The sequence below is a fragment of the Cuculus canorus genome, chromosome 4 (assembly GCF_017976375.1).
Source record: "Cuculus canorus isolate bCucCan1 chromosome 4, bCucCan1.pri, whole genome shotgun sequence".
Classification (NCBI taxonomy): Eukaryota; Metazoa; Chordata; class Aves; order Cuculiformes; family Cuculidae; genus Cuculus; species Cuculus canorus.
In genome coordinates this window covers 48605276-48711988 of record NC_071404.1, presented here as the reverse complement: position 1 = coordinate 48711988, position 106713 = coordinate 48605276, and the positions used below count along the sequence as shown (strand labels likewise).

The window sequence follows — 106713 nt, the reverse complement described above, 5'->3', positions numbered from 1 at the left end:
AACTTGCAACTCTTACTTCTGCTTCATTTCAGAGCCATCTGCTGAAGCCTCTGTGTTCAGCAAACTGCCATCAGTGTCCAGGCCCTCCAGATAATCCCAAGCTGTTACTGACGTAGTGTCAATGGGGAGAGGAACTTGCATGACCCACAAGTGAAATTTGTTCACTGACAAAAACTGCGAGCTTGTACGTCACACCTCAGTGTTGGAGGCTTTAAAAGCTAAATTACAATTCAGGTAATACCGGTATTGTTTGTTATTAAACCACCTTGTGCTTTGATTCAGTCAGAAAGCAGGAAAGAAATTACATGCACACAAAACTCACAAGATCCTTACCATGCACAAAATATTGATACAACATGTTGCCAGTAAGTTGGCAAGACTGTGCGTGTTATTTAGATTTAGCATCAAATCTACTTTTGGTACTAAGCGTGATGAAGCTGACGGGCTTTGGGATGTTATTTTTTATGGTTTTACAGGTTTAACACCCAAGTCCCAGATCAGGAGAAGACATTGTAAGGACACCAGCAAGATACAGCTGAAGTCTCATGGAAATTTGCTGCTGAGCCTGACGAGAAAATTAAGTACTGCAAGCAGTAGTTTCTTACCTCATGCAATGATCTCAGTGACCGGACTCTGGTAAGTTTACAACTTTGTCTCCTGTTGTAGCCCTTTACAGAGGTTCCCAATAATTAAATTGTGGCAAAGATGTAAATTCAGCAGCGGAATAGCTGCTCTAACATTTGAGCAAGACCCAATATAACCTTGAAAGCTGCTGGCGTGGTCAGGCAATTAATGATTAAAATGCCATGTGTTTTGACCAGCATAATGTCCTGTGTCAATGAAAAAGCTTACATACTGTTAAACTGCTCCTCAGCTGAGCATTCTATCTTAAAAGTAGCTTCCTAGTGTGTCCACAACACTCACAGCACCAGATCACTACTGGAAAACAGAAAAAAAGTAAAGGCAAGGAAGCCACAGGGGATTTTGACCTGCAGGGAAAGATGCCCATGAAAATCTCTATACTCTAATGAGTGGTGCTTATTGCTCTTGCACTTAGGGGTTTGCAGTATTTTTCATAATCAACCCCCGACAAGTGGGGCAGGGAGGGCAGATTGCCACAATTGCAAACAAATTTTCAGTTGTCTCTCCAGTGGGCAACTGCAGAGATACAAAACTAGCGCTGGAAGCAGGATTTAGCTCACATAGTTTATCAGGGAGCAAAGAGAAAGGAGGGGAAAAGAAGACAAATGGCATTAAATAAAGCTCTGGAGGCAACTAATGAATGTGGATTGACACCGCACCTGGCTCAGGACTAAGGCTATGCAATGGAATAACAGAAAACTGAAAAATCCAGAGAAATGGCAACCAGCCACACATAATTTTGTTTTATAAAAAGAAATACCATTTGGTCTATAGATGTATCTCAGTGAGAAGTAGGAATGAAAATCTGTCTTTAAAATGGCTTGTGAGAATGGACAGCATAGTTGGCTGTTTTATACCAATCTGCCTTTCTTGCTGATATCTGTAAATACTAGTGCATAGTTTTTTTAATTCTTATTTGTTTTGTTCTGCCATTATTATATCTCCATCATTACCAACAAATGTGGAGTTATCCATCTCGAACAAAAAATGTATATTCTAAATCATGTTTCTTTCTCTAGTGTCATGTGATTATTAACTCAGATAAATGAATTCAAGCTAATCGTGGTCCATTAGCAGTCTGCTAGGGAATGACAGAAAATTACTCTCCACCCTTTCTAAAGATGTTTTGAGACGTACAGAATGAGAACATCAAATAGTAATTCACCCTTCTGAGTGATAATACCGGCCATTACAGCACCTGCTCTCACACTTTTATCCATGAGTCAGAACCACAGATTGCCACAGCTTTTCCCAGTGATTTACAGGGAGAGGTGTTTTGGGGAAAATGCTTCTTAATTATTATGAAATGAGTCATATTGTGTCTGTCAGCTCTTCAGAACTGGTATGAATTTCTTTCACTGCCTGCCAAATTTATTTTACTGCTGACCATAGATAGATATTAACTACAGCTGGCCCACATGTTGATGCCCAGAAGCAGAGCCTTCAGTAAAATTCCACAGATATATCTTTTAAGAGTAATATTCCATGATTTAGCTGATAATTCTGGTAGACAATATGGAAAGGATTACATCTCATTTGGGTTTAGAAACAGGAGCTCCACACAGCTTGTGAAAGTAGGAGAGTAAGTCTGTAGTCATCAGATACAAACATGTAATGAACATGCGGACTGAGTAAAAACTGTTTTGAGACACTTGGGTCTTAGTTTAGATGAGTATTTGAGATGCCTCTTATTCGAATTGTGGTGCAGAATTTTTGTTAATTTCTGGTACCTGAGGGAGGTTATTGTTTAGTGATATCGGTATGTGTCTAGATTTCCTTCTGAGCAATCAACAACCTTTTAAAAATTGAAAGTGAATGTTTGCCTACAGTGAATAGATTTCTTGGCCTATTTATTTCCCTTCTGTTCTTTCTTTTGGAATATATCTTTTCCATACATATTTTCATTTTAGATGTACAAATATAGATGGTATATATAGAGACTAACAGCGTATGGTTATATACTTAGCAAAATCCTAAGATCTGAAAAGCAAGAACAAATTGTAAACCTAAGACATCAGATTCCTATTCCCATCTCCTGATTTTTCATGTATCTTAAAGAGCCCCCAGGGCTCTGCGCAATGAATTTTGCATACTTTCTGACGTGAACTTTCCTGTCAGGAGTCACCAACCTTGTAGTAATTTCTTTGTTGGGGATCAAAGATGCTGTGAGAGACTTCCTATGAGCCCTACCCAGCCTCCATAGATATTGCTGAAAGTGCATTTATAATTTAAGCTAATGTTGAAATAGATAAATAATTTGGCATAAACTGCTAATTTTCCACACTACCAAAACCCACCACCATCTTTTGCAAAATTTGATCCATACCCCCTGACGTTTTCTCATATCCCCAAACGTGGGTAGGAGGAAAGAGATAGTTTTGTCTCAAAAGTTTGTGTCTAACTTACAGATTACATGCAAATCAGCTGCTGGCCCAACAGAGCTATGCTCTTTGTTATTGCAGAAAAACAGTTATGCTATTCCTTATAAAAGCACACGTATTTCAGTCATGGCCATGTCTAGCACAGATATTTAGAGGAAAAAAACAAACCAGGAATAAAATTGTTCCCTGTAACTAAGCTACCAGGTCTTGGGTCCTCTGGTGTCTAAATCAAGGACTAATCCACAGGGCCATAAGCTGCCTTCTGCACCCCAAGTCTCTCCTTCAGGCTGTCCTTTCCGTTGAAAGAGGACACATGCATGGGTGCCATTCCTACTTGCAGTTTGCACCTGTGTCTGGTGTGTTTCTCAGGTTCCCATAGTTTGGATTTCCTCCAGGTGACCTGGAGGTGTTGGACCATCCAGCTGACAGATTGCATCCTAATTCTTTCACCTACTCCCAGGAACAGGCTCCAAATCTGAGACTCCAAATCCAGAAGATGGATATTATTTTGTTGGTGTCATCATTAGAGCTGGCTCCAAACTTTAATAAATTTAGTGAAAAAGTCCTATCACTGTAGGGGCTTTGGATAAACATTTAAAGCATATAAAAGCATAAGTTAACAACAGTCTTCAAATGGACGGGCTTGCAAGCGAGCACATTTTATAGGGCATTCCTTTTCTCTCCTACATATAAACAGTGGGCTGAACATATCAATTTATTTTAGCCTCTGGCAAAAGGTCAATAGCTATTCTCTTTCATTTAATGGAAAGAAAGCATGAAGAAGCACTATGATTTAGAGCTTCTATATCTGCACTAGATTAATTATAGCAAAAATGATCAAATCCTCAAGTTCGCAGGAAGCATTCACTTCAAGGAGAAATCATTTCTCTTTCTATTTTTTTTAATGCAGTTGTGCTAACACATATTTTTAACAAAGCTTTTTTTTGATAACAGCAACGTTTAAGTGATAAAACCAACTGAAGCTGTGCCAATTTAGCATAGGATGAAAACTCAGTATTTTCAGAGGGGAATTATTGAAAATGTAAATTGTTGTGTCCAATATGGTACCTCAGGTGCTGAAACTTCCAGATTTTCAGCAACTTCTGAAGATGTTGAATAGCACTGATTTTTTAATTATTATTTTATTTTTAATCTGTTGGGGAGAGCAAGAAAGACTGTAGCCAACTGGCTGCTGCGTTGTTGAGGTGGATCAGAAAGACGTATTGTGCAATCGAATTCCTTGTCGATGCAGAATTACCAAGAAGCATTCATTAATGGCACTTTAGATTTCTGTCACTATGTAATTCCTACATCCTGCCTAATGCCTGAATAAGTAATGAACATGGTAAGTCTTTCTGTTTAATTACTATATACAAAATGCAACACCAAGAGAAGTTAAGACAATTCTGCTATAGGATGCAGTAGGGAAGTATGCACAGTGAAACTTCCTCAAGAAGGGGAAGGAGGTGAATTTGAGCTTCTGGCAGCCGGAAGAGTAAGGTGTCACAGGAGGATCATCATACTGCCTTAATATAAAGCTTACGTGCCAGTTTGTACACCAGAGACTAAGGAGATGAAAATGAAACTTCTAGTTTTGAATTCAGGGCACCTCACTACTCTGCACTTCAGAGTCCTTATTACACTGGGATTTCACCAGTGAAAACCCTGATCTGCAGAAACTTTACATACCTCCAGAAAGCATGTGGCAAACATGCAGGAGAATGAAGAGTTAACTTTTCAACTTTACAGTGGGCCTTTAGGCAGTACTAAAGCTTCTGAATTCTTTTGTAGTTATAGTCCTTCATTAAATATTATTAGTGCATTAGAAATGGTTTCTTATTCATATTAGAATAGCAGAAATATTATTATAATTTATTTAGGGAAGCTACAGCCCTTACTACTAAACGCTGTCTGCCACTCTGTGTTTAATATTAAGGTCTTCAAACTGGCGCCTCACCTCTGCCTACCGTAGGAGGATGTAAGATAAAATCTTTAATGAGGTGGTTTTAAAACAGGGATACCAAACAAGGAAGGTAAATACATGTACTTTTCTAATGAAATGAGTAAGGCAACCTCTTTTTCATTTTAAAAAAAAACATCAAAAGAAAAGCTCACAATCAATAATTCTACCCTGGGAGGAAAGAGAGGCAGAGATTAATATGATATTCTGTTGGTACATGCCTGTGTATATGAATGGGAGAGGAATTACTTCCCATGATGAAGCTGGACAAAATTATATATCTCTACACAAAGTGACATGAAAAAAAAAAAATGTCCTTCTAATTCAATGAAGTTGTTTTGCCGCAGTAGACTGTACATTCCTAAATAACATCCTAGTAATATTTCTCTGTAATCTAGTTCACATTCTTCTTCCGTAATGTTTATCCTTGCATATTTCCTTGTATATCAGATTTGTTTGTTTATTTTCTTATACAGATTCTGAGGAAAGATTCACATTTCTGAGCACTTCTGAAATAAATATCCAATGTCATTGTAAAGGGTACCATTTTCACAGCCTCTATAAGGTGGAAAAAAAAACCTATGTGTCTGTAATTTCTCCTTTTCTACTATTCTTACAGTTTCCTGCTTTTTAAGGGCTGTGAGCTGAATCTTATATAGAGAAAGAGAAGATCATAGTGCAGGGTACTTTATTACCTGAATATGGGTCCTAAGATTGTTGTGCCAGCAAGGAATAGGAACATTGGTTCTGCTTCATGCCTTGCAGTACTCCTGCATCTCCCAGAGGTGCGGAGATTCTAGCCAGATTGGCATAAATTAATTAAGTTTTCTAAACTGTGTTGTGGTCTTAGAGTAAAACATCAGCTGGAGTATGTCTTTATTTCCATGGAACACATCCAGAGAGCTCAGGACCAGGCAATCACCTTTGTCTTCCAGTGTCAGTTGGCTACCAGGGACAGTGGTGATTCATCACCTACTGAGCACAAAGACAGGCTGTACAGAAACCAAGATATGTATCTGATGCGTGTCCCATAGAGTAATTACTCTCCCTGTCAGGGTGACATAGTTCCTCTTCAGTTCGTATTTTACCCTTGTTGTCATTCTTGTTGATCTTTCCCAGTCAGTGCGAATTCAGTATTGTATTAGTGAAATGTGAGGAAAACAGCTGAGTTAAATCTTCTCCAATTCTTTGCACCAGCCACTCTTCTTTTAGCAGGTTGTTTGTAAGCACTGTTAACGCAGAAAACAGGCTCACAGCTGTAAGGTAGCTCTTGAGTCAAGCCTGCTTAAATTTTACTATGTTTCCACACTGTTTCCTTCCTTCCCAAGAAAGCAAAATAAAATATTTGTGTTGGTCTGCCTTAAACAATTTTGTTTTCTGCATGGAATATTTCAAAACACTTTCCGTCCAGGTAATAGACTTGAAAACTGCTGACCATTGGCTGCTCTGCCACGAAGCACATGTGCACCTAAGTTTAAGCATGCATTTAAGCATTTTGCAGGATCAGGTGTGGAGTTAGCAGCATTTTGCCATACCAAGGATAACAAAGTCTCCAGTCCACAGAAAGAATATATTTAGGAAATTCACTCAAAAGCAGTTAGAGGAATCAGATGTTAGTTGGATGACCATACAATTCATTAAGATTCAGAGGGTTGATCTGTATTTAAGAAGCAGCCATAGGTGTTTCCCCAGATAGCAGAAGGTTTTATCCTGAGTGCTAATAGCAAAGAAGACCTTTGTTGAGTTTTGCATCTCTCTCCACATCTTTGCAAGTGTTCATAGCAGAGTGCAGTTCTGAAGTCTTGGCTGTTTCAGATTAAACAGGAGCAGCTACTTACTGACGTTTTTATAGATACAGGTTTTCCAAAAGGGTGAGGACCCATTGAGACTACCAGAAAGAGAAGCACGAATTTTCCTCTCCTCTTCACAAAAAGATGTAAGTCACCTCAGAGCTCTCAAAAAAAATGCTCTGTTCTCTTTCTCCTTCTGTCTTTCTCTTGCTTTCAAACCCACCCGATGCTATCAAAAAATAATTCTAATATAAGTACATAAGAATGGCTGTCATCAATCATTTCTGGATTTTGCATATTCCTTTCACGGATTTTTTTGCTACCTCCTGTTAGAACAGGAGCTGAGATGGAAATGGATAATAAAGTTTCTCTGACTACATAAATATCCTGGCGACCCATTGGAGAGTATATAAAATCTTGTTGAATTGTAGGGGTCAAAACTAATTCAGGAATACAAAAAAGCTACTTTCTTTATAACCTGGAATTTATTTGCTTGCTCAAAAAAAAAATGGTTAGGAAACAGGGCTGTCATTTCAGGACATTGAAAGCATCAAATGTATGGTGAAAATAATTAATTTTGATGTTTGTGACCTGGAAGGAATTGTGTAGCATATATACTCATATTTAGCATTCAGTTTTATGTTCAGTTCTTCAGCACAGTAACACAAAAATGTTATGACTGACTTCTAATGCTGTAAGTCAAAAAAAGACAAGCTAATAAATTATTTTAATATCTATCCATCTGGGCTCCTCAGTGCCCACCTAAGTAAGGAAAATAATAATGTAGTTATAATTGCACTGAACTAAAAAGCAATCTCTAAAAACCGTTGCCACTTCACAGGCTTATTTTCTACTATAGTATCTAGGAATGGCACATTATCAAAAATAAAACAAATTCAAATAATCTGTTGATTTGTCAAGGAGTAAAGGGAACAGAAGATTATATTAGATGTCTACAGTGTCTGAAGTGGCTTGCTTTATCCACACTAGTAGGGAAGGGATCCCTGCACAAGAATTATAATAAAATATGCTGGATTTTTTTTGTTCTCTGAGAACCTGCCTGTTAACCTAGAACACTAGCCCAGGACAAGCCAAAGGTAAAAATCTGCCTAGCGCAACCATTTTCTTTGAAGTGTGTAAAACCAGCAACAGTAGTTTTCCATGTTCCTTGTCACAGCGATAGAATCATGTGAAATATCAGGAGAGATGAGAACTTTTGTCCTACATAGATACATGATTTAAATATCAGAGCAATACACTTTGGCTGCACATTGCCTCTTCCTGCAGGTTCACAGGCATGTTTTCTCTGAATCCTGTGCAAACCCTGTCATTACCCTCACATGCACCTGTATTGTTAAACAAGTGAGATTCTGACAGGTGATTAAGGGGACCTTTCCGTAGAGTCACAAAATTAAAAACCTCAGACTTGGCTGATGGTTTCTGACTAAAGGATTATGCGCGAGTGCTTATATGTGATTTTGCCACAAGTCAGAATCCGGTTATCTGAGAGGCTTCTCAGAGACTGGTACTCACAGGGTTAATACGTGTGGTCACCAAATGGGATGGCCAGCAGCCACTTGCAGCAAAGCCAGTCAGAGAGACAATTTTGCAACGGTGGAGGCAGTAAGTAGGTTAATTCCAGTGACGGATTAAAACAAATTCAGAATTGCCTTGATAAATTCACTGCTGTGTTAGCGCTTAAATACTTATGACCAGTTAACAATTGGATAGAAAGTAAGTAACAGTAAAGAGTCGAGTTAGTAGCTATTTTCCCGGGGAAATATCTGACAGTCAGAGGCACAATTCTTACCACGACATTTCTTCTCGGTGGAGGAAGGAAGGTCTGTGCCCGTTGACCCATCCATCAGGTAAAGTGGTCATTTTTAATTCCCCAACCTAAAGTGTTTTCAGGTATCAATTTCGAAAACCTTTCAACACCTCTTGGTGAGGTGAGGACTAAGTCAATTAGTATGTGTTGATTGGACCTTGACAAAGCCACGTGTACCATCAGAAGCAGGGACTTGTCCATTTGCGACACATGGAGCTTACCCCAGGTGCCACTTAGTTGATACGAATGTCAGGCCACCACACAACCTACCTGTTTTACCAGATGTATTGTCCATTGCCTGCTGCTCCATTTGCCAGCCGTTCTCTTTTGCAAAATTCAAGCCTATTTTGTCATTCACAGGGCCTAATAAATCTATTATACCACAGCATCTAACAAGTGAGTAGTGAGTGAAATTACTCCCCTAACCTAGCATCTTGGCATCTTTGATGTACTGAGTGCTGAGCAGTTCAGTGATAGAAATCCAGTGGTCTGGATTTACTGGAACGTGGTCAGAGCTAAGGCTGCAGAAGCTCTTAGGGAGTTAAATAGTTATGAATAACTACTGCCCAACCTGAGAACTGGAAAGCATGTTGATATTCTGGCATATAGCCTTTTGGGGTTTCCTAAATAAAGACATTTAAATGGGTGCTGATTCTTAGACAGCTAGGGTCTACTCATTTCAGGATATCTTACCTGATCTGGTCTACCATACTCTAGTATATGAATACTAATACCAACATATGTCTCTAATATACTTGCACAACGTAAAAGGTGGTTTATGTCCTTTGAAAATATCACTTTTTCTGGAGATTCTTGCATCATTCTTGAAAGAGGCTGAGAAGCTTTTTAAAATATCTTCCACCAAAGGTGTATTTACTCAGTTCTAAATTTATCCAGCTGTCATACAATTAAGAAAACTTCAAAATGCCTCACAGAAATAGTTTTGTAATCCTAAACTTCAAGCTTAACTACACTTACTTGAAAAAATGTGTCACAAGTGTGTCTTTGAGCAATTTCAAAGGCATATTCTATGATTAATTTTTGTTAAGATGTTAGCAGCATCTCTATGGGCTGAGCACTCTGAAGCACTATCAACAAAACGTGTAAGCACCAGAGAGCAAAGCCTGGCCTTTCCAGTCTAGTCTATCCCACTGCTATTCCTAGTTTTTCAATCATCATGAGTTCACCATCACGTCTTCTATTTCCTTTGAGAGTTGTTACCAAGTGGATGCTCCTTACTAGGAACTGGAAACAAAGAGTCTATCATCTAAGTGTGTTTACTTTAGAGATAAGATAAGGTTGGACAATAAAAAAAAAAATCAGTTTGAAATGCTGTGAGTATCCTCAGACAGCAGGAAAGCAGCTGATATTAATGATGTTCTTTTTACAGCACCATTTCTCAGAGGATCCAATCTCTAATTGACTACCGGAAAGTGTGCGTATACACATATCAAAGAGTATTGTGGTAGTACTTTATCCTCTCTTCCTGCATTCATTACCCAGTTCGCCCTGACTTGCACCTCAAGCTGACTGTGGGTGCAGGGCATGAATTTTTATTTTAAAATTGCTTTTCTTGTTCTTCAACTGTTCACAGAATGCTGTAAATAAGCAAAATTCCCCACCCAAGCGCTTTAAAATCTTGACTGAAATGTTTAAACACTGCTGTTTTGGCTGCATTCCTGGTCTATGATGTGAAACTGCCATACAATATGCAAACGCACTGCTGTCTGAGAAGAAATGAAATGCATTAGGAAGAGCAAGAGGGAATTCTCTTAGACCTTAATTGCTCAGTCAGAAGCATTAGCTCAGCTTGATCTGGCAATGCGTAAGTTAGGCAAGAAGACCTTACTGTAGCTAGAGTAAAAGAAATGTGGAAGAATAAAAGAAACCTGTGCTATCATATGCCCATTATAGCTCATGTCTCCCTATATCAAACCTACCACTCTACGTCAATCTTTTGAAAGTGCCAAATAGAGTTATCCTGTTTCACTTAGGTCTGGCTGACCAACTTTCCATTAAGGTCAATCACAAAATTAATAAAATCATTATTGGTTACCAGATTGTGTCAACTACACATTGGTGGGAAGACAGACATTGGAGCTGTGAAGAGATGACTTGGCCACAGAGCTAGTAGAGTCTCAAGTACTGCAGTGAAAACACACTGGGAACACCTGACAGGCTGCAACTTCTTTAAAACCTTCTTGGGCAAGCATCCTGAAACCTTTCATTCTCACTACACTGATCATTTCAACTGGTGGTGGTGTCAAATGGGTAGGGTTTCCAGGTGCATAGTGCTAGGGCACGAACCTTCGTGTTGGTAGAGAGACCTCCTGCCTCTACTCTGCGCTACCAGGATGTGAGAAGCTGAGCCAAGGATGGTGCACAGTGAGCCTGGTTCACTCTTCTACCAAAGCACCAGGCAAAGAAGGTGCCTTTGTAGGTACCTGTGTAAGGGCTGACTGTTAATGACAAGATCACCATCTACTGGTATGTGAAAACACCACAGCGTAGGTGCCTGTTATCCTGTAGTATGTCTTCCCCACATTATGTCTCTCTTTAGACCTGTTTAGACCCATGTGACATGTCAACCAGCAAAAGCTGGGCTCTTGTGCTGTGTCTCGGGAGCTAGCAGAGATCCCTGGTATCATCTTCTGCTTGCTAGAAGGTCAGACTTGGTTCAGCAGCTCACAGTGCAAAAAGTCCATGAAATTAATAATTAATGATTTTGAGGTTTCCGTCTTGTTTAAAGACTTGGCTCTCAGACAATAATCACTATATAAAAAAAATGACAGGCACACACTCAGAATGAAACAGATAGCTTGGAAATTATCTGATAAAATTTTAAATGTCTGAAAGAGAAGCAGTCATTTTGAGGAGCTCAAATGTGCCTGGAACCTAACTGCAATCCATTCTTTGTTTTAGGAGTATACTCTGCAGCTAAGGTAGCCTTGACTGTAGCATTTAGATTTCTTTCCAGAGATCTCAATGTGGTGAAGTGATGTAACTTAATCAAAGGGAAAAGCTCTCTGTGCAGTATTCTGTGCTAGCTGTTTTCCCTACCGCAAGCACACCACTCTATTTATGGGTCAGCAATTTTACATTACTTTTCATCTAGGTAGATGCCCATAGCCAGCTTACCTTCTCTACAGGAATCCAGGGACACTCAGCACGTTTGAAAATTAGGCCACTCTACTTTCCCTGTCATTGAATGTTTAATCAGAATTGCTTGAGTGGATTCCTAGAACTTCCCTGAGCTTACAGAAAGATGGAAAAATAAAAAGAGAGAGGAAATTCTCCGTATTTAAAGATGCTGCAAGTGTTACTACCTAACACTTTGCAATTTTAGTGAGTTATCCCACTAGAGAATTGCTGAATATGGAGAAGATGTGAAATTCCCTCTCTGCTCTGCTCTCATGAGATCCCACCTGGAGGATTGTGTCCATTTCTGGAGTTCCCAAAATAAAAAGGATGTGGAACTGTTGGAATGGGTCCAGAGGAGGACTACAAAGATGATCAGAGGGCTGGAGCACCTCTGCTATGAGGACAGTTAAAACTGATGTTCCTGAGTCAGAGGTGAATCTCACTTGGCGTCTGATCTGACTCTCATAACTAAAATATCAAAGAAAGTCACATTCTTTCATACATTTATCCTCACAATGAACCTTTGAGATACGAGACAATTTCCTTGTCTTATGGATCTGTGCCACAGTGAGGTTAAGATACTTCTCACATTTAGTAGACAGGAGCCTGCTATGGATTTACCCTATCACAGTGTCCTAATAACTTAGTGGACTGGATATACCCACCCTAATTAAAGCATTTGAACATCCTTCTGCACAAAATTACTCAGGCATCCCTGAGAGATACAACTCCCCATGGAGAGAGAAACAAATTGCTTTTTTACATCTCTGAACTGTCATCACGCCGCTATCCTTGTACTCCACTATCCTTGACACCTTGGCTTAGGACACCAGGAATGCTATGCCTTTCTCTCACAAATTCTAACAACACAGGAGAGGGGAAAGTTTCCCTTTATAACATCAACAATTTGTTCTTCTTGGGAGAACCATAACCTCCAAATACAATTCAAGCAGTTTTAGAACAGCAGATACCTTCCAATTTATCATCAGAGGACAAATACTTTCAGGTAAACCCTAATTTACACAGCCCTCTGCAAAGCCAACAGAAGAGAATGTTACATGCAGATTTTCTATTTTACAGTGACACCTGCAGTGTTAGGAGGAAAATGCCACTTGCAAGAGGAGTGTTGTTCAGCTGTTCCACGTTAGGACACGTGCTGATGAACTTTGAGGGCAGGCTGTGAAGCACTACAGCACTCAGTAAGACTTGGAAGATACTTTCCAAAGAGCACAGATGCAACACAAACTCATCAACAGGTTTGATTAAAAGTAAGTGCTAATTGTTCAGTGTTGCTAAGTCAGCCAGGATTTCTTCTCCACTCCCCACTGCAGAGTGAAATCACATCCATTTTTGATGCAGTGCTAGCTTCCAAAGCCTTTCTTGAATTTCACCCTTCATGTCTTTAATTATAATGGCTAAATATGAGTTCTGTGTCTTTAAAAAAGGTGGTGTTTGAAAGGCAGTTCGAGAAAACAAGCAGCTATAGCAAACCCACAGTACAGTTCATCTTCTGTGTTGCAGAATTTAGATTGAGAGACTGGGTTATCTGTATACATTCCAAGTATAAATTGTTGGGAATTCCACACATTGTTTTGATATCTCTGGTGATCTTTCTGAAAGTTTTCAAATTTTAAAAAAATAGCAGTTCTCTCATCTTCTTGGTATGTTTTTTTTTTAGCCAAATTCAGCCCTGAGCTCTAACGTGTAGTTGCTGGCAGCTCTTGTCATAAAAGAAAACCAGAACTGAGTTGGTTCCTGGAAGGAAAGATTTTATTGCTAAGATTGTGACAAACTGTTTCCCTCCACAGACAGGTATATTCCAGAATATGTTTATATGTTTTCCACCATTCATGTTGAAACTGCTGTGCTGCTGTAGTTAACCTCATAAGATAAATGCAACTGCCGCCAAAAAATGTTGCATGCTACACTCTCACTAATACTATTTTTAGTTATATTCACCTATTCATTCTACAGGTTTAACCATCAGTGTGAACATTACCAGACACACAACTCATAAAAAGATTCAGCGTTATCCGGTAGTAGCCAGACTTCAGCAAGCCATAGATGTTTAAGGGTAGTGACTGCCGGTAGTAATGACAAGTTCCTCTAAGGAAAGTGCATAGTTTTTAAAAGATGTGTGAACAAAACTACTTACATGTTCAAAGGAGCGGGTAATCTAGCTTCCCAGAAAGAGTTTATGGCTACATTTCATGCTTGTTAAAATGCACTCTTAAAGACTCAGTGCCTGTCTTCCAATTTCCCTGCTTACATATATGTCATAAAAAGATTTTTGTGCACAGAAGTAGAAATATATATATGGACATATATACAGGAAAGGAAATGTAGGAGTGAGGGGTTCTTACCCCTAGTGTTGGTATTCCTCTTGGAAGTGGAAGAATAAAGCCAGGGTTAAAAGAAAAGGACTGGTATTGAGAAAACCTAAGATCAGACCCTACATAGCTATAATATACTAAAGAAATAAGCATATATTTGCAGATCTTCACCTCTCACTATGCTCATGTTCCTGTTTCTGATGGGAGGGTAATCTATCGCACACGGATGTCTCAGGTGAAGCACTCTGCAATTTTGGAAAGAAAAAGTTCTGCCTCCATATCTGCAACTGCACCAAGGCCATAGGAAAGTCTCAGATTTGAGCAGAGGCACATATTTCCAGCCACACTAGCAATTTCTTAAACAAATTATTTTGTTTATATTGTCTTGTTGCTTTCCACCTTTTTCTCTTTAGATCACTTCTAATTGATGGGATATTTTGTGTTAGTTTTAGCTTATAATCCACCTCTTTAGAAAGTCCTATTTGGGGCAGTGATCCGGCTCTCTGTGTGCAGAGATGTTCATGACAGGGGAGCGTCGCTGTTCCCATCTGTCTGCAAGGGAGCTACATGTCATGCCAATTTTTTCTCCACCAAACAGATTAATTACATGAATATAGAAGGAGCACATGGTAAAAGAACAGCTACAAGGTGACCATCCTTAAAGATATGTACTCTTTACGGTGAAAGTTGGATTGCTTCAGCTGAGAACTTGTGTCAGGGAACTTGTGTCTGTTCTTGTTCGTGGGAGTATGTTCTGGCCTATTTATATTTTTCATGTTGTTACTGCACGTGGTTAGTGTTCAGCTACGGTGCATAGAGGGAAGGGGTTTTGGAGCAGCAACTGGGCAATGCCAGGGAGTGCATGTGTCTGAATTATACTCTGGCCATGTTATATGATTCATAAGCCAGACCTGTGTAAGAGGAAACATGAGTATGCCCCTAACACAGGGCCACAATCCAGTGCGTGAAGACAGTTGAGATAGCAATATAAGAATCCTAAAGTTCCCTGGAGAGATCAGGACATGAAAACAGATGTTCCAGGCAAGGACATGCAATTTACATCATGCAGTTGCCCAGTTTTCTCTCGAGGGACAGTCTTGTTCTGTAATTTTCACTTTGTTGCTGTGGTAATTCCTTCCTGTGATTTTCTTCCATAAGACAAGTCACAAAGCAGGAAAGACTCTTTCATATCAGCCAAAGGACATCCAAAGAGGATGTCCTCACCAGCCTTAAGGACATCTTTGACCAAGGGGACGGAGTTATAGACAGGGATCTGAGAGTCTTGGTCACTCTTCTGGCTTTACTGGCAATCCTTTTCATTGCATTGAATAATGCCTTTTTCACTGCTACTTGCTCCACCTATTACCTCCACTGCCTGTTCAGCCTGAAATCCCTCAAGGTCAATGATGTCTTGCATGTTTATACAGCACTCAGCATGTTGGAGCCCTTATCTCCATTTGGGCTTCTACATGCCAACCTAATAATAACAATAATAATATTAAAAAGTAATAATAGTAATCTAAAAAAGAATAAGCAAAGATAACATGTGACGGTCCTTGTATGGGATGGGATATGGAGATCATTGCAATGGCAACACAAGGTGGGAAGGATTCCTGGGCTTGACTTGTGAATGTAAAAACATTAGGGAATGTAAAAGAGTTCATTCTTTGAGTCACTTAGCAAATGTATAGTGTGAACTGTCAGACAGACCTAACTGCAGAGTGCAGAAATGACACCCTACTTGGAGCACTGCTTTGAAAGCCCTAACCAACACTAATCAAAGTCTGGACTAGAATTAGTAGAATTTACGGAGGAAAACCAGGAGAATTCTTACAAACTGCTATTAAACCAGGTCCTTTAATACCTTGTAGAAGTATGCAGTAGCACAAACTGCTCTCAAAAAGTATTTGCAGGTAGGCAATGAATACTATGGTAGATGGAAAATTGCTCAACACAGTTTCACAAATGAAGTAGCAGGCCATTTAGCACAGTATCTTCAACCTAATCTTGCCTTGGTTATTAATTTGTCTGCAAGGCGCTCAGGTAAGGAAGAAATTCCAGAGGCAGTTACTTTAGAAACTTCCTTTCTAGAAAACCAACAACTGAAAAGAGTAGCAATTTCCTTGGATTCTCCTCTGACTCAGGAAAGCAGGAGCTGCTGCTTGGGACCGTACACTGCTGGATGCAGAGCTGGGGTGGAGCTCAGTTGGTCCTTGCTCCCTTGAGACACGGCAGGAATGGCCTTGCAAGCTCAGCTCTGAGCTTCAGAACAGGGCAGAGAGGAGGAAAAAAAAAAAGAAAAAAGAAAGGATATACTGCTCCCTGCTGATAACCAGCTGTCTTAAATTGTATCACCACCTGCTTCCTATCTAGACATCTGCAAACCCTCCCTCTTCCTCCCACCCCCCCACTGCAGTATCCGTCTAGCTCACCAGCCTTAAGGACATCTGCTACCCACACAGGCATCCTGGCCTAGGTGTTATTATCTGAACAAGTGCTGCACTGCTTTTCGTATCCTAGGTGAGTAATTTACTTTCCTATGTTCCTGTAAGATAAGAAAACATGTGGATATCCAACACAGAGGGAAGAAAAAACAGTGTGATTCTTCAGGAAGGCTGTATCAGATGTGTTGGAGCTGGGCTTCTGCAAGAAAACTCCAGACCTGAGGCACAAGCCCTCTTCCTGCCTTGCTCCTTTTACTTGTGTGTAGTTCTGTATATATGCTTGTAGATATCCAGCAAGTTCGCAGCTGGCCAATGAAAATAGCACTGGTTGCATCTCATGTTGTAATCCTGGTTACCAGTCCAATAATTACCATGTCTTTGGGCACAAATTTTATATTTCAGGGCTTGAGGCTTGACTTTTTCTCTCTTCTGTTCCCTTCTTTAGAAGGGAACCAATTACTCAGCCACATTTTAACTTCTTGTTTCCCTGCGTACCATCCCTGTGTTCTATGTATTCTTTCACAGAACAATGGTTCATTTTGATAAATATATCACACATCAAAATACGTATATATATATTTTCCTTTTCTACTAATTTGACTTTCAAGTCACTTGTGCTATTTCTTACCAGGCTCTGACTGGACCTGCTTTCCTAGTCTACTCTAGTGAATAAGCACAACTGTGATTGGCCTGAGGAAGGCAGAAATAGCTGCAGTCAGAGGAGCTGTATCATCTTTTCAGGGTTAAGTTCAGCTGAACGCATATAGACTATCTGCCCTGCTGGTTGGAATACTTGCCTGATCTAATTCTTTATACCTTAAAACGTGCTCTGCTTTATTCTGCAAGTCTCGGACACTACAGGATTAGAGCGAAATATGTAGAGCTTTCATACTTAAGCAGTGTTTCTAAGGTCACTATTCATTCCCTGAAATAATTATTTCTGTTCTCCTGTGGAGGTTGAGATGGGGAAACTGGGCAGTTTGAGAGGACAGGATTTGTGCTGTTCATTATTAAAAAAAAAAAATTTAATAAATTAAAAAAAAAGGATCATTCATTCTAAGTACAGTGGTGAAGTCCCAGAAAAAAAGAAAACACAGTGAAAGTTCATTTCCACCTAATGTGTTGTATGCCCCTACATGCTCAGGACATGGATAAAAAGATAGAAGGTATGTGGCTTCTTTAAGAGTTTCTCAACAAGTTAATGACAGAAACAGGTCTCAACCCAGTGCCTAGAGCACTCGGGCACAGTGGGGCTGTCTGCCCTCCAGGTGCAAGCCTGACCCTGACATTAACTTCTGGATAACCAAGAAAAGGTAAACTCATTCTGGATCAGAAAGATCCTCTTTATTTTTGAAAGTGTGACATGGAAGAGCTTTCTAGATTTGCTGTGAACCTGCTAACCAAAGAGTGAAGCATCGGAAAAGAGCAGTCTGTGAAGCTGCCTGACAGTGATATAATGAAAGTTAGACTAAAAACTCCAGATAGGCAACAAGGGAGCAAAAGTAAAGCTGTTTCTTTCTTCCATAAATATCAAACCGGGTATAATCTCTGAGGAGTTTTGTCAGTATCCTTCACTCTAGATTTTTTTTTTTGTTGTTTAGTAAGCAGAAGTGAATGTTGGCAAAAAACACCTGAACTAGTCAACTCGCATTGGGTTGTGTATTTGTTTCTATAACAGGAATGCTTACTATTTGTTAAACAAAAATACCACAGGTGGTTCTCTGTTGATGCAGATCAGCATAACTCCACTGAAGTTTCAGGAGTTCATGTCAGGAAAGAAAGGACTCTGCTTATATGGGATCTTCCCATGTCTACAACGAAGCTGTGGTTTCTAAACTGTTTCACCACAGGAGAACAGACAAGTAAATCCTTTGAGCTGCTATTGTTAGTTTTTCTTGTGAAATTCAAACCTGTTTAATAATATTCCCCTTGATATTTAACTTTTGAAGACGCTGTATCGAAAGGTCATCACTTAAACCAGCTGAAAAGATGTGTGAGGACAGTTTTTCTGTTACCACGGTGCTTCCATTTTCAGCATTTCAGACTCTAAGAACAAAGCAAATATTTTCAACACCAGAAGTTGAGAAGGTTTAAATCATCCAGTAAAGCCCACTTAAACTTTCAGTAAAGACCATTTCAAGTGACAGATGCTGCTTTAAATTCTTCTTTATTTTACCTCCACCAACTGTCCTTAACTCTTCGTCAGCTAGAAATTGCAGCTGTATCCTTTGATGACTTCTCAGAAAGCAGAGTAGAGCTTACCCAGTGGCCTCCTGAACACATGCTGATTTAAAAGCACAGAATGAAATTATGCTAATGGATTACGTCTTGTAGCAATAATGCCTCATTTGCACTCCTCTTTTTTTGGTGGGTTGCTTTGTTTGTTTTCACTCTGGTAGTCACTTGGTAACAGTCATCTCCTGCCAGAAGAGACCATCTTTGTCTCTCAGAGCCACATAGCAGTACCCTGCAGGTCAGTGGGGAGAAAAACAGGAGCAGAGGGCATCAAAACTGGAGAGAAGTTGTAAAGGAAGTAGGCTGTGTCATCTGATGACTTCAAATTAGTGACAACCTGGGGAATTCCTGCATTTTCCTTATGGAAAATAGGACAGACTTCATGTTTTGTCTTCCTTTATGGTTCACCTCTCTGCTAGTCATAATCACTTAGGCATTAGAATGTTTAAAGGCGGGGTGAAGGGCACAGCATTACTCTGGCGATGTGAAGGGAACACACGGGTGCAGACCATCAACTTTGGATGGTTGTTGGTTAGAGGAAATAGACGTGGACCAGGACAGGCAGACCAGGGAGGACAGAGCTGAGGATGTCTGGCTGAGCAGGCCAGATCAGAGGGTAGATGAAACCTGAGGTGCTGTTGAGCAGGAAAGGAATGAAGGGAAGATTTTACAGCAATTTAACATTTTTAAAGATTAAATAACCATTTTCAGTCATTAGCAACATTCACCAGCCACGTATCCAGTGACCCTGTTTGCAGGTCACAGCTTTCTACTTCATATTAATTAGCATTAGCATGCTCTGTAATTACACGACAATGAAAACCATGAAGCCTCTCTCTGCCTATAGTCGCTGATAGCTGGAAATTACAGTGCTTCACTTCGTTATGCCGTATGTGTCAAAGCAAAAACAAAGAGATTAAGCCCTTGTTTCATCTAGTAACAGGTTTCTCTGACAGCAGCTGCTTGGGTTTTAGTTTTGAGGTTTTTTTTGTAAGGATATGCTCTTTTTCTGTAAATCAAATGTGGATGTAAACTGCACTAGTAAAGAAAACCACAATTGGCACATTCAAATTGTTAAGGCAGTACATTTTAAACACATTTAGTGTATACATACTCAGTGCTGTGCTTTGCTGCTGTGTTGGAGTAGGGCCACTGGACACAGGGTTCACAGAAGTGCTTTTGGCCCACAAGCAGAGCTCACTGCTTTGTCAGTGGGTGCTTTGCACAGCTTTGCCAGACAATGGAGACAGACGCTCTTTGGAGAGACAGGGAAAATGCATATCAAATTCCTCCAGATGGCACAGCAACTTGCTAAATACAGGAATGAACATGGTCAGCAAATGGCAAAAGTCAGACAGCCTTTGGTTGTCTTCTGAAAGTGTTTTTCCTGCTTAATTGTGGTTAATTTTTCTAATTCCATCGTTATGATGAAGCTCCTTCTTAAGGCAAGGTGGGCCTTTGTCTTCAAAGCCTTGCCTCACTCTTTAGTCTCTTGGGGTACATAGGCTTTGTGCTGTCTGCTCTGGGCACTCTCATGGGGATGGGCCGTGTCCCACTGGGAGTTATGCCTTATGGAAGAGCTGAAAAATGAAAAAGAAGGAAAATGTGAGTGGTGTCCGATTCTTATTTTGCACCATGCTGGGATTTTTGTTTTACTTTTTAAACAAGTAACCGTATGCACAAGATTCAGCAGTGAGCTGCTATTCAGTCGAGTCCCTTGCTCTCTCTGAGGCATTTTTTTTTTCATGAGAAAACTGCTTTCATGAAGCCACTAAGTGGCATTGCTGTCCTGTAACAGTAACCCTGAGAGAGCGTCACAGGATTGTTGCTACAGACAGCTAAGAGCCAGGCTGCTTCTTGAGTTACTATAGGAAAGCTGTCAGGCCAAGCACATCCAGCTTGCAGCAACATGACCTCTCCAGTGTCAAATTTGCTTGCAGTGTTTTGCTGATCTGGTGAGTCCCATCTCTTCTTTTCTGAAGCTTCCGTCTCACTTTTAAGGGTTGATTGTTAATTGCATCAACTTTCACCTTCTTAAAAGACACATCTACTTCATGAGGACAGAAGAGCTGCAGGCTTTCAACCTCAAGTGAGGACAGATAGTGATGCCAGAATTTCTTGATTTATTTCTGACCACAGATGGCACCTCTACCACTTCACCCAGTGAGCAAGCAACTCATTTTATCTCCTAGAAAAGTCCCAGGGACTAGTCCTAATTACACAGTAATCAATTACATATTTTCCCCCAGCAAACTCCCCAGTGGGCTGTCTCCCCAAATATTTTGTTTACAGTTAAAAACAGCAATCTGGGGAGAAGAATCATACAGTAAATGGACTAAACTATACCTATACTGATACAGAGCACAGGAGATTTACAGAAGGCTGAGCAAATTGAGATATACACGGAAGGGGAAAGTACATTTCCCTTGACCACTCAGTGCTCGTCAAAAGATAATGAATATGCAAACAACTTTTGTCATGCATGAGAAGTTGTGGGCCCAGATTATGTCAGCTGTACTTGAGCAGCATTTTCCCCCAAAGTCACCTTGGCTGGTTAGCTAGGCTAGGAGCATGTATAAAAATAAATGAGCAAACTGTTCTTCACCAAGGCCACTGCTGTTCTTTAATGTGTGAAATATTGTACATTGTTTCTAGAACACTGTACCTGAAGCACATAGGAGATCTTAACTCAGAGTATTTTTAGATGTAATATTTCTCAAGGCACAATAGATCTGGAATGAAAACCAAGCAGAGATCATTAATTTGTTATTGCGCTGGCTTTCTTGTGAGTGGCAGCTTGTTAAGGTGGAAAGACTGTTTATGTGCAAGCTGAAGTGTGAACTAAGATCATGATGCTGCTTGTTTGTGGTTTACACTGTTCATTTAATTTGGACAAGATGTGCTGCTATTCAAGCACAAAGAAATGAAAGAAACGTGGTACTCAGGAAGAGAGGAACTAACCAATGGGTCTGTCTACTTTGAGCAGTTACAGTGTGTGAAGACTCGCAACTTTTACTGCACATAGACCCTTTGGGTCAAAACCTTATTTCCATTTGTGCTTACAGCTTCTAACTCAAAGCACAGTCATACATTTTCACGTCTACTGCTCTCTGGTTGTATAGAGCTGCATCTGCTATAGTCTTTTTCCTTACACCACAAGCATGTGTATTGGTAATCAGAAAGCAACTATGCATTGTTATTCCAGGCACTGCCGGTTTTAAGTCTCATATAGAGAGATTTTTGTACAAATTGAGTCATTTCAGAGCTTAGCTTCTCTATGCTTTCCAGCCACCAAAATCTCTGCTCTTTAATCTCCTTTCTAGAGGTAGCAAAAAGAAAAAAGATGATCCCTGCAACAAGGCTCCCAACAAAACTGCATCGGCCTTAGCAACAGAGAGGCTTTCAGGGAAAAGCACACGTTTGCAAAGTTTAACGATGTCATTCTCCTGTTGTGTATCCCCTGCTTTCTGTGGACTATCCCCTGTAATTCTGAGAAGCAAGGAACAGCGTCACTTCGCTTGCATGCTTTGTTTTGCATCTGTAACTGCCCAGATATATGTATGTATTGCATGTATGAAGTCAGTCTATGGCTATGGAGACCTCAGCCTGCCACTTCTCTGGGATATTAAACGGACTCGGGGATTTAGAAACACCACATCTATAGGGAAACTTTGCACCTGCTATTGCCATAAGTAACAGCTGACATCACCTGGGCAGGCCAGCATGCAATGCAGCAGCTGTGTCATGGACTGATTCAGGCCATGACGGGCTCTGCTGAGCGAACAGATGGTTTTCAAGCCTCATTTGCCCCTACTTGCTAGTCTTCCACCATGCACAACTCAGACAGATCATACAGCCAGGGCTCAGTGGTTTTATTCAGAAAGGAGCTAAGCACAACGACACAGCACTGTGCTTCCCCACTGCCCCCATGCTAAAGGCAGTGGGCATCAAGAGAGCTCTGTCCCTGGCAGAGTTGAGTCATTAATGTATGCAAATGCAGCAGTGGAAAGGAAAACAAGATGGACAGATGTGTGCTGTGGCATAACTTTGATTAGAAAGGAAAGAAACTGATGCTAAACTCTAATATCGCTCACCAACAAAGCAGTTGGGACAGGGAGTTTCTGTTTTGTGTATTGCCTCATTCTTGCTTGGGTTTAGCAGTTCCATAATAAAATGTATGAATAATCATAACTCTGTCCCAATGCACATTTATAGTTTAAATCCTACGCTAATCCCAGCAGTACAGTCTATGGTACGTGAGAGGGAAAGGAGGGGGGGAAAAACCCAACCTGGCTCCAAGCTAAACAAGGCTCTCCTCTGGGAAGGTAATTAACAGCTGGTCTCCATGGAGCCTTTATCACAAAATCAATAGTAGTCAGTTCTGATTTTCCTTGTTCTTCTTTACTTTGCACTGCTTTCACTGTTTATAAAAATGTTTGTGGGTATGGCTGTGGGACTCTTAATGGAAAAATGAGGCTAAGATACTTATATCAACTGAGATGCATGAAATTGGGTATATTTGCTTTGTGTGAAGATTTTGGCAAATCTTTGTTTCAGGATTTTACCCTCCCTCCATTTTCCTGATCTTCCCCTTGTAAGCTGCCAATTTTATCTTCCTTGTGCTACTACAGAAATCATCTAAAAATTATGACTTTCTGTTGATTTTAACCTCAAAAATACAATCTAAGACTTTTTTTTTTTTTTTTTTTTTTTTTTTTTTTTTTTTAAGACTACTGTGCAAGCAGTTTCCCTAAACACAAAAATATGTATGATCCAAGCCAGTGCCAAAGTGGAAGGTGGAAATGTTTCTGTAGCTGTGCACACAGCATAGGCTCCCTATAGGATCATCTGGAAAGGCTTTAGAAACCTGGACTGGATTCAGAGAATCACAAATAATGAAACCTACTAATAACATAGATAAATGTACACATTTTATCGAAAAGGGAAGAAGCAGATGGACACTTATTGAAATAAGGACGTTCTTGCAAGAGAGGAATTGCACAAGAACGGTGACATTCACTGTCAAATGAGTGTTTAAATCAGATCAGATGGTCTTCTATAGCAGAAGTCTTATCATGGATAACAAAAACCTGTTTGGCCTGATGTGAAAGTCACTGGATAAATTTCTCTGGACAGTGTTATGAAGGAGGTCAGACTAGATGCACACGGTGTTTTCTCCTGACCTTAATCACATGAGCATTTTAATCTTCTAGCGGCCTGGTACGGTCAGCATGGCTTGTAGCTCTCCTTTCATACACCTTCTGAGAGAACAGGACTCATTCTCAGATAACTTGCGTTAAGTCCACAGTGGACTCGGGGATCAAGTCTGACTTCCCATGCCTTTCAGGATCAGCTAACCTCTTGTCACTTTTCTCTCTACCCTTTGCTTGGCTTTTCCAGTTCTGATTTACCCTGACCTTCAAGGGTTGTAATAAGAAGGGACTTGAAAGTGGATTACATTTCCTTATCTGTTGGCTGCATCCCAAGAAAGCAGAGCTGCCTGGGAACTCAGACTTTATGGGATACCAGGGTGTTAAATATTTATTATATAATGTGCAACCTACACACCATAAAGGCCTTCTTTCCTTCCTGTCCTCCTTTCCACCTTTTTTTTCACCCCAATAAACTTGGTAGGCTACAAACAGGAAAAAAAAAACAACCCACCTCAAAGCAAGCCCTGCAGCTTTTACAGTTATTGACAGGGAACAAACTGCTGTCAATAACAAAGAAGAAAGATATGAGGAGGATGTTTTTTCTCATATGCAGTGCTCTGGATTTTTTTCCTATGGATTCTGTATTGTTTTTTCCCCTTACTGTTTGTAACAAAATGGGGAAATGAGATTAAAAATTCAATACTGAATGCAAACAGACCATTTAGGTTATACTTTGTTCAGTAGTGCTTCATGTTTACTTTACCGCTATAACCTTTCCAGACATTGGCCACTTCTGGTATGATAAATAAATATTATCTTTAAAATAGAAGCCTTACATCACTGCATACGTAATAGATCTGAAAACACGAACACTTAATAATCACCATAAATAACAAATAGCCATTTATAGGTACTGAGCTGCCTGACAAACCATGAGCTTTTATATGCACAGGAAGATGAAGAGTGCAAATGTGTTGGCCCAAAAGCACATTTGTAAAAGCACCATCTCCATGAACTGTTAGGAAATGAAAGTTCTTAAAAAGAAATGTCAGATTTTTCTTTGAAGTCCAGATATTTCTTGATCTTCTTTCTTCTCTCAAAACAAACTTAATTCTGGAAACAATAGAGAAAACAGGTGCTTCTATATCTGGGCATATTTTTAGGGTTTGGATGAAAAAAAGAGTACCTAATCCAAACTGGGCTGTGCCTGAGTAAGGATTTCTTAGTCAGGGTCTGACCTGCCACTGTACTGGAGAGAACTTGGATATAGAAGCTGGGACTGAAAGTCACTGGGACAATGAACACACTCCTTTTTCCACCTACCCTGGATTACAGGGGTTTCCCAGAACTGTTAGTCAGCGGTTTTAATTTTAAGAAATACAAAATATGAGCAAATGAGAGCCTGTCCTTTCTGAAGTCAATAGAAAGATATTTAGGGCATTCAGTGCAGACAGGTTCTCGCAATGAGTTGAAGTGACCAGGTTTCTCTTTAATCCTTCTAAATCATGGATGTCTTTTATAAATTCATTTCTAATCGCACAATTCTGCAAGATCTGAAAGCTCTTCTATAATCTTGGGCAATTTGTTAGCTGATAATAATATGCGAGCGCTTCTTATAGCACTGCAGGCACAATGCTAGAACAGTCACAACCCTCTGTTTTATAGTGCAGTTATCTTTGGCAAAGCACGTGGCTTGTAAAGGTGGTGAGTGTATAGCTGATCTTTCTTAATTTGCTGGCCAAACTGGCAAATGACTATTGAGGTGGAAGAATATTAGCAAGATATGTAGCCTAACAAAAAAGACTGAGAATAGCAATCTACAGGTCTCACAGGCAGAAAAAAGTTTCTGTATATTTAATCTTATGTGCTATGATGGGGTAGCTACTCCCTACACTTTAATTGTAGGAAGTAATAAAATGAATTTTGACGTCACGGACAGGATGTCTTATTTTCCCCTCTACTGTAATGATTCTCCATACTCTTTTTCTGGTTCAAAATTCTTCTGTGCTCCGTTTCAGACCAAGCTCTAAGAAGCAGATGCTCTTTTGGAGGAGACAGATTCTTTATTCATCCAATTTGAGATGTTATGCAGAAAGAGTTTTTTTGTATTTTCAGTGTGCAACTACTGACTGATCAATTAATGCAGCACTCCTATGGTGGATACCTGGGTCAGAACCAGATCTGCTGCCTAGACCTGAATCTGTCCACGTGCAAAGTTTGTGCTTTGATCAATCCCATGGCTGCTTTCACATCCTCTGGCTTTAACAAACAGGCACAAGACAAAGCTGAAGGTGGTAAAGGACAGCACACAATTATTGTTATTTTTTTTGTAACAGCTAACTGGGTTATAAAAGAAATACAAAATTAGATGGAACAGCAACAAAGAAAGGCAAAACACATGTTTTTATCTATTAAATCTCTCTCATGGTTTTCTAAGGATATCTTTAAAGCTACCTTTTCTTACTTCTTGTGTGAAGGGGCTAGACTTGTGTGCAGGGAAAGACTTGCAAACCTGATTCACATCTGAGAAGACTTTGTACTGCATCTTAGAGCTTTGTCACACTGTGCAGCCCTAATAGCTCTGTGCTGTTAATGTTTCTGTGTACTCCTCTTAGAGCTGCTGTAACAGCATCTTTAATGGGGCAGATATTATGTGCTTTTTTTTCAGTGAGTGAATTCACGTTGAAGTCCATCCAGTGTTGCCCTGAACAGGGCCAAGGTAGTAGGTCTGTTTGACTGTGACTGAAATAGCATTCAAATTAACAGGCAGTCTTCAGTTGACTTCCAAGGGCATGCAGATAGGAGGTGCAAAGATGCATCCTCAGCTACCTGGACCTAAGTCACTGCAGATAACTGCAGTCAATCAGGCTATGCCAATAAGCTCTTCTCTCTGTGTAAAGAAACAGGAATAAAATGCCTTACACATGGAGAAAGCCTGTAAGGACACACGGGAAAATAATTGCAACCGTGGGAAGACAGTAAATAATTTCATCACTGCAAAATGGAAAATACTACCTCCAGCTGATTATTTTCAAGCAATTGCGTGATGACCTCTGGAAAGATGAGAGCTTTCTCTCTGGAGTCCTGTGTAGTGCTATTTCATCCACTGCAAACGTTACAGGAAATGTTTGAGAAAGTTGCTTAACACTGTCTTGCTTCAAGTTTTTCTATGAGCTCTAAGACATTTCTCCCTGTACCTGGAGATAACATCTTTCCAAGATTCAGATATTGATATCTAAATAAATAACTATTTGACATCATACCCACCAGGGAAAAGTCAAGTCACTTTGCACGAAAAATGTATCTGCTAAGTAATAATACTCAGAAGAAAGCCCAGTTCGTGTCTCACTCAAGGCAATATTTATTTGGGGTATTCATGTTGGCTAATGACAGTCTAACACTTCCACTCCAACCTAAGCAAGGGCCGCATGCTTGTAAGACCCCTACCCAGGTAAAACACCTATTGAAGTCATGGCACTTCTTATTTTAAAATAATATTAAAAAAAAAAAAACCAACCTGTGTGGCTTCCTAGGAATCTGCAGGGCTTTCTAAATCAGCTAACAAATTGTCCCAGTGACTATGAGAGGGCATGTGCACAGCCTTGCACAGTGCTGAGTAGGCAATTTGAGATCACAGAGACCGATCTAGGATAGTAGTAGCTGTCATCTACCTGTTGGGGACAGGAATGCTCTGTGCTTTCACTAGCACTGTTAGCCCTGAGTCTGTCGGAAGAATTACATCTTCTAGCATGCCCAAATTAATAATTTATTCAACAGGATGGGTTTTCCTGAATGCCAATGGGATGAAAAAAATTACATAAACAAAGAAGTCCGACACCTGCCTTACAGCTCCTTGCATTAGCAAACCAGCATAACTTGGAGGCAGAGCAGATTGCAGCAGGGAGAGCCACAAGAGCAGCAATGACTTCCTCTCATGCGAACTATGCAGGAGCAGGTTATATCTGATCCCAGTCACTGGCATGCTGGTCTAAATAGACCAGATAATGATTTCTTTAGCTTCTCAACTATGCCATGTGAGTACCATCCAATGGTGAGGAGCTCGCAGAGATAGCTGAGGCAGATGGCTTCTCAGACCCTTACTCATACAACGGGCTTCAAGTCCTTGTGTTTCTCAGGAAATCTGTCTGCATTTCCATCTCCCAGCAGGGAATGAAGAGGAGCCATGACATCTACCATCTTATTGTCCCATAGCTACATCCCAAGACAGCTAAAGTCTAAGCACAAAGCCTTTTCCTTTACACCCTACAAAAGGGAAATGTGTGCTGAGGCCTCCAGTATCACCAGTGTATCTTATTTCCACCTCACACCTTCCCACTCTTTTTCCTCCAGCCTTTCTGCTGCTTTCCTAGCTTTGCACAAACACTTCAAAACCTTTCTCATCTTCATCTACGAAGTGCACAGCAATGCCAGGATTGGCCAGGGTTGCCAGCAGGAAGTCTCGAATCCTGCAGCAGATGGCTGGGAGAGTCTAGCAGCTCCGAACAGTGGGGGAGGCAGAGGAGTGACAGCCTGACATGGCTATAAGGAAACATTTTTTTGCACCACAGCTCACTTGTCTCGCTATTTGCAGAGTTTCTAAGCCCTATGGTATGTTGTCAGAAGAAACAAGCTCCAGAGCAGGAACCAGGGAGCACCACTTCAGACAATGGGTCGGCTTCCTGCAGGACGTTTTTTCTTCTTCTTTTCCCATTGCTTTCCTTGTTTTAATGCTGCCTATTGTGGAAGCAAGGGGTTTGTGAAGGAACATTGCGCGTTCTTTGTATGTTTCTAGTATTAAAAAGAGTGCCAGAATTAGGTGACTGAAAATGAACTCGGCATGTTCAGTTTATTATTTTTAATTATTATGGGCTGCTTTAGGGCTGGAGCATGGTTCTGAGTGCTGGGAAAGGGGCTTGCCAAGTATAGTCATTTTTTACCTGCCATTAAAACAGCTGCCAAAGATCATAACTGCTTATATGTTCTTTTTCTTAGGTGTTCAAAGTCTCTAAACTGCTCCTTCTCTTGCTTAAGTTGTCAAACTGTAGCTTGTTCACATTGTTTGAACCTGACCTCAAATAAATTAGAGCAGATATTCTGAAGTAACTTTCTCCCTGGACCACAAAGCCAGTGCAAAACACAGGCCTTTTGTGACACTGGGCTACAGAAATATACGAAAGGTGTGTTCACACTGCATAATCTATAGAAAAAAGAGCTAGATGAGATCTTGGCTGGCAACTATTTACTGATAGAAGCTAGCCGTGCTTCTGGCTGCACAGCCCCAAGCAGAATGTATGAATTGGTAGGCTCTGTCTCAGCTGAGCTGCTTGACATTGCCTGTCCCTGACAATCTGGCTATCTCCCTCTCCACTCTACCGCAACAAAGCAGCATGATGGCACCTTTGGAGGTGCTCTTAACTCCAAATATTAAGTCACATGAGACAGAGAGGAAGAGAAGGGGTGTAGAATGTGCCTGCTTCTGCAGATGATTTGGCTGCAGTCAGCTGAGGTTGTCTGTCTGCTGCAGAGCTAGAAACAGAAACTCAGTCTCCTGAGTCCTGGCCAGTCTCTGCGCTTGACCAGAAAGATGAAGAACATTGGGAATGTCAAAACTTCACTTCATAAGGCTGCTAGCAGAAATTGTGATACAAAGAAATACTTTCCCAGTAGATTCCTAAGTAAATACCACCATAAAATGAAAGTTATTCTTTCCTGCAGCAGAGCCTATCAATCTGACAGTGCATGTATACCGTTTAAATTTATGTTTCAGAGTAAACTCACATTTAGAGCAATTTGCTCTTTTCTTCTTTTCAATAGTTGCACAACCCTAATGTTGACTGAGCATAGATTCAGCAGCATTTCAAATAAACAGGCTCTCTGCCCCAAGACAAATTCTCCAAAGTAGTTGAGTTCTCAATAATTCAAACTGATATGCTAGGAGAACTGTGGACGTGTTCAGCTCAGGATGTACAGTACTGTGGCAGTAACATTAGAGGCACCAAACTAAAAAGGTAAACAAATTGGTGAAACACTTTGGGATGAGCATTAATCAAAACCTCGGGGAACCTGGGGCAAGTTCAGAGCAGGATTCATGCTCTGCATGTTAGACCCCTTCTGCCAATGTTGGCGCTGCTCCCATATAGCCATATTGTGGTATTACAGATCATCTGACAAGAGACGGATGTAATACGAGCACAGCCAGGAAGAAAATTGTTCCCTTCCCCAAAGATCATGCAATTCATGATTTTCAATTAAAGTTTGCCACTACATTCTTGTCTCACCATTTAACATTGAGTCTCACCAGTTCAGGAGTGATTTTTCAGCATTTTGGTCCTCTCTTCTACCAGAATTTCTCAACCTGCGAAATGTAACTATGCTGAGATATCTATTCCCATAGGGAATGCCTTCAATCCCTGACTGTATACTGCAAGCAGCCTGGGAGGCTCAGCATGCTGGATGAGCCAGCTTACTCTTGGCATAAAAAAAGAGATGTACTTCTCCTGGTAGAGTGGGCAGGAAAAAAGTAAAGACTTGGAGCTCCCCAGAAAATGTAGAAGCAGGCCCTCAAAACACCTTGTCCACTCTCTCAAACAGGAGAAAAGTCTCATTGGCATCAAGACCCCTGTTCTGTTTCCTTTCTGTTCTCTAGATGTGTTGTTCGAAAACTTTACAAACCTTTTGGGCAGGCTGTGGTTTACCCACATATCTGCCAGGAGAAAGGGTATTGGGCTACCTTGAAATGACTTTTTTTTTTTTTTTCTTCAGCTTTCAGTGTTTTTGCCAGACAACCACAGAACCTAAACAGTGTCGTTTGAGGGAATTGAACCACAACTTCCAAACACAAAACAGGTGGAGCAAATAGCACACATTCAAACTATAAGCTGGGAGAGGTTTGCATTTGCATTTACAGCTGAAAACTCAACAGTTGTGCCCAGCCCATTCATGTACAGAAGATAAAAAAATACCATCCAATACAGTATTTTCTAGGAACAGCTCATCCACATTTCTTTTAAAAACCAGTCTTTATAAATAGAAATGCCTTAAGGATGTGCAATACATAACATAGGGAGCTAATACTTATTTCATATTGAATGCTTAACTCCCATTATTTTTCTCTAGGTACTTATTACATGTTTGAGAGAACTTGTTTGTGTCCCTTTAAGTCATTACAAAAACAATCAAGGAAAATTGTTACCACTGTGGCAGTAGCAAATACAAAAATTAAAAATATCTCATCCCGTTTTAGGTAGATAAATGAAGTTTGTGGTTAGTTGCTTTTCTAATGACTTTGGACCTGAGGATGATAGTGTTGGCGGTAGGAAGGAAGGAAGGAAATTATATGGTAGATGACTGCTGATTAAATTATTATAATGCTTGTGGCAGGGAAAAGAACTTATCCTATAATAAGTATACCCAAAATATGCTGACAAGTTAAAATGCAGCCCTGAATAATCTTGTTTCTGCTTGCATTAGGCATTGTGGATGTGGCATACCAAGGTGAACTTTGCAAATAGCCTAGCTGTGTTCTGTTTTGAAGACACAGGTGGAGGCATAGGATCCTCCAGGCCTGTTCAATTATTGCGGTGAGCTGATCTGTGAGCAAAGGGATCTCTTGAGGTGTTCTGTAAAACCAGCATGAGCAGGGGAATGGCAGAGCATCTTCTAGTTCTCATCAGGCTCCTGAGAGCAAACACAACAAACTCTGGGAGACTCAGGTCACTTTGGAGGAGGAGGAACTATAGCCATATTATTCCACTGGCACTTTTTATTCCCTTCCCCAGCCTACTACCCTTTCCTTATGGCCTGCTTTCCTGGGCTACCTTATACCAAGGTTCCTTTCTGTAAGTGAGGTCACATCAAGCTATGAACTTAAATCTAACTAGTGTGAAAAACTGATTACTGGTATCCGTTTCTATCATACCACGTTCAGTGCTCAGCTGGAAATCAAAACCCTTTTCTGCTGAGAGCTAAATAAATGCAAAGGTGCTCCCTTTTCCTTCATATTCCTTGAACATGTTTTGATCTTTTTTCGTGTGCAGTGGTTCCATTTGTTGGAATATGCAAAGAGTAAGAACAAACATTTTCAAACAAGAAAATAAGCATATCAAATCTTTACTGCCTTTTCTTGATCAGAGACTGAGGTTGATGCATCTTAAGCGCTAAGCAGAAAGGAGATGGCAGAACTGTAGTTAGGGCAAACTGCAGTATTCTCAAACTGCTACATTTGTGTAGATAGTCCCAAGCACTACGGCTATCTGCAGTCTCGTTTCATACTGCACTTTGAGACGCACAGGGTTATGGCATAACATTCATCCAAGATGATGAGAGAAGGACTGAGCTAGAATCAGGGATTTTCACTGCCAGAGATAATAAGCAAATCATGGCTCTAAATTCTGCTGTCTGTCCCTAGTCATTCTCATGGTGGAAGCTGTTCTTTTGCTTTTTGGCCCTTTGCCCACCAAAACTAAACACACAATTAATGTTAGAAGGAAAATAGGTTCAAACCAAGACCTTCTCCTCTGTAAACCTTTAGAACTGAGCTAAGAAAGACTGTAAAGGGTCAGAACAAAGATCCAGATGCCCCAAGATTTGCATAATCACTTTTTCTGAGGTCCTCTCTATCCATATTTGCTACCTAGAAAAATGTGTCATGGACCAACAGCCTAATTAAGGCATAATTTTACTCATTTGGTTAAACCTTTGTTTCTGACTAAGAGACTATTTTGTTTTAAACTAGTTTGGCTGGAACAAACTAAGCCTAATTTTGAAAGGACTATTATTTATAAATCAGATTTCAGAATGCCACAACCACATGTAAAGTCTTGATCCAGTTTAAGTTCATTCAGCGTGTTCCTATTTGTACAGCTATGGCATGAAGGATCATGCAACCACAGCTTAAGAATCAGTTTGCATAAAAATGAAAAAAAAAAAAAAATTTTTAAATTTAGGCCTTTTTCTCAAGGTTCTCTTGTAAGGTAATTATGTAAAAGGCAAATTGCCAAACAAGAATCTGGTTCTGAAAACAGGCAGGCAAACCTCAACAGAGTGTGGTACTAATGGCATAGGTAAAACATGTAGACATATTTTGTTTTCCAAATCAATGTTCGTGTGTTCTTTGCTGAAGATTTCCAACAGCAAGTACTAGAGGTAGTCTAAGAAGGCATATTATTTACTTTCTCCTTTCATCTCTGTTTAAGCATTGAAATACTAATTGTCTTTGTAGTCAATTGAAGTGTTTTTAGAAAAAAATCTTTTACAAAGCTCATTTTGTCACCAAAATTCACAAATTCAAGAACAAATTCTATTAACGTGCAATGTTTTAAAATTTTGACTAATCCTAGGAAGCATCAAAAGATTCTTATTTTCATGAGTGAAATGAAATTTTCATGCTTTCTGCTCAAAAGCACGGAAAATCCATGGTTTCCATTAAAAAATTTATGGAGATTTAAAGAGCAAGAAATCCCATAAGTACAAGGAAATCGCAGCACATTCCATGCAGTTACAACTTCCAGTGCCATAAAGCTTACATTAGAAACTGTAAAAATATTCTCAGGTTAGAAACCCATTTCAATTTTCTCTTCTAAAGCAGTTTTTGACAGTGTAAGTGTATGAAGTCATGACAGCTTAGGCACTCAAAGAAGGTTTTCAAACTGCCTAGGAGATAGGGATGCCTGGTTCCATTCACTTTAATAGACACCGGGAATCCTTGAGACAGTTTTTACAGTTCTGCAATAGGCTTTTCTCCGGCTCTCCAAACAAATGCAGTGTACAGCTGCCATTGTATGAGAAGATGAAGTAAGTGACAATCACAGAGTGTCGGCATTGGTCAAAAGTTAAGATGATCTTGAAGACCTTTAATGCCTTCATTGGAGTAACCAAGTAGAGGGCCAAAGTGGGATGCTTGGTCAAGGCACTGAGGACTTGAAACAACTGCAGGTATGCAGCACAGAGTGGAGTAGGGAGAAGAGCTTTGGCAGGTTAAGACACCCTGAGATGGGTGAAGAGCCTGGGAAGGATAGCAAAGGATCTGATGCCAGAGAAGGAGCATGGCCAAGAAGCATATGGATGGTGCCTAGTGCCTGTATGTCTAAGGGTTAGAAAAAGTTCACTGAATCTTCAAGCAGCAGTGGGGACTTAGACAAGAGCTGCGTTCCTTTAACTAAAGAAAGCAAAGAGGGGCAGCCTTCACCTTGGAAAAAACAATGGTGGTGTTTACGTCACTCTTGAGCCAAGCAGACTCTGTCCAAATGTCCAGGCTGTACCTTCGCTTCGTGCTGTGGCCCCTCCACCACATCTTTGCATGATGGAACTATCTGCTTTCTCTGTCAGTGGGAGAGTTTGACTGTTAAAAATGATGCCTCTAAAAGGGTACCCAAAGAAATTTATCCTTGGGATTAAAAAGTTACCACAACATAAAATGTTCTGGCTTCTACCACAAGTTATATTTTTTCAGTAATTATACGTCAAAATATTGTGTTGTGATTTTGCTGATGCTTTAGGAAGACTACTGCAATCTGGAAATCATAAAGTACTATATTTTTACATTTCCTGCTGTTAACTTGAAAGCTAATAAGCAAATCATGAGGACAACATACATTTTGTCTTTTTAGGAATAAAAACAGAATGTGAAAGTTGATGCTATTGACTGTAAAATGGAAGCTAATGCAACTTTTGCAAAATGACAGTTCAGTTTATACAAATGAAATATGAAGAAGGCAACAAATTTCAAGTAACATTTAAGAACAACGCAAGACAAAGAGGTGTGTTGTTCACAAAAAAAAGCTTAATGAAATTGCCTTTTCCTTCTTCTGCAGAGCACACAGACATAGCTCTAAGCAATTAACTTGATATCTTTGGACTCCTGAATAATATTTTACTTCGTTGAACACCCACAGAAGAATGACTCTTTCTGCTTCCACTGATACCAGGAGTGTGCAGACAGATCCTACACTGATCAAACAGATGACAGACAGGACTTATTGGGATCTTGAATTGCTAGGATATTGTAAAGTAAACTTCTTCTCACAAGTTACGTGCTTCATGGCTTAATGCACCCACAGTTCTCTCTTGGCTGGAAAGGAGTGGGTCAGCTTTGCTAGAAGATGAACTCTTCAGAACAGCCAGTGCTGTAGACTTCTCTGGCTATGGCCTATATATGGGGATTATGACATATCAAGCCTGTAATATGTGTAGGAGTCTAGGAGACGTAGAATAAAGTTGTTCTTCCAAAGCAATAACTTACTACGCAAAAGAAAAAAAGCCATCCGCAGATACTGAGACAATATCCGTTGTCCCAGGATCAAAAAATCCCAGGTGGTTCAGTCATCACTGCTACCAGATTTGAAACAAGCAAGATATGAGCTAGAAGTACAGGACGCAGAGTCCATCTTGCTTGTGATCTCTGTGATCAGTAAAGAGCTATCTGAGAGAGCATGACAGCTCCAGCTGAGGACCCATCCTGACCAACTATCAATTAACAAAGGAGGTGAATGAACCTCAAGTCCCTTTTTAATCTGATAGAGGAAGAGCTGGTTCTTTTGCACCATAGAGCAGTCTCAGATTTGGGGCTCATTTGATGAATGGGAAAGCTGTGTTTCTGTCTGCTATTTTTAATGGCTTTGTTTTATTTTCTTAAAAATTTATTCTGTCTTTAAAAGCCTATAGATATGTTGCACACACAACAGATAGGATTCCTGAAATCTTCACATTTCATGAGACAAGAAAAATACTTCATGCCCAAGGAACTTCTCACTGAAATAAGAAACAAAATTCTAAAAGCAGGAAAGAAATATAGCTAGCTTAGACATAATTGCTGTGGGGGAACGTATCCTACACTTGTACGTTGTGAGAAAAGCTGAGAATCTGATTTGAACAGTTATCAGCAACTATGGTCCCACGAAATAGCTTAAAGTGTTTGCTTGGTTTAGAACTTCCATTTCCATACTCCATTAAAGACATGTCTGTTTACTCCTTTGCTTAAAACAGAGAAAAACCTAATTCCATTTGAACTACTTTCTGAGTAAGATCTATTCTGACTTAATTAAAAACGGCAGACCCTGGCCCAAGGCGAGACACAAAATACATGTCAGTGTAGCAGCAAATAATTTTGGGTCATTTAGTGTTGATATGTTTGCAGTCAAATCTCTACTTCCTCTGTAAGTGGAAGAGTGAAGAGGGATTCTAGGACCTGTGGGAAAACCTACCAGTATACTCAGCTGCCAGATATAGCTATTTGGAACATTTCACATTTGTTTGAAAACTTAAAACTCAATATAAATGAGTATGAGGACTGAAACTTTGAGCTCTCAAAATATACAAGAATTTAGATTATCTGTGCAATCTTTAGTTATGTCCCTCTATATGTCTCTTCTGTTAAACCCTCAGCATCAAATAGGAGGTCTGCAACTGGTCTTTGACTTGCTTTCTAATGGTTTAAGACCAGAAAAAAAAAAACCTATAAAGCAGCTGTCTTTTCTTGCAGTTCTCTCCCTCGTGCGCTGCCCACTCTGTGCAATCCATGAGCTAAAAACCTTACAGCATCACTACAAAAATAAAGATTACATTTGTGGATTATTGGAAAGAAGGCATTTAGACCTGTCACAGACTGAAAACATTTACACTAGGGAAATAACTAGTAGAAAAGAAGTAACAAAGCAATAGTTTCTGGCTTGTGTAGACTACCTAGTAGGGGTTGATGTGCATGTGATCTTGCCGTTTTACAGACCCGTGTCGAACCCCAGTGCATAATCTCTAGTCTTCTGCAACAGGGTGCTGTGGTGGAGTTTGGCAATGGTACGTTAAAGAACTAGGGGCATAGTTTCCTAAATATGCTTGGAAAGGTCACTTTGCAGCTTTACTTTGGTGGAGCAGTTCAGCAGTTATCTGGCTTCCTTATCCATATCAGTTTGTCCAGCATTTGTGGCTTTAGCACAATCTGATATAATGCTGTTTAAGTTACAGGAGAAATACTCATACGAGGCAGAAAATGCTCACTGATGGCTAATGTAAAATTCTCAATAGAATAGACCTTAGCTCTGAACAGTGTGTCTCTTAATGCAAGGAAGCAGAGTGCCAATCAGGATAAGGTGCTGCATGGCAGGTCACATTATGAATAAGATATTTAGTGTCTCTGTTTGGTTGCCTTATGGAAGAAGCCAAGTTGACATTTTATGTACACCTTGGTGCACTGTTAGGAGTGATTGTAAAGACGTTGAAGCTATCTGTAAGCATTCTAGCAAATGGAAATGGCAGCAGGAGGAATCTGAAGAAGGCCACTAAAGCAGGGAGGGTTTTATTGCAGAGAAATTATACTGGTCAGCCTAGGAGATAATGGATGGTGGAATCTGTTTGGTTGGCAGTTTGTACATCACAAAAACCACAGACTGAATCAAAGGAGCTAACTTGGGACTCTGGCTTCACATACAGATAACAGGAAGAGCCTGGTCCCTGCCACACGGTTCAGAGAACCTGCGTGAGATGCCAGCCCCCTGCTGAGTTGACAGCCAAACTGGCATGTGTAAAGGTTAGTGCAGTATCCTGCAAATAAGAGCTATCTGACAGGCAGCGTTAGAAACTGGCCTGCCCTGTATTTCTATATGAAATGTACATATATATGCATGGATTTCAGTTAGAACTGCACATTAACATAGCCCAAAACATGTTCCTCCTCCACACCATTCCTTTATTTCTTATAATCCATGAGCCCCGCAGGTCAGGTGTTATCTCACACATTTGCCTGCTGGGGGTTATTGTAACAGAGCCTAGAATGACTACTCAGGGTTGTGCTGATGGATGCCGTTGATTCTTGAAATCTTGCCATGATATCTAAACCAAGTTTTTATTTCCTTTCATCAAAAATACCTCTTTCCATTCTAAGAGCAAGGCAAGACTAATCATTATTATTATCCTGTAATGGAGTGATAAAACCCAGTGACACACACAAAGCAGCTGTCACATATTCTCTCAGCCAGCCCATCACCCCCATCTATTTCTTTACAACAGTTTTAATGACAGTGCTGTGCTCATGTCAGGGACACGAAGGGCTGTAGGAGGGGCAGAGCATCACGTAATTTGTCCCGTTGCCCAAGGCGACTGAATATGCACAGTCCTTTGCAAGCAGCATGAAAAGACATTATTTTCATGGTCCTTGTCTTGCTTAATTATCACTTCAGCAAGATAATTTCATTTATTCAAAACCCCTCCATACACACCTATTCTTTATAAAGATCTCCCTTGGAGTAGGAAAGGTCAGCTATGGAAAAAGTCACAGCAGAAACTAATGCTAAATAAAGGTTAGGTTATTTGATTTGACTCCTATGTAAACAGCAATTGTGGTTTCTTCTTTGTGATTTATTAATGAGGGAACTGACAGAAATGTCTATATTTAGATTCTATGAAAGATTTCATTATTATGAGTTCTTGAGACTTTTTCTTTGCTTGAATAAACCTGATGCTTGACAGGAGGACTTCCTCTGCTCACAGAATATCTCTCCTTTGCTTATGTAGTTCCATGCAGTTTACAAGTAGTTCCATTCAAACAATGGGTATATCCAGAGAAGTGCAGAGTCAATCAGGCCACCTCTTGAAGTCAGTAACCAAAACGTTGATCCAACCAAAGTGGTCAGCAACTTTTAAAGAGATGTAAGCCCTACGCTTGAGGACGTTAAAAATTTCTTTGTCTCTGTTCTTTGCCGTCTGATAAATGCAAATTTTTCCAATGGACCAAATTCCTTATTTGATTCCTAGGAGTGACTGCAGCTATTCCAGACCTAAACTGACATGGGTTAATATACACTTATGGGGCTAGAAGGTGAAAATTGGAAGGAACTTTACTGAAAGCCCAAGGAGACAGTCTGGAAAAAATAAAGCTAAAGTGTAGGTGCTGAATCCTTTGGGCCTTCTGTTACTTGTTTTTTGTCTGATACATCTCTACCTTCCAATCACTCAGGATGGGAAGCTGAAGAATTAAGAGTCCCTCGCATCTCACTATGCCTGTTTAATGATATGGTACACCAGCTGTCGTCATCACCTTACTTTTGGTCTATTGAACTGAACAGTATGGAGCTCAGATTTTCTGTCTCTATTTCAAAATGTCTGCAAGACAAAGCCTCCTGGTTAAAGATCTTATAAAATAATAATGCAAACAAGATGCACGGGGAGTTGGAGGTAAAAGACTTGCAGAAATAGGGTGGATTAAAGGGAGGTTTAAGGAATAAGACCGGAGGAGTAAGGGAGTATCATTTCAGTTGCAATGGGCTGAATGCTGTTGATGAGTACCAAAAAGCCAGACAGTTTTCACAGCAGGCTTTTGCCTTTTCCTGTCCATTTGTATGCAACACATCACACATTCAAGCTCATGGAGAAAGTGACCTTACACAAGGGAAAGCGAGAGTGAGCCCAACCACTGTGCTGCTCCAGGGCAGCCAATCCACAGCCAATGCCTTGTTGCTAAATTAAGCAACAGGCCACGGTCTGAAGCAGACACGGACCCAAGACTTCATAAATCAAATTTCCCTGCAGCAATAGAAGCTTACAGGGAAAAAGCAAACAGTGCTCTTGCAAACCCATTCATGCATTTCCAGACTAGGCCTTTTTTTTTTTTTTTTTTCTGGCCATTTCTGAGCAGTTCAGAGCTATTAGTAAATAAATATTCAACAGATTTTTAACACATGATAGCAGAGCACTTATACTATTACTGAAATATTTACTGAAACTAAACAGTATTGTGTGTGCAAAACCCAAATTTGATCAGCAGGAAAACTGAAAGAGAAGCAGTATAAATGTTGGATTGTAATTATCCCTAATTACAAAAGCTTTGAACTAAAAAAGAATTGAATCTTTCTACTTGCTGGGCTTGATTTAGTGCTTCATTAGTCAGATTTTGCACCAGTTACAGAGCTGCTTTGGAATTCAGCTGGAGTAGTGCAGCACTGAATAATGGCCACACTTTACAGATGTACTGCTTGTGGAACTGGAGTTTTTAGGGCTTCTAAGGTTAACTTCTAGAGGACTGCCAACCAGGCATCACCTGAAGTTCCTCTCAAGGGAAGAATCTCAAAGCTTTCATTTTTGCGGGTAAAATTTGAGCAGTATGTTCAAGCTATCAAGTTGTCCTGCAGGGATGCTAGACCCACTTGAAGTTCTCAGCTGGAAAAGCTTTTGGTGAATCCAAGTGTAAAGACACTTTCCTTTCAGTGACAGTCCAAAGAAAAGGAGGTGGGGCCCTGAAGCAATCTACCTATCTTCCACTGCAGGAAATCTGACTTTGCCTGTTCAGCTGCTCAGTGACGTATTGCTGTATTTTCTGTGTGGCAACAGAGAATGAAGTTTTGTTGGTAAAGCCTTGTGCAAATATGCAGATATGGAATAAGGAACAATGAGTGCCAAATGAGTTTACAGTCTCTATGACGAGTTCTTCTCTTGTATGGGACCACTCAGCCTTTTCAAAATAACCTGTGTTTCTAGGGCCACTGGGTTTTATATGTTCCCAAGTTCCTTGCTTCAATAGTAACCACTATGTGGTAAGATCCATGAGAGTATTTCATTAATCTTTCCAACCTTGAAAAAGCCACCTTTCCTTTTGATTTTCATCTTGGAGTATGATGTCTTGTTGTGAGAAGACATTTATTTATAGAAACTGAAAGGCCCACTTCTTGTTTCTGAAGCAGAACTGAGAAACAATTGGTTTTCATATCAGTGTTGAAAAGAAAAGTGGCAGAGAAGCACTAGGAGCTAATCCATGACTTAGGTACAGTTCCACAAAAGACTAGGACAAGTGTATGATCTGGAGGTTTTACTCTTCTTTCCCATTTCAGGTGACAGGCAGTCCCTATGCACTTGTGGTAAGATAGTTTGGAGAGCTGGTACAGATAAAATTAATAACTTGAGGAGAGATAGGTATTGCCTGTTCCAGCTCACAGTGGAGGCAAGTGAGTATTTATGATGGTCTGGGGAGAGGCAGGAATGTGCAACTGGGAGGGGAGGAGGCAAGCAGGATCGTGGCTAGTGTGAACTGCCCTGAATCTTACACTCCTGCACACCCTTCTGGCAGCCCCCAAGCAAAGACTGTGTCTATGTCCCCTCTGAGGATTGATGAAGCCAAATGTTACACAGCAAACTCCATTGAATTTTGTAAATTCGCGTATCCTTCACAATGAGATAAATGTATCCAAAGTCCTGTTTGTCGTGGACTTGGAGCATCCTACCTGGCAGCCAACCATGCCCAAGAATTGCTTGGGAGAGTGCTAGCTGCACTGATAAAATCATGAAATAAAGATGAAGGCACAGTGTTCTGGTCTAGCTGGTTACATGAAAGTGCCCTTTGAATTCCCCATGAGCTTCAGCTTTGCTAGATCAGCATTAGTTCTCCAGCAAAAAAACATAGTTCAGCTGCATACCCTTTACTGTATGAGCCTTCTGTGTTGGATGAGGATCAGAAAATCCATATAAAGGGAGAAAATCATCTTAGGTAACTGACTTTTTTTCCCTGTTGAATTCTCTCTGCAATTTTATTTTATGTGTCTAAAATGGTTGTGCTTGCTCCTGCAACATCCAGGCAGGGAAAAGTCCTGGAAGAGATTGAGCTAAGTTTGAGCTCAGTGGCTGTAGAAAGCAAGAATATTGCTATCCTCTGTGGAAACATGATTAAAACGAGTCAGTAAACAGCACATGCAGTGCAAGAAAAAAATTCCACACACTGCTGACCTATATGGAAAAATAACTTGTTGATTACTCTACAAACACACTACATCTCCTTTGTATGAGAGACTTGAAATTAACTCCTTTGTTTCCATTCAATTCTCCATTCTCTTTTACTTCTGGAGAGTCAGTAAGTCAAAGATGGCACATCAAGTCTTAGCACATGCAAGAGAAATCTGACAGAACTGCCCAGGTAAATATTTCCACCTTACTCTCCCACATACAGATATGACATTTTCTCAAACAAAAAAAAAATGATGTACAGGAGGCCTCACTAGAAACACTTAGAGATGTTAGTATTTTACAGAAGTTTAAATATTTGAAGACTGTATGAGCTCTAATGTATTGTGAAATATCTCTCTATGATATTTGAAAAGTCATGGCAGTCAGGGGAAGTCCCTGGTGGCTGGAAGAAGGGCAACATTGTCCCCATTTTGAAAAGGGTAGCAAGCATGACCCTGGGAACTACCAGCCTGTCAGCGTCACCTCTGTGCCTGGGAAGACCATGGAATCTAGGATAATGATCCTCCTAGAAGCTCTGCTAAAGCACATGGAGGACAGGGAGGTGATCCAAGTCAGCCAGCATGGCTTCACCATGGGCAAGTCCTGCTTGACCAACCTAGTGGTTTTCTATGATAGGGTGACCACACCAGTGGACACGGGAAAAGCAATGGATGTGATATATCTGGAGTTCTGTAAAGCCTTTGACATGGTCCCCCACAACATCCTTCTCGCTAAATTGCAGAGAAATGGATTTGATGGGCAGACTGTCCAACAGATAAGGAGTGGGTTGGATGGTCGTATTCAGACAGCAGTGGTCAATGGCTCCATGTCCAGATGAAGATCCGTGACAAGTGATGTCCCTCAGGGGTCCGTACTGGGACAAGTGCTGTTTAATAATTTCATTGATGACATAGACAGCAAGATCAAGTGCACCCTCTGCAAGTCTGCAGATGACACCAAGCTGAGTGGTGCACTTGTTAAACCAGAAGGACAGGTTGTCATCCAGAGGGACCTGGACAAGCTGGAGAAGTGGGCCTATGCGAAACTCATGTGGTTCAACAAGGCCAAGAGCAAGGTCCTACACCTGGGCCAAGACAGTCTGTGGTTTCAATACAGAATGGAGGATGATGTGACTGAGAGCAGCCCTGCAGAGAAGAACTTGAGGGTACTGATTGATGAGAAGCTCGACATGAACCAGCAACATGCGCTCACAGCCCAGAAGGCCAACGGTATCCTGGGCTGCATCAAAAGAAGCGTGGCCAGCAGGTCAAGGTCTGCTCTCATGAGACCCCATCTGGAGTACTGTGTCCAGTTCTGGAATCCCCAACATAAGAATGGTATGGAACTTCTGGAACGGGTCCAGAGGAGGGTTCCTGAGAGAGCTGGGGCTGTTCAGCCCGGAGAAAAGAAGACTCCGACCAGACCTTATAGTGACCTTCCAGTACCAGAAGGGGCTACAAGAAAACTGGGGAGGGACCTTTTACAAGGGCCTGGAGTGATAGGATGAGAGGGAATGGATTTAAATTGGAAGGGGGAAGATTTATATCAGACATTAGGAAGGACATTAGGAAGAAATTCTTCACAATGAGGGTGGTGAAGCATTGGCACAGGTTGTCCGGGGAAGCTGTGGATGCCCCTTCCCGGGAAGTGTTCAAAGCCAGGTTGGATGGGGCCTTGGGCAGCCTGATCTAGTGGGACGTGTCTCTGCCTGTGGCAGGAAGGTTGGAAGTGGATGATCTTTATGGTCCCTTCCAACCCAAACCATTCTATGATTACCAGTGATCAAGGGTTTTTTCCAGAGGGTGGTGTGCTGAGTTTTTTTAGTCTCAGTCTATAGTGTTAAAGGTGCCAAACCCTTTGCAGTCACTTTGACTGAGTTTAGGCCATCTGTGCCATTTTCTTTGAAAAACAAGTTACAACGTGACTTAGGGCATTGCTTGAGTATAGCCTCAGGACATGTTCCTGATCCTGCCTTCACTCAGTGGAAAACCAAGTCCAAATGTTATAAATCAGAAACAAGCAGAACCACATCCTCAGAACAGATGTCTAGGAATTAGACTGGCTGCAAAACATGGTGGCTGGGTCACTCTCTGGTGCAGACCTGCAGCAGACTCAACCCAGTACCCTGCAACAGGGGTAGCATTTTCACATCTGTGCACAAGACGCAGTGGTGCCCCCAGGCCTGGAAGGGCAGAAACATGAGGTCCACCCAGAAAACACCTGCTGCCTGTGAGAGGCATGACCAAACAGGGAGAAGGCACCCAGGCTCCTAGTTTTGGAGAGCAAAACGCTGTTTGTGATGGCTGTATGCGTCCTGAGGGAGAAGCCCCTCAATCTGAGGGAAAAAACAAGTCTTTCTGAGAGAGGCTGGCCTTGCTTAGGAAGCCCAGCTGAGTGGTACTGACTTGACCCAGTTGTACGTACCCAAGGGTAAAGGGTATGTGTGTCAAGACCCTTCTCATCCCAGTGACCCAGAAGTCCTTATCAGCACTGTGGTCACCCTTAATGGAGGTCATTCAGTAGCACAGGACAAGCAGGAAAGCACACGCAATGTAAATTCCCCTGTGCCCTTCTACTGCGGTGGCTCCTGTCTGTGATGTGGAGGGGACTGCCTCTGGAGATGGTGTGATTAATCCATGCAAAGGAACACAGGAGAGAATACTGCTTTCATTTTTCTAGCCTCTTCTTATCCATCCTGGTAAATAAATAGTTTTTTCTCTTCAGTTCACTTTTCTCTTTACATAAGTAAATTAGACTAAACAGAATCTGCTTTTGACTGTGCTCAGGGACCCAAGACCCTTCTTAGCAATGACACTGAGATCGCAGAAGCCTTGCCAATCATTAAGCCAGAGTGGGAGCACAATGGTATCAAGCTTTGGTTACAGTTCTTAAAAAAAAAGCCTTAAACTCTTTGATGGATTCTTTAATGCTACTGAGATATTACTTTTTCTTCTATTCCCCCACATTTCAAGAGTCATTCAGTGCATTGCTGATATCCAATTTATTCTTCTAGTTGTGAGTGATATCCTCTGTTAGCAGTGTAAATTGCACCCATTGCCCTTGGCGGAGTTCTCAACAACTCTCCTGCTGCCTGTTAAAGCAGTTTCATAAATAGACACACTTCATTAATATACACTTTCTAGAAGACAAATTGAATTTTTTCAATATATCCCTCAGCAGCCATTGAATTACTTAGCTAGTGGTGGATGTGCGCAAGCTCGTGGTCAGTGATGCTGAAGAGTCACTAGTGGCTAAGGGAAAGAACAGGATGTTCTTTGCTTATGTGTTGGTTGAGATGCTTCAGAAGGCCATGCTCCTGAGAAAGCAGGCAAAGTAGGAAGTTCTTGTCAGCATCATCTTGCTGTGACAATGATGCTTGCTTGTAGGTCAAAAGACTTGTCAAAATCATCTGATGAGTATACATTGGGATAGAGAAAGTTATACCTAGGCTGAGAAAGGAAGGAACAGCAACAGACTGTGAGTCCAAACCAGGTATGGCATCCTGGAAGGAAGAAGATCTTCTGCAAAAGGCGTAGATTGCACTGTGACCTTTGATAGAAATCTTAACAACCCAAGACTTCCTCAGAAGAATTCTGCAATGATGCTGAGAAAAACCTCAGCACTCAAGACAAGTTCAAAAAAAACCAAGATAGCCACTCTTCCTACATCAAAACAAGAACAGCCAAATGCATATCTAAGTCTGACAGGAACAAATTAAGAAGTTCATGCAACAAACTTGTTACAACTAACAGAAAAGAGTCATGTTTCACAAGGGGTCTTAGCATGATCCAGCATGAAGTTCCAACAAATGTTTGCAAGGAATTCATAAATGGACTTGTGACTTTTCCTTGTGCAGATAATGCAGGAAATAACTTCTCTATTTTTTCCACCTCCCCATCTGTCTATTCCACTCCTGTGCTGCAGGTTACTGTGTGCACAATGAAGTCAACACAGAGAAATGTCACCTTGAACACCTGAGGCTTCAGAGTATTACACGATAAAGATGGCTTTAAGCATTGCATACTTACCTCCCTCAGACCTGGGGATGGAAATTCCTGTCAGAAAGGAGAGATTGCAGGAAGAAGCTAGCATTCAGTCTCTCAATGAGAATTTCCAGGGCTCACTTAGAAAAATCTCCCAGCAGTCTGTCATTTATTCTACAGCAAAAAACTCAGTTTGCTCAAAAAAAAAAGAGAAGGGTTGAATCAGATGAAAAAATGCAGGAGTAAATTTTCTACATGTGTGACTAGTACATACTGCTCTTCAGCTAAGATCAATAGATTTTTAACATTTTTTTCCTCTTGACTGTATGTATTCTTTCTGTGTATATGCATAGTAGGCAATTTTAATGTGTACAGGGAGATAATCCTACTGCCATTAGAATCAATAACAAACTCATTCACCTTAGTAAAAATTAATCCTGTTAAGATTTACTGAAAAAGGTGACTTACCAATACTGTCTCTAATAATTACTAAATTTACTGTTTATTTTTGTCCGTGTTAAAAGGTTCATGCTGTACTGAGCTCAAAAGTAGAATCATAGAATCATAGAATCACTAGGTTGGAAGGGACCCACTGGGTCATCGAGTCCAACCATTCCTAACACTCCCTTAAACCATGCCCCTCAGCACCTCATCCACCTGTCCCTTAAACACCTCCAGGGAAGGTGACTGAACCACCTCCCTGGGCAGCCTCTGCCCGTGCCCAATGACTTTCTGTGAAAAATTTTTTCCTGATGTCCAGTCTGAACCTCCCCTGGTGCAGCTTGAGGCCATTCCCTCTTGTCCTGTCCCCTGTCACTTGGGAGAAGAGGCCAGCTCCCTCCTCTCCACAACCTCCTTTCAGGTAGTTGTAGAGAGCAATAAGGTCTCCCCTCAGCCTCCTCTTCTCCAGGCTAAACACCCCCAGTTCCCTCAGCCACTCCTCATCAGACTTGTTCTCCAGCCCCCTCAGCAGCTTCGTTGCTCTTCATAGCGCACAGTTTCTTCCAGAAAACCTGCAAAGGATGAGGCTTTACTACTGCCTGTATTGTCGAAATAGCTGTACGCTATCTGTTACAGGCTGCGACTTTGTGTCTGTTAGTCCAATCCAGGCTTGTCACAACCAAATTTCCCGTCCTGAAGAGAACTCACAGGCTGCTTTTCCAATGAGCAATGTGACTCCTTCCAAGGAAGAGCAGGAATAATGTGAAGTAAACACACACTCTTAGAAAACTAGGGACATCCCAGCAGAAAAAATCTGTGGTCACTCCTGAAACAGAGTATCAACGTCTCCTGAGAGCAGTGTACCTCTACATATAAATGCAAGTTAAAAGGAATTAGAGTAAAACTGTAATAACTACAGCTGCAAATAACGAAATACAAAACAATAGTTCAATTACACAGAAAATATTATCTAAGCAAAGAATTCACTACCTTAAAAGATTCTGGTTTTAGCATTAAGCCATCCTCTAGTAAATTTATATGGCCACAAGCGTCTCAAATATCATGCTGTGGAGAATATGCATTGTATGGTAGTTATGTCAAATCAAGTGAACAATAACAGAGTCCTATCCATCCTCTGCAAACTGGCAGTTAATATACTATAGATTTATGGAGATTACTTTAGTTTTACCTACATCTCTCGCATACAAAAGATTGCCTCACAGCTGAGGTTTTCTATATGAGTCCCTTAACTACGAGAATGTTTCCCAGAGAGCAATGCCGTAAATCCTTTAGTTGGTAACTGAGTAGGTGATGAGAATGTCAAGTCATATTTATGGTTTTTTTCCCCTGTAATGAGTAAAAGTGATTTGTACTTAGGCAAAGAGCTGATATAAAGAGACCCCTATAAATTTAAAATGTTTGTTATCCCAGTGACATAAAAATACACTATTTTGCTGCAAGTAAGAAACATGTTTTCTCTGTGTGTTCCAAAGAGGCAACACCAAGAGAGAGTAAAAATTTACAGTTGTTTTGAAAACTCAGAAATATTTTTTTTCTTGCTGGGCTTCCATGTGTTTTCACAGCCTTTTCCCTGGTTCATGTCATTACCTTGTTCCTCTGCACTTCATGGCTCATGATACCCCACAAAAGAAGGGGCAGTTTCATGACTACTTGATGTTGCAGGCATTTGCTTCATGTCTCAGGGATTTCCGCAGCAATCAGGGGCCACTGTAGCTGTATTGTCGCTCTGTGACTCCCCGGGATGCCCACCTAACCCAGAGCTTCAGCTTCAGCCCACTATGACAGCTTTATGACTGCTGAGGATTGTCGTGTCTTACCAGACCATTTAGATCAGCTTTTAGGCTTTCTCTGTCACTGAAGGCAGATTCTTGTCCATTATAAATTGCCAGCGGTTCATTGATTTCAGTTTACTAATAATGATTGCTTCTTACAGTATTACCAGTTGGCCTCACTTTGATCAAGACATCAGCTCAGTGCACACTGGCAGGCAAAATGGATATAATTCTCTCAATTAAATCCAACATGGTTATATCTGGGGGACTAAGCACTTCAAAAAAAATGAGGAGGTCTGGTTCCTTTGAAGCACCCAGTCACACAGCATTAGGAGTTATGCATGTTAAACCCTAGCCTAGAAGATTGTATGTGTGTGTGTATATATATTTCCCGTGTGTATAACCACAAAAAGCACTGACCATAACAGCTGAGAGCTTTGCAGTTTCTCATCTATGATATGGAAGCAGTAGAGGAAATAGGAAGTTAATTTGCGATATTCTCTCACTACTTTGGCATCCTATTCAGTGACTACATCAAGGATCTCACACCAGCTGAACCTGATGAGAAGCAGGAAGGCAGGACTAGTTCCAGGCCTCCAATTTTGGAGTCATCCCACCAGGATGCCAAGACAGCAGAGAAAAAGCAGCAGCTGACTCATAAGCATTTAGCAGAAGTAGGGAAAGGACGGGAGAGTGAAAGGGGCCATCACGTGTGGTCTCAGGTCATTCCCAATGCAACTATAGGGAAATGTGATCTGGTGGAGACTCACAAGGGCAAGACCTGTTTGTGTATTTAATAGTGGGTTTAGAGTAATGAGAGGATTTTTTTGCCATTCTAGAGGTAGGAGACTGGGAGGAAGTGGCAACTGGATTAGGGGAAAGCCACTGGGCTGCCCAGAGGGTTTTGCCAGCTGTGAAACAGTTTTGTTTGTGCTATTTGATGAAGGAATATAATGTCAATATGTATACCTCAATACTCAGCACCTACTTCTTCATAGCACAGCAGAAAAGATGTTGCCATGCTTGTTCTGCTGTCTAGGCAAATGAATTGTTTCCCTTTGCAAAGCGCCAGGGCATAAGACTGCCAACAAGGCTGTTGTTATGAATCTCAAAAAGATTTTCTCAATATAAAAACCAAATCATGCCACTCTTGTAGTACTTTGCCTTTAACATTTCTATTTCCTGAGAGACAGTAGAAACTAGTTCTTTATGACCATTTTCAGAGAAAGGCGTATAAAAAAGCTTAACAGGTGTGGAGATCAGTCGATTTTTCACAGGGAGAATGGGGAAAACCAAGCTGCTGTTTTGGGACAGAGATGCATGAAGTCCTCAACCTGAGCTCGCTGGCTTCTCCTCTATCTGCCTGGTAGGCAGCAATGTCAAAGCACAAGAGAATCTGTCAAATTCTCCTACCTATTAAAAAAAAAAAAAAGATACCATTTTGTATAGGAAGCAGGTTTCAGGTAGCTTCTACTTCCAAATATCAAACATACAGGTTTTATAAACAGTTGACCGATGATATGGCTACTACTGATTTTTCTGCCTCTTGCTGTTTCAGACAATACCAGCTCTGAAAAAGCAAACCTAAACTGCGTCCCCTCTGTCACCTCTGATGATCATAGTACTCAGGTACGTCCTACTCTACTGCAGGCTTGGCAAAGAAGAAAAAGATTTTGGAAACCCCAGTAGCCCTATTTTCCAGACAGCTATCTCCTTTGTTCCCAATAGCTCCCAATTCTGTCATTCTTGAGCATCTCCCCTGTGCTTATGGATTTCTTTTTGCAGCTGTCCTGTAAAGAGAACTAAAGTCCTAAAGGTTTGACTAAGTCATAAAGGAGGGCTCTGCTCCTGCTCAAACGGATTTAAAATAATGTCAGAATCCAGTGCCCCAAACACTGAACCATTTCTGTCTTTCTCAGATTTGTAAAAAAAAAAAGTTCTTTCCCAAAGCACTTGAGCTAGCTTTAGCCATTTGTTAGCCTAGGAAAAGTTCATACCCAAATGCACAATGAGACACTCAGAGTCCTCTAGTTCCAAAATATTCACATTTCTATGCCAATTGGGAATGTTCTGGTGACTCACTTGTAGACTGTAGTGACGCCTCCAGCTTCTCAGATAGCCATCTAAGTAATTTGTTTCTATTTTACAGTTTTGGGTAGTTTGGGGTTTTTTTTGGAAGGGGGGTGGGGTGGGATGAGAGGATTGGTGGGATTAGTTTTGGTTTGGTTTTGCTCTTAATGTGCTGGGGTCTCAGTGTTGTTGATGTCGTCAGCAAGTGCAGTTTAATGCCTTTGGCCACACACATAACTTCGATCTTAACACTCTTCAGCTACGTGTAGTAGTACTAAGTATTTAAGTATGAAGAACGGCAAATAAGACTTTTAAGGGAGTAAATGAAAGGCATATCCAAGCTTGTGTTTTCTAGACAGCGTATTCTGTAAAACTTCATGTCTTTCTAGAATTTTGTGAGCTTTCACCACTATTAGTACCTAAGCATAATTGCAAGAATCTTTCCTGACTAATCTCACCAATGCTTCCTGAGATCAATATAGCAAAATTCACACATGGTGGGTTTTTTGATCAGGTACATCATAAGCATTAATATTTGTTACTGTTATACTATGGACGAAAAAACTGAAGCCATTTGTTTAGATATAGTGCCTGACTTTATTTCATGGAGCCTACAGCTAAATATTTTTTCTTCTTGTACTATTACCCAAAATATGCTTGAAATGCTCAACCGACCTTCAGCAAGAAAATTGTCTTACCTTTGCTATCTGAAGGAGAGAGATTTTATGATTGTTCCAACAGATATGTCTGGCAAGCTACATTGTAAAGTGCATTTGCATTCATGGCCAGGTGAGAAGATTAATATGTGTTGAGAAAAGCTTCAATGCTGTCTTTAAAAGAAGAGGTTAGAACATCTTCCCTACTATATGCCTCATATACTACCTGTTCCAAAGGGAAAGGACAGAAGTTGTTACTGGATTCAGGCAGGCAAATGATGGGATGGGACAGAATTGGCAGAGGAAAGGTCACTTACGGTTGTCCTATGGAAGTGGGATGTTTTGTAATTCAGAAATGGAATAAAGGGGAAAATCTACTCTGAGCATTTCCTTTTGACTTGTCTTGAATATTTTGACATGTCTTGAATATTGGAGAGAATATTGCTTTCTCATTTTTTGTTGTTCCTCCAATCTTGTCACAGCACTATTTAAACTCAACATTCGTGGAAAGGAAAAACTCCACAGCACATGTCAAATATCACAGCTACATTTCACCTAGTATACAGGTAGTCACAGTACTAGGAAGTGTAGGAAGGCACAGTGTTGGATTGCAGTTTAGCTTTCCAAACTGATCCAAATGCACACTCATTCATTCATTCATTCATGCACTATTCCTAATGCTACGTATCCAATACATTCTTAGATAACAAAGATTGCAAGTCCTGAAATGACATTGAGCATGAGGTCTCCTTAGCTCTGTGTAGCAAGAAGACTAACAAATGTGGTCAAAGCCAATAACGTGTGGTAGTAAATACTTGTAATGTACACCTGTAGAGTATAATTTCTTGACAGTGGATTCTAGAGAAATATACTGAGAAGAAGAAAAAACAAGCCTTGGTGGTTTTTAAAATAACAGCCTTCTAGAGCTGAGTTAAACTCACAGATCATCAGTTTCTGAGTTCAGAATGCTGCTACTTAATCAAAGCTCCTGTCATAAAGCAATGTGACATTTAATTTCCATTAGATGTAGATGCAAAAATTACCTTTTTGTTCCATGCTGAACAGCATTTAAATATGTTATCACTAGGCAAGATAATATAAAATGATTAGAATTAGTTTCAGCTAGTCTCCTTGTCCCTTTTCCTTTGTTAACAAAACTCTGAAGATTTTTTAGCTCAAAGACAAGACGAAGTTCTTCTGAAATTGTTAAAAGGGATATTGACTTTAAAAGGACAGTAAAACACTTTTTCATCTGCCATCTGTGACTTATTTCATTGGTTTTTGCATTGTCCACTGAAACCAGTAAGAAATCACCTAGAGACTTCAGTGTTAATTGTGTTGAACTCAAAGACGATATTTATTACCTATACATTTCCTTAGGAATTACAGGAAAATGTCTTCTTGCACTGCAGCCATGAAACACATATCTTCCAAATCTACATATGAATAACTGAGCCTTGACTAGCTCCTGTTCTGGGGGTATGTACCAGACTCCAGAGGAAAAAAATATCTTTAAAGAATATGCAGGCAAAACACCTTATGATAACCATGCTGATACACCTAATGCAATTCACCAACGGCCAAAATGGACTTGTTTTTTGATTGAACTTGCATGGAAAATGATGATGGTCTGTTCTGCAGAAAGCTCATCTCAAAATACTTTCCATAGGTTCATAGGTCATAAAAATGCAGCAGTCATATAGAATGCGCCCTCCGCATATCCCAAATGGATCAGTTCATTCCTGGCTTGAATGAATCAAGCTTTGGTGTTAGTGACAGGGTTTGGATGGTCCCTGTAGCGAGGAAGGGCTTTAAAAGGGGCGGTAACCAAGGGACAATGAAAAATCAACCTAGCAAAAAGAGTTACAAGGAAAAAGAGGGAGGAAGAAACTCCCAGGCAAGCCTTGTCCATTCAAGTGAAACTAAGCCAGTGTGAGCTCCACGGTGATGCCTGTTCTGCAAGAGCCCACTGGGAAAGTAGAGAGTGGCCATTTGGGCAGCCTCTGAACAGGGCCGGCTGAGTCTGTAGATAACGATGTCCAATGTGAATGGGCTGAGCTGTTCATAGCATGCTTACAAAATACAGAAAGCTTAAACAGAACATCATCCTGAGAAACAGAAGACTGGGCCTGACCTACTTTGAACAAAGAAACTGTAAAATCAGTTGATTAGATCAAGCAGAGATAGTTACTTCTACAGTAAGAAAAAGAGGAAAAAAAATAAGCAAAACAAGCTTTTTGAAAAGATCAAGCTTACCTTCTAGAAACAGCTATGCTAAGCACATTTGTTCAGATAAATAGAGCTGTTACTACCTGTTTCTGATACCAGCAACGTTATTAGACCAATGGCTGGGCAAAACGTGTAATAGATGCAGAGAAAGGCAAAAAAAAAAGGAAAGATTTTACTTCTTTTTTTTTTTAGATTAAACAACATAATAGGTAGATGACTGACAGCTAGATTATGATGACAAATATAACAACATGAAGAATGTCCAAGAGAAAGTAAATAAGATTTTTTTTAATATAGAATTCAGGAATAACGGGGGCACCAGCAAATTTAAAGGTGATAACCAGCAATGTTGCTTTAAAATGCACAGTTGCATCATGGATACTTGAGACCATAAGCCAGAAGGATTCTAGTGAAATTTGGCAAATACATGCAGGAAGGAGAAAAAGTTGATTCTTTTGTTTTATCAGCTCCCTGGAATGAATGTAAGGCTTTGTGTTCCAATGTAGTACTGATGTGTTTAGGGATCATATTAACAGGTAATTTAATTCCAGATGTTTTTTCCTTTTTGGGCATCTGCTTCTAGACCGACCTATGGTCTACCTAGTTATTCTTGAGTTTATTATATTCTTTATGTTTAATCAAAAGCCTCTGCTTCTCTCTGGTTCTTTTCATCTCCACTCTTTACTGTTCATGGTACTTATTCTCCATCATTCATCTACTCACTTTACAAGTACCTATTACACCTGCTTTTCATCTTGCCTGTTGTATGAATCACCATAAAAATCCATATTGTGGGGAAGGCAACTGTGAGCCATAAACAGCCATGGTAATTGTTGGGGGAATGATTCCTTTGGTAGCATGAGGGGAAGTTCCCACCTTGTGCAAAAAAATGTGGAAGTATGAAAGTAGTTGCCGTAGCCCTGCCAAGGGATTTTCCCCTCTGGAATAACAGTTTACACAGCCAAGACAGTAGGCAGAACTAGGCCCACAAACAGTTTCTTAAACTCAGTGCAAATGCACAAGCTGCTGAGTGGTACCACATAACAGAAATGTATTGGGAGAGTATTTCATTTACATTTAACCTTCAGCACTCACAACCTCTCCTTAAAAGTATCCCTGGCTGATTTTCTTTTTTCATGAAATTTTAAAAGTGTTAAAGGCTTTTGATATATACAGTCAATACAATTTAAGTAGAGACAGGGCCTGAATCCGGAGACCCCATGTGTCTGATGCTACATTAACTTAATTTATTGTTCCCAGTAAGCAGTGGTTGCCTGAGCAGATAGGTTTTCCAGTCATTTATTTGACATCATTACAGTTGAATATGCACCAGAATACCATGCGGTGAGTACGTAATAGATCACCTCATTATGATTATGTGTTGTTCCAGATCTCAGTTTTGTTGACATAGAAGGAGGTAAACAGTATAAATTACTGACTCATCAAATGGTTTGTCTTAATTTGTTGAGAAGGGAGAAGGTTATTTTTTTTTTGTGGTCTGTTTTACATTTAGAATTGCAATAATGCATATATTGAATATGTGTTAAATGGAAATAGATGAATGTATTCATCACACTGAACTGTGCTTTCACACTAAGAGTGAAAACATTAAGTGTCACAACACATTGACCAAAGGTTCCCATTATGCCAAAGGAATCACAAAATCACACATTCTAGAGATTGGAACAGACCTCCGGTTCTCTGGTCCATGCCCCCTGCTCATGCAGGGCCACCTAAGGCAGTCTGCCCAGGACCATATCCAGATGGCTTTGGAATATCTCCAAGGATGGAGACTCCACAGCCTCTCTGGGCAACTATGCCAGTGCTTGGTCACCCTCACAGCTAAGCTGCCTTCCAGATGGCCAGCCCCAGCACGTACCAGTGCCTGAGGTTATTCCTCCCTAGGCACAGTTATGCACTTCCCCTTGCTGAAATGCTCCAGGTTCACATCAGCCCATTTCTCCAGCTCATCCAGGTCCCTCTGGATAGCACCATGACTCTGGTGTATCAGCCACTCCTACTGGATTTGTGTCATCAGCAAAGCTGCTGAGGGTGCACTCTGCACTATCATCCAGATCATGAATGAGAATGTTTAACAGTATTAACCCAGTCTTCACCCCTGGGTTACACTACTAGTGACTGGCCAATACCTAGACTTCCTTCCATACCTAGATCATCACCCTCTGGTCATGGCTGTTAAGACACTATTCAATGCAACTCACTGTCTACTCATCAAACCCATACTTCATTGTCTCCTCTATAAGGATCTTAGTGGAGTCAGCATCAAAAGCCTTCCTGAACTCTAGGTAGACAATAATCACTACTCTCTCCTCATTTACCAAGCCATTATGGTTAATACACCATAAAAGGTTATTAAGTTGGTCAAGCACAACTTCCTCTTGGGGGAGCTATGATGGCTTCTCCTGATGACTTTCTGACCCTTCACGCACCTGGAAACAGTTTCCAGGAGTAGCTGCTTCATCACCTGCCAAAGACTGAACTGAGGCTTCCTGGTCTTGGTCCTTCTTCCTCTCCTTCTTGAAGACTGGAGTGACACTCGCTCTCCTCCAGCCTTCAGGTTCTTCTCCTAGTTACCATGAGCATTGGAAGATAACTGAGAGTGGCCTTGCTGTGACATCAACTAGCTCCCCTAGCAGTTGTGGGTGCATCCCATTAGGGCCCATGGACCTCTGTATGTCAAGTCTGCTTAATTATTCTCCAACCTTATCCTCACCCACCAATGTTATATTTTCCCTGCTCTAGAATTCCCCTGGTCTCTGGGACCTGGGATTTCTGAAGGACTATCTTGTTAGTAAAGACTGAGATGAAGAAGGCATTCTTATAGCCTTTTCCATGTCCTTCATCTCATTCAGCAATTGGCCCACATTTTCCCTAGTCTCCTTTTTTTGTTATCTATGCACCAGAGAAGCCCTTTGTGGTGTCTTTGACATTCCTAGCCAGATTCAACTCCAGTTGGGCTTTAGCTTTCTTAACTTCTCCCTGGATGCTCTTACAATGCATCTGTATTCCTCTCTGGTTACCTGGTCTCGCTTCCTCCCTCTGTATGCTTCCTATTTGTGTCTGTTTGGCCAGGAGCTCCTTGTTCATCCATGCAGGCCTACTGGCACTTTGCCCAATCCCCTCATTGTTGGGATGAACCACCCTGAAGTCTGAAGGAGGTGCTACCTGAATATTAACCAGTTTTCTTGGGTCCTTCTTCCTTCCAGGACTTTACCTCATGGAACTCTACCACCCAGACGATCGAAGATGCCAAACTCTGCTTTCCTGAAGTCCAGAGCTGTAAGCTTGCTTTTTACCCTCCTCCTTCCCTTCAGGATTCCAAACTCCAACATCTCATTGCCACTACAGCCAAGGCTGCCTTTCACTTTCACAACCCCAGTGAGCCTCTTGTTGTTGGTGAGTATGAGGTCCAATGAGTACTTCTCCTCATTGGCTTCTCTCTCATTCCGGTGAAGAAGTTGATGCACTCCAAGAATCTCCAGGATTACCTGTGCCCTGCTGTGTTGTCACTCCTGTATACATTAAGGTGGTCAAAGATCCCCATGAGGACCTTTATGGCACAGTCAGAAGCAAAAACTATGAAAAGATGCATGGTAAGGCCAAAGATGTTTTCTTTGGCTGTAGAAATTCACATACTTGCATATTTTCAGCTGAAATTTTACATAGCTGCTTGAGATAGAGCAACTAGTATATGGATTCATAGCATTTTAGAAGCACTGTGAAACAGAAAAACAGCCCAAATACCTCGTTCACTCACAAGAGCATATGATTTGTTCCATGCAGTTTTCTTTATATGCCTGTTTTTTTATAAATACCATAATTTTTAAGGCAAACATTCTTGAAGGTAACATAACCTATAGGACCTATTCCTTCTAGCCATAAACTGTGTTATCAGTCCCAGTCTAATGATCCAAGAGTGTTATTACTGTGTCTGAACTGCGCGTCCATTTGTGAGATGCCCAGTACAGCCCATTAGGTATGTGAGAGGTAAAGGAAGAGGGTGATGCTGTGTAACACGTGGAATGAATATTGCTCCAGTCTGCTGGTCATACGGAAAGTGCACGATCACAAAATGCATGCATTATGTCACTTCGTGTATGATTTTCTTCTTCGATATATTCATCTCTAATGGTACAGCTGCTGACTGCAGGCATCATACCAGAGGACTCATACCTTTTTTGGCTCAGTTCCCAGGCCAAAATGAATGTGTTTATCCACTCATTCACTTGTTTTTTGCATTAATGGGGAGCAAAGGTGTAAGTGCCTTCACAAAACTATAGATGTTAAATGATTGTATTCACAAGTTTGGTCTTCATTGCTCTCTTCAGCTTAATATACTCCCAGATGGAGTTTTGCCTGGGAAAAGTTTTGCTTTTAATTACTTTTCGAAGTATTCATATCTCCTTTTCCTAAAGAAGATATGAAAGATGTTGCATTAAAAAAAAAAAGGTTTCTACAGAATTTAAATTTGGTGTCCATGTCATAAAAACTGAAAATATATTGAGAAATATGGTGGAAGCAGTGCAATAAACAACAAGTCTAATCCACATCAATGTAAACTTGTGTATCGCTATTGAAGTAAAAGAAACTATGATAGTTTCTCAACAAGTTATACCACTTCTCATTTTAAAAAGTCACCAGCTCTATGTTCTCAGTTACAGTAAAGAACTTTCTTTTAGCCAGATGGTGAAATACTTTAAATATAAGGTCTTAATACATTCAAACTTCAAAGGCGCTGTAGAAGTGCGGTTGTCATTTCTGATGATTAATTGTACTCTAGCAGCTCTGAGAAAACCTAGGCTCCTGTTGCTCTGAGCTCTGCCCTAATATATATCAAAAGATAATCCCTCTACAGTTAAATTTATGCTTTCACCGTGGTAAATACTAGCAAATTTAAAAGGTTTAATTCTTTATTATTCTTGTTATTATTGAGATCTATGCACTCATTTAATTTTAAGCACATTCTGTTGGCTTTAGTAAGTGCTAAGTGCAGTGCTTAAAGCTAAGCAACAATCTATGTGCTGGTCTCGGTATACATATATACCAATATTGCATGATGTACCAAATGAAACCGTTCTATGGTAGGCTGTGGTTCAGTGAAGAGAAAAGGATGTAGGGGGAAAAACATGTACATAAGAAGAATTCATAAATAAAGTGGCAATGCCCTGAGGGCACATGGGCACTTCATTACCTTAACCAGTTTCTACAATGATCTGAGTCTCTCTGATGCCTCTTCTCATCTTTCCTACATCATTATTGCATTTGGAAACAAAAGCATCCATGCCCTACTGGGCATGGAGAAGGGATTATTAGTTGAGCTGTATTTCGGTCATATTATTGCATTTCTTCCTCTTGGATTTCCTTGTCCATCAGATGATAATAAGTAGGACCAGTGCTTAGCCATGACTGCTGAGAGCAGCATGGGTATTCTCAATACAGACAGAAGGAGATGTTTATCTGAACCCATCAGGAAAACATTCAGGCGCTAAGTTTGAAGTGCATGAGCATGGAGGGGCTTGGAGCAAACAAAGTTACCAAGCCCGCTTGTTTCCACCTCAGAATTACAGTTGCTCCTTTCTGGCAGGTGCTGGGACTGATTCCTCCACTTGTTCTGAAGGTGCTTTACAACCCTAAAATAGGAAGTGTACAATAGCCCATACAAAGGCTTCCCAGCCTTTCCAGCTGAATGTATATGATTATTATTGCTGTGACTTTCAAGGCTGGATGGTTAACCGCCTCTCTTGGATCCCTTTGAAAATCATTCCATGTTTCCACTTCAATTAATCTCAAAGTAGGTTTCCAAAGAAGAGGAAAGTATTAGCTATATACACTAATACAGCTGAAATTCCTTGCAAATAGTTTCGGAGACAAGCCTGATTCTCACCTTCCTGTAATGTGTTATTTCTTCCTGGGCCAGGAAGGTTGCTGGTTACGGCAGCGGCGTTAACATTTTTCAATAATTTGAACATGGGGAGAAAGATACAGAAAGGAAAAAATGGCAGTGGGCTCTTAAAACTACATTAAAGGACACAAGAAGCTTGGCTATCTTGCAGAATTAATTCAGTTAACTAGTGCCAAAATTGTGATTTTAGTATCTAAAGGGTGATATTATTAACAGAAAGGGTCTTTCTTAAGAATCCAAATAAGGAATCTTATGTTTAAAAGGTTTAGGAAAACTACACTGCTGAGTAGCCCTTGAGGTCCTGTGAAGTCCTTGTAGCAACAAAGTCTAAGTGCCTACAGCTACTTCTTCATAGAAGTACAATTACTGACAAAAGAAAATTGCATCATGCAGCCTTTCTTTTTCTTCAACAAAAAAAGGGGAAGCTTCACTGTAGTAATGTTGATGGCAGCAGGGTTAATTCTAGGAAGTTTGGAAATGCTTCTTTAAAAATAGGTCACTGATTCTGTTTGCTAATTCGACCTCATATTTCTGACTCAGACATGACCAGGGTGAGGACCTGGCTCTGTACAGCCCTCCAGAGCACCAAAAAAATGTAGCCTGATTATAAAGAGAACAAAGTAAATAAATGCTACCAGGAACCCCTGGCTGCTCTAATGTTGTAAATTTTTGTCCCTTTCCTGATAAAGTCTGCTGCTCTTTCCACTCTCCTCCACTCCACTGAGGTTCCCCTGTGTTTGGGATGTTCAGGCTTTTAAGAGTACTGCCAGTTTAGTTTTGGCATGTGAAAAGTGGTTAGTGCCGGTAAATATTGAAAATACCTCTTAAATTTTCCATGATTAAATAACTGTCAGAAAGCCACATTCAGGAATGACTATTACATAAATATGTGCTGAATTTACTGGCCACTGCTGAGGACCAAATCACATATGCCACAATGGGAAATGTAAGATGTTTTTCACTTAAGCCATGAGTCAAAGACATTCAGGATAAATAAATGAGCCTCAGAGTGCTTTGCAGAGCAGCAAGTAATATATGGGTCCATTCATATGGATCAAGGGAACATGATTCATTGATATTTATGATGATTAGAGAGAAAAAATATTTCCTTAGGTCCTCCAGTCAATTGTTCTTTGCCTCCCCAATCTTTTCCATACTGCAATAGAGTTCTCCTCACAGCTCGTCCTACAGTTTTCGAAATCACCCTCCCTTTTATCCTTAAAAGAAGGTAGAAGAGTTACAACCTTCCTGGCTGAAAACCTATATTTGACTTGAATCTTGCAGGCTCTGCTGAACCATTTCCTGTGACTGCAGCAAAGAGAGATAAAATTCCACACTGGTGGGAATAAACGTAGTTCAGATCAAAGATTTCCAGGCAATTGTGAGTCCTAACCCAAAACGTCTTTTGCTGCTAATAGTTTTGCTTGGATTTGTGTTTGGCTTTGGGGTTTTTTTGACGGCTCGCTGGGGCGGACAGGGCAGCGCTCCACGCAGGGAGCCTAATTTGCCTGTCAAAAACACCAGGACAAGTCGAAAGCCTGACAGGAGCTGATCCGCATTTGCATACACTGCAATGCCACATGCAAATCCCTACAACTCCGCAGGCAAAAGGCTCACGAGGCGCCTCGACAGCTCCCTGCAGGCACGCTTCCCGAGCTGACACACGCAGGACTAGCAAAAGCGGATGGAATTAGCGGATCGGGGATGCGCAGCTCCAGCCCTTCCGCCGTGAAGCAGCTTCGGCGTGTGGTTTTGTTGCAGGAGCTGGCAAAGGGCGGCTCGTAGAGCAAAGCAGCGCAGAGCCAGCAGGGCTGCGGAGGGTCCCTGCTCAGCCCCGTGCTCCTGGGGGGATGCAGGAGCCTCCAGCTCCCCGGGCTATAAAAGCCAGGAGAGAGCTGGGGTGCGCCTGGCGTGAGCTGCAAATGCATTCCCGACACCTGCCCTCCGCGTTCGGGAGGGCTTGAGGCGGGGGTGCAGGGGCGAAACGCCGACAGAGGGTGCCGAGTGCCCCCCAGGAGCTGCCCCCGCTCCGGCCGCCGGGGGGAGCACGGATCGGAGCCGCAGCCCGGGCGCTCCCCGCCTCCCCGAGCCGCCTGCGGGCTGCCCGGGCGGCGGTGCGGGCTCCCCGGCTCCTCCCAGCCCGAGCCCCTCGCTTGCCTCTTCGCAGCCGGCACGAATCGCCTGCCCCCCGCGGCGGGGAGGGCCACCCCAGCGAAGCCCTCCTCCCTCGTTTCCCTCCGCCCGCCCTCCTCGTCCTCCTCCTCCTCTCGCCGCCGCACACCCCGAGGAAGGGCTTGTTTTCCTGCCCGGATGATGAATTTCTCCGCAAGGTCATCCCTGCCCGCGGCGCGACCGCGGCTCCCCGGTCGCCGCCAAGGAGGTAAGAGGCGGGGGAGCGGGAGCATCTCCGCACACACGCCTCCAGCAGGGCTTATCGGCGCGGGAGAGGAGCGGGGACGGTGCGAGGACAGGTGCCCGGGGCGCGGCAGGGCTGCTGGCGGCGGGGATGCGGTGCGGAGCCGTGCCCGGCGCGGGGATGCCGGCGGCGGGGGTGCGGTGCGGAGCCGTGCCCGTCTCCGCGGCCAGGAGATGCCCCGCAGAGTGGTCCCTCGGGGGCAGCCGGGCTGGGTCGGCTCCGACGGGTCCTCGGTGATCCTCTGCTCATTTCTGAGCTCTTTGGAAGCGGGTTTGGCTCCCGCGTGTCCGCGAGCACGGAAAACTTTATATATAAATACATATATACACACACATACATACACACACCTTATCATTATTATACATATAGATGTATAATATATATATGTTTGTATTGTATGTGTATAATAATAATGCGGAGGACACCTTATCATTTTTATGTATCTATATGTATAATATATAGAATCAGAGAATGGTTTGGGTTGGGAGAGACCTTAAAGCCCATCCAGTTCCAACCCCATTGCCATGGGCAGGGACACCTCCCACCAAGCCAGGCTGCTCGAGGCCCCATCCAGCCTAGCCTTGAACACTTCCATCCACAACTTCCCTGGGCAACCTGTGCCAGTGCCTCACCACCCTCATCGTGAAGAATATATATATATGTGTATATATGTATTCATATATATGTATATAAATACGTGTGTGTGTATAATGATAATGATAAGGTGCAGCAGGCAGGGCTGGGAGGATGCACGGTGCAGTGGCCATGGCAGTGGTGCAGTCACCAGGGCAACGTGCCCACGGTGTCACAGCATGGAAGGTGCCCCAGTGGTCACTGCCATGGGGTGCACCCCCTGCCCCCTGCTCTCTGCCTCCCCGGTGTGGGGTTCAGGGTGAAAGGGCATCCCCCAGGTTCCCACATTCTCCCTGGGTCGAAGCTGTAGGACACAGGCATGTGGCTGAAGCGGTGTCCATGAAACCCAAGGCTCCCGAAAACACGCTCTTGGGGGTGCTGAGTTCAGAGAGGAAGGATGGTCCGCGCAGGTTGAGAGCTGGGACATTGGGGTCAAGTGACTGCACGCCTTGACAGCTCACCCAGGGATGCTCGCCCACATTAGCGTCGCGCTGCCTGTTCGCTAGAGGCACGTTGAGCGGCCTGCCTTGACGTGTTAAGGTTGGGCACAAATCCCTAAGCATCCTTTTCTTCTTCCTGCTGAAGTCAGTGACAAACCTATAGATGATCTTGCCAACTGCCAGTCTGTGTCTTGTGTTGTCTATGGATCAGCTTACTTTTTGTGCCTCATACAGGCCTTGGCTTCATTAATGCTTTTTTCCTTCATCCTTCTTTTCCGCTCAGGAGAAGATAACAATACTGCTGGTGGATTTATTACAGTCATAAGGAATTATTATGATCCCATAGTCTAACCTCTTCCATCATAGTCTATTCCCCAGCAAGTCCGAGGTCTGGCCCGCCAGCCTCTTCAAACAGTCTTGATTTAATGACTTCCTACGATGGGGAATTTACCACATTCCTGGGTAATTGGCTTCGATTGTTAATCTCTTTGTTAAATGCTGGCATCTTTTTTCCACTTTGAACTTTCCTGACTTCATCTTCTAGCCACTGGATCCTGTAATGTCTTTGTCTGTCAGATTAAATAACTATCTAGTTTCAGATCGTCTCTCTCTGCTCAAGTGTTTAAGGGCAGTAATTAAGTAGCCACTTAACGTTGTCTCTGATGAGATAAATAGGCTGAGCTCCTTTGGTCTCTCCCTGGAATGTAGATGCTCCTAAAGAGGAACAGTTCAGTTGCTTTTCTCTGAGCCCCCACTGTTGTCCTCACTGGCCACCAGCACTACACAATTGATTCCAGGGAAGCTCACATTAATGTCACGTGTGGAGATAATACCCTCATGCTCAGTATTCCCCTGTCTATTCACCCAAGGGGAAGATCTTTCCTTTCCCACGATTACACAGTGGGAACTTCTGTTCACTACGTGCACTGATCCCTGCTTTTCTTTGCAAGCCAGGGTTTTCTCAGATGGCCTGTCCTGTAAGGAGCATTTAAATTAAATCTTCCTACATGCATAACTTTGGATCTGCCTGTATTAAACAGATTCCTCTCCTCCGCCTCCTCCTATCACTTCACTTCCAAGGATTCTGCAGCTCAGGAATGACAATAGAGCTCTGATGTTTCTCCTTCCAGAAGTCAGCTGAGTTTTCTTCCTGGGACTTATGTGCTAAAACAGTCTTTCTTCTTGGTAGCAATTGCTCCAGATGACCTTAAAGTTATTTAAAGTTTACCAGGGGAGAAGTTATACTGAGCAAGATACAAACTGAAAGTGCCCATTACAGTGAAGTGGTTTCGTAACAGCTTTCATTCAGCTGTGCCTGTAATTGTTGGTAAGAGACAAAGAGATTTGCTTTCCTGTTGTACAGAACTGTAAATGCCACTGCTGGGTATGACATCTAAGCTGATGCATATATTGTCATTATGTTGCAAATCTTTAAGTTGAATTTTGCAGGGTTTACTTAGACCAAAGTCTACTTAAACCTAGTATTATAGCTCTCTTTAGAAAGCGCAGTGTCTGAGAGTATGGACCAGAGGTGAGTATTTTTAACAGGATGTTGTCAAGTTTTCCGGTAGCATGTATTAGCTCAATGGGGACTGAAAGGGTGAGACTGAGTAGTCTGAAGGAACCTGCTGTGGGAGATCATAGAAAATATTATAACAAAGCCCTTTGAAGTAGGCTTTTTCTGGTGGTGGTGGGTTTTTTCTTTGGTTGGCTTTTTTGGATTTAGTGTGGGGGTTTTTGGAAGGTGTGGTGGAGTGGTGTTAACCACCTCGACTTATTCTGTCTAAGACCTTAATGTGCTGTAGGGGAGGGTGATGTAAGAAAGATCCAAAAGGTCTGTATGTGCAGACCATCCCATGATGTGAGGTGACAATCCTTGTGAGTAAGGTTTGTTTGCATGACTGAAGATAGCAGGTTTCAGCCTTTAGAGTGACCTAATTGTCTTAAAAGTAAAAACAGTGACAGATGAATGAGATACCCTTAAAAGGTCTGAAAATCAAATAGGGTAACACTATGAGCTCTAAAATTGTGGTGAATTTTCTACAGGATGGTATCAGCATCTTAGGAACTGTTTATCAATTGTTTATATAGTTCTATAACCCTCCAACATGAAATTTTGAAATTTTACTGCCTGGGAACTGTCTTTCCTCCTTCAAACTCAGCTTCTCTCCTCCAGACTAATCAGGCTAGTTTCTCTGAGTTTTTCCAAAACATGCTTTCCATTCTCAAGGTTGCATCTTCAAGTCATTTTGCAGTCAGAAGAGCGTGAATATATTTCTATAGGATGACTGGTCCCAAAACTTATACATACTTGAGTAATGATGAATATCTTGGGTCAACCCAACATTAAGGACAGTGGCTGTTAGTTAATCCTACAAGGCCAGGACAGACAGAAGATAGTCTTTTTCACTATCTTCTTTTGCACTGTCCAGCAAGTGCTAGGTTAGAGTTAGATGGAGTTCATTAGCAAAATAGGTTGGGAGTAGTAAAATTCGTCAAATTTGGGTCCTACAACTGCTAGTGCCACCTTTATTTTTAACAACATAAATCCCCTTCATCAGATGCAGTTGACACTAAGGAGAACATAATTATATAAAGAACAACATCCTGTCTCCAGTTTGTTTGTGAAATTATCGTGGTTGTAGGAGTAAAAGCAGGCTGCTCGTAGTCTTACAGCTACAGACAGAGTATAATTTTGTAATTTGTATGACTGTGCTTCTAGCGGCACATAATTTCTTAATTTATAACCCCACAGTAAAAGCAGAGGTGGGATATAGGCTAAATCTATGGTCCTTGTGGATTTAAGAGCAATCTTGGATTAAGAGCTGATATTAGCTAATGGCGTGTAACGACTTCATAGCTGATAAAACTTTCATACCTGCCATACATAGTTAGGAACTGGTCCTATTTGTGCAAAATTCTTTAAGATTAGTTACGTTGTTACTGGCAGTACTTTGATACTCATTATGGTGGTACTTTTATATTATTATGGAGGGTTAGAAATGTAACAAAAGTTACCCAGGATTGTTTCTGTATTAATCTTGGATACAATTGGGTGCCCTAACCATAAGTGTCAATACTGTGTGACAAGATGTCTAAACCGATGATATATTTGGTCTTATGCATCCTTTAGGGGTCCTTTAGGTAAACATCGCCTTTCTAAGAGTCAGAACAAAACAATGATTGATAATATTTACTGGGAGAAAACAAGTTCTGGATTTGTTCTGAATGAAATTAAACTACCTTCCAGTAGGAAAAGCCTTTGAGAGTGTATCAGAGCACAGTTCACTCTTGCAAACAGTAAAAAAAAGAAAAGGGCTACATATTCTATTATATACATGGACTTTGAACTCAGTAACAGTTCTATAGAAACAAAGACTTGTACTGATTAAATTTTTAATCACAGATGATCAGTTACTTATTAAAGCTGAGTGATTTGCTTCTTGGAGTCCATTGCTAATAGTTTGCATTTGTAAGTTGGCAGCAAACCCAAAAGGGCAGAGGTATCAGCATGCTGCTGAGTAAATAAGGAAAAGACCCAATGCCAACACTTGCAACTCCATGTGGTGTGTGGGAGAGAGGCAAAGGGAAAGGTAGAGTCCAAACCAGTAGCTACTAAGAACCAGCTTAATAGCATTTTGCCCCTATTTGTCCTTTGTCAGCAGTAGACGCAGATATGTACTTGGGGAAAATAATTAAGTGGAAGGAAGAAATGCTAACAGTCACAAATACTACAATGAATGGCTGTAGAAGTTTATATCAGGAGGCTGCAGGCAAGTCCTTAGAGAACAGATTGAATTCTTCTTTTCGCCCCACCATTTCTAACTTCATGATACTGTGTTACAAAACTTGGTGGCAAGTAAAGAAGTTGGTACCACAGCCTCTGCCAACAAGACATTGAGGGAGATCTTGTTATTTTTTTTGAATGATCCAGGAACAAGAGGCTGTATCTGTTTTATCTGTGGTTGTCACTGTTAGCAATACCCATTACTTTTACTGTTCGTTTTACTATATTTATTATACATTAATAAAATGTGGTAGTAACAGGTGAGTTGGCTTGCTTTCTTGCCTGCTTTCTTCCCTCGGAAAGTAATTCTCTTAGAAGGACAATGAGGAGTTAAGAAAGAGGGACAAAAACTGACACCCCAGCGCTTTGTTAAACTATTACTATCTGTATTATTAGCATCTCTACATACTAGCCATTATTATCTCTATCTAACATAGATACTTAGAGCAAATTAAGACAATTCATTTTCTGAGCTAGGTTGTATCACTGTCTAACTTTGGAGATGAAAATATTCTGCTGATGGGGTGAAGAAGTTTTTGGGTGTTTTTTTTAGAGTAGTATCGTAAGAGGAATATATTCTGACCTGAGGGTTTTCGCGTCTCCCCCTCGTGCTGCCCTCACAGTCTGTACCAAGGAAACAAACTCAAGTATGATAAAACAGATACGAGGCACGTTGCTAAAAGGGAGTCTTGGTTTGGTGAACTTCTGATCCAGGAAGCAGCAGAGCTACTAATTTTAAAATCATTCATACCGTCTATGGATTTATTGTAGTTACATAGTAATAATGTACACACTCTCGTTTGTGTGCATATATATTAATGCACAAATGGGGGTTGAAAAGGGGAAGAGCACTGTTTCCTGAAGGGCTGGTAGTCTGGCAAGAGCTAACAAAGCTACCTTAGTAGTTCAGTTAGCTACAACTATGTATTTGTTCAGCTGAAGCATAGATTAGGACTGAAATAACTAGTGTAGGAAAGGTGGCTTGAAAAGAGCCTGCAATCAGAAGAAATGTATTCTTATTGTCTAAAAAAAATAATATACCAGTCATAGGCAGACAATAGTGACCAGCTATTTGTCTTTGGGAAGGCAGATCTTATTTGCCCTTTTTTTCTGACCTTTCTTCCTGCTAAATGGACCAGGTGTTTGTGAAAATCTTGAAAAGTAATTGCTTGAATTCTCTGTGACCCCTGTATCTTGAATTTCTGCTGTAGCTCAATGATGGTAATTAATATTGTCAGCTCCTCATAATCATCGTACAGTTATCGCCAATTAGTGTTTTGTCCAAAAGAACAGGATGGCTTTCTATATGCATACGTACGGGTTTTTTTTTTTCTTTTGGAGGAAGTTGTACAAATACTGGATACTGTGATTTGGATCCCAGATTGCATTCTAGTGATGAAAACCTTTCCTAGTGAAATTAATATGCAAACAAACAAAAAGCTCAGGTTTTTATGAGGGAAGTGGATGGAAAAAAAAAAAAGGAGGCAAAATGAAAGAAGGTGCTGTGCAATTATTTTTACCGCTCTTCATGCAAAAAGACAAATTCAAATTCAAATAGAGGACATAAATACTATGCTACATTATGACTAATCTTAAAAGAGTACTATGAAAAGCAATGGCTTCTCTCAAATGATGGCAGCAAAGTCAGTGAAGATTTAATTTGGAAAATTTCCAGTGCCTCCAGGCCCCCTTTTTACATGCAAGACTAGACATACTGCCTCATGATAAAAAAACACTAGAAATCTGAGGAAAATCAGTCAATGTGTGGAAACAGTGGGAATTTCCAACACAGGATAATGAAGGATCTGATGTTACCTTGAATTTGTATAAACGAGTCAATTCATTAACATTTGTTTTCAAAACAAATAAAAATAGTAATATGGTAGGGTTTAAGTTTCAGATAGATGGACTTTTTTCGTTCCTGGTTGGGACAGAAAAGGAAAAGAGCAGTGAAATGGTTACTGCTCTGATTTTGCGTGGTTTTGGGAAGAGATGAGTATTCCTGTTGGTCTGGAGCGTGTTTTTTCTGGTACCAGGGAAACATGGTGTCTGTCAGCTCAGGAGTGAGCACAGTCCCTTAACCTAAACCAGACTGACTAAAAGTGATTTTCTACTCTTGGGCAGTAATTTTGCCTTAGTAAAGAAATTATAAACATGTTGGAAGTCCAAGGACTGGGGGGTTACCTCAGGTGTGTTGCCAGTGGGAACTTAGTCCAAAAACTAGAGTGGCTGCTGAGTGCTCAGGGAACTGTCCTTCTCCAGGACCCTGACCATGGAATATTTCCAAAAGCATCATTGAACAGCAGGGTGAATCTGGAAAGTTGGTGTAATGGACTAGATAGGAAATATTCTGGCAAAGATTATGATGTGGACAGGGCACTGTTGCATTTTAAGTCCCCATTTTCTTAGACTACTGGAGCTACAATTCAGAGCATCTTTTAGGATGCCCTTTGGGCACTGAGGAATAAAATAGATATCACCAGGTCCCAATTTCATGAATTGGAGAGGTGTAAAAGTCCTATAAAGACTCGACTTTAGAAATGAGTCATTAGGAAAATGATAAAATATAATAAGCATGCTGGAGTGTGTAGGGAGGGGTAAAATTAATGTGATAAAATATTTGTCAGAAAGATGATACTTTGAGAAGAGCTGTATGGAAACAACATGACAATTATTCCACCCGAAAGGCTGGTATTTCACAAGTGCTGAAAGTTTCATAACACTTCAGTATGCCACAGCATCTCCAGATTTATTAAAAAAAAATGTTAATCCTCTCCTTGATGTTGATAATAAGGGAGTGTCTGTTAAATGCCAGTATATGGGTTATGAAGGTCTATATAAGTTTATCAAAACACAGATTTCTGCTTAAGTTAAGCAGTAGCCTTACAGGACCTCCTGTTTCAGCACTCTGAAAAATAACATACTGGTTTCTATCCAGTCTATAGGGACAGGTATCCCAATTACAAATGCAGCTGTGATAATATTTGACAATTCTTAGCTGCAGCACCAAAGGCATTTTCACAGAAAGAGTAAGTGAAATTTCTAAGGGCCACCCCAGGTCTGTGGTAGAGCAGAATGAAGTGACGTGGCTTTCAGGCTCCTGCCTGCTGCCCTGTCCTTCAAATAAGCTTGTTCATGCCGTAAGCGTCAGCATTGCTAGTTGCAAGTGTGCTTTCATCTACCTCAGCCAAGGGCTGAATAAACTTGGAAGCCCCGTACCTGTATATGGTGACCGCATGTCAGGACTGTGCAGAATTTGTACTGTTTATCTTGTGCCTGAGACCATAGGGTTCATGGAGCTAAAATCAGCTTGTAGTTTTCACCATGTCCAAATGATGCTGGAAATGCATGAGGATTGCCCTGCAAACCATGATAAGGAATAAAAGCTGTTCATTTCTTGAGAAGCTGAGCAAGCTCCATCAGGAGATGCAGAGGCAAGCTTTAACAAATGGATACTACAGAAGGATTAAGTTCATTAATTTAGCTGTTTGTGCTTTTGGCACTTTGTAATTAATCCAGCCTTTATTGTTAATTTTTTTTAATTTTATTGTTTAATTCTCAACTAGCTTGATGCCTAAGAAATGGAAGTAAGAAGCATATAGGAAGCATAGAAGTTAACAAGAAGGGAGCAATTAAAACCGCAAGTCATGGGGCCACTTTACACCATCCAGAGTGCAATAAAAGCACATAACCAGTGACTTATGTTAAGATCTGTGGGCCTTCCCTCAGAAATACCCTTGTATTAAAGGGTCTACTTTGAGAGTTGCTTCCAGCTGGACCGTGCTTGGCCATTATCATAGAAACATGTGCAGCATTTATCCAGTTCAAAAGATGCTCTTAATATGAAGAGCCTAAGGGGAATATCGCTTGGAAAATGTATTTTCATAATAAAATGACCTATTTTAGAACTGGTTTTCCATGGTAGAGGAGGCAGGAAGGTGGCGGGAGGCTTGTCAGAGAGGTGGACAATAAGCATGCTTGCACAGCCAAGGAGAAGATGAGTGGACTCAATGTATTAATGTAAGTTAGCACGCTGGCTTTTTTCAGATAGGTTCCTGCATGCAAGGTGTTTGTATGTGTCTGTTATATCCAAATGAACATGCCTGCAGGAATGCAAGCAGACGTTCTTGCCGGCAGCCAACCCAAACACACAGATGACAGGGAGAGAGCCCACACAATATCTGTTTGAGCTGCTCCTCAAAAATCTGATAAAAAAAATAAAATAAAAAGGAGACAAAACTAATGATAAGGGTTTTTTTATCTACCAAGAAAGCAAGCTTCGATTACATTACATATTGAATACTATGATCCCAACTAGTGAGCTGTGTAACAAGTGTTCTTTGCTCTTACTCATCAGTTCCATCTGCACAGATTCTCCAAGACAACCCATGTGTTGCTTCTCCAGTAGCAGGGCCTGCCTTCTAGTGACTAACGTATCCCACCCACTCAGCCCTCAGCTTGTCTCATCTCTTGCCTGTTGAAATCTTCTTTCTTCTCGTTCAATGTGATTTGTAATCTAACTTCAGCAATCAAATTAGTCTTTAACTACCACATGAATTCAACTAGTTGGCAATCAGAGCCACATTATTGTAAAAATCACAACAGAGTCAGTAGCTAACACCATGCTCATAAAAAAAAACAACTTAATTCTATGGGTGCAGTTTGCCCCGGAACTTAAAAGCAGTAATTCCTTTGATGCAGAGCCCATTAAATGGAGCTGCTGGAGGTATCCATTCAGAGATATTAAATTGGTATGAAATTATTCCAAACACCGTAGTTGCCATCCTGACATAGAGCCAAACAGTATCATCCTTCCAGTCATCTAAGCTTAGGCAGATGATTCAGGATGACTCTAGGGAGGATGAGGTAGAGATGAATGGACAGACTGTTTAGCTGTGGTACTTCAGCCAGCCAGTAGCACGCCCCTTGAAATTCTTGGCCCCTACAGTCTTTAGTGGTGGTGCTGAAATACTCCTGGCCTGTATGTAACGATGTTGCCAGCCTAAGCAGTGGATATGACCATACTGAACTCCCAAGAGTTAAAAGTTTGATTTTATCAATGGCTTCTGCAAATCCGGAACCCATCTCCGATGGTCTTTGCGTGAATGCAGTGTGCCTTGCAGAAGGTTTCAAGCACAAAGTTTTCTGTGCAATAGCTTGTTGCAATTGCTTTCTATCAGTGAATTTAGCAAAGACCAGAGTGATAGAAATTTTGCAGAGAGGAAGACACTGAATAGATCTTGTCATGACTTCTCTGTTCTATGCCTGGTTGCAGACAGGAGTTTTCTGACTACTTCTATGTAGTCTTCCAGATGCTTCTTTGATCCTTTTTCTGAATAGTTAATGATTCAATTTCTTCTCATATCTTCAATGGAAGCAAGAGTGTAAAATTATCTCTTTTCTATCAGACCATACATTGGCTCTCACTAAGATTTTGCACAGTGGAGTTAAAGACATTTAAATGTGTCTGTTAGCTTAGGTTTGGAAGCATTTTGAAGGAATGCACCTATAAAATACATTACCCCTTGAATTAATGCAGTATTCTTCCATCTCCCCTTCCACCTCTTGAATGCTGGCTTATTGTGTTGTATGTGGAATTTTGTCATGGGTTCCAGAGCTCAACTACTTGATGAGGATTTAAAACCTCCGGTAGTCACCCAGTCTTGATTTGAAATTCTTCACTGATGACAGTTGGAATGGTTAATCAGTCATGTACACTTAATGACTAATTCTGCCTTTCTTGAGAGAGGATTTCCTGTTTGTGGCTGAAATGGGGGTAGTCTGGGGGGAAGTGGGCTTTTCCCTTCTGCAGGTATGCATTTTTTAGTTCAGTCTGCTTGCTGTCAGTTTTTTTTCCCTATAGAAAAAATACTTTCTGTATAGTTAGAGAGTAGCTTTTTGAATAGTTTTTGTTGTTAGTCATCCCTTGAAACAGAGAGACCTAACAGATTACAGACAGAGAAAAAAAAAAACATGAGCATCAGAGGCTTAAAAGACAGAGCAATGCTTAAAATATTCAGGCTGAGCGTGCAGCATGAGTTGGCAAGAGGTACGAACACAGTCACCATCACAAATATTTAAGTAGTGATAGAACTGTCTTTCAAAAGGATGCTATACCTTGTTGCAAAACGTGATTTCAAAAGGTCTGTTTCTTGTGAACAGTTTCCTGGCCTTGAGCTATATGAAGCTGTGAAATGGTCTGGCAAGGAGATTGGAGTAAGAGACAGATGGGGAATCAGTGCTGGAAGAGCATTCAAGCCTAGGTCCAGGAGGCAGAGGGCCAACAAATGTCTGTATCACATGGACCAACCAACTTACCTTCTTCTGTATGTCCTCATTTTTCTGACCGAGCAGGTCTCCCCTTTACCTCTTACCTCTTAATGCCTTCTTTCCCAGGCAGAATTCACTCAGTGGGTGTAGAGATAGGTCAGCCTCATAAATGAAGTCCACATGGGAGAGGGCTCGTGTTCCTGGGATCAGCATTTAGCCTCGTTCACCAGTTTTGTGGGAGAAACTTAGGACAGTAACCTTGAACTTCAGCAGCTGAGAAACTTGATCTCGCTGTTACCTAGAGAAAAGACCAGGCGACTAATGAATTCCCAGGGGTAGCAGCTTTTCCCTTAAAATAAAGGGCAACCCCCACCTCGGGTAAACAGCACATTGTCTGTCCTGGGAAAGCAAAAGGGTGAGAGTTTTGAAGTGATCATGAGGGATTTTCCAGCGCATCTGCAATGCTAACCAAACATCTGTCTCTCTCTAACCACCTCCTGCGGTAGTCTGCATTTTCAAAAATGTTTTTCTCCTGTTCACTTGGAGCAGAGCAAACCCAACGGTTTTCCTGTGCCTGCCCATGGCTGTGGTTCAGAGTTGTTAATAAACAGATGAGGGAGCAGAGTGAACAGAATTGAGTTAGTGAGGATCAAGCTGTAGTAATTACTTGGGCTGTGCTCACCAGCGGCTGAGCAGGGATGGAGGGGAAGGTGCAAGCGCCTCACCTTAGTGACAGCCAAGTTTCTTGGAGTGAGGTTTTTGATAATATGGTTATACAAAGAATAACTGATAAATTGGTCTTAGTTTCCTAACTTTGTAGCCTGGACTTGCTTGATCTTCTGACCCAATCTGCCTCTGTCCACATCTTTCTTCCAATCATTCTTGATCTACTCTGAGACCCCTTGCTCAGGCACACAAGCTACAGGTTTAAAGGAGGGGTCGTTCAGAACAAACTGCTAGCCTTGCTCTGTGCAAAAGATGCAACTCCCTTGTAAGTAGAAAAAAAAAACAGTTGAATGGAGTTGCTTGCTCAGTATCTCGTTTCCTCCTGCCCTGTTCAGATTTAATGTCCTTATATCTGTTGTCAAATGTTCATAACCCATCTGATCCTATGTCCTGCTCAAGCTTTCTGAAGAGTGAGAGTGTTAACAGAGGCCTTTTCAAAAGTGCTTACCTGGTTTTATGAACATTTACAGCTCTACAGTGGTTGCAAGTACTTTTCTTGGGTGGATGGCCTTCCTAGGTCAGGAACATCCTTTGTTTGTTCAGCTGTAAGGTGGTGGTTTGGGGGTTTGTGGGTTTGGGGTTTTTTCCTTCACAAATGCTGGCAGCAGCATATCCTGTACACTTGTTTAGTTTTCTAGCTTATGCTTTAAGGAGGTACCGATCTGCTTCACCTCTAATAGATTCAGCACTTGCTGTATGGCAGTAATGAAGTGAGGGGACACCCTTTTTAGTAATTTTTGGTAAGGTGTCAAAGGTAGATCTCTAAGGCCAGATTCCTACCCTCATGATTGCAAAGAGTTTTTAGTAGTAAATGACGAGACGTAGGAGAAAGGTTCTGTAGTTAAATCACTGGCATTAGACACTGACTGTTGCATAGTTTTCTTTGTGGTCTTAAGCTGTGTTAGCTTCTAAAGAGGCAGAAATAGCACTGGTTCCTACCTCTGTTCTGCATCTTGCCTCTTTATCTATGAATGTTTAGTATTTCCATGCTCATGTGTAGCATCCAGCAAAATGGCAGAATACGTGAGGGACTTCTGTCATTTCTTGGATAAGAACAGGAACAAAAAGATTTGCATTTTCAGAACTGTTGAGCAACTTTCCAATCCCACTGGCTTTACTGGTGTTTCTGATTATTCAGCTGTTTTGATGATCAGACTTGTTTAAGCGCTTAGCTTTAGTCACCCAGATTAGGCTAGATGCCTGTCTTTGTTAGCGTATATAAAATCTTCTGCATGTATATATGTCTGTCTGCAATCATTTATATATACATAGTTTGTGGTAATAAAAATTATATCCATAAATAGGATGTCAATAAAAATAAATTGTGATAGGAAGCCCACTGTGCATCCACAGCTGCAGATGACTGGTTGAAGTATCTCGTGCTTATCTTCAAGAAGGTTCTGTGTGGAAATAAACCATCTTGTCTGGATTTTCATACTGCCTCTAAGGTTGCCATGTGTTTTCTCTCTTCTTCAAGTATGCCTCTGTGCATGAGGCATCCGCATTCAGTGCGAGTCCGGTAATTAAGCCCTAAGCTGTGAATGATCCTTTTTCAAGCCCTGCCAGCTTCCACTCCAGCTGACTTAGAAACAAGGACAAAGCTATCGCGCAGCCCTGCTCACTCACAGCTGTGCTCTAGCAAGGTACAGCCTGACCTCAGCTCACTTATATGATTTGCAGGTTAAATATGCTGGCAGCTTGAGCAATGGCAGCTAGAACTGCTCCAAAGAGGAGTGAAAGGGAACACAGCCTGATAAACTCCATAACTGTCTAGGGCTACCACTCTTTTTTTGGAATCTGCTTTTTTTTCCCCATTTGAATACTTGTTTGCTTTTGTACCATGAAACAGCTGCACGTAGCTTGAGAAGCTTCTAGCTCTACCATACATGAAGGTGGGCTGGAAGGATAGCTGCCATGGTGAGTGCTGGTCATGCTGCACGTGGGGCTGGCTTGTTTGGGGCCAGGCAGCCAAGGCAGGCAGCTTCCATAAACCTGAGACTTTGTTAAGCCCAGATGTGATATACCTTGTTTGAGCTGTCATTATAATTAATGCTAATTATACTCATTAACCAATTTGGCAATCATCCTCAGGGACAGTGATTGAGGTAAAAGTCCATGGTTTTTACCAGTGCCTTCATCACAGCTGAATTGCTTTAGTTACCTGCTAAATGGAAATGTGAATATGCCTGGGTTAAGCGCAGAATAGATGAAGAGTTTTGCCCAATGTTAGGCTCAGTGTAAGCCTTGGACTCTAGATCTGGAAGATTCCAGCCCTCTACAGGAGTGGGGATGTCACAGTCCATCTTGCAGAGGTCCAGAGTATGGATACAGTTGTGCCATATGACAACAGGCAAAGATTTCGCCTATGATAACTCCAGTAATTGAGTCCCAATATTATTATTATTAGCCTTGAAAGAGCTTACAAAATAAGACATGTTGGGTCTCTCTTTGCAATATGCTTTATTGGACTAGTTTCTCGGTTTTGCATTACTTTCTATTAAATATTTGTTTTCTTGAGGAAGTATTTCTGGTTTTAGTTTTCGGAAGCCCCATCTGTGTCAGAACCAGTCTCAGACACTAAGTGAGAATTTGTCTTATGAACACTGTGACTTTTAAGAATTCAGAAGCAGACAATGTAATTATTCTTAATTCTGTGAAAATCCACATTTAAAACATAGTATAAGAAAATGTAGGCAGTTGGGTACCTTAGTCTCCCTTGTTAGGCTGGAAGGGTAGAAGCACATTGCATTGAGGGATAAAAATACATGTTCTGATTAAGCCATTGTTAGGAGACAATTCTAATGGAAGGGAGGATGATTCCTGTGATTGTTAGTGTAAGAGATTTTTATGCTCCTGTGTTGCCTGCAAGGGCAATTCTGAAAAGCTATTACCAACAGACACCTGTGGGATAGACTGCAAATAACGAATTGTTCCTAAAAATATGCTGTCATACAGCACAGCTGTTGGTGTTTTTCTTTGCTGCAGGAAGGCAAAGGTGTTGAGAGTTACGTGTTGACTGAGTTGGCTTCTTCACCCAGAGAAAGCACTGCAATCTCTTTGTTCAAGCACAGCCAGGTGGATGGAGAAGACTTAAGAGCCTCTTTTTGCCCTGAAGAGCTCTCTGGTTATAGGGTGAATTTCAGGACTCAAAGGTAGTGAGGTAGGGTTTGGGGGTTGATTTTTACCAATGCTGAGTTTGTGTCAGTGCTAGTACCTTCTTTTTCTTAAGCCAAGATCTAGGACAACCAGTTTCTCTCAATTTTACCTGATCAGATCTGCTATGGTGGCAGTGTCATCTGGAAGGTTTCTCAGATATGTATTTCAACTCTGTCTGTCAGCTCTGAGTGGAAACTGAAGAAGACATGGTATGGTTTATAGGGGTAATATTTTATTAACATATTCCTACCTAGCATTTGCCTTCATTAATGTCTAGTGGCTGGAAGCTCTCATGTGGCTGCAGTGCTGCATATAGGGTTAGGCTGTTTCATCATTTCTGGATGTAAAGAATGATGATGTTACTGACTATCTGCAGTTCATGACAAGTGCAATTTCCTGGCTTTGCAAGGTGACATTTAGGATGTGCTGTCATGTCACTGGCTGGTTAGCATCCCCTTCCTTCCCTGTGTACCACGTGCAGTACCTCATCAGTTGAAAAACAATGACATATGAGACTCTGGTCTCTGGTTTCATCTAATTCCACTGGAGTCACAAAATAAAACATATAACTTCAAGCAGATGAAAAAAAGAGTCTGAGGCCGAGATGACAGCTTTTCCTGAAATGGTCCTGCTGAAGTCATATCGTAAGCACGTGTGACTAAGGTGAAGAGGTTAGAGTTTGTAGCTGAACATACAGGTTTGAGTCATTGCTCTCAAAAGCGCATTTACGGGTGTTATAAAGATACCACTGAATTGTTACGATTCTATCTCTGAACACAGAAGGCTTCCAACCTGCAGCCATTTGGTTTCCTGCAGAGTCTCAATGAATCAGACAAAAAGTGGCTCAGCACACCATGCTTTCTCTTGTGTGTTTTTTGAGAAGGTGTTTAGCAGAAGGCAGTTTACGAAGGAGATTATTTTGTGCTTTTTACTGCCTCTATTGTCAATGACAGAGAGCAGTGGAGTGAAGTGAGAACGTGAAGAAACAGGATGCAATTGCTGAGGTGGCAGCAGGAAGAAGGCAAGATATTTTTAACTGGTTTTTGGTTGTTGTGTTTTGTTTTTTTAAAAAAAAAGTCACAGTGATAGCTGCTTCGGCTGCCAGCCTCTTTATTTGTATTGGTTGTGTTTCTGATAGCCAGGAGGCAAGAGCAGACATGGTGAGATCATCATCATGCCTTTCATAGGTTAATCATGCGCTATGGCAAATTTCAGTTACAGTAATGACTGGTTAGGTTCTGCATCCTTCTTCTCTAAATTATGTGCCATTTGGAATAGTTCTTTTCCATTAGGATAATGCCTGTAAACACGAATGGATATGTGTATGTATAGATCTGTTCCCTTCTCTAATACTGAGCCTAGCATCTTCTTTAAATAATACGGTATATGAGGAGAGCTTAATTTTTTCAGATAGTGCGTGGGAGTTAAACAGCATGATGGGGTTTTACCTTATACAAAAGATGTTCTTCCTGCCATCAGCTCTTCCAATGCAAAATTTCCTTACTTGCAAGGCTGATTAATAAAAATCCTGCTGCTACAATACACTTCTCTGGTTGCTGATAATATGATTACTCAACAGCAAATCAGGCCTAATTATTCAGGTTGCTAACACTACTACTGGGTCTCTTTCAGCCATGTGATGAGCGTTTGCATTCAGTGCACTGAGGGAATGTTCTTAAGGAGGAGGTCATAATGAAATTCAGTAAATTTGCTTTTGAGGATGTGAAAGCATGTTAGAAGTGGATAACACCCTTTCTCCCATAGAGCCACCCTTTCTAAGACACATCTACTCAGCAGAACTTCTGTTTCCCTGACCACACAAAATGTGATTTTGGTCTTGGTCCAGTGCCCAATAAATGCGTGTCTACACAAACCTCACCATCCTGGTTGCTGCTAATTGAGTCTTAGCAGGGAAAGCAAAAATTGCATGGGCACTAAGCCAGTGTTATGCTTTCACCCTTAAAGACAATCATTCTGCTTTATAATGAAGTCACACCTGCATTGCTGTGTAGGAAAAAGTATTTATTGTCGGCTATTGTTAAACTGCTCTCCCAAAAAAGCAGGGCTTTTGTTTGTCAGCAATAAATGTTCAAATGCATTCAGTTGCATGAAATGCATTAATGAGGGCTTAGATTTCACCACGCTTTTATGAGACAGAAGGAGATGGCAGGCTAGATAAGGAATTAAACTCCCACTTGCTGATGGGCAGTTCTCTTGCTTTCAACATCAAACATGAAAGTCATGTTTGAAAGGTCTGTAAGACTCTCCTCACACCCCTCAAACACTTCTTGTTCTTACTCAATAATAAGCTGAAGAAAAAGAATGTGGCAGAAAAATAATGTGGCAATGAGCTATGTGAAATGGAATCACCTGCCTGAAGTGTACAGCAGGTTGATAATTTTCTCTCAGGTGCACATCAGGAACATGCATGCAGACGTTCCTCCTGAAACATCGCTTACCCGTGAAGTCTGCCTGCATTTCCTTAGAAGTCACTTCCAGTGTCAGATACTGAAAAAAAAAGAAAAATGCTCCCATAAATAATGAGGCTAAACATAATAACATGAATTAAAAACAAAGGAAGCAAAATATATATCCCTGTGGTTTTTATGCACATGTTACATTCCCCTTAGGGTGGCCCAGGGTATGAAGTAGGAGTGTTGGTGAACCTTATGCAGGTGTTACAGCTGTCTTCTGGGCGGTACAGTTGTTTGATTTGGTTATTTACATAAAGCCATTTATTCTTCCCTTTCACCTTGAAGGAGAAAGACTGATGGCTTCTTGGTGATATTCTGCAGCAGGCCTGATGTTGAGCAGGGACTTTCACATACTTGAACGCTTCACCAAAGAAAGGCTTTTTAACAGGTGCTGTGACCCTGGGAGAAGGTTTGCAAAGAGAGCCTCTGTTTGCTGCCCTGTGCTGCTGCCTGAGGCCCCTCTCTGCCTGCAGGGCAGATGCTTGGAGCGAGCGCAGCAGGGCATGAGCTGAGTGGGGAAGTAGCGAGACAGGATGGGGACGTGGGGCAGAGGAGGGGATGATGTGGGGAGAAGGGTGTGGAAGTGGTGCATTTCCACGCTGCCACCCAGCCTTCCTGCAGTTCCTTCCCACACCACCTGTCTCTGACCCTATGTGGGGCTCTTCTGAGAGGCTGTGATTATCTCATCTTCCCTCAGAAAAGGCTTTTTATGTTTGAGAAGGAGCTGAGCGTTGAAGTCTCAGAACTTCAAGGGCAACAGATGATCCCACAATTCTTAATTTAAATCAGGATTTTCAGTCTTCTCTGCAAATGTTGATTTCTAGCAATCTTCTTGACTGTATTTTCTACCCCTTTTAGACATCGCTTTTCCCTGCGCTAAAGTGTTGGAATGCAAAGCAATCCCCTTTTCCTTGTAGAAACCTGAAAGAGTTTTGCAAAACCAGGACTTGCTCATAAATCCATAACTGCTTGGTCCTTACCCCCACGAAAACAAGCCACTCTTACAGTACTTCCACAACCCATGCCAGACTGCTGCCTTTGACCATGGGCAGAGGATGGTGAACTAATCAGCAGAACCAACTCAGTTTTGGTGCTGGGGAACCTCTGAGTGAAGGTCACTGATGTGGCTGTGGTAGCTGCATGTCTCGGGATATAGAAGAGGATATTGTGTTCTCTTCTGATACAATGACTTGCTGACAGAGATTAAAAGCAAAATGCAACCAGGAGTGAAGTTTAGATGCATGCGGAAGATTTGCATCGTGGCACTGCTAAAAGTACAGGGGTTCCCATCAGGGCTCTGTGAAGAAGCGCCGGAGCTGGATGTAGCAGTTGCTGCTTGTCTCCTGGCTGGGGCAAGATGGACACTACCCACAGGGAACAGATGGGGCATGGGCTAGAACATCCCACCTTACAGCAGAGCTGCAGTCATACTTCCTTTCAGATGGACGTCTTTCTAATTAAAGGGTAACTAATTATTCTGCTGCCAGCAGAACAGTAGAGCTGAATCAGGCTTGTTCACCTACAGTTTTTACTCATCTGTGGTTATGGGCCTGCCTATTTAAAGCCGGCTGCAGATATTCATGCATGTCTGTCTCTAGGCGACCGCTGGACTGTTTGGAAGTGTTGGGGGGAGGTTCTGCTCAAGCTTATAAGCCCAGACTCTTGCATGAGCTAGTAGCACCATCCTGCACTCAGGCAGCCATGGAACTTGGGCTGGTTCACGCCCTTCTGCCCGAAGCCAGAGCATACGTGTACCCCAAACCTAGTTCAGCTCTTCCTGAGTGCACTCTTTTTATACCAGTCTAAAGCTGCTACCACTGGTACTATTTTTTCTGGCAGTCCTGAGGTCATGCTGGGGATGGAGTGACTGATGCTTACTCCTCAACTGGGATAAACACTGCAGTACCAAAATTATAGATAGACAATCCCTTGTGCTCACTGCTAAGTACCTGAAAGTACTTAAGAGAGATCTTCTCTGTGAGCCTCTTCTGCTTTCTGCTGGGCACTGCCCTTTCTGGACTCAGAGGAATTCAGCAAAGATCTAGGGAGCACAGAGAGCATAGATTTAAAGAGAAAATCTGCAAGAGCTACCTGCAGAAACAAAATCCAGCGATGCTACCTGCTTGCTGCAGTGAGAAAATATTGGAAATGTTAGATTTAAAAATGTGTTTTAAATTAATCAGAATTTCTTTGCGTCTAGTTGAGTACACTATGTAAGTCTCAGTAAGGTTATTGTAGCTTCTTGGAAGGGTGTACTTAAGTATAAAGTTATTGTAGCTTCTTGGAAGGGTGTACTTAAGTATAAAGTTATTGTAGCTTCTTGGAAGGGTGTACTTAAGTTTTGCTCGAAAGCTCAGTGAAACGAAGGAAGATGCAAAGCAGTTTGCTTTGCTTTGGATTAGGCCCAGAAGCCACTATGCTGTTTGTTACAACTGGCTTAACCCATTTTCTCATCCGCAGGTTGTGGGCAGCAGGTTAAGCTGAGCTTTGTCCTTCTAAAGTGGAGCACCCATGCTTTGCACTTTGCAGATTTTAAGCTGTATCTGGAAGAGACATGCAAGATAAGAGCAGTCAACAACCAGAAAAATGTATTTCTTCAGCTTGTACAAAATATTGCTAAATAAATCTTCAGTAGCTGTCAGGCTGATTGGCAGCCATCTCTTTTTGGCAAAAAAATGGCAGTGCATCTTGCCCTTGATTTTTCAACCCATTTTCCTTGGTTTATTACCATTATGAAGCAAAGATAAGCAGAGCCTGGCATATTTCTTAAGTACTTACCCTCTGGTTTTCCATTTGGAGTCATATCCCATTTTTCCCTCCGCCTTTTCCATATTTCAGTATTGTGTTCTGACACTTGTGTGAGCAGCCCCGCTAGGCACTGTGAGCTGTGTCTCAGCATACCAGAGGAAGAGCTGCAAGGTCCAGGGAGGAGTCAGGCTGTGCCCAGAGAGCTCTGGCAGAAGCTGGATTTTACTCGGGGCTGTTTGTATGGTTCAGTTGGTGGTTTCAGGTGATTTAGTATTGCAGTGTGTGTCATGGGTAGTTAAAAAGTGCTTCTAGTGCAAGTGCTGGGAAGGGGTTTAGGGAGGGATTGTGAAGTTTTGTTTGGTGGTATTGATTTAATACTAAAATGAGTGGCCTAGACTTCCATTGAGCAGGCTCGTACAGGTCCTTTTCTCATGGGGCATGCATGTGTGCATTGCCACAGCATTTCATATAGGCTAAATATGCAAAGGGCTTTCATAAATAGAGCTGTGTTTGTTTCCAAAGGTGGTTAATATGTGTCCTTCAATTTAGAAAATCCTTAAACTCCTGGTGACCAGGAGCAGGAAGGGTGTCCGTGTCTCTGTGTATGCTAGGACTTCAGGCTGGTTAGAGCCTTCATCAGTTTGCTGGGTGGTGGGGGAGTAAATAGGTATTTTGCAGTATCTTCTATGGTGCTACAGTAGTTCTGCTAACCGAATCAGCAGAGGCCAATCAAAAGCAAACCACTGCGTGCAGTTGCCTGCTTTCCATAGTATCTTCATAGAGGGTGCTGCAGCCCCGTGGTGTTGAACTTGTTTCTGCCGTCTATCTCCCTGTCTGCTTCTAGCACAGGTTCCTGCAGTGTTTGCAGATGTGGCCTGCAATAACATGTGCTGTCGCCGGGCGTTGAAGGGGAAACGAGACTTTGTGCACCTTCTTCTTGAAATACTAACCCCATCTCTTGTGGGAACCACATGTATGCAAGGTATCTGTGGGCATCCCCTATCACCTTTTGCTTCCCTGTGATTGTAGCGTAAGAGTCTGTCTCCTGTCAGCATCTTAAATTGCGCTGAAGGATGGAAGTTATGTATCTTAAGTCTTCAGGCGATCTCTTGTATATTTTAATGGATATCCTTAGTCTGCGCTGTCCTTCATTCGTAGTGCCAGTCTTCTGCCCTATTGATAATGAGGAGAAAATAACCCATGAAGCAAATTTTTCACAAAGAGGGAGTCGCAGCATTTACAGAGAAGAACTTAATGAGCTGGGGGGGGAAAAAGTTGGTGTAGAATTAGAATGATGTAAATCCCTGTGTATGCTTAAAATTTAAAGAAATGTGTTATGTGTTCTATATATTCAGTGGTCTAATACGAGTTAGAGCAAGCCATTGCCTTTTCCTTGGATGAAGAAGTGAGAAGGGAGGCTGAATTCCTGCTTCAGTAGGTATTTATCTGTCATTATCCCACGCGCTTGTATGGTGACTTTCATGATGCTCTGAGAGATCTTATGAGATTAGAATTGTTAGGAACAAATATTTAGTTCTTCTATTTGTAAAGACATGGGTGATAGGGGGGTGTCAAGAAACAGAAAGTTGATAAGAATCTAGAAGGGGTGCTTGATTAGTTTGAGAGCAGCTTTTCATTATTTTTAAAATTGAGGTTAGGTGGAGATGCTGGCAGTTCTATTTGTGGTTTTGTGTATTTTCAGCTTTTTCAAGAGGGAATGGGAAGCACAATCTTATGCTGAAATTTCCTGGAAATTTCTTGAGTTTTATTATTAACCGTGCAGACTTATCATTTTACATTGTCATAAACAGTAAAAGGAAAATTTGTAGTGCTTTTTTATTGGAGGATGGGTGTTACTGAAATAAATAGGATTTTCTTTATGTTGTCAAAGTTAGAAACTTCTTGTTGCAAAAGGTTCAGAAAAATTTCTCTGTTGAGATGAGATTGACACAGTCAGGCAGACTAATTTGGTCTGGAAGAATAAGGTGAAGGAGAATTGCGTTGGTGTAGAAAATCTGTTGTTACTAAAACTTGGTTTTGACCTTTGTGGAGACAGTAATTTCACCTCTTGATAAAATAAAATTTTGGATGATTGCCCTGGGTCAGGCATGCAACACTTGAAAAATTCGTCAGTGATCTTGATTTGTTTTGACATTTTTTTGCTTGCTATTGAGTTTTGTATTTCTGTCTCTTCTAGGTATTTACTTGCAGTCAGTGTTGCTTGTTGGTTTGAATCCTGATTGCCTTAGCAGCTAAATAGTGTTGCTCACAGGTCCCAGTGTTGTTCTTCACTCCTAGATAATAGGAATCCCATTTAAAAAAAAAGACAGTAATCATAAACAAGACTCCAAAAATAAAAATGCCTTTCCAATTTTTTAATTAGTGGGGTTTGCTTGCCTTTCTCTTGTGTAAGACTTGTATTTCATTCTGATTTTTATTAATTCTTAAGAAACAGCATTGTCAAAAATCACATTGTCAAAAATTTAGTGCCTTTGGCTCCTGTCATTAGACTCTTCACTAAGCCATTCTAACAAGAAAATAGCTCATGTGACTTTGACAATGAATTCTTTACAAAAAACTTATTCTCATAAATTAACTCATTTCCAGAGTCATCCCAGGTAGTAGAATGACCTAGCCTCCCAAGCCCTGTGTTCAACTGAAACGTCTAGGTTATGCTCCATTTTCCTACACCAGAGAATAGATCTGCATGGGTTTTTTGGGGCAGAATTTCCTCTGTAGGCATTATACATCAAGGGCTTGGGAGCAGCATCACTTTTAATTCACATGAAGAAGTTGTTTAAATGTGTGCTTCTAGTGATGCTAGTACAGGTGTGCAGAATTCATGTAAAAGGTCAGTTCAGAATTAATTCACTTAATTGAAAAATTAGGAATCCTTCCCCTGTTGAGGGGGTCTGAGTTAAAGACAGTGCTCCGAGTTGGAGATTTCCCAGTTCTTGTATAGTGAAGAGCCAAATAGATTTGCTCTGCCACCTTTGTTTCTTCTGAAACTGGTTGCCAGGCAGGATGTCTCATCCTAAAAATGGGGGTTGGGTTTGTTCCGTTATTTGGTTAGTTGTTCTTAAATAAACTCTGGATCAGAAAAAAAAAATGTGACCTGCCCAATTGTATATACTAGTTTATTTTGCATTGGTATTTGGAAAAGGAAAGGAAAGAGTACTAGAAACCAGACAAACATGCTGAATGCCATCTGCTCCTCTCCTCACAAACATTAGACATTCAGTTTGGAATAGTTCTCCTTTCTTCAGGACTACATTGTCTGGCTTTAAAGCGAGTGCAAAATGAAGCAGAGGTATCTTATAGGCAGTCACAAATTTGCACAGATTTGCAGTCTCGTTTGCATAAACTCAGTACTTCTCAAAAGGCTTAGTCTTGCTGGAACGCCATGTCAGATGGCTATTGCAGATTGCAGCGAAGATCTCTGGTCCTTAAGGGGCGGGATCCCAGTTTCCCAGGGCTGGCTTAACCCAGCAGACTCTGTATATCAGAAGTTGGACAGAGCCCAAAGAGACAGAATAAAAAGAATAAATTATTAATGTCTGGAAGACATAAATCTTAATGAATAAGTAATAAGTCACAGCACTTTCATTTCCTTAGAAAAACAGGCTGGCTGTATTTGTTTTGATTTTACCCTCATTAAGCATTTTTCTCCTGTTGCTCTTCCTAAGTACCCTAAGGTGCTGAAATTTAGGATTAATTTTGCAGAAACTAAGGAGATTATGCAGCTGCCATTCAGGCTGAGAGGGAGAAGGAGAGCAGGTATGTTTTCTGGAAAGGGCTTTTGTTGTTGTGGATAGGGAAGGTCTGGAACAGCTGGGCGATTGCACAGCTCCTACAAGCAGCATCTCCCAAGTAATGTAGCAAAGACGACCCTACTGTGTGCCTGCAGAGAGATGGACACACAGAGGTACAGTAATTTTCTCGGCATCATTTCTCTCATCATCTCATAGTTAACAAAAAACTAAATCTTCAGGGTGTATCCCAAATCTCATAGCTGTGCTTTGTTGGCAGCATAAGCTGGAGAAAGCCTTTTAAACAAGCATAGGTAGCCTGCAGTTTAAAGGAAGACTGGAGTGGAATTTCATCATTGGTCACCACTACTCTGCTGCTACTGACAGAGATCCAGCCCTTGACCTCTAGCAGGACCCGAGTTGGGCAGTGATAAGTTCTTTTGAAGCCCAGCCATTTGGAGATCACCTCCTATTTGAAGCAATGGTTTTTCAGCAGTCCTGACCAGATTACAACCTGGATAACTTGGCCACACCTGCTTAAAATCACTCCCCAGTGTTTCCGTGGGTATGGCAGGGGCCCCTCCTGTTCTGCGGGGCTGCAATGCCCCCTTCCAATTTCATGCCAGCGGCTCATAAATTGATTTCTATGTCACATGCGCCTCCATTTATTAATTGAGCTGGCTTCCTTGTATTTATTTCAGAGGGCCTAAATTTGAAAGCAGGAAGTATACACACAGCCCTGATGCTGTACAGTGCAGTACCTTCTCTTAGTGTTTATCTGTGCCACCCAGCAGGCTGTTGTCGGAGTGAGGTTTCACTTCATCCATGTTAGACTGAATTCATCTGTTGCCTCCTGTGAGCATATCCTTGTTGATAATGGAGTTACATAAGAGCTCTCTGTGAGAAGAAGGGGAAACTAGTGCTCAGCAAAGGTGTGGGATCCACTCAGGTCGCAGGGTGATTCCTGGGGGAAATCAGATCTGTTCTTCACACAGGCAAACAGGCAAGATAGCACCTTTCCTTCCGCAGGTGGCTTGTGTCATGGTTTAGCTCCAGCCTGGCTAATTTTGGCAGCTAAAACCCCTGCAGCTGGACTCCCAAATCCATTCCTCCCCACCCCTAGGGAAAGGAGAAAGGGAAATAAGGGGAAAACGACTTTCAGGTTGGAAACGAAACCTACAGATTTAATGAAATAATAGTAATATAAGAAAAAGGAGGAGGAGAAGAAGAAAATAATATACAAATATATGAAGTTGCAGCCCCCCACCCTTCAGTGACTGTACATCACCACAAATGCTGTAGAGCAGACATGAGGGAATGGGTCCATGCCTAGGAGGGGGCTGGGCTCAGGAACTGGATTCAGGAATGCACAGGTCCAGTATCAGGAGCCACCAGACAGATGAGGTCATCCCTGGACACCAGCAGAAAAGGCAGTGTGGTCTTTCAATTATATACTATGATATTTTTTTGTATGGAATACTCTGTTGGTCAGTTTAGGGTCACCTGTCCTGTCCACCCCGCCTTGCCAGTGGGGACTTTTATTTGGCCAGCTTGAGGATAGCCTTGGTTACTCTAGGAACAAGTGGCCTTTTTTTGCATACCTATGCCCTGTGTTATCACTTCTAGAAAGCAACACTGTCTCAGAACCACGCAGCTAGCTTTCAGAGAATGAAGTTACTCAGAGCAACTGAGTTGGTCACAAAACGGGCTCTAATTTAGCTCTAACCACAACTGCTTGCTAGAGGATTTTATCATAGTGAGTTTATTTTGTGACCTCAAACTTCTGCCTGAAATCTGCTCCCCTTCCCATTCATTTCTGCTTTTACTCTTTTACTTCATTTTTTTTCCCCTCCCTCTTGGCATGTCATTGTGTTTTCATTAACGTATCAACAACAGAACAGCTGTTGTTGCTTTGTCCCCAGTGTTGTCTTCTCCATCCAGACCTTGGAATTGGGAGATCCTTGAAGAATGTGTCTTTTATGTAACTTTTAGGCAGAATCAGGTGCTTCACTTTCCCCCTTGCCTGCAAGTGTTTCTCTCCGAGCTGTAAAATCAATTTGTTCTGGGCACTTTTTCGTCTTAAATCTTACTCCTGCTAACACTTATGTTTCTTTCATTAGCAGATTAGCCTTACAAGAAACCTGTCGCTGACAGCCTGCCGTTTTGTACCTGCCACCGGATGAGAAAACTCTTGAGAAGAAGGTGAAAGCAAACCACATTTCAGAGACAGTCCATGGGGACTGTTCCAGATCCTCTGAGATCTGCCAAGCTTGCCCTGGTCACAGCTTCTGTAGAGGAGGACCACCTGGGAGACCTGCAGTCTGCTAAGCACCAGCCACAACTATCTAGTGGAGAGAGGGCCAGCAATGGCTTCCCGCGCATGCCGTCTGGCTCCGCTGGAGTTTGCTTGTTTGACCTGAAATGCACAGCGGCTGCCGGTGCACAGGGGTGCGAGCAATGCTGCAAGAATGATGCTAGCCAGCAGGAAGCCTTCCCTCCTGGGCTCACCAGCAAAACCGCAGAAGGGTGTCCTGCAGCCGTAGAGCTCACCGGTTGCTCCCTGACAGTGGGCAGCCAGGGACTGGCAGCACCAGCCCTTACTGCAGCAGGAGCCCCTTTGGCGAGGCAGGAGCCAGAGATGATGCCAGCCCCCCAGAGCTCCCACCAGTTTGTGCAGGACAACCAGACGAAAACGAGCTCCCTGACACAAATGGATGAATCTACCCTGAAATCTCGGGGGACTCATGATCCACCAGCACTTGAGGTGTTAAATGATTCTTCCCCAGGTGACCCTGTTAGGAGTAATGAGTCCTATTGTACTTCTCAGGCAAATCTGCAAAGAGGGGAAAAAGACAGAGGAGCCGATAAAACTGGTTCTACTGCATGTCAGTTGGTCTCACCAGTGAGGCAAACTGAAGCTGACCTGGGCAGAGACCCACAGCCCAGTTTGGAGGCAAAAAGTGGGGCTGCAGACACCATACAGTTGCATTCCACAGATAAAACTGAAGCAGTGCAGAGCAGCGAGGCACCAGTACAGTCTAGCCATGAGAGTCCACATCCCATTCACAACACGGATGCCGTGCTGGGAAGTCCAGGCCCCACACAGCTCTCTAAATTCAGAGAAACGGGTACAATGACAGTTCAGTCTGAGAGCAGCTCTCTAACTCAGGAAGCAGTAATCAGGACATGGCGAGATGCTGGGGTTCAGGCCGTGGCTAGCGTGGAGAGCAAATCAGCCTCCACCAGTCCCAGCATCCTTGCTGCCTTCTTAAAAGGGAATCCACCTCCAGAGGAGAAGGAAGAACTGCACATAATTTACCAAGGAGGTATGGGGTTGACCCAGTCTGCATTTACTGACAGCTTATCCTCACAACAGAAGTCCCTGTGTTCTCCTGGTATCGCATCAAAATCGACTGTTGTTATGGCTGTGACTGCTTCAGCCCAAACCCAGCCTGTCAGACTGCCTGGGGTCCCATCTGACATGGTGCCTCCAGCATTGGCAGATAATGCAAAATCTGCTCTCCCCTTCTTCCCTGCAGCCAGTACCTCCCAAGGGATATCTGTGGGTAATGCTGAAATGACCAGTGCAGCCCATGAGGGCAAGGATGCTGCTTGCCTGCCGATGGATGCTCCAGTTCCACCAAAGCCCATCCCTGTTGAGCAGCTTGCAGTTGACTCCAGTAATCACATTCCAGCACAATCTGGGTCTGGTGCTGGTGAACCATGCACCACTTCTGCAGCCACTGTCCAAGGAACCGAGAACAACATGCGAGATCTTGTCCATGATGCAGGAAGCAGCCAGTTACCTTTACTCTGTAGAAGAGACAATGAAGTCAAGCAGAAAGAGGTCCTGGGCAGCTCTGAGCAAAAGTCTGTGCGAAGTAAGGGCTCAAGCCAAGGGGAGAACATTCCTAACCAGTCTGTGGTAAAACCAAAGGAAGGAAACTCGGTGCTTGATCTTAAAGGAGAGATGAATGTTAGCAGCCAATCTGCCACGGTTCACGTAAAGGTGTGCTCGGAAGGTGCAGGTGGAAAGGGGGAGAGCAGAGGCCAGGGAGCTGCTGACCAGGCTCAGCCAGCCAGTGGCCAGAGCCAGCAGGCAGGACTGACACCTGAGTTGAGTGCAAGTTCTGCACACCTCACCCCTCCCGTGGAGGCGTCAGCGGCTCCTCAGCAACAAGGCCTCCAAGCTAAGAAGTCCAGAAGCGACATTCACGCAGCAGCTCTTCCTTCTTCAGCTCAGACCTTGCCAAACCTGAGGGAAAACAAAAAGCAGCCCACCCCAGCCATGGAGGCGAAAGTGCAGGTGAAGCAGTCCAAGCACGTCAGGGATGTTGTTTGGGATGAGCAGGGCATGACGTGGGAGGTTTACGGTGCTTCTCTCGATCCAGAATCGCTGGGAATTGCCATCCAGAACCACTTACAGAGACAAATACGGGAACATGAGAAACTGATCCGGGCCCAGAACAGTCAGACCCGGAAATCCATTTCCTCAGATACATCCTCCAATAAAAAACTGAAAGGGAGGCAGCACAACGTGTTCCAGTCCATGCTGCAGAATTTTAGGCGTCCTAATTGCTGTGTCCGACCCGCTCCTTCTTCTGTGTTAGACTGATGTGTTTTGCAGGGGTGTAGATGTCTGTGGTTGTAGAGAGACTCCCTCCCCTCAAGTCTTGAGTCCTGCTGTTTAGTTGTGTTATTGGGATTGTGATGCAGCAACAGTGGAAGATTATTTCCCTTTGTTTTCTGAGAAGCCAAGTGCTCCATCACGCCATTATTGGTACCACAGCTAGTGCATTTCCACATTATGTCCCCATCCCTACTACTGTCAGATGAAATGCTAGGCATTTAGCAAAAGCACAAACTTAAATTGCCACCTTGCTGCAGGGAGAGCAGCACCTTCTGATAAAACAAAAAGTTGAGAGATTGTCAGAATTATTATGGGAAATTATTTGTGTGCATCACAAGGTCTAATAAGATGGGGTGGGCCAGGGGAAGCTGAGTGAGGTGAATCCAAGGTTCAGCACCTGTAACGATTTAACGCAAGACAACTTTCCTGGTGTGTAAGTTACCCACACCGAGGCAAATCCATGAAAAAAGCTATGGACGTTGATCACTGACTTGTCTCACTTCCGTTGATACTGCGGGTGCTGTTCTCATGTGAGCCCCAGAGAGCTAGGTCTTCCCCTCCCATTGAAACGGAGAACCAGGCAAAGACTGAGGATCAAGGCTTATTATTTCTTTGAGAGACGTTAAGTCCAAGGGATTTTGATGGCTAGAAGGGGAGGTGAAAGAAGGATATCTTCTGCAGGCTTCTTCTCCTCTGCATCAGCCATGCTTAAGGTATAAGCGGGCAAGGCACAAGAGAGCACGTCGGTAGATGTACCTGCATCCAACAGGACGTTGCCCTCGCTTGCGCTGTGGCGCTCCAGCCAAATATTTCAAAAGTGGCAAGCTGTTTTGGCTCCTCAGCCAGGATGGGCAGCCCTGCTCCCAGCCTCCCGTGGCACTGAGCACCTCTCTTCTAAATCACTTCTTAAAGTGATCTGGATCTTTTCTCATTCTCCAGAGATGCACAGTAACATGTTACCATAGGAGTAGGCTGTCATGTGCATCTGGGTCCATGACCCTGCAAGTCTTGTGTGTTAAATTCATTTTTTTTCCCTTTTAAGTCCTTAGCAAACTCTACTTTTTTTGCAGTATTTTGGTGCTTTTCTTGCTGCCTTTCATAAACCGAGTACCATTTATTTAGCCTGTGCATTTTTTGTTTTACCTAATCCTCTATGTATTATAAACCATTATATTGTTAACTTGAAACATTTACTTCACAGAAGTACTGAAATCTTGAGACAATCTTTGCTGTATTTCTAACATTAGAAAAGTTGTAGAAACTGCTAATAAAAGGTAGCTTAGTGACTGTTTCTCCAGAAGTGTGATATACAATAATGTCTCAAATGTATGTTGGTCATATTTCGTCCCTTAATAATATTTTTCAATCTGGGAAATGTGTTTCCCACTAACTTTCTATTCTGTCCTCTAGAGTTCCTGATGGGAGGCTGGGGAAATCCTGCAGTTTGTAGAAAATTTAGTTTTCAATCCTGGAAAGCACTGAGGATTTGGATACTGTAATCCTGCAGAGTACTAGAGTTAAATAGGGTTATTTTTATTCCATTAAAGATTTTTCATGCATCACGATGATAATTTATTTCTGTCTGTAGGGTGACACACGTGACTTACTCTGTAGATCTTAGTCTTACAATTTACTCTGTAAATCTTAAAGATTTGCACAGTGTAAATGAGTATTAATTTTTTTCTTTTTTCTGTGAAGCAGACCTGAGGTGGTCCCCTTTTGTATAGGAACCCAGACTTTTTGAGTGTATCAACTGCCAAGCCTTCAAAACAGCTGGTTTGGGACAATTTTTCCCCAGCAGCGAGGTAAAATACTGTAAGATACAATATTTTAACCCAGTTCAATGAAAAGTGTTGTCCCTAGGCATAGTACTGAATTGACTCTAGTTTTCCTCTGGTATATATTTGGGGGCTTTATGGAACACCTTGTTCCACTTCTGTATATTATTTCAAGTCGTTTCCCACTTGACGCTGAATTGCAAATCCTGAAATATCACTTTAGAAAATGGCTTCCCACCTCTGCCTACCAGGAGGAAGGTCTCCTACCTTTTTTTCTGTTAGTATTGCTTTTCCCATCCCCCTTCTAGCAGTGTCCAAGATGTGAGTTTCATGTGAAATTTTGTGTGGGATTGATATTGGCAGTCTCATTAGGTCAGGTTAGTTGATGAGTTCGGTGTCTCTTCCCACATTGTGTCCATGTCAGCCCTGAAGAGGTTCCCCAAGTTGTCCATGGTGTTTGCTGTGTCTTGTTCAGGTCCAAGGCTTTGCACTGCTGTTTTTGCCTCCCTCCTGCCTCTCCTTTGATAGCTGCTGCTCAGTCTGTCTTCCTGTTGAACAGTGTCCCTTGGCTCAGCTCGCATCCCTCTCTCCACTGTGCCCCTCACTGTAGCGCTGTGAGCCAGCTTGCTCTGAACTGTCCCTTTACAAATATGCTTAGTCTGAATATATAAATGGATTGTCATCTTTCTTTTTCTAGAAGAGAATAAATGGCTATTGCGCATTCACCAATTTCCATGAACTCTATCCTTTAGCTTAAGCTCTCCAAAGTATTTCTAGCATATGGATATGAGTTGCTTTATTGAGACTAAACTGGGCTTGGCAATGAATGAGCAGGGTGTTGGGCCAGCACTGGAATTAACTCTTCGTGAGAAATGGGAGATCTCTTCTGGTTCTCTGGAACTGCTTCCAGCTGTGAGTCTTCACCAGCCACACCTCCCTCCCCACCCCGAATGACCTTCCTTCCAGGAAAAATTCATCAATATACATGCTACGAAACACTTGACGGGCGTATTATAGAGAGAATGCATCTGAACAAATGCGGGGGCATACATGGAAAAACTGTGGTGGTTGGCAGAGCACTGTGCTTTTGTATTCTGGGAAAATAAGTGTGCAAAGACCAACTGCAAAACATTGGTGACACTGCCTGGTGGGCACAGAAGTCCTGCAGGCATGCATTGAAAGCCAAGCAATAATGTGCCAAAAACGAACACGGAACGACAAGTCCATAATCACCAGCACACCTCATGGAAAACACTTTAGGTTTTCACTTTGCCTTGCTAGGGCAGACTGTAGGCAACCTGGTAGTTTGACACTGCTAATTTATGCATTTTCTTGTGTATAATGACAATGTGAATCCTCATAGGCATCTTTCACCAGCAGCAAAACAGAACCATGTTTTGGGTAGCAAACAGCAAGTATTACATGTGTGGGTGGTCTTGTAGCATCCAAGAAAGACATCAACATCAAAAATGAATGTGCTTGGAGTAGCAGCATAGCAGAGGCTAGGGGCAGATGATCCATGTGCTGTTACTCTGCTCTTTTTCTCTGCCCAGGGAATCAGAATCACATTGCATTGGTTGGTTGGCTGGTTAACAGCTAAGGAAACCTATTTGGGCTAATAAAAAGAGGGATCAAAACAGGAAGTACTTTGTCATTCCCAAAGGTAAATTTGTACTGGGAAGTAAGAAAAAAAAAAAACCACCTATATTGCAGCTTATTGCGGCTTAGTCAGTTGAAGTAACTCTTAAATTGTTGCAAGGTGAGAAATTTTGGGAAACAAGCAAATTGTCGGGAAATTCTTCCCTATTGGTTGCATCTTCTGGAAAAGCTGACATGGCCGGAATCATTAATAAAAGCAGCAAACGAGAATGGAAGAGTTACTTCTAGTTTCACTTCAAGAGCTTTCTGATAGGAAAGGTGAAACTAAGGATGTTTCACTGTTGCCAATACAAAACCTGTGTTGAAGGAGGACCTCATTGCAGGTAATTGGCAATATAGTCATGGATTTCATGTGAGGCAGTGATATCTGCCACTGTCTGCTTGCACTCGGTTGGCATCCGTCAGCTTTGTGTTGTCTTGGGCACAAGGGATGAAGCCCTGCCTCACTCCTGCTGACTTCATTTGGGAAAAAAGAGTGGGGAAATAACTGGAGGGACAATGAGGAGAATATATGTCTTCTCCACTTCAGAGGAAAAAAAAAAAAACTTCTTTTGAATATACAAGAAGGAATTGCTGAGAAACATAGGAAGGGAAGGACCAAGAGAGAAGTCAAAGTTGATGTAGGTACTTCACAAGGAATTACCATTCCTATGTTTCTTAAAGCCAATGTTCTGCTCAAGTTCTGCCCATTGGTTCATTCTGGGCTCACTCACTTTTCACATTGTTGGTGCTCCATGGCTTTTAGGTAAAACTAACACCTGTATTTTACTAGTATGTATAGATAAATCCAACTACGATTCAACAAAACTCCTAGGCAAACAGCCTTAGTTTTTTACTGCTACTACTACATAAGAACTTGTAAAATGCACCATTTGGAGAAGTATACTCAAGGGATTCAGAAAAGGTGAATATATGCTCTAAAGATAACACTGGTTTTTATCTTGAATTTCATGATTATCAAAGTGTTAAATTTAGAAGTGGAAATCCAAGTGAAAAATCAGTGTGAATGCTAATGGAAAATTCAAATTGGCTGCCACTGGTTTTCAGTTTGGAAACTTGATGGAATCTACCATACCAGAGATTCATTACTTAGCTCACTATGCAAGATTTGTAAGAAATTACGAATTTTATTAGCTTATTAGTTGCATTGTCTTGTTCTGTGCCTATTCCACACCTTTTAAAAATAAATGCAAAATGTTACCAAGACAGAGCAAGTTCTTTCCCACCCAGCTTGTGGAAATGGCTGTTCTGAATGAGAGATAATTGATCATCAAGCTCCATGGGTTTAGAAAGTTAGGGACTATGGTCTGAAGGAAATGTTCCCCTCTGTTTCCCCCTCCCCAAGTTTTTCTAATGTCTCAACCTCTGCCGATTTATTTTTTGGGGACTCTGTGATGCCTGTAGGAGTGGTCAGTACTCATCCCAAAGGTACGCACATAGATCCTTATTCAAACGCTGCCCGCTACCAAATTTCTCTGGAGTCACCAGGTGCTGTGGTGCTCCATGGGCCTGAAGGTCAGATCCTGCACATTGAATGGCTGCAACATTCTCTTATGGGCCTTAATTATCCGCTGTAAGTCAGTGTAGGTGTTTAAAAGAAAGAATGAGGTATGACAGCTAGATCGAGCCAAACTGAAATTAATATCATCCATTTTACTAAATAAAACTCTGAGATGTAGTGTTTTTTCTGCTTTGTGCTTTTTTGAGCAGCTCTTCGTTCCCAGTATTTATAATGTGGATTTTGCATGAAATCTTGGCGAGGAAGATTTTGCAATGTGGAACACATCTTTCACCATTCAGGCTTCTTTAAAGAAGAAAAATATGTTATTGCTGAGTCAAATCACACAGAGAGGAAATATCTTTTCCTCTAGGAAAACATTTGTTGTAGGTAAGCTTATGTGTGAGTGTCCATGTTGAAAAGAGCAGTACGTTGTGCAGGTCTTCTGCATTACTCATATTCTAAGATGATTTTTTTCCCTTTGCCCTTATGATTGAATGCTGGAAGCTTAGCATTTTCCACAACTTTGAGGCAAGATTAGATCACTGTGAGGATTTTCTCCTTATTTGGTCTCTAAAAGAATTCCCACAGCTCTATCTAAAAAAAAAAAACTAAAAAACCAAACCACCAGCTGGCCAACCTCCATGTCTAGACTGTCAAGAGAAAGAGCAGTGGCTGGGGTGTACAGAGGCGCACAGTGGCTCCTGAGTTTTGTAGAAATTCACAATTCTATGATCAAATTGGTTTCTGCACAAAGACTATGAGCCATAGCAGGCATCTGAGCTTGTTAGGAGCAAAATAACGTCAACTGAGTCCTGTTTGAAATACTAGACCTTAATTTTTTGTTAGCTTTCTGATTAGACTGACATTCTCTGAAGTAGAAATAAATGACAGTTCTGCCAGCAAAGCCTCCAGCAGTTGTCTATTGCAGCACATGAGCCTCACAGGTGCTTCTCAGCAGCTCTACAACAACAGGTGACCCTTCTGCTGGAGAGCCCTCCTGACAGCACTTTCCTTAGCCCAGTTCATAATCAATAGCTTCAAATATATCAAATGCAGGTTTAGAAACTGCTTCAAGGAATTTTGGTAAAATGGAAGAGAAAGATCCATACATTTATGGTAAACAAAAGCATGTCTGAAGTCTGAAGTCAAGGTCTCAGTTGCACACTGAAAAGCATTGGGAGTTTCTACCCAGAGTTAAAGAGAAAGAGAGTAGGTGAACTTTGAATTCCTGGCTGTTGTAAGCACCAAAAAAATGATGGCTGTGAATTGGTCAACAGCAGAAGAAAATCAAATTGTGGGCTTCTAACGACAACTAATATTATTGTGGCTTTATTATTTTTATAGTCACACTGACTGAATTTGATGTACTGTATGAAGTAAAGTTAGTATTAGGATTCCAAGTGAACTGTGACAATCATTTGAGATGTACCAACAGAAGTTTGCATGTGAAGAAGTCTTACGGTGATAAAAAAGCAATGTTACCCACCCAATCGAGTCCCTTAGGAATTTAACGTTTTGCTGTTTTACATCTCCTGGTTTCCATGCTGAGTACAATAAAATGAACATTGTCTTAATTATTCTGGGTCTCTGTTTGTAGGCTGACATGGGAAAATAAGTTACTTTTAAATGAAGCCATTCTGGCTAAATCAGTGGATGTCTGTGAGACAGAGCAGCTACAAAGGTCTTTCAAAATTCAGGCCTGAGACCTGGCACCTTGCAAAGCTCAGTGCAGTGGAAGCCACCACACACTGTCCTTACTGGAGAAAAGACCCATCTGCTCCCTTCTGTGTAAGTGCCACAGCTGTTTATGAGCACAGGCTTTTCCATGGCAGCCGCTCATCTACCCTTTCGCATGAATTCACTCAGCCTTTCAGCAGCCTGTTGCCACACAGCAGCACATTATTCATCCAGCTCAGCTCCCCAGGAGCCATGTCCGACTCTGAGATGGAAAGGGCAGTGTTTTAACCCTGCGGTGTCACTGCTGTAGCAAATTGGCATCACCAGCACACCTGCACACCGTGCACAAAGCCAAGAGCATCAGGATCATAATAACCTGAACCATTTTCATTCCTAAAAAGAAATAAACTTTTGTGTTATATTACGAAAGAGCATAAGATAACAGATAATGGCAGTAAAGTATTTTGACCTAGGGGCACTACAGGTACGGTATTTCCATGTGCCTGTCTGCTACTACAGGGCATGAGGACCCCAACATGCCATACTCTTTCTTATGGTGAATGGAGAGAAGCAGAACAGCCCCTGAGGTAATGTGTTTGCACAGTGTCTCAGCTGCCAGGGTAGTTCTGGCTGCTCGCCCTAAGCTGGAGCCATCCTCCCCAAAACAGCTGTTTCCTTCACTGTGTTTCTGTACTTCTCGAGTCTTGTGATTGGCTGCTGGGGTTTAGGCTACTTCAACTAACTGCCTAGTGCAGTTGTGCAGGGTATTTTATAATGAGCTTTGCTGTATTCCCTGTTGTATTAGGTTCAGGTTCCTGCATGCCAGTGGCTGTCATAGATTAGTCCTGAACCTAAACTAAATCAGGAGCAGGGTGTTCCGCTGGATTCATTTAGCTGCGTGCCACTATTGGCAAGCTCTCTTTGTAGGCATGAAAACCGAGGTCTGCCTTTCCTGCTTCATCCCTGTAGTCTTGCTGCAGTAGGGAAAAAACCTGGAGATGTCCTGCCCCCAGGGAACTGACCTAGTAGAAAGAGGACTGGTGCAGAAAACAAGCTAGCATCCTATCAAACCAATAGTCACCAGTGCACATTTTCCATCCGACACAGATTTTATATCATATAACATAGCAATTTCAGGGAGATGGTGTCCTCATATATAATGAATGTCTGGCTTCTTGTTCATGCATCAGCTGATTTACAGAGGATGTGAGCTTTCCAGCCAGCAGCACTACATCACCAGGTGTGTGCTTTGCTTCTTTAACCAGCTAAAGAAACAGCTATGCCTTTAGGAATTCAAATGCCATCAAAAACAGTCCGTAGTAGGCAGCAGTACTGTGAGTGAAAACTTCAGATTTCCCCATCAAATACCAAATTACTCCTTTGAGAATCATAAACAGCTAGTTTTGTCAGCCAATGCTTTAAAAATTAGGCACTTAAATCTGCAAGTGAGTCTTTAGCTAAATATGTTTAGATAAATAAACAGAGTGCTTTTATCTCCTGTTGAGTTGAAGTCATGAAGACCTGTGGATGTTTGATATCTTCACACAGAAAGCCAACCTTAAGGAGACGCTTTTACCCACCGTGATAGTAGGTAACTCATAGTAGACAGCTCTGAGTAGTAATGACAGACTGCTTGTCTGGACCAACAGAAAGTTGTCAGTGCTAATTAGGAAATGGTAACGCATGCCCCATTGCTACTCATATTTCAGCAACGTTTGTAGGAGTGAGGGCACTGCTGCCTGCATTGCAGAGCACCCTGCTTTCTAAAACATTATCCTTTGCACTTGTAAGAGTCAAATTAAGAGGGATCAGCAGCTTGGGAAAGTGGGTGCCAGCCTGCAAAGGAATTTGCCTTTGCTGTGCCATCTTGATGATGAATTAAATATTTTTTTTAAAAAAAAAGAAATGTTTTCTAATAGCCTGCTGTGGACTGTGGAATAAGGAAGGGATTTGGGTCATTCCTGCTGAGGTTCTGCCTTAATTCCATAATTCTATTTTCTTTTCCTAATTAGAAACCTGCTCATGGCAGTGCTTTTTCTCCAAATCCACTTACATAATATCAAAAGACATAAGCGAGCTGAGCAGTTAAGGACGTGTTTCTCACAGACTGCTGAAAAATACCTCAGCAGCTAGAGCACAGCTGCTCGGCACTTGCCTTTCTCTCGGCACCTGTTAGAAAATGGCTGGTGTGTAGCAATGGCTGCTGGGTTCTGCAAAGCCCCCCCATCCCTGCTGAGCCAGGGACTGTTGCGCTGCACCACCTTGGGCTCGGGAAGGAGGAGAAAGAAGGTCTATCTGGGACACAGCAGAGGTGAGGCCACAGCGAAGCTGCTCCTCCTGTTATTTTCGAGCTTCTTATCTTTCTTCCCTCACATTTGTGCCTCTTCCTTTTTTAAAGATATTTACTGAGCTATTAATTAATGAGACAAATTGCTTAGGTTTAGTAGGTCTTAAGCTAAGGGAAAAGACTCTGGGGAGATACTGGCTCTGTGCATTGGGTTACTCAGCCTTCTGAAATGCCTGGGCTTCCATTAGGTTTTGAACGCTTTGAATCCCTTCTCTGTAGGCAGAGCCTGGTGGACAGGCTTCCTTTTTTTTTCCTGGCTCCAGGAGAGAAAGAATGGGGAATAAATAAGGCTGACACTTGCTCATATCGAAATATCGCCCTGCACACAATGTAACCATACCTTGATGCATACCAGCTATTTTAAGGAGAAATGCTCGCTGAGAAAGTGCAGAGCTGTACAGTGGTTTAGGCAAGACGCTGTAATCAGAGGAGTCCTACAAACTATCTGAGGCAAAAGCAAAAGCAGAATATGCTCCACTTTTGGTTAATGATATGCTACATTCTTTTTTACGAGTTTATCTCCTTGCCTTTATTGATATGCTTACATGCTTCTCTGCTGGGAAAGTTTTTCTGGTATTCACCATAATTTCCCTGGCACAGCTTGTGCTGCAGCAGGCAATACCACCCATCTTAAGAAGTTCTCTCTCTCCTCCCAAACTCAGCCACGTTTCCAGCTTGGCTCAGATGATGTTGAAGGACTGTTTGGAAGAGTGGAGCTGTTGATCACCCCCATCTGCTCTTCATTTTTTGAATGTTACCACGAGTGATACTAGAAATTGTCTTGCATTTCTTATACATGAGTTCCTGGGCTTTGGGGGCATATCCTGAGATTGTCAAACTGAGTGCAAACAACACAGCAGTACATGGCTTCTGCTCCCTGAGGTGGACGTGGGTGAGTAGCCTCTTCCCTGTCTGCTATTCATCTCACTCATGTTCCTCTGTCCTTGCAAAGCCACAGCCAGCTTCTCTGGCCCATTCTCCCATGGCAGCACAGGTGGAGCGGAAAGCAGTCATATTTTCTCCGCTGGATGCTTCCCTGATATTCATCCTAACCTCCCTGGTGTTCCCATCTCATAATGTCCACTCCTTCGCTCACGTGGAGAAAATCTGTCTCATTTCTTTTGTGTGTTTTCTTTCTAGCCTGGCTCACGTACAGGCTGGAATAGCTACTGCAAACTAATTGGCAGCGCTGTAGAGAGAGCCTATAAAATTGAAAGCAGCCCCTAAGTGGTCCTAATCTCTGCTGAAACAGAAACTGGATCTTTTGTAGAACCTGCCCCTGACAAAAAGAGAGCTATATGGTGTAGCTTACAGCTTTTTTTATAGCTGCATATGTGGAGGTTGTGTCCAGCTTCAGCACAGCTGGTCCCTTCTGTCTCCAGTATAGGTTGAAAACTAAAACTACACAGAAGCCTTCCTCTGCTTTTATTCATCCAAGCATGTGTAGTAGCACAATGCACACATTGCTCTTTCCTGGCAGTCTGCTCTGATCACAGTTTTCTACCATTGCAAGGCATCCAATACCAGCTCCAGAAGAGCTTTTGCACTTCTTTAACTTGTTTGGCAAGTTTTGCTTAGATAAATTATTTTAATCTTTCAATGCCATGGGTTATTTCCTTAAAAGGTTATATGCCTAAACAAAAACAAAACAAAAAACCAACAGCAACAAAAAAAGACAACTACATTTCCAGGTGCTAGGAGGAAAAAGAGCTTTGGTTTCAGTGTCACTGAGAATGCAGCATGTGCAACAAACAAGTGCAGCTGGGAAGAACAGCACAGAGCTTTGCTTTGACAGGAAAGAGAAAGGTCTGTAGGGATGGGCTGGTTTAAGTGGTCGTTTTCCTGGGATGCTCCATATCTTTCCAGGTGAATGAATTACATTTTGCAAAGACATTTCAGCATTGCTAAAGCAGATCAGTTTGGCTTTCAAAAATCAAGTGATTGACATGTTTTCCAAGGTGCTGCAATGTTGATAAAAATGAGCTCATTAAAAGAAAAATACCCATTAGTATGAAAAAAATTCTGAGCATCTTTCCTGTAAGACTGATTTCTAACAGCAGTTTTGGCAGGTTGGACCTTGCCAAAGGAAGAGTAGTGAGAAAGGAAGCTCCTGTCTCTCCGCGGATTTGCAAACACCAGGTGTATTGGAGTTGTGCATTAAGCTCAGGAGGCACTAGAGCCTCTGCCAGGTGGGAGAAGGGCTGGGGCACAAGTGCTTTTCATTACTTAAGCCCATTGTGCAGAAGAAGATGGGAGTAAAGAGCTTAAAGATGGTTGGCAAAGATGCAGTGAGTTGCAGCAGAAACCTAAGTATAAGAATGGTTCCTCTCAAGAAAGATGGGAAAGCTTTGCATGATGGCTTGAGATGACTGTTCAATCTGCAAGACAGCTGAGAGGATCAGGGGAGCTACAGGTAAGGTGCAACGTTGAATTCCTGCCTGTGTGATGACTTTATTCAAGAATGTGAAACTTAAATCTGGTGAGAGCAGAGGATAGAAGGCACAGGTTGAGAGGAAGGACCCAGAGGTAGGACACCATGCTACATGGAGCACATAGTGTTGTTAATGCACAGCAAGAAAAAGATGCAGCTTCTGGGAGAAGCTTTGATTCTGCACAGAAATGAAGTGTTTATAGATTCTGGGCTGGACTTATGGATCCTGCTTTGCCACCCAAGAGTAGGAACAGGTAGAGTTAGACCCAATGAAAATAAGGACGAAAGAGCTAAGTCTGCAGCAGGGGTTTCTGTGCTCCCACCAGCCAGGACAGTCCGGGGAGTACAAAGTGGCTTAACTGTCTGCACTTACCAGAGAGGCATGTAAAGCCCTCTAAGGCCAGGATTTCCCCCAGAGGTTTTCTTGTTTCCCTCTCTTTTTCTTGCCCAAAGACACAAAGCTGCATAAAGAAGTATAAAGTTCCTCATAGATTGTTTTCCTTAAGTTTTCACTGGTTTTAGGGGGGAAAAAATGCATTGACTGAGTTTTGACAGAAAAGGCAGATGCAGGTTGATTGGATAATTCACAGAGTACCAAAGAAATGTGACATGAGAGCTTTTGCATACATAAAAAGGTGTTGCCAACAGACTCTATGTTCGCATTAAGACTCCGATAAAAGAAGAAAACTGTGCTCGAGTAATTTGGATGTTCAAATCAAATGGGATTGCCACCTATCTTAAATGGCATCTCTTCTAAATGGAGTTAAATTGAGAGCTCTGTCTTATAGCTTCCATCCTAGTTCTGCCTGCCTTGTTTACCAGGGACAAAATATTGCCTGCAGGTATACACAGCACACATTGATTTTTATGTCACACCACCACACTGCACGCAAATGCCATAACAGTTCTTGTGGATGTTTAACTCTTTCTCACCTTGTGTCTTTGGCAAGCAGGACCTACAGTGGATCTGGCCTTGCAAAGTCTCCATTTCTACTTGTGGGTAAAAAACAAAATCTGAGGGTTGGCTCTACAAGCTGCAAAAATTACCTTTAAACTGTGCCTTCAGCATAATCAATGCAGCTGTATGCCTTAAACCTGCAGGTAGCTCTAAATAATTTCTTGCAGTGCAAATTAATATCTGACTGAAGAATCAATTTTAAAGCCCAACAAGGCTGTTGGCAATAATTGCGCACAGAATTTGGTCCTCCCCTGCTGTTAGCTATGGCATAGCATAGAATAGCTGGGAAGAGTCAAGGTCAGTTTTTCCTCTTTGAGCAAAAGAGTAAGACTCTTTGCTTTGCTTCTAAGTGAAGCCAATAAAATCTTTTTTTTCTCTTCCAAACTTTTAATGAGCTGTTAAACCTTGATAGAAACCAAGAAGAAACAGCTGATCTTAGCAGGACTCTTACACTGCAAAGCTAATTGTCTCCTCTAGAGAGAGTGACCTTCCGTATGTCTATAAAGCTATACAAGACATGATCATAGAGTGGTTTGGGTTGGAAGAGGCTTTAAAGATAATCTAGTTCCAACCTCTCTGACCTCTCTGAAGGAACACCTTCCACTAGAGAAGATTGCTTATAGCCTCATCCAACCTGGCTTTGAACACCTCCAGGGAGGGGGCATGCACAACTTCTCTGGAAAACCTGTTCCAGTACCTCACAGTAAAAAATTTCTTCATAACATCTAATCTAAATCTCCTCTCTTTCAGCTTAAAGCCATTAATCCACATCCTATCACACCACTTTCTGACAGAGTCCCTCCCCATCTTTCCCGTAGGCCTCTTTTAAGCACTAGAGAGCTGCTATAAGGTCTCCCTGGAGCCTTTTCTTCTCTAGGCTGACAACCCCAACTCTCTCAGCCTGTCCTCATATGGGAGGTTCTCCAGCTCTCTGATTATCTCCATGGCCCTCCTCTGGACTTCCTGTAACAGATCCATGTCCTTCCTATGCTGAGGACTGCAGAACTGAACACAATACTCCAGGTGAGGTCTCATGACAGCAAAGTAGAGGGGGAGAATTTCCTCCCTCAACCTGCTGGTCACACTTCTAATGCAGCCCAGCGTATGATTGGCTTTCTGGGCTGCAAGTGCACGCTGCTGGCTTATGTTGATCTTCTCATCTCCCAGCACCCTCAAGCCCTTCTCTTCAGGGATACTCCAATCCATTCTCTACCCAGCCTGTATTTGTGCTTGGGATTGCCCTAACCCAGGTGCAAGACCTTGCACTTGGCCTTGTTGAACTTCACGAGGTTCACATAGGCCCACCATCTCAAGTGTGTCAAGGTCCCTCTAGATGTCTTCCCTCTAGCATGTCAACCATCCCTCACAGCTTATCACCATTGACAAACTTGCTAAGGGTTACCTCAGTACCACTGCTTGTGTCTGCAGCAAAGGTGTTAAACACCACCAGTCCTAATATCAATCCCTGAGGAAGACTACTCTTCATGGTTCTCCACTTGGACATTGAGCCATTGACCATGACTCTTTCAGTGCAACTATCCAGCCAATTCATTAGCCACCAAGTGGTCCATCTGTCGGTGCCATATCTCTCCAATTTAGAGACAAGAACGTTGTGTGGGATGGTGTTGGATGATGTACACAAATCCAGGTAGACATTGTCATTTACTCTTCCCTTATCCAGCAATGCAGTAGTCCCATCATAGAAGGCCATCAGATTTGTCAGGCACGATTTGCCCTTAATGAAGCCATGTTGGCTGTCATTTGTCACCTTCTTATTTTCCATGTCCCTCAGCAGTGTTTCCAGAAGGCTCTACTCCATGATCTAGCTGGTCACTGAGGTGAGACTGAGCAGCCTGTGATTCCTCAGGTCTTCCTTTTTTAAAACTGGGAGATCTCTTTCCACTTTTCCAGTCAGTGAGAACTTCACTGGACTGCCATGACTTCTCAAATGTGATGGATAGTGTTTTAGCAACTTTATTCACCAGTTCCCTCAGGACCCATGGATGCATCTCACTAGGTTCCATGAACTTGTGCATCTTCAGGTTCCTTAGACAATCTTGCACCTGATTCTCCCCTACAGTGGGTGGTTCTTTAATCTCCCAGTCCCTACCTTTGCCTTCTGCAACTTGGGTGGTGTGTGTTGAGCCTTTGCCATTCAAGACGGAGGCAAAAAAAGTCATTGAGTACCTCGGCCTTCTCCTCGTTCTGGATAAGGATGATGACAAAGTTTATACCCTCCCTGTTGAACAGTTTCAGTAAACTACAGAGTAAATCATATTTCAAGCCCAGGGGAATCAGAAGTGTCACATAACATAAAGCTTGCGCTTCGCAAGTAGCGAAACATCACACTCTGGTAAATGTGCTTTTTAGCAAAGGCAATGCCTTCACCCTTCTGAGTGCCTGCTGTCATGGCTCAAGGCTGGCATGCTCAATGTCCGAGTTCCTCTTCCTCCCAAGGTCACCTTTCTGGAGAACTTTGCAAATGGATCACCTTATGTTAAGGAAACCTCTGAAACTCAGAGGGAACATCAACTGAGCACGACTTCTTAGATCATGGTAGTAGAGTGCTTGCATACAGCCTCTTGATCACAAGAGCAATAACTTTGCAGTAAAGAGGGCAAATGTATTGCCCCAGGGTTTAATTCTCATATGTCTCAATCTAGTGAGTGACGCTCACCCAACAGTGATCTCTTTGCCTGCTCAACCAGCAAGGGAGTTAGTTTCAGGACCATAGGTTTTCCTTGCTGTGTCACTTTGTATAAATTGCCATCAAAATGGCCGACCTGGCAACTGTGGAGAAAATTTTGATTCTTAAATACTTAGACATCTTTTATTGTAGACCGTCCAAAAGCCATAGGGAATCTTGAGCTCTGCTCTGTAGGTAGGTTTCATCTGGTGATCTAGGCATCCTAGCACTGGGCTTCTGTCTTGGCCTTAATGTGTCAGAGCAGCTCCTTAATCTTCTAATTATTTGCTGTATCTAGGGGAAGTCTTTCCTTCCATGTCACTTGAACAAATGCTTGCACCTTCTACCACCTCCAGCCTCAAAGAACATTTTTCACTTGGATGTGCTGATTGCAGAGGAGACAGGAAATGCTGCAGTCACACTGCAGGACATTTTACAGCTTCCATACTGAGACCAAGCATTTTAAACCAATTGCTTACAACACAAAAAGTGCTCAGCTATGCTTTTGTGTTTGTGTCTCTCTTTAAAGCCACTCAGCTGTTGATCAGCTCATGGCCTGGACAGGATGCCACATATGCAGACCGTAGTGAGGAAATTTTGGCTGCAAGTATCAAATTTTGTCAGTGCCAGAGTCCAGTGATTTAGTTGGACAACATTTCTAGAGTGTTTCAGGCAAGACCAGTAAGCTCCAGCTCAGTCAGCTGCATGCAGAAATTAGTTAACGTGTTTCTCTGGCATATGTTAGGCAGACAATCTGTTCAGGTGTCTTTTCTGTGTTTCAAAGGGCATAACCTTGCAGAAAACTATTCCTTCCAGAAGCTTGCACTCAACAAGGAGCAAAGGCCTCCAGGCTTGGTACCCAGTAAGTGAAGGCTTAAGCCCTTGCATCCCTTTGCTAAGCAGCCAAAATGAGCAGTGAACCTCTGCTAATTAAATGCATTAAATAATGCTGCTTCCTGGAAGAATTTATAAATCAGTGCTTGTCTGTCGATCCGCCCAAGCATTGACACCTCCCAGCCAAATCTGCAGTAGCATCACTTACAGACCTATGACGCATCTCGGTACTGCTTATGGCACTTTGCCATCTCTGATGTTGTTATGTAGAGACACCTTACGGCATATCCTCTGCAGAAGGGTGAATAAGGCACAGCATCTGTACCATTTGCTCCGTACTGCCCAGACTGCCCTCAAGCATTAGTTACTCTTGCCCTCATGTTTTGGTTACTCTTCAGTGCCATCTCCACCATCCTGCGGTTAGTACCGACAGCCTTACCTGGATCACTAGGAAAGGAGGTGGCCAAGCCTTTCCTTGAGGGAAGACAAGGTTGCAGGAAGCCTACTGGAGCCAATCTCCTGTTGCCTTCACGACAGGCTTTGGGCCAAACTGTCCTTGTGCAAGATGAAAACAGCATGGCTGCTGGCCAGCAGCCAGCTCTGCCTGGGACTGTCACCTTGGCCAAGAAATCTCAGCTCCCTCCTGCGCAGGACAGGTGGGATATTACATTAATGCTGTCTTTTTCCTAGGGTTTGTAAAGAATATATTTCCCTTCAATTTAATCCCACCTCTACTTTAACTTTTCAGTACAACTCCCCTCTGGAAGTCTTATCACTCCTTCTGCTCCTGGACTGTAAGTGTTGGTCAGATTAAAGAAATTCCTGAACTGTAGGAACTCCAGAACGTTCTCTGGCACCAGAGTACAGCAGCATTGCTCAGTGAGGAGATTTTTATCAAGAAACAAAATTAAGAATTTTAATTTCCATCTGAAAGCCAGAGGGAATCTGCATTTACCAATTCCTCAGCATCCTATTTGGCTTTTAGCACAGCCAGCCCCCGGACTGCAATCACCAGCAGGCATTGCAGTTGACTCAGGCGACTGCCCTGGAATGTAATGAGACTGCAGCATGTCAAAAATAATAATATGCATCGTATTCTTCAGCTGCAGTGCGT

The 106713-nt window shown here is 41.9% G+C and overlaps 1 protein-coding gene across 6 annotated transcripts; it reads left to right on the top strand.

The window, feature by feature from the left end:
• The first annotated feature begins 254 nt into the window (after positions 1-254).
• Positions 255-96220, top strand: GPRIN3 (GPRIN family member 3). Of its 6 annotated transcripts, XM_054065912.1 has the most exons (5): positions 255-365; positions 477-636; positions 49380-49450; positions 56004-56193; positions 87219-96220. In XM_054065912.1, exon 5 carries the CDS (start codon positions 87332-87334, stop codon positions 89711-89713), a length of 2382 nt encoding a protein of 793 aa, XP_053921887.1. In that variant the 5' UTR covers positions 255-365; positions 477-636; positions 49380-49450; positions 56004-56193; positions 87219-87331; the 3' UTR covers positions 89714-96220. The 6 variants fall into 6 exon arrangements, with proteins under 6 accessions (XP_053921887.1, XP_053921888.1, XP_053921889.1 ...); XM_054065913.1 differs by lacking the exon at positions 49380-49450; XM_054065914.1 differs by lacking the exons at positions 255-365; positions 477-636; positions 49380-49450 and having other exon boundaries at positions 87222-96220.
• Positions 96221-106713: the final 10493 nt, after the last annotated feature.

Bases quoted from the DNA above. Each gene is read 5' to 3' on its own strand.
- GPRIN3 (XM_054065913.1), top strand. From the start codon at position 87,332: ATGGGGACTGTTCCAGATCCTCTGAGATCTGCCAAGCTTGCCCTGGTC.